Source organism: Caretta caretta, chromosome 14 (genome assembly GCF_965140235.1).
Source record: "Caretta caretta isolate rCarCar2 chromosome 14, rCarCar1.hap1, whole genome shotgun sequence".
Lineage (NCBI taxonomy): Eukaryota > Metazoa > Chordata > Testudines > Cheloniidae > Caretta > Caretta caretta.
The window spans coordinates 42,584,442-42,715,134 of NC_134219.1; the positions used below are offsets into that span (position 1 = coordinate 42,584,442).

The window sequence follows — 130,693 nt, forward strand, 5'->3', positions numbered from 1 at the left end:
TGTGAAATCTCTCCAATTTACCATTACCCCATATTTTACAGAATTACAGTAACCCTTCCCAGAATAATAATAAAAAGAAAGGAGAGAAACCAAAAGATGTCATATTGCAACAAAAGCGTAAACGTTAAATTTAAAAAGAAAAGGAGTACTTGTGGCACCTTAGAGACTAACCAATTTATTTGAGCATGAGCTTTCGTGAGCTACAGCTCACTTCATCAGATGTTTACCGTGGAAACTGCAGCAGACTTTATATACACACAGAGAATATGAAACAATACCTCCTCCCACCCCACTGTCCTGCTGGTAATAGCTTATCTAAAGTGATCAACAGGTGGGCCATTTCCAGCACAAATCCAGGTTTTCTCACCCTCCACCCCCCACACAAATTCACTCTCCTGCTGGTGCTAGCCCATCCAAAGTGACAACTCTTTGCATAATCAAGTCGGGCTATTTCCTGCATAGATCAAGGTTTTCTCACATCCCCCCCCCACCCCCATACACACACAAACTCACTCTCCTGCTGGTAATAGCTCATCCAAACTGACCACTCTTCAAGTTTAAATCCAAGTTAAACCAGAACATCTGGGGGCGGGGGTAGGAAAAAACAAGAGGAAACAGGCTACCTTGCATAATGACTTAGCCACTCCCAGTCTCTATTTAAGCCTAAATTAATAGTATCCAATTTGCAAATGAATTCCAATTCAGCAGTTTCTCGCTGGAGTCTGGATTTGAAGTTTTTTTGTTTTAAGATAGCGACCTTCATGTCTGTGATTGCGTGACCAGAGAGATTGAAGTGTTCTCCGACTGGTTTATGAATGTTATAATTCTTGACATCTGATTTGTGTCCATTTATTCTTTTACGTAGAGACTGTCCAGTTTGACCAATGTATATTGCAGAGGGGCATTGCTGGCACATGATGGCATATATCACATTGGTGGATGTGCAGGTGAACGAGCCTCTGATAGTGTGGCTGATGTTATTAGGTCCTGTGATGGTGTCCCCTGAATAGATATGTGGGCACAGTTGGCAACGGGCTTTGTTGCAAGGATAGGTTCCTGGGCTAGTGGTTCTGTTGTGTGGTATGTGGTTGTTGGTGAGTATTTGCTTCAGGTTGCGGGGCTGTCTGTAGGCAAGGACTGGCCTGTCTCCCAAGATTTGTGAGAGTGTTGGGTCATCCTTTAGGATAGGTTGTAGATCCTTAATAATGCGTTGGAGGGGTTTTAGTTGGGGGCTGAAGGTGACGGCTAGTGGCGTTCTGTTATTTTCTTTGTTAGGCCTGTCCTGTTGTAGGTGACTTCTGGGAACTCTTCTGGCTCTATCAATCTGTTTCTTCACTTCCGCAGGTGGGTATTGTAGTTGTAAAAAAGCTTGATAGAGATCTTGTAGGTGTCCCTCTCACATTCCCTTTCCTTCTCCCTGTTCCTTCATTGTCTCTTTTTCTTCTCAGCATTTTTCTAGCCCTCACTTGTGATACCTGTTTATTTTCCTCTCCCACTCTCCTCTCCTCCCTCCCACAGATCATCCCCCTTGGCTGCTCCATTCTTTCCCCTGATTTTATCCCTTCTCCTCCTGCTGCCCCAATGAGATCTAAGGACACAGATCTGTACAAAACGCTCCCTGCTGCTGCAGAGCTTCCAGCTTCTCCCAAAACCCTGATTGATTAATTCTGTACCACCCTCACCTCTGCCTGTCCCCAACCCGATTGTTCATTCTACCTCCTGCCCAGCCCCCACATCTGCCTCTCAGGGCCCTCTGGCAGCTCCAAGGGGCTCTTCTTCCTCCCCCTCCCATCCCTGAGGCTGCAGGGAGGGCAGGGAGGAGATTCTAGGGGTCATAGAGATGAGGAGCCAGAGGGTTGGGTAGCCAGAAGTCCTCTACGGTCATAAAGACTAGGGCATGCGAGGATAGAAAGGCTGATTTTGGGGCCCCCAGTGGGATATTCCACCCGCTGTCTCAGGGACATAAGCTGAGCCTTGATCCCCCCACCCCCAACCAGAACCAGGGTCGGATTCTCTCCCGAGGGATGGAGCCTGGTGGGAAAGTGAAGATCGGGGCCCCATCACCAGCATCACTAAATGTCACCTGCCACCGGTCACAGTCCAGACAAACCCGGATCCTGCTGGGGACCTGGCTCAGGGGCAGAGGGGCCTCAGGGGAGGTGAGAGCCCGGAACTGCCCCCCGCACTGCCCCACAGCCCAGATCCCCTGCTCAGGGCTAAGGCTGATCCATCCCTTCCTCCTCACAGACTCTCTGGCCACCCCCACAGCCCAGAGTTCCCCATCCCCCACCTCCACCTCCCAGCAATGTGTCTCCGCGGTGAATCCCTCACAGCCCAGCACACAGGCCCGAGAATCAAATCTCTCAGGGTTGTCGGGCAGATTCTGCCATGTGTCTCCCCATCTCACACTTTTCCCATCCTCAGACAGGACGAGTTGGGACTGAGCCGTGTCTGGATCCAGCGTCACATTCACTAGGAAGAGAGAGAATCAGAGCGTTAGGGGCAGAGCTCAGCCCTGGGGGAGGCTGGGACCATTTCTCACACTCCCCAGCAGCCCTATTCTGGCTGGGACAGGCCTGGATCCCAGGGAGCTGCCTCTGACCTGGGCTCCTAAGACTGAGCAGGGATGTCACTGCACTTCCTCAGTCTTTTTCTCTTCAGCTGCCAGCTCCCTCTGCTGGGGCTGCTCCATTCCCAGCGGCAGAGACACAGCCAGGAAGGTGTCAGAAGTTTTTATTGAGGAGGGAACAGAGGAGGCAAGAACCAGCTTTAAACCCCAGAGGGAAGCTCCCTCCCCAATGCAGAGACGGGTCCGTGATGGAGTGAAAGGATCTTTCCCCTCCTGCGCCCACCTCTCCCCAGGGAGGGGACAAGAGACTCTGGCAGCCCCAGCAGATGGTACAACTCAGTGAACATTGGCAGAGCCTCCCCGCACCCCACCTTCAATCTCACTGTGGCCCAGCTCCCCCTGTGCTGGACTTTGCTGTGGGGCCTCCCCACTGCACCCGGCCTGCTCTGAAATGTCACAGCTCGGACAGCAACAGGCCACACGGTACCAGGACTGAACCTGCCCAGAATGTCGCTGCTCAGCAGCAATCACAGCACAAAGGTCCAGTAGCCTGGGGGAGGGAGGGGTCAGCACCACTGAAGGGGGTTCATGGTGGAACGAGGCAGAAGCTATGCGTGTGGGGGGAGCAGGGGCAAACTAGGGTTTTGTGAGGCCCTGGGCCAGAGCAAGTGGGGGCTTCTCCCGACCTCTTCTCCCTGAAGTCCGCCATCCCCCCCTGCGCTTCTTCCAGGGAAATGGGGTCAGGGCACAGGGGCTTGCCACACTCCGCCCACCTGGCGCTCCAGCCGGATAGCAGGGCAAGCCCCTGTACCCCCAACTTCACTCCCCGGCTGAAGTGCCAGGTGGGTGGAGTGGGGCAAGCCCTTGAGCTCTGACCCTGCTCCTTGGCAGGACTGCTGGGCAGGCAGAACAGGTTGGGGCCCAGAGGCGTCCATTTTTCTGGGGCCGCCCAATTGGCTGGGGCCCCTGGGCACAGGCCCTGTTAGCCCAGTGGCTAATCCGCCACTAGGAGGATGTGTGGAACAGGTGGCAGGTGGAAATAAGGAGAGGGTCATGCCAGTGATGTGGAGACTGAAGTGACGTCCTGTTTACCAGAGACAGGAGCATACCTGGGTCACGATGGATGGAGAGAAGAGAAAAGAGACAAGCTCACAGCTCTGATCACAGGAGCTTCCTACATCTTTATAATGGATCCAAGGGAACCCTTCTCTGTGATCAAGGCTTGAGGCTGGAGCAAGGGTCTCACACAGACACAGTCCCTGCTCACCCCGTCAGTGTGGGGTCACTGCAGAGCTCCTGGCTTTCTTCAATGGGAAAAAGATGAAGGAAGAAACAGGGAGACACTGGAGATCAGCCATCAGCACAGGAAGATTAAACAAACTCCCCCTGGAGAAGTGGCTGTGGACTGGATCTGTACAATGAGTAGGAGCTGCGGTCACAGATCTCTGCAGGGTGCAGCGCACATGCTGGCAGTGGAGGGGAAGGAAGAGTAGATGCGATATGATGTCGATTCAGTATGGTGTGGTAGGACATAGGCACAAACCCTGCCTCATGATGCGCAGTGAAATGCAGGGTGCTGGGGAGGTCTGCCCTGAACGATCACATCAACCCCCACATTCAAGGAAAAAAGGGGCACATTGCCTCATGGGAACAGATATTTGGACATTGATAAAATATGATCTTAAATTACCTTCTTCTGTAGGTGCCACAGATCTTCTCCACCCTAAAACCAGCCACATAATTAGAGATGAGAGCGGATCTGAACACGTATTGCATGATTCAATATTGTACAAACTAATGACTGATGGAAAAAGAAAGTTCTTCCAGACATATACTAAAATGTAAAGCATCAGAACCTCCATTAGGTCGCATGAGTGTCTCTCTCCCAGGGTGGATCTTCACTGCAGAGTTAGCCCAGGATCTTACTTGTCTGCTTCCCCAAACTGTTACTTGTGCAAGCCCAAAAACTCTGACTCAAGTTTGGTGGTGTTTTACACCCAGGCTAGCTGGCAAGACTTTGGGTACAGGCTATTGCCCAGGGTCCACTTTAATTCAGGTTGGTTACGTCCCACACTTTGCAGTGTGGAGGGAGGTTAATCATCTCAGGGGCTGATAGTTCACCAGAGCCTTCTGACAATTCCTCCCGGGCCATATTTTTTTGGCCACTACCCACTTTACTACTGTATTGCTTACCAATTTGTCAGATTAGCTTTTGGTGTGAAATTCATCCAGTTTAGTCTTTCCCCATATTTTATAAAGTTACATGAAAAAGCAACCACCCACATCCCCCAAAGGAATGACAGTAAAAAAGCAAACAAACAAAAAAGGGTTTCCAATGGCAACAACTTTAAAAATTAAATTTAAAAGCAAACATCTCCACCACAATTAAACAAACTGCCACACAAAGATCAAATTTTGTTACAAAAACTTTCTTGTCAGAGCAAGGACAATGATACTTACTTATTTCTTTATCTCGTATGGCTAAAAATTAAACAGAAATAAATACATATTTTTGTTCGGCATTTCCCTTTTCTTATTTTTTAGCTTTCTTTATCACCAATATGACAGTGAAGGCTGAAAGACATCAAACTCATCCTCAAAATGTCAGACTAGAGGGCCCAGTGGTCCCTTCTGGTCTTAAACTCTGTGACTCTATGTGACTCTATTATCAGTTTTTCAAAATAGCTTTTGGTGTGAAATCTCTCCAATTTACCATTACCCCATATTTTACAGAATTACAGTAACCCTTCCCAGAATAATAATAAAAAGAAAGGAGAGAAACCAAAAGATGTCATATTGCAAGAAAAGCGTAAACGTTAAATTTAAAATTGAACAACTCTACAACAATGAAACAAGCTCCCACCTGAGGATCCAATTTGATACCAAAAATAAATAAATGCTTGTCTGAGGAAGGACAATGACACTTACCAATTTCTTTTTTCTCGTTTGTCTAAAAATTAAACAGAAATACACATATTGTTTGTTAGAAGTGTCCCTTTACTTATATTTTATTTCTCTTTATCATCAATACTAATGTTAAGGCTGAGAGATTGTTTCTATTCAACCTCCTCTTCAGGACAGTAAGGTGAGAGGATCCAGTGGCCCTTTCTGGTTTTAAACTCTGTGACTCTATAATTAATTCCTTCTCAGTTTTTCACTGGTGTGAAATTTATCCACTTTAGTCTTTCCCCAGATAGTATAGAGTTACATTCCAAAACAACCCACCATCCTCCCCCAAAAGAAGAAGAAGAAGAAGAAAATAATAATAATTAATAATAAATCATTCATAATAAAGCAACAAGCAAACAAACAAAAGGTTTCATATTGCAAGAACTTTAAAAGTTACATTTAAAAACGTTCTTGTCAGAGCAAGGACAATGATACTTACTTATTTCTTTATCTCGTAGGTCTAAAAATTAAACAGAAATAAATACATATTTTTGTTCAGCATTTCCCTTTTCTTATTTTTCAGTTTTCTTTATCACCAATATGACTGTGAAGGCTGAAAGACATCAAACTCATCCTCAAAATGTCAGACTAGAGGACCGACCCAGTGGTCCCTTCTGGTCCTAAACTCTGTTACTCTATGACTCTACTGATCATCAATTTCTCATATTAACTTTTTGCAAGAAATTTATCCAGTTTAGTCTTTCCCTACATTTTGTTACGTTACAATACCCCCCACAAAAGAATAATAATAAAAAGCAAGTAAGCAAACAAAAAAAAAGTTTAATATTGCAACAAAATTGTAAAAGTTAAATTTAAAAGCACACAACCCCACCACAATTAAACCAGCTCCCACATGAGGATCCAATTTGGTATGAAAATTTTCTTGTCAGAGAAAGGATAATGACACTTACCAATTTCTGTATCTCTTTTGCCTGAAAATCAAACCGACAGACACATATTGTTTGTTAGGACTTCCCCTTTTCTTATGTTTTATTTCGCTTTCTCATCAATATGAAAATTAAGGCTGAGAGATATTTTTTTCTATTCAATCTCCGCTGGAGGAGGTCAGATTAGAGGATCCAGTCATTTCTTCTGTTCTTAAACTGTGTGACTCTATGATTCTATGGCTTATCAATTTTTCATATTAGCTTTTGCTGTGAAATTCATTCAGTTTAGTCTTTCCCCACATTGATTAAAGTTACATTACAAAACAAACCCCTGTCTGCCCCCAAAATAATTCTAGTAATAATAAAAAGCAAGCAAACAAACATAAAAGATTTCATATTGCAACAATTTTGAAAGTTCCATTTGAAAACAAACTTCCACATGAGGATCCAAACTGGTACAAAAAGTTTCTTGTCAGAGGAAGGAGAATGACACTTACTTATTTCTTTATCTCGTAGGTCTAAAAATTAAAGAGAAATAATATATACATTTGTTAGGCGTTTCCCTTTTCTTAGGTTTTATTTCTCTTCTTCAGGACGTCAGACAAGAGAGGGACAAGTGGTTCCTTCTGGTCTTAAACTCTGTGACTCTATTGTTTATCAGTTTTTCAAATTAAATTTTGGTGTGAAATCTCTCCAATTTAGTGTCTCCTTCCCACATTTTATCATGTTACTGTAACCTCCCTCCACCAAAAAATAATAATAAATAAAAAAACAAACACGCAGACAAACAAAAACAGGTTACATGTTGCAACTGAATTGTAAATGTTCAATTGAAAATCAAACAACTCCACAACAATTAAACAAACTCCCACATGAGGATCCAATTTCATACAAAAAATTTCTTGTCAGAGGAAGGATAATGACACTTACCAATTTCTATATTTCGTTTGCCTAAAAATGAAGCAGAAATACACAAATTGTTTGTTAGGTGTTTCCCTTTTCTTATGTTTTATTTCTCATTATCATCAATGTGATAAATAAGGCTTAGAAATTTTTTCTATTCCGCTGCCTCTTAAGGAGGTCAGACTAGATGATCTGGTCGTCCCTTCTGCTCATAAACTCTGTGATTCTGTTAGAATCATAGAATCCTAGGACTGGAAGTCTAATCCCCTGCACTTGTGGCAGGACTAAATATTATCTAGACCATCCCCGACAGGTGTTTGTCTAACCTGCTCTTAAAAGTCTCCAAACATGGAGATTCCACATCCTCCTTTATTCCATTTATTACTTACTCTGCCAGTTAGGAAGTTTTTCCTAATGTCTAACCTAAATCTTCCTCATGGCAATTTAAGCCCCTGCTTCTTGTCCTATCCTCAGAGGTTAATGACAACAATTTACTTCCCTCCTCCTTGTAACAACCTTTGATGTACTTGAAAACTGTTATCCCGTCCCCCCTCAGCCTTCTCTTCTCCAAACTAAACAAACCCAATTACTCTATTGCTTACCAGTTAATCAAATTAGCTTTTTGCGTGAAACTTATCCAGGTTAGTCATTTCCCCCATTTTATAAATTCATATTACCTCCCCCCATGAGAATAATCATAAAAAACAAGTAAGCAACCAAAAAAAACCAGGTTTAATAATGCAAAAATAAATAAAAAGGGTAAATGTAAAAGCAAACAACTCCACAACAATTAAACAATCTGCCGACGATGGAGTACAGCAGTTTAGAACCATGCCCTTGGGACAACACGGGGCCCCTGCCACTTTCCAGCAGCCAATGGACAGAGTGCTGCGGCTGCAGGGATCCGACACGGCCACCTACACGGACGATATCATCATCTGCAGGGAGAGCTGGGCGGAGCGTATGGAGCATGTCCCTGAGGTATCTGGGGCTCTCAAAGAGGCGGGTTTGACGGCTAACCCAACCAAGTGTCAGCTGGCCACCCAAGAAGTCACTTACCTAGGGTAGGATGTCAGGGGAGTGGGGGGCGGGGTGGGGGAGGGGGAGATACGACCTTTGGTACAAAATTCTTAGTGGGCTGCCCCCTCCCTTTCACAAAGTAGCAAGTCCAGTGGTTTATGGGATTAGCAGGATACTATTGACGGTTCATCCCAAACTTTGCTACCATGGCTGCCCAGTTGACAGACCAGGTTAAGGACACTGCACCCATGTCAGGCATTGGGAGAAGAAGAACACCCTGTTCTCTATCCCAGCAGGAAGCTATTTCCACAGGAGGTAGCCTAATCAGTCATCAAGAAGGAGGCCCTGGAGGTGAAATGAGCCATTGATGCCCTTACTTGTAGGGTTAGCCCTTCCACCTAGTAACTGACTGTGCACCAATCCACTGGCTGCACTCAATGACAGGCCATAATCCAGGCATTATTCAGTGGCTTCACTCAATGCAGCCATACAGCTTTCGGGTGGTAAAAGCGTGGACTTCTTTTTCACAGGATGGTGGGGACATGAACTGGCCCCAGGACACCCCAGCCCAGGGTCTGAGAGGGAGGGTGGGCGAGGGAGTATACAAACCCCACATTGCGTCTCACGTGGTGAAAGGACAGTACTGGGCCCAGGTAGCCCCGCACATCCAGCCCTGCAGAGCATGCTTCAATTGGAGAGAGGGCTGGAAAGGGAGCAACCCAGCTCAGACGGGAGAGGCTGGGGAGGAGGACAGACCTGCCCTGAAGGCTCCTGACAAAGGACTGACCGTATACTTAGCCCCATCAGGGCTGATGGTTTCATTGCCTTTTCTTTTTCTTTTCACCTTATCTTGGATTGGAACCGGGGGGAGACCAGCAGTTGGTTGGAAGTGACCCAGGGAGGGTAACTCGGAAGACAACTTTGGGGACCAGACACTGTTGACCCTCCTAAGGCCCTGGCTCAGAGCTCAGAAGAGTGGGTGGGCCCAGGCTCCCCTTCCACTGCCCACCTCCCTGCCCTTCTGATTCAAGAGGGCCAGGACTGCAAGATCTGCCCACTGGGAGGGGGCACTAAGTGTGCTAACCACTAGGTCACATAACCCACCGATGACCCTATCACGCTCCTATAGGAGGATCCAATTGTGTACAAAAAATTTCTTCTCAGAAGGAAGAAAATGACACTTACCAATTTCTAGATCTCGTTTCACTAAAACATAAACAGAAATATGTTACAAATTTTTTTATGAGCTTTTCTTGCCTTATGTGTTATTTCTCATTATCATCAATACAAAGTTAAGGCTGGGTGATTATTTTTACTCAGCTTCCTTGTTTCTATTGCTTCCCCATCAAAAGGGAAAGTTTATCTAATTTAGACTTACCCCAAATTTTATTAAACTTGTTTAACACACCCTGTCCTGGGGCACAGCCCCATCCTAGTCAGGAAAAGACGAAAACTCCTCTGGGCTCAAGTGGCCTCATTCCTGCAGGGCCTGCTCCACTTGGAGGAAATGATTTCAAAAGAGAGAGGTTGTCACAGGAAGGGGGCCGCAACCAGCAAAAAGGCTGCTGGAACTCAGAGGAGCTGATTTCTGCAACAGAACCACTGTGAGGAAGAGAACGTGTGACCCTCTGCCACTCACAAGGGCCCTTCAGACCAGGTACAAACAGGGATGTGTGCAGAAATTTAAATTTGACCCCTTTTGGAGGGGCACATTCTGTACCCATCCCTGGAGCTCGCTCCCCTCACTGATCTGGCCAGGGAAGGACTTTGCTCTTTCCCCTATGCCCACCTTGGCAGAGCACTCTTCCCTCCCACACAGGAGCTTGCTCTTTCCCCCACACCAGCAGGAGTTCGCTTTACCCTGCCTCCGCCCTGGCCCTGGCAGCAGGTCACTCTTCCCTGCCTCTGCAGCCCTGGGGTTGTAGAAGCTCTGTGCCCTCGATGATTATTTGGGGCCCCGTGCCTCTGCTTGACCCCCCTCCCCCCCATGCATGACCCTGGGTACAAGCTGACTTCAGCAGGAGCGGCTGAAGATAAATCCTGTCATGGAGTTCAGCTGTTCTTAAACTTCTGTCATGAATTCACTTGATCGATGCTACACTCCCTGGTGACTGGACTTGCCATTATTTTCTCAGATGCTCCATCGATATGTGGTCTAAGGCCCAGACAACTAAGCAGCACCCAGACTTATGTCTTCTAGCCTGCCCTGAGAGCAAACAGTCCTTTTACCCCAATGGATAGTAATGTCACATTAGAGGAAACTGAGGCACAAAAAGTTCATTAAAGTAATGCAGAAAATTCCCATTTCAGCACACCTTCATTGACAAGCCAGATCTCTATAGATTCTTCTCAAAGACTCTGAGACTGAGGCTGGTTTGCATTGAAAACTTACACTCCTCGTACACGTAGCTATGCTGACCTAACCCCCTAATTCAAAGGACTTTTAAGGGGAAAGGGTCTTTGGAAACATCCAAACAGGCCCTGAAATGGTCCAACCTGTTACACATACTAACCCTCCCCCACCCAGCAAACACACAGAAATAAAAATAAATCCGAGAGACCAACAAGCGTATATGCAATTGTGTAACTTGGTCAAAGTCTGTATTTGTGGAAAAAAGGGAAATTGAAACTTACCAACTTCTTCAGTAAGTTTCGCTGAAAAGTACAGAAATAAATGTAAATTAATATCATCTCCTTGCTTCATTAAAAGTGTTTGAAGACGACTTCCTATAGGTACACAATTCATTAGGAAGGAAGTCTGATTGATTTGGAAATCAGGCAGATATTCTTTATGGATGAAGTTCAGCAGGTTAAGGACAGCTGTGCCTGAGTTATGTGACAGTGGGTATGATTTTTTAATTTTCTAACTGAGGAAGAAATGTGTTTCTTTACTGATTTACCACAAGGGCATTTCTAAAGGGCCTCTCACTGTAATGTCTGGGTGCACTACACTTTATTAGCAGAAAAGAGATTTGAAGGACAAATATGAGAGGCTAGGCTTTGCAGAACCTTCTCTCAAGTGGGACCAGAGACAGACAGTGGTAATCTCCTGAGAACTAGCAGCAGAGGGAGATGAAGGACCAAGCAGAACACAGATGTATCTGCTATGATCCGATTCTCTGACTCAGTTCTATTGCCCAAGACTCTCCTCTCTCCTATTCTACTCCCCACCCCCTACACACACAGTCCTCTTCCGCTCTCCCCCCCACAGCCCTCCCCACTACCCTCTATCAATAAATTCACATGCATTCTTCTTCTTTATACAGGATCTTAAACATAAAAAAGAGGCTTACAAGAAGTGGAAGGTTGGACATATGACCAGGGAAGAGTATAAAAATATTGCTCGGGCATGTAGGAATGATATCAGGAGGGCCAAATCGCACCTAGAGCTGCAGCTAGCCAGAGATGTCAAGAGTAACAAGAAGGGTTTCTTCAGGTATGTTGGCAACAAGAAGAAAGCCAAGGAAAGTGTGGGCCCCTTACTGAATGAGGGAGGCAACCTAGTGACAGAGGATGTGGAAAAAGCTAATGTACTCAATGCTTTTTTTGCCTCTGTTTTCACTAACAAGGTCAGCTCCCAGACTGCTGCGCTGGGCATCGCAAAATGGGGAAGAGATGGCCAGCCCTCTGTGGAGATAGAGGTGGTTAGGGACTATTTAGAAAAGCTGGACGTGCACAAGTCCATGGGGCCGGACGAGTTGCATCCGAGAGTGCTGAAGGAACTGGCGGCTGTGATTGCAGAGCCATTGGCCATTATCTTTGAAAACTCGTGGCGAACGGGGGAAGTCCCGGATGACTGGAAAAAGGCTAATGTAGTGCCCATCTTTAAAAAAGAGAAGAAGGAGGATCCTGGGAACTACAGGCCAGTCAGCCTCACCTCAGTCCCTGGAAAAATCATGGAGCAGGTCCTCAAAGAATCAATCCTGAAGCACTTGCATGAGAGGAAAGTGATCAGGAACAGCCAGCATGGATTCACCAAGGGAAGGTCATGCCTGACTAATCTAATCGCCTTTTATGATGAGATTACTGGTTCTGTGGATGAAGGGAAAGCAGTGGATGTATTGTTTCTTGACTTTAGCAAAGCTTTTGACACGGTCTCCCACAGTATTCTTGTCAGCAAGTTAAGGAAGTATGGGCTGGATGAATGCACTATAAGGTGGGTAGAAAGCTGGCTAGATTGTCGGGCTCAACGGGTAGTTATCAATGGCTCCATGTCTAGTTGGCAGCCGGTATCAAGTGGAGTGCCCCAAGGGTCGGTCCTGGGGCCGGTTTTGTTCAATATCTTCATAAATGATCTGGAGGATGGTGTGGATTGCACTCTCAGCAAATTTGCGGATGATACTAAACTGGGAGGAGTGGTAGATACACTGGAGGGGAGGGATAGGATACAGAAGGACCTAGACAAATTGGAGGATTGGGCCAAAAGAAATCTGATGAGGTTCAATAAGGATAAGTGCAGGGTCCTGCACTTAGGACGGAAGAACCCAATGCACAGCTACAGACTAGGGACCGAATGGCTAGGCAGCAGTTCTGCGGAAAAGGACCTAGGGGTGACAGTGGACGAGAAGCTGGATATGAGTCAGCAGTGTGCCCTTGTTGCCAAGAAGGCCAATGGCATTTTGGGATGTATAAGTAGGGGCATAGCGAGCAGATCGAGGGACGTGATCGTTCCCCTCTATTCGACATTGGTGAGGCCTCATCTGGAGTACTGTGTCCAGTTTTGGGCCCCACACTTCAAGAAGGATGTGGATAAATTGGAGAGAGTCCAGCGAAGGGCAACAAAAATGATTAGGGGTCTGGAACACATGAGTTATGAGGAGAGGCTGAGGGAGCGGGGATTGTTTAGCCTGCAGAAGAGAAGAATGAGGGGGGATTTGATAGCTGCTTTCAACTACCTGAAAGGGGGTTCCAAAGAGGATAGCTCTAGACTGTTCTCAATGGTAGCAGATGACAGAACGAGGAGTAATGGTCTCAAGCTGCAGTGGGGGAGGTTTAGATTGGATATTAGGAAAAACTTTTTCACTGAGAGGGTGGTGAAACACTGGAATGCGTTACCTAGGGAGGTGGTAGAATCTCCTTCCTTAGAGGTTTTTAAGGTCAGGCTTGACAAAGCCCTGGCTGGGATGATTTAACTGGGAATTGGTCCTGCTTCGAGCAGGGGGTTGGACTAGATGACCTTCTGGGGTCCCTTCCAACCCTTATATTCTATGATTCTATGACAAGGTCAGCAGATCACACCTTCTTTTAATATTAAATTCCTAAATTGCTCTAATTTATTTATTAGAACAAAATCTTTATTTACAGTATTTTTCTTCCTCTGATATTTACCTTTCATTTTAAAGAGATAAACAGTGAGGCCAATGAAAGCAAACAAAACCACCAGGATCACACTCAAAGTCATCATCAAGGGATTCACCCTCAGGAAAAAGAGATCTGAAAAACAAAACACCAGAACTTGTCTTAATTTGGCTGATTACAGTCAGATGTTTTTATTTCATACAAATACATAAATGGTGCCCAGAAGGATTTGTGCAAGACAAGAGTGAAAGAATGGCCATGTGTACACTACACAAAAATGTGTAGATCGCTGGGTTTGCTCTGGCCCCTGCCTAAGGGCCAGAGCATACACACTCCAGGGAGGCCCTGTTCCTGCCTAAGGGCCAGAACCCCTTGACTATTTGGGGTTCAGCCCCATTACACCGGTTGGGATGCTAACATCGGTTTGCTAATTTCCCCTGAGACTAGGCACCAATCCCAGTGGTATAGTGAGGCGGTGTGGCCTCCCTCCAATCCAGAGCGGGAGGGACGACCACCGCACCACTACACGAGGGTAAAATGAGTCCATTTGTGGATCTTGACCAAAGTGATGTAAGAAGCACAAGTCCAACTGAATGTCATTAGAAACAACATCACATGACGTAGGTGACGTTTCCCACAACAAGCAATGAACAATGAGTTGGTGCAGCAACAAGATCACAAAGAAGCCACATGACAAAACTTACCACATTCAAAAAAATCACTGAGGTGAAGTTAAGGTTGCAGGATCATATTGTGTCAGTGGATTGAGTGAAAATTTCTCCTAAAAAATGCTGGAAGATTTTTGTGTGTGTGCATACATGCGTGCAGGCTAGTATCAGGAAAGTCAGACTTCACATTAAATTTACATGAAATCCCAAACTCTGATTTTTTGAAAACTCACAACTAAGGGAATCAAATTACCTAAACTGTGATCCCGTAAATATACCAGTCTCCTATTTTCTGTGTTTGTACGTGTATTCTGAAATATCCACCACAGATGTTTCCGTTCTTTTCTTCCTATGTTTTGTTTGGTTTCTGGTGGTGGTGAGTTCAGTGTGGGGTTTGGATGGTGACTGACCTGCTATATAAATGGCTGATTCCTTGTCTTGATTGAGAACGGTGTTCCTGATGCAACAGGACAAGTTTTGGTTTGAATGTTCTGTTACAATGAGAGCAGTTTCTGTTTCAAACAGGTTGTTATCGCCACGGGATTTTGTTTCAGAGAGTGATGGTAAACGCTGCCCATTGAAATCTTTCCACAGCACCTCAGGCTCTGGGTACCAGCCAGCTGATCAACAAACCACCCGGATCCCTCCATCCTGGTGACCCTCCACAGAGATGAGAGGAGCAGAGCCCAGACCTAAGGGGAAAACACATAAAGGTTTCAATTCCATGAATTAATTTATAAAGCAGAAGGGATGAGGGACAGTTTGTGGATCCCTTACTCACACTAGAAAGCACTTGTTCACGGGGGTAGTCAGGAGAAGGGATAAATGAATACTGGATAAATGAAGGGATAAATGAATACTCAGTCTTGTCTAAGAGTGGTTAATATGTAGCTCCCCATCACCACTGTCACCACGATAGAGTCTCAGCAAATAAGGCTGCATTTGATTTTAACTACACCCCTACATAACAACCAACCCATAAGAAGGCCATAAAAGTCTGGCAGCCCCACCGTAGCCACACACCCTAGAAACGACTGCAGAGCAATTGGAAGGCTTTATGTGTCCAGAAGGCCTTTCCCTCTTAATTAAAGACCCCTTTGGGAGTCAATCAAGACTGGGCAAGAAAGTGCCCTGCCCATCCTGAAAATGTGTTTAATAACACGTTGGGAAAGTTTTCAACATGTTTTCCCAAGTATGAAAGTGGCTGTTTGCTGAAAGTTAGATACACTGTGTTATTGCAAAATATTTCACAAGCAAGGAGTCACAGCTGTTGTGATAGGAAAGAACAAAGCCTGCAGACCACACACAGTTAAAACTGACACAAGTTACTGACCTGCTACCCGCAGTTCCAATACGATTTCTTCATAAAAAGTACCATCTTGAACAAAGCAGTGGTATTGTCCTTCATCAGAGGGTCTGATATTGAGAATCCTCAAGGGAACATTTTCATCTGTGAGTCCGGCTTTCAAAAGCTCTGTCCTTCCCTCATACTCTGGCATCCGCCCTTCATACTGATCCTTCCCATCACGGTACAGGTGCACAAAGGATACAAATTCAGGTCGGAACCATCTCACCTCCATGTTTGCAGCGCTCATCCGGGGGGACAGGTGACAGGGTAACACAGCTTCCTGACCCAGGATGGCAGCGACAGGGTCAGGGGGTCCAATCACTGTGAATTTTGCTGGAAAATGCACCGGGACAGCAATAACAACAACAACGACCTTGGTGAGGCAGAGAACTGGGAATGGACGTGCTCGGCGTATAGTTGAGACAAGCTATTGAAGTAGCCCCTTTTTCTAAGTGCTCTCAAATTGACACGCTTACTGACATTGGCATGAGATTTGCTGGTCCTCACCAGGAACAAGGGGAGGGTTGGTGGGCCATATCTGGTGTTCTTCCACCAAGGTGCTCCTGAGATCTAGGCCTATTGCTCTAGGCAATTGTTGTACTATTGTGGTTCAATACTTCATATGATCAAGAGACCAATTAACCAAACTTTGCCAAATGTATTGCCTAAGGACAAATCAGTACACTGTGAAAAGGAGACATACATATCCTCCTTCTGGAAAGCAATCCTTACCTTGCAGTGTGCTCACCTTACACAGAAAGTGTGCTTCAAAAATACACCACCAAAACCACTTATATTTATACCAGGGGTGTTAGCAAGTGAAAAAGCACTTTATCCATCACCCCATCCAACTCCCCACTTCTTAATCTTGTTCTGTACGTTCCTTATTGCTGTTTGGGACAGAACATTCCAAACCAGGTGGGAGCAGACGTACATCCCAGCCACTGCTAGGACATGCCATTCATGTCTCTTGGCTTTGATAGGCTTCTGATGTTCTATCGTGAACACTAACTTAACTTTAGCAAAGTTTGGTGGGATATTTGATGTGGGTGAACAGAATTGTTAGAAGAGCATAATACATTCCGTTAATTTCCCAGCACCATATGTAAAGAGAGAATTACTGTGCATATAATACCTAATAATAAGGTGGTGTATACTACACCTAACATATATGTATTAGCTAACAGGCCCAATAAAAAAAGTCACATGACATAGAATATCAGGGTTGGAAGGGACCTCAGGAGGTCATCTAGTCCAACCCCCTGCTCAAAGGGGGACCAATCCCCACTTTTTGCCCCAGATCCCTAAATGGCCACCTCATGGATTAAACTCACAACCCTGGGTTTAGCAGCCCAATGCTCAAACCACTGAGCTCCCTCCCCCAAATAGACTCCTAGTGGAATCAAAACTAGCTCTGATATTCCACAGTGGAGAGAGGAGGCGGTGCAATTGTCATGTAGGGCCCTCACCAGGGGCCCCCACCATCAGGTATTAATACCTGTCCCCAGCCTCTCTCAAATATTCTAGTTCTTATTACATTTTTGTGCACATGTGGGCTCTAACTATGGCTCCGATCTCTGGATATCTCAGATCCTCTAAGATAATTTATGTACTTTATGAATTATTCTTGTTATTGTTAAACTCTTCAACAGGTGTCCAGTCAATGCTCTGGGCATCCTTGACAACCTTTTCAAGAGACTCGTGTGAAGAAACAGACCTGAGCCCTATCCCAGGAGCAAATAAAATAACCCCGCAGCAGCAACAGAATGAGAGCAAACAATGGATAATGAAGGTGCTGATCTTGCTGCGTGGTTACATTTACACACTGGGAGTAGTTACATTGACTTTGAGTGGAGCATGTTGTTCAGACACTTCAGGAGCCTAAATAAATTCTCTAAGAAACAGCAGCCACGGGGTGGATTCCTACCTGATCCCATCCTGTGAACAGAACAGGTAAGGAAGCAAATGATAAACCCAGGGAGAAGGGAGCTGGCTCGGGAGCTGTGGCAGGATGAGAGAACCTTCATCTGCACTGTAACTTGATTTAGACAACGGGAAGAAGGAGGAAAGAAAACTCATCTTAGTGAACATAACACTGAGACTAACAGGAAATCATTAAAGTCAAACATTAAAGAGGACACATGAAATAAGAAAGGAATAAATGCATTATTAAGTGAACTTTTTCATATTATGTAGTTAGAACAGCCATTTAAATAAATTGAATATGCGTTTCCTTTATGAGTCTGAATTTGTCCCATCCCTACAAAATCCACATTAAAAATTCAGATCGGTGTAGAAGTTGGTAGTAATTCCGTCAATGGAGAAAAAAGTTTTAAGGAATGAGAAACTGTGTGTTTGTCAGGTTTCAGAGAAGCAGCCGTGTTAGTCTGTATTCGCAAAAAGAAAAGGAGGACTTGTGGCACCTTAGAGACTAACAAATTTATTTGAGCATACGCTTTCATGGGCTACAGCTCACTTCATCGGATGCATGTGTGTTTGTGTGTGAGACAGAAAGATTCTTTGTTTTTGTTTGTTTTTTACCCATTTCTTTTCTTTCAACATAACAGAGGCAAAATGATTCAGTCCCATAAACAGAATTATCAAGTATCCGAGGTAACAGAGAAAGAGGCTGCCCATAAGGTTGGATTTGCAAGCGTTTGTAACTTACTTTTCAAAACAGAAATCTACAATAAGTTAATTCATAGCCAGACTCCCTTTGAATGCATTGAGAGCAGGATCAGGTCCAGTTTTCCTGAATAAAATATAAAGAGGAAAGACAAAAAATTCTTACATCGAATAGCCACAATAGTCTGGTGTTAAATTCCAATGAAAGGGGAGGAAACAAAATAGCTCAGATAAAATTTGGAATATATAGTTCAAAAGCAAAGTTTATATTCAGAGTCAGATACATTTATCTGGGATTACTGGATCATTTTGCAGCTATTTATTCACTCAAAGACTAAATGTCTCCTAGGAGATATCTAAGAGCAGTGGAGAGAGTATTCAAGTGACAGAAGCTCACGTACCTGATGACTCCTGGAAATCAGCTTTGGGACAGTTTTGAGCTCTCCCTGGCATCTCCGGGTTTTCTACAATCCTCATCCATTCTCCTCTGGGTGGTTTACATTTTCAGTGATGATTTCAGGTTTCAGAGTAACAGCCCTGTTAGTCTGTATTCGCAAAAAGAAAAGGAGGACTTGTGGCACCTTAGAGACTAACCAATTTATTTGAGCATGAGCTTTCGTGAGCTACAGCTCACTTCATCGGATGCATACCGTGGAAACTGCAGAAGACATTATATACACAGAGACCATGAAACAATACCTCCTCCCACCCCACTCTCCTGCTGGTAATAGCTTATCTAAAGTGATCACTCTCCTTACAATGTGTATGAGAAAACCTGGATTTGTGCTGGAAATGGCCCACCTTGATTATCATACACATTGTAAGGAGAGTGATCACTTTAGATAAGCTATTACCAGCAGGAGAGAGTTTACCCCTCCCCAGCCCTGCTGCGCCTGCAGTTTACTCCTGGCACCTCCCTCACTCCAGGGACCAACCCTAGCTCCCACCCCGCTGTGCTTTTGCCCCCAGCCCCTGCCTTGCTCCAGTCAGCAGGGACTAATCCTCCCCCCCGTGCCCCACTGTGCTGGTCTTGCCCCTGGTCCCTGCCTCGCTCCAGCTGGGGACCAATCCTCTCCCCCCCCCCACATGCCCCCCTGTGCTCTTGCCCCTGGCCCCTGCCTCCCTCCAGCTGTGGACCAATTCTTCCACCCCCCACATGCCCCCCTGGGCTCTTCATAGAATCATAGAATCATAGAATATAAGGGTTGGAAGGGACCCCAGAAGGTCATCTAGTCCAACCCCCTGCTCGAAGCAGGACCAATTCCCAGTTAAATCATCCCAGCCAGGGCTTTGTCAAGCCTGACCTTAAAAACCTCTAAGGAAGGAGATTCTACCACCTCCCTAGGTAACGCATTCCAGTGTTTCACCACCCTCTCAGTGAAAAAGTTTTTCCTAATATCCAATCTAAACCTCCCCCACTGCAGCTTGAGACCATTACTCCTCGTTCTGTCATCTGCTACCATTGAGAACAGTCTAGAGTCATCCTCTTTGGAACCCCCTTTCAGGTAGTTGAAAACAGCTATCAAATCCCCCCTCATTCTTCTCTTCTGCAGGCTAAACAATCCCAGCTCCCTCAGCCTCTCCTCATAACTCATGTGTTCCAGACCCCTAATCATTTTTGTTGCCCTTCGCTGGACTCTCTCCAATTTATCCACATCCTTCTTGAAGTGTGGGGCCCAAAACTGGACACAGTACTCCAGATGAGGCCTCACCAATGTCGAATAGAGGGGAACGATCACGTCCCTCGATCTGCTCGCTATGCCCCTACTTATACATCCCAAAATGCCATTGGCCTTCTTGGCAACAAGGGCACACTGCTGACTCATATCCAGCTTCTCGTCCACTGTCACCCCTAGGTCCTTTTCCGCAGAACTGCTGCCTAGCCATTCGGTCCCTAGTCTGTAGCTGTGCATTGGGTTCTTCCGTCCTAAGTGCAGGACCCTGCACTTATCCTTATTGAACCTCATCAGATTTCTTTTGGCCCAATCCTCCAATTTGTCTAGGTCCTTCTGTATCCTATCCCTCCCCTCCAGCGTATCTACCACTCCTCCCAGTTTAGTATCATCCGCAAATTTGCTGAGAGTGCAATCCACACCATCCTCCAGATCATTTATGAAGATATTGAACAAAACCGGCCCCAGGACCGACCCTTGGGGCACTCCACTTGATACCGGCTGCCAACTAGACATGGAGCCATTGATCACTACCCGTTGAGCCCGACAATCTAGCCAGCTTTCTACCCACCTTGTAGTGCATTCATCCAGCCCATACTTCCTTAACTTGCTGACAAGAATACTGTGGGAGACCGTGTCAAAAGCTTTGCTAAAGTCAAGAAACAATACATCCACTGCTTTCCCTTCATCCACAGAACCAGTAATCTCATCATAGAAGGCGATTAGATTAGTCAGGCATGACCTTCCCTTGGTGAATCCATGCTGGCTGTTCCTGATCACTTTCCTCTCATGCAAGTGCTTCAGGATTGATTCTTTGAGGACCTGCTCCATGATTTTTCCAGGGACTGAAGTGAGGCTGACTGGCCTGTAGTTCCCAGGATCCTCCTTCTTCCCTTTTTTAAAGATTGGCACTACATTAGCCTTTTTCCAGTCATCCGGGACTTCCCCGGTTCGCCACGAGTTTTCAGAGATAATGGCCAATGGCTCTGCAATCTTGCCCCTGGTCCCTGCCTCGCTCCAGCTGGGGACCAATCCTCCCCCCCCCACATGCCCCCCTGTGCTCTTGCCCCTGGCCCCTGCCTCCCTCCAACTGGGGACCAATCCTTCCAACCCCACTGTGTCTCGCTGTCAGGGTAGATAACAATCAATGATTTTTAAAAAAAATTAAAAAATTGGATTTTTTCATTTAAATTGGATTTTTTTGAGAAAATGCTTTTTGAGAAAAAAACCTATCTAAAGATGAGATATCTTTGAGCTATAACCTATCATAGAATAGGGATGATACATTATATTTCTATAGTATGAGACAATATATTCATGTAATGTTTGAGAAAAGTTTTGTAAATGAGTTCTAATAGTTGATGGATTAGGGACCCAATCTTATGGGTTTCCACAGGCTTCTCTATAGATTATTTAGGTTAATCTTTCCATCTACCCAATGGGACTCAGTGCTCAGTCTAGAAGACACCATCAGAGATGCTTAATTTTTCAGTTCTCAAACTGTGGATTTGTGTCTCCAGAGGTAACATGCTTGTTAACAGCAAAAATGTTTTAAAATAAATAAATAATATGTAAAGGTGAGAAATAACTGACCTCACCTCTATTGTCCCTTTGCAAATTTGTGTACATGGAGTCAATCCCTTTGTACCTCTCTCTAAAAGTGCAAAGTTTCAAAAAGTTCAATGACTAGAAGACTGTTGGGGGCAGAATAGATCTGGACAAGGAGAAGAAGTCTGGAGATAAATGTGAGAAGTGAGGGACATATGCTTTTTTGTTAAAATATTATATGTTTGCTGTTGAAGAAAAAAATCCAGAATACTTAACGTTGTTTTCGTTAAATAAAACAATTTAAATGTCTGTCTGGTGATGTTCTCCTCCTAATACAGCCTGGCAAGAAAATCCTCCAATTATTAATGATTAACCTGTTGAATTGGAGATCGTTCACCTCCCAATGACAATAAATATCTGCTTCAATTACCTTTGGTAAATGAAATAACCAATCATTCATTTTCTAATATAGCTGTAAAACTAATCCGAAAAGTTTTCAAAATAAATCACTGTTTAAAAATGTATAGTGTGTACCTTCTAAAAATGAAGCCTACATCTATCTCTGAGTTGTGAAGAATATGTATTAAGGTTGTAACAACAAACAAGAATGCACATTTATATAGAAAACCATGATTAAATCGAGACTTCCTGACTAGTGATTTAAATCATGATTTAAATCAAATGCACCCTGCCCGCTGTGCTCTTGCCCCTGGCCCCTTCATTCCCCAGGGGGCCCCACAAATATGTTTGGTGCCGGGCCCACAAAAAGCTAATCCGGCCCTGTTTAATACAGTCCTAATAACCATTATATTTTTCATCTGCTGCGCCAAATGAAAACTCCCCTTTTAATTACTTCAGTAATAAACAGCCCTTGTACGCTACACTGGAGTTTATGGTGAAGGGAGTGTCTTTATTGCTGTAAGGTCGAAGGTTAAAGCCAAACCTCTCTCTGTTCTCAGGTACAAATCAAACAGGGACCAAACTGCGTAAGTTGTTAGTTCTAAGTCCTGACTGGTCAGCAGACATAGTGCTCCCCTTGTGACAGGATCCCCCGCGTGCAAACTGGATCCGGGGTACCACTGTGGCCCCTTACATCTCCAGCCTGGGCTGTCTCTCACAATGCTTTGAAGCAGTAAACCCCATTGGGAGCTGTCATCACTCAGCACAAAAATAGGTGGAACCCCACACCCAGCTGGATTGCCTGAATGCTCCCAGAGCCACTCACACATCACACAGAGAAAGGCACCAGCCAATACCCCCCAGCTCCCCAGCCTTGCACCCCAGTGTAAGTTTATTGCCCAGTGTGGAGAGGACATGCACCAGCCAGAAATGGAAATCCAGCTGAGGTGAGAAAGGAGAGCTTGCCAGAGATGTGGCTTGTTACCGGGGCTGCTGTAAAGTTGGATACAATGTTGCACTATTTAATGCACTACACTGTGGAATTTGTATGTTCTTGCAGCTGGATGGTGTGAGCTGAAATTATTTTCCTTAAGGGGAAGGCTGTCATTGCTCCTTGTTTTGCTGGGGAATGCATGGCTGGAGATCTGTAGCCATCAGTCACTCGCCTTCATACTGCTGCTGTTTCATGTGGCTGGGCCCTGCAGCCAGAACTCTTCTGTGGCAGAGTGGATCTGAGATCAGGATCAAGAGGGAATCTGGGGAGTGGCCTTCTGGAGCCAGAACAGGAGCTGCAGCTGCGATGGGAAAGGCGTGCTGGGCAGAGGCATCCTGGGGAAGCAGCTGGTTACTTCCTGAGCAACCAGATACAATGTTGTTACAGATCCTGACTCACATTGTGATGAGATACATTGTTACCCCTGTGTAAGGCAAACTGGTTACATGGTTGTAAACTTGCTTCTAACCAGCCTTGCTGCTTCATGGCATCCAGATGCTGTCAGCTCTGGTGCATGGGCTCAGGGGGAGGATCCCACTGCTGCTGGGTTTTTGTTGCTGGTGAACGTATTGCCTGAGAATTGCAGTCTTCAATCAGATACATGTGACATGCAGTTATTTTTGGCCAACAGAAGTGGCCTCCAGGGGCTGAGGTGGAAGTTGGAGAGATGAATCCCTCATCCCATGTCACTTCCAGCTGACTGTGCCAATGAGACAGTTCCCAGACTGTTTAGTGTAACAGCGGGATGGGAGAGTGGGAATACTCTCCAACAAGGACACACACACACAAAACAAGGGTTGTGGGAAAGTGAAACAAGCGAGAGGCCATGAGTACAAATCATCCCACTTCTACTGAGTGTGGTTTCAGAGGAACAGCCGTGTTAGTCTGTATTCGCAAAAAGAAAAGGAGTATTTGTGGCACCTTAGAGACTATTGGTTAAATAAATTGGTTAGTCTCTAAGGTGCCACAAGTCCTCCTTTTCTTGGAGTGTTGTTTGTGTTTGCAGGCACCTCCCAGCCCTTATACTGACCATGACCTCCTATTCACAGACCTAGAAGGCAACCTAGGATTGGACACCTTTGCAGCCCATTTTGCTAATAAGTGAACAGAGGTCGCACAAGGTCACTGAAGTCAAAGCGGGGAACAGAATCGGGGTCTCCAAATGGAATCCCAGGTCTTAGCTCCTCAGCCCCACGGCCTTGGCTGAAAGTGTCAAGTATCTGTTCATTGGTTCACCTGTTGCTAACGGTTACACCACACCAGAGCCAGCAACAGGAGACCAGAGCCCTGATCCCAAATGTTCTGCTGATGACTGGCAAACACTGGTCTAAGCCATTAGCACAGCCTGTGTCATGTTCCCTCCAGCAGCTGGCCCACACACAGCCCAACAATTATTCCCAGAGCTGAAGTGGTGTGGTGGGGATCTGAAGAGACATGATTTAAATCAGCGGTTTTCAAAGTCTAGGTCACAGCTCTGCAGGGTTCACCCCTGGCAGGGAAGGTGGCCGCTTCTTTATTTGTATCCCACAAGGTTTCATCTACATTTAATGGGTTATTTAGTTGCAAAGAAATATACAATGGAAATGTAATTACAGGGGTATATGCAATCTACATGTAAGATAACAACAAACAGCCTTTATTAGTTTTCATGAAGTTTCCACATCAGACATCTTCTCATCTTAACACAACCCTAAACTGAAGTGTGTGTTAATCTAATTACCAAGGCCTACAGAATGGAAAGGTAATGTAATAATAAACAACAAGATTTAGACAAGTAAAAACAATACACTTAACATCTCTGGTTTGATCTCTGTCTGCACCAGTGAATTGGCCAGAATACACATCGATACACTTAACCCTTCTTTGATATTCGGACACAAGCGAACTATTGCTCTGCTCTGAGCTGGTCTGTCAGAGTCACATAGGCAATGTATTTTGCACACTGTAATTGCCTTTGAATTACAAGTTCCCAACTGGCAAGAAGGAAGATCAGCATCATGTGGCCAGCAGAGCTCCCAAATTACTGGATTAGTGGAAAATTCACTATTTTCCCTGATTTCCATTGCTTTTGCTGTCGTGCTTCAAAAGGAGACAGCTATTCACAGACACACGTGTGACTCTTCTGCCAGCAAACATGCAGCAAAGTCAGCATTAGAAGCCTTGACTTCAAATGTCACCTCTCTTTTTTGTTCTTTATATTTCCATGCACATCACAACTCGTGTCACAAATACAACACGAGATCCCCTGCCCGAGATAGCAGAGAAGTATCAGACACTTTCTCCCCCTGATTACAAAGTATTTGAGAGGCTGCACAAGGTCACTTCAGGTGGAACTGGGAAAAGAACCCAGCTCTCCAATATGGAAAACCCAGGTGCTAGCCACTCATTCCTACTGCCTTTGGGTTGAATGCATAAAATAGATATGATCTGGTTAGCACCACTGCACAACAGAGCCAGGCACAGAACCTTGGAGCTCTGACCTCTAATCTGGCTCGTAAGCATTTGTGTACCTGATGGAACAGTGTGTCAAGTCCCCCAACAGGGATTGGCCTCAGAAATAATGGTGGGGGACCGGGGAGGTCATGTTACAAATCCTGCTGCTGTGGGAGTGGGGACTGAGGGGTTCCATGGGGTATTAAAAAAAGAAAACTAAAATATATAATTTAATTCACCCGCTCGTTGAAAATGTTATAAGCAATTGATTGAGGGGCAATGTGCCCTGAAATCCTGGTATTCCAGATTGAAAACATCAGTCTCAAAATATGGGCTGGGATTTTCTCAGGAGCCAAGTCCCCATTGAATTCCTGTCCTGAAGCCCTGGGGATTGCACTGGTTGGACAGACGTGGTCTAAGAAGCATTAGGGCCAAGCCTCATTAGACAGGCTGATTTGTTGTAAGAATGGTTGGGCTTTGCCCTAGTGCTGTCCTGAACACTCTCAGCAGCAATGCCTTCCGGGTAGGTATCTACAGTCCCAGTCCCTAGAAAGATCACCAAAGCAGTGGATCCTGAGAGATTTGAAGATGCTGCACTGTGGGACTCATGGAACCGCTGTGGTTGGTCCTTGCCCATGTACACCGCAGAACAGGTCAGACTGACCCAGGTCAGCACAGCCCAGGAGTTAGTTTTGCTGCAATCCAGTGTAATCCCTTGACAATCATAGAACTTATTATTAAATAAGTGGTAAATGACATGGACCCCTGAGCTGTCTGGAGCCCTTTTGTGTGTGGATTCAAGGTGCTGGGGGAGGGGGGGCGGAGGAGGTTTGTGCATTATTTAGCACACTCACCTCCTGTGCCGGCATCTGAGTTTAACCCCTTCATCCCAATGAGAAACCTCATCTCCCTGCTGGGCCTGGGATGTTTGTCAAAGAGTCTTTCCTTCCTAATGGCCGCACTTCATCACTGCTCAGTGCTGTTGTGGGTTGGCAGGCTGGTCTAGCAGTTTGGGCACTGGACTGGACCTTCGGATATCTTGGTTGTATTCCCAATTCTGCCACTGACCTACTGCATGACCTTGGACAAGTCACTGCCCTCTCTGTGCCTCAGTTTCCCTTCCCCACCTCTTGTCTACTTCGTCTGCAAACTGTTCAAGGTGGGCATTGTCCCTCATTGTGTTTTATGCAGGGCCCAGATCTCATTTGGGGGCTGTGGGGACTGCTGTGATCCAAATAAAACTAATAATAAGTTCTATGATTGTCAAGGTTCCTCCCCCACTCTGAACTCTAGGGTACAGATGTGGGGACCTGCATGAAAAACCTCCTAAGCTTATCTTTACCAGCTTAGGTCAAAACTTCCCCAAGGTACAAAATATTACACCCGTTATCCTTGGAATGGCCGCTACCACCACCAAACTAATACTGGTTACTGGGGAAGAGCTGTTTGGACGCGTCCTTCCCCCCAAAATACTTCCCAAAACCTTGCACCCCACTTCCTGGACAAGGTTTGGTAAAAAGCCTCACCAATTTGCATAGGTGACCACAGACCCAAACCCTTGGATCTGAGAACAATGAAAAAGCATTCAGTTTTCTTACAAGAAGACTTTTAATAAAAAATAGAAGTAAATAGAAATAAAGAAATCCCCCCTGTAAAATCAGGATGGTAGATATCTTACAGGGTAATTAGATTCAAAAACAGAGAACCCCTCTAGGCAAAACCTTAAGTTACAAAAAAGATGCACAGACAGAAATAGTTATTCTATTCAGCACAATTCTTTTCTCAGCCATTTAAAGAAATCATAATCTAACACATACCTAGCTAGATTACTTACTAAAAGTTCTAAGACTCCATTCCTGTTCTGTCCCTGGCAAAGACCAGCATACAGACAGACACAGACCCTTTGTTTCTCTCCCTCCTCCCAGCTTTTGAAAGTATCTTGTCTCCTCATTGGTCATTTTGGTCAGGTGCCAGCGAGGTTACCTTTAGCTTCTTAACCCTTTACAGGTGAGAGGAGCTTTCCCCTGGCCAGGAGGGATTTCAAAGGGGTTTACCCTTCCCTTTATATTTATGACACGCCCCCCAAATCTCAGCTAGGGTGAAACACTGGCTGGGATTTCTTCCTGGAGCTCTAGGAAAAACAGAGTTAATAAGACACATGCATCTCTAAATATACTACCAAGTACATAAAGACTAACAATATTTTCCACATCTCAAGGACGATTTTAACCAGTTGATTCTGGGAAACTTTCACGGGAGAGTGCATCAGCCACTTTGTTAGAAGCTCCTGAGATGTGTTGGATGTCGAAATCAAAATCTTGGAGAGCTAAACTCCACCGAAGAAGTTTTTTGTTAGTTTCTTTGACGGTGTGAAGCCACTTCAGTGCAACATGGTCGGTTTGCAGGTGGAAACGCCGTCCCCAAACATATGGGCGTAGCTTTTCCAGAGCGTAGACAATGGCGTAACATTCTTTTTCAGTGACTGACCAGTTGCTTTCCCTCTCAGACAGTTTTTTGCTGAGAAACACTACAGGGTGGAATTCTTGATCAGGGCCTTTCTGCATTAAAACTGCTCCCACACCACGCTCAGATGCATCTGTGGTTACTAGGAACGGTTTGTCAAAGTCTGGGGCCCTTAGTACAGGGTCAGACATGAGTGTCGCTTTAAGCTTGTTAAAGGCCTTCTGACACTTTCCGGTCCACTGAACAGCATTTGGCTGTTTCTTTTTGGTTAGGTCTGTCAGTGGGGCAGCGATTTGGCTGTAGTGCGGTACAAATCGTCTGTAATAACCAGCCAAGCCTAAGAAGGATTGAACCTGTTTCTTTGACTTTGGGACAGGCCACTTTTGGATAGCATCCACTTTGGCCTGTAGGGGGCTGATAGTTCCTTGACCCACCTGGTGTCCAAGGTAAGTCACTCTGTTTAGGCCTATTTGACACTTCTTAGCCTTAACAGTTAGTCCTGCCTCCCTTATGCGCTCAAGGACTTTTTGTAGATGTTCCAGGTGGTCTGCCCAGGAATCCGAAAATATGGCCACATCGTCAAGGTAGGCGACTGCATATTCTCCTAATCCTGCTAGGAGACCATCTACAAGTCTTTGGAAAGTGGCGGGTGCATTTCGCAGCCCGAAAGGGAGTACATTAAATTCATACAGCCCGAGATGTGTGATGAAGGCTGACCTTTCCTTGGCAGATTCATCTAGCGGTACCTGCCAGTACCCCTTGGTTAAGTCCAAGGTAGAGATGAACTGGGCCCGTCCCAGTTTCTCTAATAGTTCATCTGTGCGTGGCATTGGATAGTTGTCTGGGTGAGTTACAGCATTTAGCTTACGGTAGTCCACGCAAAAACGTATTTCCCCATCTGGTTTGGGAACTAGAACCACTGGAGATGCCCATGCACTTTCAGAGGGGCGGATTACCCCCATCTGTAACATATCCTGGATCTCCCGTTCTATAGCAGTTTTAGCTTGAGGAGACACCCGGTAAGGTTGGACCCTAATTGGGTGAGCATTACCTGTGTCAATGGAGTGGTATGCCCGTTCAGTCAGTCCTGGGGTGGCTGAGAACATTGGCACGTAGCTAGTGCACAGCTCCTGGATCTGCTGTCGCTGCATACGCCCAAGGGTCATGGAGAGGTTCACCTCTTCCACACCACCAGCACATTTCCCTTCGTAGTAAACACCTTCAGGCCACTCAGCGTCGTCTCCTCCCTGGGCTGTAAACTGACAAACCTTTAATTTTCTGGAATAAAAGGGCTTTAGAGAATTAATATGGTACACCTTAGGCTTTCGGTTGGAGGTGGGGAATGCTATGAGATAATTAACAGCTCCCAGGCGCTCCTGGACCATGAATGGCCCTTCCCACGATGCTTCCATTTTATGGGCCTGGAGCGCCTTTAAGACCATGACCTGGTCTCCTACTTTGAAGGAACGCTCTCTGGCATGCTTATCATACCAGGCTTTTTGCTCTTTTTGAGCATCCTGTAAGTTCTCTCTAGCAAGGGCTAAAGAGGTTCGGAGGGTGTTTTGTAGGTTGGTTACGAAGTCCAGAATGTTAGTTCCTGGAGACGGTGTAAATCCCTCCCATTGCTGCTTCACCAACTGTAATGGCCCCTTAACCTCACGGCCATATACAAGTTCAAATGGGGAAAACCCTAAACTGGGATGTGGTACAGCTCTGTAGGCAAAGAGCAACTGCTGCAACACTAGGTCCCAATCATTGGAGTGCTCATTTACAAATTTACGTATCATGGCCCCCAAAGTTCCATTAAACTTCTCCACCATGCCATTTGTTTGATGGTGGTAAGGAGTGGCAACCAAGTGATTTACCCCATGAGCTTCCCAAAGGTTTTTCATAGTTCCTGCCAGGAAATTAGTCCCTGCATCTGTGAGGATGTCGGAGGGCCAACCTACCCTGGCAAAAATGTCTGCTAGTGCCTGGCACACACTTTTAGCCCTGGTGTTGCTTAGAGCTACTGCTTCCGGCCATCGGGTGGCAAAATCCATGAAAGTCAGTATGTACTGCTTTCCTCTGGGTGTCTTTTTCGGAAAAGGACCCAGAATATCCACAGCTACTCGCTGAAATGGAACTTCAATGATGGGGAGGGGTTGTCGAGGGGCTTTGACCTGGTCTTGGGGTTTTCCCACTCTTTGGCACACCTCACAAGACTGGACATAGGTAGAAACATCCTTGCCCATTCCCTCCCAGTGGAATGACCCCCCCAAACGGTCTTTGGTCCTGTTCATCCCAGCATGGCCACTAGGGTGATCATGGGCTAAGCTCAAGAGCTTGGCCCGGTATTTAGTTGGAACTACCAACTGTCTCTGAGGATGCCAGTCTTCCTGGTGTCCACCAGAAAGAGTTTCCTTGTATAAAAGTCCTCTTTCTATAACAAACCTGGATCGATTAGAAGAGCTGAGAGGCGGTGGGTTGCTCCGTGCCGCCGTCCAAGCTCTCTGGAGGCTTTCATCTGCTTCCTGTTCAGTCTGGAACTGTTCCCTTGATGCTGGAGACATCGGTTCCTCATGGGATTGTGGACCTAGGCTTGGTCCCTCTGGAAGCGATATAGGGGATGGAGCTGTTTCTGTTGACTGTGAACCGCTCTCCGCTGGTGCACTATGTTGGGATTCAGGCTCCGGCTGAGCCTCTTGTGTAGGGTTATCGGCTGCTGCCAGTTCAGGTTCAGTGGGTCCCTCTGGTGTTGAGGTTGCAAGTACTGGATTCAGTGCTGGCAATGGGTCTGGTGTTGGTTGTTCGGCTGGTTCCGGTTCTAGGACTGGTTCCGTCTGGGTCTCTGGGACTGGATCCACTACTGCTGTTGCAGACATTGGCCTGGGGTCCGGGTCCATCACCTCTGACTGGGTCCTGATAGAAGTTTCCGGAACAGAGCTAGGCCTCACGGCTTGTTTAGCCTGGCTGCGGGTGACCATTCCCACCCTCTTGGCCTGCTTCACATGATTGGCCAAGTCTTCCCCCAACAGCATGGGGATAGGATAATCGTCATAGACTGCAAAAGTCCACATTCCTGACCAGTCCTTGTACTGGACAGGCAACTTGGCTGTAGGCAAATTGAAAGAGTTGGACTTGAAGGGTTGAATCGTCACTTGGATCTCTGGGTTGATTAAATTGGGGTCCACTAAGGAAGCATGGATAGCTGACACTTGTGCTCCGGTGTCCCTCCACGCGGTGACCTTCTTCCCGCCCACACTCACAGTTTCCCTCCGCTCCAAGGGTATCTGGGCCTGTGGACCTCTGGTGTGATTCCAGTGCAATGAACTGTAATCTGTTGGGGTTCTTGGGGCAGTTGGCCTTTACATGCCCCAGCTCGTTACATTTAAAACATCGTCCAGCTGACGGGGCACTGGGGCAAGGAGGGTTGCTGGAGAACGGGGTGGTGGGACGATAAGGGGTCTGGAGGGTTCTTTGGGAGGTAGGTGGGGCTTTGGGCGGCCCCCGGTAATAGGGTGTGGTCTGGGGTGGTCCCTTCTGGTCTCCGCTCCAACTGCGACCATTTTTCTTCTTCTCTGCCACCTCCACCCATCTGGCTCCAATCTCTCCTGCCTCAATTACAGTTTTGGGTTTCCCATCTAGGATGTATCTTTCTATTTCCTCAGGAACACCCTCTAAGAATTGTTCCATTTGCATTAGGAAGGGCAAATTTACTGGAGATTCAACACTTGCTCCTGATATCCAAGCATCCCAATGTTTCACAGTGTGGTAGGCATGTCGGGTAAATGACATGTCTGGTTTCCACCTTAGGGCTCTGAACCTCCGACGAGACTGCTCGGGTGTTATCCCCATTCTGACTCTCGCCTTGGATTTAAACAGTTCATACTTGTTCATGTGTTCTTTAGGCATTTCAGCTGCCACCTCAGCTAAGGGTCCACTGAGCTGCGGCCTCAGCTCTACCATGTATTGGTCAGCAGAGATGTTGTACCCAAGGCAGGCCCTTTCGAAGTTTTCTAAGAAGGCCTCAGTATCATCACCTGCCTTGTAGGTGGGGAACTTTCTGGGATGGGAAGTGGTACCTGGAGAAGGATTGCTAGGGTTTGTTGGTATATTCTGCTGGGCCTTTATCCTCTCCACCTCCTCCACATGCTTCCTCTCTTTTTCCTTCTCCTCCTCCACATGCTTCCTCTCTTTTTCCTTCTCCTCCTCCACATGCTTCCTTGCCTCCATTTCCCTCTTGTGGGCAGCCTCCTGTACCTCCTTCTCCAGCCGCATGAGTTCTATCTGTCTTTCATGTTCCCTTTGTTTTTCCTCAGCCTGAAATTTGGCTAATTCCAGCTGTAGTCGAGCTGAGGATTTGGTCATTCTAACCTCTCTGTTTTTAACTAACTTTACACCCGAGGTTTAGAAATAAACAAACAAAACTTGGCTGTAAAATTTTGCTGTGCTGCAATAGAATACCTATTCTCTGATTGTGATTGTCAGCCTACAGAAAAAGACAATTCCCTTGTCTCTGCTCTGGGCCCAAATTAAAGCAAAAAACCTCCAACTGCTTGGAAACCTGCTTACCCAGCCCAAAGAAAAAGCAAATGGGTAGAACACACACCCCCTATTTACTTTTAGGAAGAAAAGAAAAAAAAACCTCTGGGTTGGAAGACTGTGAATTTCCCTGCAGGAGTTAAGTACCCTGCCTCCAGGCAAAGAAAACCTGCAATTCACAAGATAATCCCCTTTTGTCTCTGCTTGGCCACAAAGCAGAGAGGAACCAAGCTGCTTTCAGTTTCAAAGCTCCTTTCTGCACTTCCTAAAAATTCCTTTTTAAAATCTGTATTTCTAGTTCAAAAAATCTCAGCTGGATCTCAAAGTGATTTCAGGTTAATCCCACCACTATGCCACCATGTCAAGGTTCCTCCCCCACTCTGAACTCTAGGGTACAGATGTGGGGACCTGCATGAAAAACCTCCTAAGCTTATCTTTACCAGCTTAGGTCAAAACTTCCCCAAGGTACAAAATATTACACCCGTTATCCTTGGAATGGCCGCTACCACCACCAAACTAATACTGGTTACTGGGGAAGAGCTGTTTGGACGCGTCCTTCCCCCCAAAATACTTCCCAAAACCTTGCACCCCACTTCCTGGACAAGGTTTGGTAAAAAGCCTCACCAATTTGCATAGGTGACCACAGACCCAAACCCTTGGATCTGAGAACAATGAAAAAGCATTCAGTTTTTACAAGAAGACTTTTAATAAAAAATAGAAGTAAACAGAAATAAAGAAATCCCCCCTGTAAAATCAGGATGGTAGATATCTTACAGGGTAATTAGATTCAAAAACATAAAGAACCCCTCTAGGCAAAACCTTAAGTTACAAAAAAGATGCACAGACAGAAATAGTTATTCTATTCAGCACAATTCTTTTCTCAGCCATTTAAAGAAATCATAATCTAACACATACCTAGCTAGATTACTTACTAAAAGTTCTAAGACTCCATTCCTGTTCTGTCCCTGGCAAAGACCAGCATACAGACAGACACAGACCCTTTGTTTCTCTCCCTCCTCCCAGCTTTTGAAAGTATCTTGTCTCCTCATTGGTCATTTTGGTCAGGTGCCAGCGAGGTTACCTTTAGCTTCTTAACCCTTTACAGGTGAGAGGAGCTTTCCCCTGGCCAGGAGGGATTTCAAAGGGGTTTACCCTTCCCTTTATATTTATGACAATGATACAAATCAGTAACAAGATCAACAGCTTGTAACTTCCCCATCTCCAGCCTGAAGGCAGCATTCTCACATAGACCGGCCTGCAGCTCTTGTGATTCAAGCCTCACTGATCATTTAACCGCTTCTGTTCTGTAAAAAGCAATTTTCCAACGTGCTGAGGGGAGGGGACTTGACACCTGGCTCTGCCCAGGCCCCACCCCGACTCCACCCCTTTTCCCAAGGCCCCACCCCAATTCTACTCACCCCATTCTGCCCCATCCCCGGAGGGTGCCAATGCTTACTCCTCCTCCTCTCCCCTCAATAGCCCCCACAGCTGAGCTTGACAGGCGGGAGGCATGGAGAGGCACTGATCAGCAGGGCCTGACAGCAGGACCCACGCGGTCGGCACCTATGATAAAAAAGTTCCCTTATTTCACCAGGGGAAGCTGGTTTTAATAAGGATTCCACTTCTTAGATAAAAGTCTCCCATGTCAGGTATCTTGAAAGACTATTTTTTGCCCTTCTTGCCACTCTCCCAGATCATCTATTTTTCAGTAGTATCTCCCATTCAATGAAGGCTTTGGAGAGCTGAATGATGCAGATACACTTGCAACAGGCAACTTCCGGTGAAATGAACCTTGTAACCAAAGTTATTACCATTAAATTTGACAGCAACTCCCTACCTTGTACTCCTGGGCAGCTTCCTCTGTAGGAACCACCATGTGAGCTCTGTGCACTTGGGATCTGTCGCACACCACACAGATGGGGGTTTGATCCTCTTCACAAAACAGTTTCAGAGCCTCCTGGTGTTCCCCACACACCCTGCCCCCTCCTGCTCCTTTCGCTGCCTGAAAAGTCAGCCCCTTTGGCTATTCTACATTTGCCAGCTGCCTGTTGGGCCTGAGGTTTCTCTGTTGCACAGTTTCTCTGCACTGAGGGCAGGAGGCAGCTGTGTCAGGTCCCTCCCAGCACTGGGCGATGCAGGCTCGGCAGAAATTGTGCCCACACTCCAGAGTGACAGGGTCTGTGAAATACTCCAGACAGACGGGACATGTCGCTTCCTCCTGGAGACTTTCCACGGGGCTCTCTGCAGCCATGGCTCCCTCTGGGCAGTGGGACAAGGTTACTTTCACTTTCCTGAGGTCAGGAAGGTAGGGGCAGGCTGGGGGTGGGGGTGCTGTACCAGCACTGATGGTGAAAAAAATCCAAATAAAAACAAAAAACAAAAGCCTGGCCCCCCAACTGCCCCAGCCAGGGCCCCCACAATGCCAGAGCCAGACCCCCACGCCTCCACCCCACTCTGGGCCCCATGCGACACCCCCCCACACACACACACTGTCCATGCTAAGGCCTCCACCATACACCCCCACACACTGTATATACCAGCACCCCCTACTCATTCTGCATTCAAATCCCTCCCCCCATACACTCTGGGGACCCCCTGAAGCAACACCTCTCTGTGCCCCGCCAGAAACCCACACAGCCAGTGTCCCCTTTGCCCCTCTTACCCCCTCCCCCCACACGATACCACCAGTCCAGTGTGCCCACCAGGACCCACCAACCAACACTAAGAGAAAGACAGGCCAACACACCGAGCAGAACTTTTAATATTTTTTAAAAAAAGAAACAGAAAAGAAAAGCAGGGGAGCCGACCCGAGGTGCAGCCAGTACACACCCAGAGCAGATCCCCAACAGACACCCCCTCCCAGGCTGGTGCACCCCAGATAACCAAAGACTGACCAATAATTAGCACAGGGCAGTGGGTGCCACTCCCCTCCCCCCACCAGCCCAGTCGAGCCACCCCCAGCCCAGCTGTGCCAACCCCCCCAACTCGCGCAAACCCTGCTGCAGCCTCCGCCTGCCCCTCCCCCACACAGCCTGTGTGTCCCCCCGACCCCAGCTGCCCCACAACAGCCCCCCCGCCCCGGTGCACTGCAACTGCCGGGCCAGCAGGGCAAGGGCAGGTTAAATCGATGCTGCCCTGCTGCAGGTACTGCTATCCCCCCCTCAAACCACAACGCCCCGCCCCCCCCAACCAACAACCTCCCTGCCGTGAACCAGGCGCAGCAAAGCAAGCTGGTGGCTGGGGTGGCCCTGCTGAAGGGGCGGCACTCCGGCAGCAGCCCCGGCGGCAATTCGGCGGCAGCCCCTCTCCGTTGTTTCCCAAGGCTGCAATTCACTTCACCTCTGGGTGTCCTCGATCCCACCTGCCACATGGGGCTAATGCTGACCCTGCCTCCTAGGCTGAATCCATTCATGGCTGTGTGGTGATGGGGGAAATGGCGATACCAAGGTGAGTAGATTTGGGCTGAATTACTCCACAGTCTGAGAGTGAGAGCCAGCTCCCTGCAGGGGGCACGGGAGAGTGAGGGACTCAGGCCAGCTCCGCATAGAGGGGGGTCAGGGCTTTAGCTCTGCAGCTTCTGCCGCTAGGGCATCTGGGGGTCCTGAACTGGGGGCTTCAGCCCCACGTCTTCTCCCAGGGTCCAGGGCTTCTCCCACCCACCCTGCACGGCTTCTGCCGGGGTCCGTGGCAGTGTTCCCTGTAATTTTTTATGTCCATGTGCGGAATGACTTTTGTTATGTGCACCAATATGGAGGTGTGTGGTAGGGCTGGGACCAAGTGGTCTCAGGGGGGCTCAGGGCTGGGGCATAGGGTTCGAGTGCGGGGCAGGTGAGGGCTCTGGCTGTGCATGTGGGGTTAGGGGTCAGGCTGGTGATGAAGGGTTTGGGGTGCTGGCTGCCCCGGGTACTACCCCCAGCCCTCTCTCATCGAAGCAGCTTGGGGCCACTTGAGAGGTGCCTCTCCATGGTCACAGCATCTCCAGGGGCTCGGCCGGGGGCATCTGTCCCCCAGCCAGAGCAGGTCCGGGCTAGGCTTGGTGGGGGTCAGGGAAGGGGCGTAGCTGAGAGGGAATTTAGGTCCGGGGTTTCTCCTTTATCCCCACCCTGCCCAGCGCATCTCCTGCCGGGGTCTGGAGCTTCTCCTCCCCCTAATCTGCCACTGCACCCATCCAGCCTGTGTGCATAGGAGCCCTGAAGCACGCCTGGGTGAGTTCAAACAGCCTGGAGCTCCCAGCCACCGCTACCAGGACCACCGCAGTGGTGGCAGCCAGGGTCCCCAGGCCCTTTGAAATCTCCTGGGCCCCTAGGCAATTGCCCACTTGCCCCCCCGCCCCCAGTGGCCCCTGGTGGGTGAAAGGTGTAACTGCAGCACGTCTCTGGCAGAATGTATTTTCTGCAGAGAAAAAGAAAATTCTGGATGGCACATGAATTCTGTGCCTACACAGGGGCACAGAATCCCCTGAGCAGTGTTTGATGGCTTGTGTTGCTCTCCCTTTTATCTAATCCCCGGTAAATGCAGTTTCACCCCTTTTAATTATTTATTTTATTACTCTCATTGTTCTTAGTTCACCATCACTTTGGGTAAGACTGTGTAGAGGTATGTCCTTGTGCTATCTGGTTCACGATTGACTTACTTCGCCCATGTTCACTAAGGGCACTGGCCTATTGTTGGTTTAAAGCCCCTTAAACGGATGAATGTAGCAGCTTCCCTTTGTCCAGGTTAACGGTTACACATGAGAGCAAGACACAATAGCAAAGAGAAGACCCGAGGCCACTCTGGAATTTTTGTGTTGTGTGTGTGTGTGTGTGTGTGTGCGTCCACACGCGCACCCAGTCACAAGTTGACTGAGAGAGTTTGGAGCAGTGAGCAAAGGAAGATTTCTGAGGTTTTTTTTGGATGGGTGGGATGGTTTGGTGCCTCCTTAGATAATGGAAACAGAACTTCCTACATACTTTGTAAATACACTAGATTGTATGAAAGATACCAGACTCATCATCAAATTCTGCTCTCAACTAGAACAGTGCGCAGGGCCTTCAACATCAGCCATCCACTCGGGTCAACCTAATAACACACTCTTGTATGAAATCTCTCTCAGAGGCAAATTTCTACTGTAATTTTAACTAAACATAGATATACAGTAGTGATAACCCCAAGAAATCATATGGTACATCATGCCTCAAAGAATTATGATTTAAAACCAAGTAAGTTTGGGGTTCTTTTCATTTTTTGTTTCTGAGCCTTTAGGGGTGCATTAGATTCACATTTTCACTTTTTTTCCAAAACCGCAAGTTAAAATTTTTTTTATTGGTATACTTAGTGAAAACTGTGATTCTCAAGCAATCATTTGATTCCAGAAGCTTGTGCTTTCAGAATAAAAACACCAAATACTGCCACCCTCATGGTAAAATGGCAAGAGTCGGTAACACTGGTGATATGTATTTGGCTATCTAGACACACATGACACTGGTATCAATGACAATTGCACTGAATACAGCTAAGGACATGGTTACATTCTGTTTCTGGATACCAGGCCGTAGCTTGCAAGCTGAAATTGCAACCATTGATTGACTGTTACTGCTCCAAAAGGTTCCATATATCTGAAATGGCTTTATGTTCCTATGACAATTAATACCATTTTGGACTTCCAATATTATGAACTTTTTATACCTTTTAATTAAAAATAATAAACCTAATGTCTGTAACTAATCCTCCCATTCTGTGAACACTGAAGCATATGCTTTTTGGAGGTAGCTGCCCTGGGACATGTGTAAGGTGATGAGTAGATACTGCCAGGCTTATGGCCTGAGGACATCCTCATTTTTTGTACCTCAGTGGTGGCCACCCTATTTCAAAGCCTTCGCTGTCCTTCATTCTCACAAGTTTACTTTTTTTCCCTTCCAAACAGGGGCATCGTTTGCTGGTGCCCCTCCAACCTTGGTTCCCCCGCCCGCAAAATTTTCATAGCTCTTTGCCAGGGGTTGTGTGAAAAACAGCCCCATCAAATTTAGCCATCAGGTTTAGCTACCAGTGGTGGTTTCTGATACTATCCATATCACGTCTTGCTTTCCTATCTGAATTAACTACCCCCAACTTTCCACATGGGTGTCTCATTCAGAGGGCCCTGCCTGCCACATCCCTCCTCACCCCCGCGAGACCACCCCTCCCGCCTGCCACTCACCACATACTTCCTCACCCCCCCCGTGAAACGCCTACCCGCTGCTCACCGTGTGCCTCCTCACCTCCACCCCATCCCCTGTGAGATCCTTCCCCCACTGCTCTCCATGACCCTCCTTTCCTTCACCCCCCCAACAAAATCCCCCCCCAACTGCCACTTGCCCCATCCCTCCTCATCCCCCAGCCCCTGCAAGATCTCCCAGCCCACGGGTCACTGTGTCCCTCCTCTCCTCCACCCTCCCCGCAAGACTGCCCAGCGCACCCTGTCCCTCCTCTCATCCACCCCCTACCCACAAGATGCCTCTACCCATCACTCACTGTGTCCCTCCTCTCCTCCATCTCCTTGCCCGTGAGACTCCCCATACCTCACTCATGTCCCTCCTCTACTCCATCGCCCCATGAGATCCCCACGTTGCCGTGTCCCTCCTCTCACCCATCCTCTGCCCGCAAGACCCCCAACCTGCTCCGCATCCTTCCTCAACCCTCCTCCCTGTCAAGAGCCCTCCCCCCTTGCCGCATCCCTTATCAACGCTGCCCTCACATGGGCAGGAGAGTGATGCAGTGAATGGTGGTGGCTGGGCAGGGCCTGCGGTGAAGTGGGGTTAGGGCCTGGGGGAGGGGCACGGGGGTGGAATGGGGTTGCAAGAGGTGGGACAGGGAACTAGCCTCCCCCAGGGGAAGCTTCACCCGCCACCCGTGTTAAGGCTGTTTTAGTGCTTGAGGGGTTCACGGTTGATACCTGGTGAGTGAAATCTAAATACAGAACAGACAACCAGTGGGGGGTTTGTGCCCTGCTTTTGTAACTGCCCTGAGGTTGGACCTCACGTTCTTGAGCTGCCCACAACAATTACGGCTGGGACATGAAGGTGAAGGAAACAAGAATGGTTTGTAGTGTTTTTATTTTACAATAAGTAGGTGGAAAGCAGGAAAGTAAAAGGAGCTAAGACAGAGTTTAATGACCACAGCATATTGTAAGAAGATCCACAGCTACTCAGAGCAGTTTGCTTAATGGCACTAAAATAGCACCAATGCCCAGGAATTAATATAGGGAATTAATGAGTTACAGTCTCACTTTCAGTAACACATCATAAATCCCTCTGTCCCTCTCATGTTCCCTTTCCTTCTCCCTTTTCTTTCATACTCTCCTTCTCTACTCAGCATTTTTCTAGCCCTCACTTGTGATCCCTGTTTATTTTCCTGTGTCTTTCCCACTCTCCTCTCCTCCCTCCCACAGATCATCCCCCTTGGCTGCTCCCTTCTTTCCCCTGATTTTATACATTCCCCTCTTGCTGCCCCAGCGAGATCTAATCCCACAGATCTGCACAAAATGTGCCCAGCTGCTGCAGAGCTTCCAGCTTCTCCCAAAACCCTGATTGATTCAGGCTGGGTCCCTGCCCAGCCCCCACCTCTGCCTGTCCCCAGCCCGGCTGTTAGTTCTGCCCCCTGCCCAGCCCCCGCCTCTGCCCCTCAGGGCCCCTCCTGCAGCCTTAGGGGTTCCTCCCCCTCCCCCTCTGCCTCCTGGATCTGCAGGGAGGGAGGGGGAGGAGCTTCCAGGGGCCATAGAGATGAGGGGACAGGGGCTGGGTAGATGGGAGTCGTCCAAGGTCATAGAGACTAGGAGCCGTGAGGCTAGAGAGGCTGATTTCCGGTTCCCCCCTCTGCTGTGGGTCTCAGGGACGCAGTCGGAGCTGGGATTCCCGCCACACCCAGAGCCAGGGTCGGATTCTCTCCCCAGGGACGGAGCCCGGCGGGAAAGTGAAGATCGGGGCCTCGTCACCAGCATCGATAAATGTCACCTGCCCCCGGCCACAGTCCAGACAAACCCAGACCCTGCTGGGGGCCCGGCTCAGGGGCAGGGGGGTCTCAGGGGAGGTGAGAGCCCGGAACTGATCCCCGCACCGCCGCACAGCCCAGATCCCCTCCTCAGGGCTAAGGCTGATCCATCCCTTCCTCCCCACAGACTCTCTGGCCACCCCCACAGCCCAGTATCGCCCACCCTCCACCTCCACCTCCCAGCAATGTCTCCCCGCGGTGAATCCCTCACAGCCCAGCACACAGCGCTCAGTGTCAAATCTCTCAGGCTTGTCGGGCAGATCCTGCCGCGTGTCTCCCCGGCTCACACTTTTCCCATCCTCAGACAGGACGAGTTCGGGATGAGCCGTGTCTGGATCCAGAGTCACATTCGCTGGGGAGAGAGAATCAGAGCGTGAGGGGCAGAGCTCGGCCCTGGGGGAGGGTTTGATGGCGTCAGTGACAGAATCTGCCCCAGCTGGGGAGTGACTCAGGGAATCTCCTTCCTCCAGGATTTACCCGTCCGCTCTGAATGGGGAGCAGCTCTGAGAGGTCAGCACAGTGCAGGGGAGAGTCACGCCCTGGGGCAGAGATGGGCCAGCCGTGCAGCCAAAGGGTCACTTGAGCCAGGTCTGGGACTCAGGCTCTTTCCTGTCCTGCTCCACATCTCTCCTGGGAGGGGACTAGAGACCCAGGTGTCATGGGGGGCCCCACGGAGTGGTGAGAAACTGAGCTCCCTCTCCTGAGTGCTCACTGACACGCCTCACCTCTCCCTGCAGTTTCCCATCTTAAACCCCACATTCCCAGATGAGAGAGCATTGCTATGGGGAGAGAATAGATGCCTCCCATCCCTGCACCCTCAGCCTACGTGAGAGCAAGGGGAGTGCTGGGGGAGAAGGAGCAGGAGGGGAAGGAGGGAGAGACAGCAGAGAGGTGAATGGAGACATGAAGGAAGGGATCCCAGAGGGGAGAGAAAACCATACTGGATGAGGAGGAGATGGGGCAGGGGAGGCCCAGGGCAGCAGGAAGTGAAAGGTTAGAGAGAGTTTGCTGGGAGTGTGAAAACAGCAACTCACCAGCCTGTTCCCTCCAAGCAGCCACCATCACCAAAGCTCCAGTCCCTTCCACCTGCCCCACTCCTACTGCCTCCCCACCAGCCCCATTCAGCTGACGGCCTGCTGCTCTCCCCACCCTCCTGTTCCTGCCAGCTACTGCCTGCCCTCCAGACCATTTCAAATGCTGCCCCATCCCTCAATCTCTGGGCCCTTCCCAATCCCGATGTGTCTCCCTCTTTGCACTCTCATGATTTCCCACTGTGCTCTCCCTGTACTCTAGCACCAGGGTTCTCATAACTGGGCATATTTTATTTCCTCCCCTCCCCATTCTGTCACTTGAAATATCTTGTTTCTCTCGCTAATCTCTGAATTTTAGCATTTACACTTCATTTCCTCTCTATCCAAACTCTGAATTTTTAATCATCAGTTGCTGGGCATTTAAGAACAGACCCGTAATTCAGTTTGCTCCTGTTCCACAGACCACGGCTCTGGCCCCCAGGGCCTCAGGCAGGGAGGGGGATGTGAGCAGGAACAGCCCTGATGAGCTGGCGGGTAGAAGGAGCTGCGTCTTTGGCCCCGTGATAGGGGCTGGGACATGTCAGTGGCTGAGCAGCCAGGCTGGGCGGTGAGCCCAGCAAGCTCTGCAGGTTGCACTGCACATGAAGGCAGAGGAGGGACAGGAGGAGTAGACACAATAGTGTCTGGATTTACTGCTGTATGTCAGGCCATGGCTACACAACCTCCCTCCCCTCCCGACGTGCTGTGAAATGCAGGACGCTTGTGAGCTCTGCCCTGAGCAATGAACTCCCCTCCCACGACCACCGTCAGGGGAAAGAAGCAAAACGTTCTAACAGCAGCTGAGATTGGGACATTGATAGAATCTGAACTTCAGTTACCTTCTTGTACAGGTGGTGCAGCACTTCCCAGCCCTGAAAACACAGAATCAGAGATGAGTGCTCATCTGAACAAGCATATGAACAGAAATTAGTGTTGTATAGAGGGAGGCCACTCATCCGGGATTAAAATGGCCAGGCCTCTGTTTGAGAGGTTTGTCCGCTATCCAGCACAGGGTCTAAAATGGATGTGATTTTGTCCAGTGTTGGATGGGGGACATCACTCCGCCCCCTCCATCTCTGAAAAATGGTGTCCCCCATGCGGCATAACCTCACATGCACCATCACACCAATGAGGATGGGGTGACACGGGTGGGCCCAAACCAATCCCAACAGTCTGGAAATGTCCAGCGTTCTGGGAATGACTGAGTGGCCCCTTATGCGTATAAAATGTTACACTGGGAAAAAGATAAGTTGTAGAGTTCATCATAAAGTAAACGATTTCCAAATACATGTGTGAGCATTTCTCTGTCAGTGGCTACAATTTTAACAGACTCTTTTTTTCCTTAGCAGGATTTCTATCACTTTTATAATTATTAATAATCATAAATTAGACTTTCCCTTCTGACACTCTGAAGTGACACTGCAAGGCTGCTAACAAAGACTTGATCCAGCTGCCATTCATGTCGCTGGCCAATCTCCCCTGGAATTCAATGGGAGTAGGCCTGAGGCATAAAGGGGAATTTTGAAAGGGATGGGAGCAGGGCTGCCAACAGAATTGAGGGATACTTTCCCTCACCCAGCCCTTCAGTGCTGACCGGCCCGCCGCCCAGGACTCTGGTGGTGATTTAAAGGGCCCGGGGCTCTGGCCACCGCCACGGTCCCTTAATAATCTCCAGGCCTCAGGGCAGTTGCCCCTTTTGCCTCCCTGCCCCGCACCCATCGGCAGCCCTGGACGGGAGAAAAAGGTTTTCTTTTGGCTCCTGTGAATATGACATAAAGCCTGGGGCATAGGAGAAGATTTGATATTTTTTCCTTCCGAGTTGTCCACTGTAACAGGTTTTTGTCCCTGCAGACAGTCTACTGGGGTCAGGGGTCACCCTCCTTAACTAAAGATCGAGAATGAGCATGAACTTGTTGGCTTTGGGTCCAGTTTTCAAAATCCCCAAAGTGCCTAGGCCTCATTTTCCAAAGGATCCTTGGAGTCTCAGTCCAGTCTTCTCTCCCCACCACCAAACTCATGTCCATGTTACCCTTCCCAAGCCTACGGACCCTGATCTACTGCTCAGGCTTTTACCTCCTTCACTGACCAATCTGTCCCGTCCCAGCCTGTGCCGTATAGTTTAGGAGTTGGGTGTGTGGCCAGCACAGATGTCTCTTTTAGTGCACTGATTCTTAGCACAAGCAAAAGATAAAGAAAACTCTCTGGCAAGCATGTGGTTTGTGGTGCAAAAATGAGCAAAGGCAAATAACGTGTGTCCATTTCTTTGGCTGATATTCCTCTGCTCTCTTGTTAATTTCCAAAGCTGGATGGTTCATCTTCCTGTCTGACTCTGGTAAAGACCAGACTAACTCAGCAGACACATATTAACAGACACACACACCCCTCACTCACTCAGCCCTTGCCCAGCATGGGGCAGGAGCGGTGACTGCGGGCAGGGATGGCCTGTGCTGGTGGAGGGTCCAGCCGGGAAATGAAAGGGTCTGAGCGGGAAGGGCAGCCTGCCCTGCCACTAGTGAAATGGGGGCACTAGGACCCTGCGGCAGCAGATGATGCAGGGAGGTAGCAAGGAGCTGCAGGGGAGAGACAGGGACACTCTGCTTTGGGGTCCAGGGAGGTGCAAGGGGGGCAACAAGGGGGGAACAGGGGACACTCGGAGGGGGCACGGGGGCGGGGTGGGGCCAGGGGGAGACCTGGCCCCGAACATTGGTGGAGCCGGGCCCTCAATATTGCTGGAGCCACGAGCCCATATAACTCACCGCTGCGGCTTGCCAGTAGGGCCGTACCAGGGCGTATCGGCTTCCTTTCACCTCTGCTGTTATTACCTGTAAAGCTCCTTTCTCCACTCCCGCTACCCTGCTGTTCTCTGGCAACATATTGTGTCCCTGGGGTTGGCCCATTAGCCGGTGTCCCGTGTGTGTGTTTTATGATACAATCTCCAATTACATGATCACACACTGTTTTTGCCACAGGACCCCTGTCTCACTCTTTCACTGCCCAGGATGGATGCACAAGGGGTGAGAATTAAGGGCGTACAGGGCAGCATAAAACTAGCATTTCCTAACTACCAAGTGTTTTACATTTCAACCTAAATCATCTTCTGTTCAGGGGGGTTGTGCAATATTCTGTACTTGTATCATGTCCCCTCTTGCTCCTCTCTTTTAAAGGTAAAAATCCCCTGTTTTTTCAATCTCTCCTCGTGCTGATTCTCATTGCCTTTCTCTGAGCCCCCTTTTCTTCTTCGGTACCCTTTCTGAGGTGGGGTGAGAAGTACCCAACACAGTACTCCCGATGAGGGCAAAACACTGATTTCTATAACGGCTGTATAATATCTCCCTGTTGTTCACCATCCCCCTTTTATGGATTCTCAGATTTTGTTTGACCTTTTCCCCAGAGCTGCGCAGAGAGCAGAGGGTTTTGTCAAGCTGGCCACAGTGAATTCCAGGTTGCATGACTGAGGCCTTGGCTACACCTGCACGTTATAGCGCAATAGAGCCGCCCAGAGCGCTCTCCCTCACTCCCCGTCCACACTGGCAAGGCACGAAGAGCGCTCCGACTCCCTGGCTAGAGCGCGGCTGGTCCTCCACCTCCCCGGCAGGGATAAGGTTTGCTGCGTATTGGGTGAGACTCTGTGGCGTCAGTGTGGACGAGGAGTAACGTTACAGCGCTCTGACTGCCTTCCGGAAACGTCCCATCATCCCATTAACTGAAGTGACCGCTCTTGTCTTTGTTGAGAACTCCGGCTGGAATGCGGAAGTGGCCCTTTCAGTGCTCCATTTTGGAGCCGGCTGCTTATCAGCTTGGAGAAAAAAAACAAACAGCTACTGTTTGCTTTGAGTGACGGAGAGAGAGGCGGGGGTTTGAACTTACAGACAGCGTGCTGACACACTCTCAGCATCCCAAAAACCCACTCTCTCTCCCCCCACATACACACAACACACTCCACCCCACCCCACGCCCATTTGAAAAGCATGCTGCAGCCACTTGAATGCTGGGATAGCTGCTCATAATGCACGGCTCCCAATGCCGCCGCCAATGTGGCCACGCCCCTGCGCTGTCAGCTCTCAGTGTGGACAGACTGCGGCACTTTCCCTACTGCGCTCTCCGAAGGCTGGTTTAACCCAAAACTCTCTACAGCTGCCAGTGTGGCCAAGCCCTGAGCTGCTGATGCACTTATTTTCAAACCCTGTAATGTGAACGAGTTGTTCAATTTTTTCCCTCCATGATATGTTCATTTATCACCAGTGCACTTCGTATCCCACCAGGTTTCCCTTTCACACAGCTTGGGGGGGGAGAGGTCCCTCTGAACCGCCTCACAGTCTTCACTGGACTTGACTAGCCAACCTCAGCTGTGGCCCTCTGGAAGAAGAATCATTCCCCACAGGGCCACTCCCGAAATCCCCTGTGCATCCCTCTATTCCTCTCCCACTCCCTAACCTCACCCCTCCCCATACCACTCCTCTCCTGCCCCATCTTCCCCAAGGAATTCCAGAGCGCACACTGGCTCCCTCTGTGCCCTTACTGGCTTCTCATGCAGCTTGGATCCTGCCGTGTGTCTGGGGGGTTGCAGTCAGTGTGTGATGGGGTCTCGGTATCTCTGTGTGTGACCTATGGGGGTCTGTGTGCAGTGAATGTGCTAACCCCCGTTGGCTGCCATGTACCTGTGCCACGGCTAGAGCAGCAGCAGCAGCTGTCTGGGCACATGCAACCCTATTAGGGCTTCTGAAAATTGAAATGAGCAGCCTAGACATTAACCTGGCCCCGGCTAAGCCCTTTGTCCACCCCTCCCGCCCTGAGCCTCCAGCCCCATCAGGGACTCTAACAGCATCTCGCTGAGAATCCTCTGAGCTTCCAGTGGGCACAAAAACTCCTTAGGCGCCCAAAATCACAACGTTGGCCAGACAAACCTTTGAGTCTTTTCACCTTAGTACAGAGCCATCCCTGCCCCAAAGAGCTCGTGTAAAATATTAACTGTATGACAAAAGGGGACTGGAAGTCTCAGGGCAGGGGAGCTTTGGATATTGATGCAATAGGAGCTGTAGTTACCTGGGCAGACGATGTTTCTTCTCCAGTCTGAAACCAAACACAGAGAGAGGGATGAGAACTCAGCTGAGTGAATGCAGCAACACCAGGGCTCTGGGATGAAGAGCAGCTGGCTTAAGCTGAACCCAGGCAAGAGCAAAGTGATTGAGAAGCAGGGACACATTTTGAAGAACGAGATGAGACTCTGCCCTTCATTTCATTGAATCTGTACAGCCCCCGTTCACCAAAGTTGAGGTGCAAAGACTAGGTGACCTGGTAGCATCAGTGTCTAAACAGCCCAGCTCACTAGGCCCAGGGCTACCTTGGGGTGGGTGAGGGGAGGGGGAGATCGACCTAAGATGCACAACTTCAGCTACGGGAATAGCGTAGCTGAAGTCGACGTATTCAGGTCGACTTACTTCGGCGTCCTCACGGTGGCGAGTCAATAGCTGCCGCTCCCCCGTCGACTCCGCTTGCGCCTCTCGCGGCGGTGGAGAACCGGAGTTGACGGGAGAGCGCTCGGGGACTGATTTATCGCGTCTACACTAGATGGGATAAATCAACCCCCGATAGATCGATTGCTACCCGCCAATCCGCCCTAGGAAACTCTGCCTCTTCCTGGGGGCAGGAATCTGGCCAGTGATCCCTGCCTCTGCCACAGCCAGGCTGGGTTACTGTCGCTCACTGAATCTACAGCTGAGTGTGAAGGCTCCAGCTGGTACCGAATGCAGCTGCCGGCCTTCTCCAGGGCTTAGGCCACAGTGAACCCATCAGGCCCATGTTCCAGTCCCTTCACTGGCTCCCAGTCCCCTTCTGATGCCAGTTTAAGGCCTTGGTTTTAATCTGCAAATCAATTAAAGAATCCAGCCCCAGCGGAGGCTGTTTGTGAGCCGTCCAGGTAGGAGGCTACAGAGGCCCCTGCTCCGCCCCCACCCCACCTCATTCCACCCCCTTCCTGAAGTCCCCGGCCCCACCCTGCCTCTTCCCCTCCTCCCCCAAGCGCGTCACATCCCCGCTCCTCCCCTTCCTTCCCAAAGCATCCTGAGTGCTGTGAAACAGCTGTTTTGCGGCAGGTGGGAGGCACTGGGAGGGAGGGGGAGGAGTTGGTCAGCGAGGCCGCCAGTGGGCACCTTGCCCTTGGCTGTGGGTGGGTGCAGAGCACCAGGTAATTTCGGCACTGTCGGCACCTATGGCCAGTGGTGACAGCGAGAGCAGCAGCAGCAAGCCAGTTGCATAGGTGGACGCAGCAGCGGACATGTTACTCAATGTCCCCGCCCCCCCACCACACACACACACACACACACACACACACACACAGACACCTTTCAGGGGTGGGAGGTGAAGCCATGTGAGGGCACCTCTGACCTCTGGGTCTTGGGTGATTAAGAGCAACCACCTGTGAGTGGGCTGCAGTGGCGGGAGAGGGGAGTGGTGTGTTACAGGTCATTCGCTCATTGGATTTTCACATGGCAAGGTGGGAAACTGAGGCAAAGGACACTGCCCAATGTACTGTGGGGTGGGGGTTTGCTTAGGGTTACATGCTTTCGAATCATGGCTGTGGTGTTTTCCCAAAACAATGCTGGGTTCCCTTTGCCTTGTAATAAAAGTTTTCTTTTGTTACACTCAGGGCGGGTGAGTGGGAAGTTTTGTCTCTTACCCTGTGTCTCCACTAGCACTTTTGTCAGTAAAACTTTTGTCAGTCAGGGAAAGAAGAAAGCAGGCCCCTGACTGACAAAAGTTTCACCGACAAAAGCACCGGTGTGGACAGTGCTATGTTGGCGGGAGACACTCTCCCACAGACATAGCTACTGCCGCTCGTTGGGGGGGGTTAAATTATGCTGGTGGGAGGTCGGCATAGAGCGGCTACACGGGAGAGCCCATTGCAGGGCAGCTGCAGGGGTACGGCTGTGCCGCTATAAGCCTTAAAGGGGCCATTGTAGAGCCTTGAAAAGGCTCAGGAGTGAAATGTGCCCAGATTATTGGGTGGGGTCTCAAAGTTTTTCTCTTTTGTGTTGCTAAGAGGAACCTTTGACACTGAACCCAGTCCTTGGTGCTGCCGACTCCACCTGGCGGAAGGGTGAGAGATCGAGAGATCCAGAGATAGTTTCACCACCACGGAAAAGGCTGCATTCGAGAAATAGAAACACTCACCAAGTTCACTTTGAAGATCATCTAGGTAACAAAGAATCAGAAACAAATACACACTAATTAAGTGCATCTCTTCGAGGATGGAACCAGCCCCAGCCTCCCATCATGCAGCCTCTCCCTCTCAAACCCATTGATCCAGGCAATGGGCAGGGAAACTACTGAGGTCTGGAGAGAAGAGTCCCTTTCCAACCCACAGGCAGGGCACGGAGCACCTGCGAAGCCCCATAGGGTGTGGCTACACAGCAACTGAATACCCCCAATTGACCCATGGCAGCTAACCAGGCTCACAAAACATAGGCTGGGGGCCTGTAAAACTGTGGTGTAGGCATTTGGGCTCATTTCGTGTCTACACTAGGGTAAAGTATCAAAAAATAACTGATTATCTGCATGGACTTACAGTTCTGAAAGTTTTGAATTCCCTAGGGAATTAGGGCCAGATTTTTAAAGGTATTTAGGTTCCTAACTCCCACTGATTTCAATTGGCATTAGGTGTCCAAATACCTTTAAAAAGCTACCCTTAGAGCCCATTCCCGCTTCCTTGCATATTGCATGTTCCCATTCACTTTGCTGGGAGCTTTAGGTGTGCACGGATGGTAATATTGGGCCCTAAAATTATCAACATTATTCTTTTAGTGATGTGACTTGTGCATTTAGTGTTGGATCCTACACTTGTTGAAATCAAAGGCACAGCTCTAATTGATGTTCATGGTGCAGCATCAGGGCATTCATGTTTTTCTCATTTAAAAAATAAAACATGAGGAGACAAATTTGAACAAAGTTATCCTTGCTGGAGAAAAGGACACAACACTTACTTATTTTTGTATCACGTTTCCCTAAAAAAAACCCCCCAAAATATAAATTATTATTAGGACCATTTTTCTCATGGATATACAGTTGTCTGAGTTTTGTGAAAGTTGAATATCGTGTCTCACTTTCCACATTACCAGTTGGGGTGAAACTGATCAGGCTTAATCTCATCCCAATTTCCTTTTAACATTAAATGAAAAAATGAACAACTCCTCCTCCAATATAATTACACACAAGATCCACATTGGACCAAATTATTTACTTGCCGGATGAGGCAAGAGGACATTTGAGGGCACAGAGTCCTCCTGGTCCCCTATGTCATGGTGCCTTCAGCACCATGTGGATTTCACTCTCAGAGAAGATACATTTCAAAGAACATTTTCTTTCTGATTTTCTCTTACCCACATACTGAATAATTATCAATATATTATCCCTGATATTTCATGTGATACTCAAATTGATCTCTCTTTAATAATGATCATCATAAATAATAAAACATCAAACAACTCAATGGAAAAGGTTCTATGTGGAGAAAAATTGAACTTACTGATTTCTCCAAGATGTTTCCCTAAAGAAATGAAATAAAGCAAACAGATGGAAATACAAGTTATTTAAGAAAATTTCCAGTTAATGGAGATTTAAAGGAGTGTTTTTGTGATATGAACGCCTGGCCCCTGAATACCAAACATTTCATTCATGTTTAACGAGCCATGTGGCCACACTAGAGTTAAGTGTCCAACAGTAACTAACTATTTTCAAGGATTTACAATTCTGAAAGGTTTGAATTCCTTATGGAATTAGGGTCTGATTTTTCAAGGCATTGAGGAGCCTAACTCTCACTGATTTCAGTGAGAGTTAACTGACCAAATACCTTTAAAAATCTATCCATTAGAGTCCAATCCTGCTTCTTGTATTATCTCTCACATTCCCATTGGCTTTGCTGGGAGCTCTGGGGTGCAGACTCGAATTTCTGGCCCTCAAATTATCAGCATTATTTTTTTAGCAATTTGACTTGTGCATTCAGTGCTTAATCCTACACTCATTGAAGTCAATGGCAAAGATCTAACTGATGTTAGTGACGCAGTATCTGTGCTTTCATCTTTTTCTGGTTAAAAAAACTCCACCCCAAAAATTCACAGAAAAACAAAGAAATACCCTTATGAGGAGTCAAATTTGTACAGAAGTTTTACTTGTTGGAGGAAAGAGCACAACTCTTACAGATTTCTATATCCTGTTCCATTAAAAATAAACCGAAATAAATATAAATTCTTATTAGGAGCATTCTTCCCTTGGTTATACAGTTGTCTGCATTTCGTGAAAGTTGCACAGTGATTATACAATTCATGAGCCTTTGAGGGTTTCATGTTCTCAACACCAGGAGAAAAAGGTTTCCCTTCTCCATCTCTGACTTCTTGTTCCTCACCATTTTCAGAACTCAGGTTAAGTCTCAGAGCTCATGTCTATTCAGACCCCTCTTTTCTACTGTGTATATTTTTTTAATATTATCTATTGGGATGAAATTTGTCCATGGGGACTGAGGAGGGAATAACTGCACATCTGGGTGGGAAGTGGGCAGAAAAGAGTGAGGAGTGGAGAAGGTTTTGGATCACTCTCCCCCCCCTTCCCCAAGTGCTCCATTCAGCTTAACTGAGGCAGTTCTGGGGGAGAAATATTCTGGGCCTGTAAAGGGCCGATGAAGATCACTGCCCCCTGGAGCAAATGGGAACCTTAGTAACGTTTTCTGCTGCGGGGAGCACAGGGCACGTCTGTGCTTCCCCTGCTTGGCCCAGTGTAAAATTTCATTCTTCCCTTTTTTCATTTATTAGAAGAAAATTTCTTGTTAATTTCACTAAATTTTCCCCTGTGACATTTACCTTTTATTTTAAATAGATAAACAGTGAGGCCAATGAAACCAAACAAAACCAGCAGGATCACACTCAGAGCCACCATCCATGGATTCACCCTCGGGAAAAAGGAATCTGAAAAATAAACCCCCAGGATTTGCATTAGTTTGGAAGCAGGGACAAAACTAATTTTTTTTCTCTTGCATGTAAATATATAAATAGTCCCCAGCAGGACGTATGTGAAGTAAGAGTGAAAACATGACCCCCCCCCCACACACACACGCTGCACAAAAGACCAAAACCTGATTTTAAAAATTACTCCAACCAACACAGCTTTAGCACTGATCAACCAGTGAATGAACAGGCCTGGTTTGATTCATGCTATTCAGAGCTTTATTGAGCTGAGGGGCAAATTCTTTGCTCACAAAACCTCATTGACTTCAGTGGAGTTATGCCAGCAAACAATTTGGTCCTCACTGTTCAGCAACATTCAGAAATTGCAGAAGTCGTTAGAATATTTTGGTGAGTCACTAATAATTTCCTCAATTATTTCGATGCATCATAATTGCAATGAATCCAAACATTAAGTGCTAGAAATTGATTCATCTTCTTTTGCTGTTCTTGTGTTTACAGCATTTACATCATCTAGCCAGGGTGGGCATTTCAAACATGCCTAAGGCCTTCTCCACACAGGATTTGTGCCCTGGTTTCGTGAAATTGGTGTAACACTCATGCAGTCATTGTTACACTGATTCCACAGCTGACCATGTAAGAGGATTACCCCAATTTAACTAAACTGATTTACAATTTAAGGTTTTCTCAATCAGCTTAATAGTGTCCTTTATCCATTTAGTATAAATCATTAAGGAACTAACTTACGCTAAATATATAGGACACTGAAACTGAAATAAGAGCATTCAAACAAGGGTTTTCATCAATAACTCAGGAGATAATCAGGGCAGCTTTTGTGTGTAGACAAAGGCAAAGTGAGTTATGAGCACAAGTCCCACTGAATGTCAACAGAAACAAGCCCACATCATTTGGTGACATTTCACTTATAGAAAAGGTAGCAAACAAACCATAGTATAAAAATTGCTACATTCAAAAAAAATCACTGAGGGGAAGTTAAGTTTTTAAGAACAAACTCTTCTCAAAATCAGTCTCTCTCTTTTTTTTTTTAAAGTAAGAGTTTCAGGAGTATCAGAGTGAAGATTAAATTTACATGAAACCCAAAACTCTGATAACTCTGAATGTGCAAAATTAAGGCAATCAGATTGCCTGAGTTGTGACCCTGTTAAGGTTCCAGTTTCTGAACTTCTTTGTTTTTAGGTAGGTTGTAAAATATGCACAACAGATGCTTCAGTTCTTTGTTTCCTATGTTTTGTTTTGTTTCTGATGGAGGTGATTTCAGTGTGTGGATTTAGCTGGTAACTGACCTGCTATATAAACTGTTGATTCCTTTTCTTGATTGAGAACAGTGTTCCTGATCAAACAGGACAGGTTCTGGTTTGAACGTTCTTTTATAATAATAGAATTTTCTGTTTCAAACAGGCCACTATCCCTGAGGGATTTTGCTTCAGAGAGTGATGGTAATTCTTGCCCACTGAGATCTCGCCATAGAACCTTGGGCTCTGGATACCAACCAGCCGATTGACAAACCATCCGGATCCCTCCATCCTGGTGACTCGCCACAGAGATGAGAGGATTGGAGCCCAAACCTAGAGGAAAATTACATAAATGTGTGATAAATCAATGGGGTAACTTAACAGCTAAAAAAGGATGAGTGATAGATTGTGGATCCATTACTCCCACTCGAGATCACTTGCTCATATAGAAGGGATAAATAAACACTGGAATTTCTGAATTCCCAATACGCATGGACACAGGAAAACACGTGAACAAATATTTAAAATAATTTCACTGAATAAGGAGAGATATTGTCCTCTCCACCCAAGAGCAGTGGAACATTGAACACCTTTGGAAATCCGGCCACTTCGTTTAAATAGCTAGTGGGATATGAATTTTTCAAAAAGCCAGATTTTAGTATATTCGATAAACATTTTGATTGTTCTCTTTTTAAATAAATAAATAAATAAATCTAACTGGCTCCATGGTTCCTGTGTCAGAGCAGCAGGGGACAAACGCTCGGCCTCATCTGCTAGCAGTAAATACTTAACTTGTCCCTCCCCCACCTTTATGTGGCCTCAGCCAATGAGAAAGCTGCAACTGATTTTGACTGCACCCCTAAATAACCAGCAGTCGTGACCACGTCAGAAGGCCTGTACACCTGGCAGCCCCACCTTAGCCAGGCCTCAGAATGACGGCAGAGGAACTGGAAGACCAGGGGCCGTCCACACGTGACAGGCTCCAGCAGCGCAGCTTCACCGCTGTGGTGCTTCAGTGTAGACACTACTTACACCAAGGGCAGGACTTCTCCTGGTGTCACAGGTGACACCCCTCTCTGAGAGGCAGGAGCTAGGTTGACAGAAGAATTCTTCTGTTGACCCAGCCCTGCCTGCATGGCGACTTAGGTCAGCTTAGTTTTGTCGCTCATGGGGGGTGTATTTTTCACACCCCTGAGAGACCTAGTTCAGCAGACCTACTTTTCTCGCGTAAACCAGGCCCATATTTGTCCAGAAGTCTTTTCCCTCCTTTCTCTCCCTCCTTTTGGAGTTAGTCAAGAACATTTTTTGGGCAAGGAAATCTCTTGACCATTCTGAAAATGTCTTTAATAAAACGTTGGGAAAGTTTTCAGCATATTTTCCAAAGTGTCTGAATGTGGTCGTGTGCTGAAATCTAGTCACATTGTGTTACTCTAAAATAATTCACAAGTTGCTAGTCACAGTTGTTGCAGTAGAAAAGAACAAAAACTGCAGCCCAGGATGAGATAATACAGACAAGAGCTGCTGACCTGCTACCTTCAGTTCCAACAGGGCTTCTTCATAAAAAGAACCATCTTGAACAAAACAGTGGTATTGTCCTTCATCTGAGCTTCTGATATTAACAATCTGCAAGGAAACATTCCCATCCGTGATGCCAGCTTTCAAAAGCTCCGTCCTTCCACGATATTCTGGCATCTGCTGTCCATACTCATCCTTTCTATGCCGATACAGGTGCACAAATGAAGTGAACTCAGATTGGAACCATCTCACCTCCATGTTCTCAGCGCTTATCCTGGGGGACAGGTGACAGGGTAACACAATGTTCTCACCCAAAATGGCAGTGACAGGGTGACCAGGACCCATCACTCTGAACTCAGCTGTGAAATACACCAAAGCAAAAAGAGAACAATCTCAGAGAGAAAATAAAATATATTCATGACTCATTCAATAGGTTCAAACTTTCCAAAAATTCAGCCTGGGGCAGACACCTGGTATGCAAATTTCCAGCCTGAACATTGAAAATTTGGCACAATAAGAAACAACTGAAAAGGGGGGTTAGGGGGGGAAGAGTTACATTAATAAGTGACAGGCCAGATCACGTATAGGTGTCACTGGTAACTCCCCATATATTAGTTTGACATGCCACAGAGCCATTTCAGTGCCCCGTGAACGGACAGGGTGACCTGAGTATATGCACTGTGTACCTGAGCTCTGTGATCTGTTCCGACCGTCACTATATTTCTGATGTGATTCTCAGTATTGGTTTGAATATGAGAAGGATGAAAAGATGAAATCCTGACTCCACTGAAGTCAACAGAGATCTCCTAGAATTTCACCCGAATGTTTTGGGACCCAGCTTCTTTGGAGACCACCACCTCTCACCTCGTATGAGGACACAATTTTCATTGAGATCAGCTGAGGTTCTTGAGTTTTCCTCCTTTGCCCCTCTCCACCTGTATTTAGTGAGATGGGGTCACTGCCAGGACATTTTCAGTAAAGGGTCTTCAACTCTGGGACCCACGTGCCTTGGCCTCACTGAGCCAAATCACTTCAGCTTTAGGCCAGGTTGCCTTGGTGTTTGAGAAAGGATTGTGTCACAGAGGATGCAAGCATGTGAACTAGGATGCTCAGCGTGACCCAAGGTGCGTAGGGCAGCCCACAGTGGAAATGCCAAGGTCAGGGAAGGCTGCAAAAAGGAGAGCAGCTTCTCCCAAAACTGGTGGTTTACACTATAGTTAGATTCACCAACCAGTCACAAATTGTGCTCCTGATCCCCCACACTGGATATCAGAAAAGAAATCAAACAGCCCCCTTTACTGCATTCCAATCTCTGGCTCCCAATCAGCGAATAGGTTCAGTACAGTGAGACATTACTTAAAACTCTATTCACTTTACAAAATGTTCTTTTAATTCCCCAAAGGACCAGACACATTACCAGATCAATACTAGTTTGAATCTTACCCAAAAGACCATGCTGCCAGCCAATCCTTTAGTATCTAAAACTAAAGGTTTTATTAGAAAACAAAAGGAACGAAAGAGAAGAGAGTTGCTAAATGGTCAAAGCAATCAGATAGATAGATAGATAGATAGATGAAAGAAAGTGACTTCAGAATCCATATATCAGGTTCTTAGCAGCACTGGTGAATTTGCTAGCTTGCAAAGTTCCTCTGGAACACATCCAGAGCTTGGATGGGTCTATCAGTCCTTTGTTCAAAGCTTCAATTTGTAGGGAAGTTACTCCAGAGGCGAGAAGCAGGACTGCAGACAAAACGGAGAAGATGCAGCTGCCTTTTTATATCCTTTGCCATGTGGCGTGTACATCCTTTGTCCCAAACACAAACTCACAGCACATGGGCATAAAAAGGTACTTGGAGTCCCCTGTCCATAGGCATGTCCTTACATGTCCTGAAAAACAACGAGGAGTCCGGTGGCACCTTAAAGACTAAGATTTATTTTGGGCGTAAGCTTTTCCCAAATAAATCTGTTAGTCTTTAAGGTGCCACTGGACTCCTCGTTGTTTTTGTGGATATAGACTAACACGGCTACCTCTCTGATACTTGTCTACATGTCCTGCTGACTCATAGCCCCGGGCTTCTCTCAATGGTTCATTCTACAGCTGATTGCCTTTGATGGGCCATCAAGCGGGCCGGATAGTGCTGATGCTGGACTGTCTGGGGGTGTCACCCAAATGCACAGCACAAGATTGACACACAAATATACCACACATATTTATATCTCACCATACAAAGATGATACATACCGATAAACAAGCTTATCATATTTAGCAAATCATGCTTTTTCCACTGATACCTTACATAGAATCATAGAACTGGAAGGGACCTTGAAAGGTCATCAAGTCCAGCCCCCTGCACTCATGGCAGGACCAGCACCACCTAGACCATCCCTGACAGGTGTTTGTCTAACCTGCTCTTAAAAATCTGCAATGACAGAGATTCCACAACCTCCCTATGCAATTGATTCCAGTGCCTAACCACCCTGACAGTTAGGAAGTTTTTCCTAATGTCCAACCTAAACCTTTCTCGCTGCAATTTAAGTCCATTGCTTCTTGTCCTATCATCAGAGGTTAAGGAGAACAATTTTTCTCCCTCCTCCTTATAACAAGCTTTTAGGTATTGAAAACTGTTAACATGTCCCCTCTCAGTCTTCTCTTTCCCAGACTAAACAAAACCAGTTCTTTCAATCTTCCCTCATAGGTTATGTTTTCCAGACCCCTAATCATCCTTGTTGCTCTACTCTGCACTCTCTCCAATTTGTCCGTATCTTTTCTGAAATGTGGCGCCCAGAACTGGACATAATATTCCAGTTGAGGCCTAATCAACGCAGTGTAGAGCAGTAGAATTACTTCTCGTGGCATATCTTGTATAAGATTTATTGCGATTTTGTAATATTGGTATCAATGCTACTATTATTGGTCACCCATATTCCATACAGCCTCACACACAGATACTATAATGATATAAGTATCTAGATAGATAGAGAAACTGCGTTGCCTCATATGCAGCGGGTGGAGAATTACTCCTCCAGAAGGGTTGGGGAGGAAGTGGAGACTTATTTACTGATATTGAGCCAATCTGAAATTTGTTTTAGGGGTGGGTTTGGGGGTTTTTTTTGGTTTTGGGGTTTTATTTTTCCTTTCAGTTTTGTACAAAGGAGTGGAATAGGCATGATTTATAAATCACTGCGATGAAACAAATCCTACAACCAGCAGCAGGACCAGTGGGATTCCTACCTGATTCCAGCTTGTGAATGTGATAAGTAATGAAGAAAATGATCAAATGAGGCAGAGAGGTGATCATTGTGGACCTAGGACAGAATGAAAGAACCTTCCTCTTCACTGTAACTTGATCTGGACAACAGGCTAGGGAAGAGAAAAATACTTTACCAAAACATGTTTTGCATTCAAATCTGATTTGTTAGAAAAAGGAACTATTATCTGTAGTTAGTGAATTGAATGGATTGTTTCTGGTCACCATGTCCTTCAAGCTTTTAGAGCTGGTAGACCTCATCCTCTCACACCTTGTTTTTAATGATAGGTTGGAAGCGGAAAACTAACTTTCCTGCTTTTTCATCTTCCAACTGGTTTCTCAATTTTGAATGGACGAGTCATTGAACTGAGCTAGTTGGGTACATTGAAATGAATAAAATATTTTCTCTGCACTTGCAGAAGAGGCTATTGCTGTCAAACACTGGGTGAGCCCTTCAACAAATTCTGGTTCCACCACTTCGTTGATCTTATTTTCTTTAAAACTTCTCCAGCAAACATGTACTGCTTGAATGTTATACATTACATATATGCCTTAGCATCAGTTGTCATAATTTTAATTTGAAAGATAATTTCTAATTTTAAAAAATCCAAGTTAAAGAAAAGCCTCTGATCTAAATTTTCTTTTAAAAAATCATTTTTAAAGATGAATTTTCATCCACCCTGAGTGTCTGACATTTCCTTCAGACCCCATTGCCAAAGAACGACAGCACTTTGAAGATTTACATGAATAGGTGGGATACATTGGATTGGATGAACTATTGAAGACAGCTGAAATTTGTTTGTCTCTTTCAAAAACAGAGCAGCAGCACTGCCAACCACAGTATCCAAAAATCAAAAGTCAGTGTAACCCCGGCCCACCCTAACGTGTTCGGTCTGTGTCGTATTGTCCAGTCTTGTGTTGTCTGCAGTGGCACTTGAACAGTTTTTAAAGTGTGGGTGCTGAAAGCCAGTGAAACTCCCCCACACTTTTCACCTCGTGCCCCCCTTACCTCTCTCCGTGGCCTCCACCCCCTCCCCTCAGAGCTGGGGCTGGGACCAGGGCTGTGTCTCTAGGAGTGCAGGGACACAAACAGGGGTCAAGGGGCTGAGGCTGGTGGCAGACATGGGGCCAGGAAGGGAGCCCCAGGCACGGGACCGGGAGTGGAGCCCTATGTAAAACCTGGGGACGCTGTACTACCCCCCACGCCCCTGCTTCCCATGCCTATGATTGTCTGGTCTTGTACCTTTGACAAGCTGTAAAACTGCATAATTCCTTAATTTTATTAGAGTATCCATGAAGAATGTGGTATTTGGGAACATATGCAAGTTGTAAATTGTTGTGGTTGTTTTGTGCTTTAAAACGTTTGTTTCTTTATGAAAATCAATCCAAAAAATCCTCTCCTCCCTCCCCATCATGCACACACATAATTGAAAAAAAATCACAACTGGGTCAAAAAATATAAGTGATTGACTTAAAATCAATATTTTAAAAAATACATTTTGAGTTCCTATTTTTTGCCATTTGGTTTCTGAGCCCTGAGTGTGCACTCAGGTCTTAATCTTAAACTTTCCCCTGCAGCCATAAAAGCTAGAAATTCATGTTTACTTGAAATGAAATCTGAGATTCTCACATCAATTCATAACTAGAGCATTCGGGCTTTCAGAAAATTACCAAATACTGTGAGACTAAAAATAAATATCACAAAAAGTTATGAGAGTTGACAACACTGCAGCTGGTCAAAAATGTTTGAACAAAAATTATTTTTTCAATAGAAAATGACTTTTGGACTTTTTTTTAAAAACTGATGTTTTCCTATTATTTTAACGTTTCTAATTTTTCAATGAAATGATGCTAAATTAAAAAAATATTTCAAACTGATTCAAAAGGAGAAACCTTTATCAAATGGAATAAAAACATTTTATTCGCCCATCCCTTATCCTGTCTCAAAGGAGGAAAGGGAGCAAAAATGAAAACTGAAAAAAAGAAAAACTAAAATCTAATTTTTTGTTCAGTAATACGTGATTGAAATTTGAAAAATAAGCAAATTGTTTTAAACAAAAACATAATTGGTAAATAGCTGTACTCCGATAGGTTTCTTCATGATATTGCCCCTTGAATGGCTTTTCACACAGGAGGAGATAATCTGTTACACAATGTATACATTTCCCTTTTTTAGTATGGCCTGAAGTCCCTACTCAGTGACACTCCTCAACACAGGATCAACTTGAGGCACATGCTCACTTCCCACTGAGTTCAGGAGGAGAAAAGGAGGCAGTTTTCTGCTTCGATTGATTGTGAGCATAATTGTATTTTTTACAAGAACAAAAGGATTCACCCCCTCCCCGCAGTCAAGAGGCAGAAAACTAGACTGATGGCCGCTGGGTTTGGTGCAGGAAATTTTCTGTATTCCAAACAAAGGAAGTTACAAATCTCCCCCAAGAACAGTCTTGGGCCCACTGCTCTTGAATAAAATTCAGCAAAACAAAGAAATGACGAATTCAACAAGCTGTAAAAGTCTCGTGTTACATTGCTGTGAAAACAATCCGCAATGTATGTGACAGTCCCTCACTTTGAACGTAGATGTACTGTCAAGTTCCCAGAAAGAGAGAAACAAATTCTCACAGGATTATTTCCTCCTTGTGTTTTGAATAATCTGTCCCAGCAATAAGGCTGGTGCATTAGACGTTAGAAACAGTCCTTCTGGAGCAAATTAACCCACCTGGTTGGGTCTTCTGAGAAGTTTAACATCTCCCGGGTGTGGCCAGACTTGGCTCCTCTGGCTGGGACAGTCCCATGCTCGGTGCCTGTTCCCGTCGGTCACGGAGGCGGCTCAGCTCACTCTGGCGATCGAGGAGCTGCAGTTTTGTCTCGGGGCTTCTCCGGGGAAGGTTGTGAACAGAAACGGGGTTTGCTCCGATCGATAAACGTGCGCTGGGCTCGCAACCTTCGCCCGGGGACAGTGAAAGTAAAACTGGAAATTGCCTCAGTCCAACCCCTGTCCCGGGGGGCGGGGAGAGTCTTCTCTGAAAGACACAGCCCCAGTCCCGCGGGGCCGCCAGTTGGGGGGGGGGGGGGGAACCGGAACTTTGTGTTAAAATTTAACATAAAGGGAGTTTGTTGTTGCGGGAGGGGGTTTGTTTTGGGGTTGTTTTTTTACTATTTAGTTGACTAGACTCAGCAAAAGCAGGAAGCAGATTCTCTCTGAAATCAGGCCTGGATTCAGGTAACTGGGTCACCTGAACAGCGGACTCTCAGCCCAGTCCGGATTTCAAAAAGAGAAAAGCTTTTGCTGAATATCATAAATGGCAAACCCTCCCCCCCGCCCCCAACCAACAACAAAGCCCCTTTTGTTAACATAAAGTGACAGTTTCCCACTGAAGATCGTGACCTTCCAAAACAGCAAGGTCATCAGAAGTGATTTGCTCTGTTGTTGCCGCCTGCTGGCCCCGGTCTATGAGAGAGACAAGGTGGAGGATGTTTGATCTTTTACTGGATCAACTTCTGTTGGGGAAAGAGACAAGCTTTCCAGCAACACAGACCTAAAGAAGAGCTCGGTGTAGCTCCAAAGCTCCTCTCTCTCAACAACAGGAGTTGGTCCCCTAAAAGATTTTATCTCCCCCACCTGGTCTGAGTTCAACAAAACTCAAACTTCTGAAAACCAAGAAATACAGAGTTAAGGTAAAAAGAAAAGGAGTATTTGTGGCACCTTAGAGACTAACCAATTTATTTGAGATGCACAAATCCAGGTTTTCTCACCCTCCGACCCCCCCCCCCCCACTGCTGGTAATAGCCCATCCAAAGTGACCACTCTCTTCACAATGTGTATGATAATCAAGGTGGGCCATTTCCTGCACAAATCCAGGTTCTCTCACCCCCTCACCCCCCTCCAAAAACCACACACACAAACTCAATCTCCTGCTGGTAATCGCTTATCCAAAGTGACCACTCTCCCTACAATGTGCACGATAATCAAGGTGGGTCATTTCCAGCACAGATCCAGGCTTTCTCAACACCCCCCCCCCCCCCCCGGAACACACGCACACACACACACACATAAACTCACTCTCCTGCTGGCAATAGCGACCTTCATGTCTGTGATTGCGTGACCAGAGAGACTGAAGTGTTCTCCGACTGGTTTTTGAATGTTATAATTCTTGACATCTGATTTGTGTCCATTTATTCTTTTACGTAGAGACTGTCCAGTTTGACCAATGTAAATGGCAGAGGGGCATTGCTGGCACATGATGGCATATATCACATTGGTGGATGTGCAGGTGAACGAGCCTCTGATAGTGTGGCTGATGTTATTAGGCCCTGTGATGGTGTCCCCTGAATAGATATGTGGGCACAGTTGGCAACGGGCTTTGTTGCAAGGATAGGTTCCTGGGTTAGTGGTTCTGTTGTGTGGTATGTGGTTGTTGGTGAGTATTTGCTTCAGGTTGCGGGGCTGTCTGTAGGCAAGGTCTCCCAAGATTTGTGAGAGTGTTGGGTCGTCCTTCAGGATAGGTTGTAGATCCTTAATAATGAGTGGGAGGGGTTTTAGTTGGGGGCTGAAGGTGACGGCTAGTGGCGTTCTGTTATTTTCTTTGTTAGGCCTGTCCTGTTGTAGGTGACTTCTGGGAACTCTTCTGGCTCTATCCATCTGTTTCTTCACTTCCGCAGGTGGGTATTGTAGTTGTAAAAAAGCTTGATAGAGATCTTGTAGGTGTCCCTCTCACATTCCCTTTCCTTCTCCCTGTTCCTTCATTGTCTCTTTTTCTACTCAGCATTTTTCTAGCCCTCACTTGTGATACCTGTTTATTTTCCTCTCCCACTCTCCTCTCCTCCCTTCCACAGATCATCCCCCTTGGCTGCTCCATTCTTTCCCCTGATTTTATCCCTTCTCCTCCTGCTTCCCCAATGAGATCTAAGGACACAGATCTGTACAAAACGCTCCCTGCTGCTGCAGAGCTTCCAGCTTCTCCCAAAACCCTGATTGATTAATTCTGTACCACCCTCACCTCTGCCTGTCCCCAACCCGATTGTTCATTCTACCTCCTGCCCAGCCCCCACATCTGCCTCTCAGGGCCCTCTGGCAGCTCCAAGGGGCTCTTCTTCCTCCCCCTCCCGTCCCTGAGGCTGCAGGGAGGGCAGGGAGGAGATTCTAGGGGTCATAGAGATGAGGAGCCAGAGGGTTGGGTAGCCAGAAGTCCTCTACGGTCATAAAGACTAGGGCATGCGAGGATAGAAAGGCTGATTTTGGGGCCCCCAGTGGGATATTCCACCCGCTGTCTCAGGGACATAAGCTGAGCCTTGATCCCCCCACCCCCAACCAGAACCAGGGTCGGATTCTCTCCCGAGGGATGGAGCCTGGTGGGAAAGTGAAGATCGGGGCCCCATCACCAGCATCACTAAATGTCACCTGCCACCGGTCACAGTCCAGACAAACCCGGATCCTGCTGGGGACCTGGCTCAGGGGCAGAGGGGCCTCAGGGGAGGTGAGAGCCCGGAACTGTCCCCCGCACTGCCCCACAGCCCAGATCCCCTGCTCAGGGCTAAGGCTGATCCATCCCTTCCTCCTCACAGACTCTCTGGCCACCCCCACAGCCCAGAGTTCCCCATCCCCCACCTCCACCTCCCAGCAATGTGTCTCCGCGGTGAATCCCTCACAGCCCAGCACACAGGCCCGAGAATCAAATCTCTCAGGGTTGTCGGGCAGATTCTGCCATGTGTCTCCCCATCTCACACTTTTCCCATCCTCAGGCAGGACGAGTTGGGACTGAGCCGTGTCTGGATCCAGCGTCACATTCACTAGGAAGAGAGAGAATCAGAGTGTTAGGGGCAGAGCTCAGCCCTGGGGGAGGCCGGGACCATTTCTCACACTCCCCAGCAGCCCTATTCTGGCTGGGACAGGCCTGGATCCCAGGGAGCTGCCTCTGACCTGGGCTCCTAAGACTGAGCAGGGATGTCACTGCAGCTCCTCAGTCTTTTTCTCTTCAGCTGCCAGCTCCCTCTGCTGGGGCTGCTCCATTCCCAGCGGCAGAGACACAGCCAGGAAGGTGTCAGAAGTTTTTATTGAGGAGGGAACAGAGGAGGCAAGAACCAGCTTTAAACCCCAGAGGGAAGCTCCCTCCCCAATGCAGAGACGGGTCCGTGATGGAGTGAAAGGATCTTTCCCCTCCTGCGCCCACCTCTCCCCAGGGAGGGGACAAGAGACTCTGGCAGCCCCAGCAGATGGTACAACTCAGTGAACATTGGCAGAGCCTCCCCGCACCCCACCTTCAATCTCACTGTGGCCCAGCTCCCCCTGTGCTGGACTTTGCTGTGGGGCCTCCCCACTGCACCCGGCCTGCTCTGAAATGTCACAGCTCGGACAGCAACAGGCCACACGGTACCAGGACTGAACCTGCCCAGAATGTCGCTGCTCAGCAGCAATCACAGCACAAAGGTCCAGTAGCCTGGGGGAGGGAGGGGTCAGCACCACTGAAGGGGGTTCATGGTGGAACGAGGCAGAAGCAATGCGTGTGGGGGGAGCAGGGGCAAACTAGGGTTTTGTGAGGCCCTGGGCCAGAGCAAGTGGGGGCTTCTCCCGACCTCTTCTCCCTGAAGTCCGCCATCCCCCCCTGCGCTTCTTCCAGGGAAATGGGGTCAGGGCACAGGGGCTTGCCACACTCCACCCACCTGGCGCTCCAGCCGGATAGCAGGGCAAGCCCCTGCACCCCCAACTTCACTCCCCGGCTGAAGTGCCAGCTGGGTGGAGTGGGGCAAGCCCTTGAGCTCTGACCCTGCTCCTTGGCAGGACTGCTGGGCAGGCAGAACAGGTTGGGGCCCAGAGGCGTCCATTTTTCTGGGGCCGCCCAATTGGCTGGGGCCCCTGGGCACAGGCCCTGTTAGCCCAGTGGCTAATCCGCCACTAGGAGGATGTGTGGAACAGGTGGCAGGTGGAAATAAGGAGAGGGTCATGCCAGTGATGTGGAGACTGAAGTGACGTCCTGTTTACCAGAGACAGGAGCATACCTGGGTCACGATGGATGGAGAGAAGAGAAAAGAGACAAGCTCACAGCTCTGATCACAGGAGCTTCCTACATCTTTATAATGGAGCCAAGGGAACCCTTCTCTGTGATCAAGGCTTGAGGCTGGAGCAAGGGTCTCACACAGACACAGTCCCTGCTCACCCCGTCAGTGTGGGGTCACTGCAGAGCTCCTGGCTTTCTTCAATGGGAAAAAGATGAAGGAAGAAACAGGGAGACACTGGAGATCAGCCATCAGCACAGGAAGATTAAACAAACTCCCCCTGGAGAAGTGGCTGTGGACTGGATCTGTACAATGAGTAGGAGCTGCGGTCACAGATCTCTGCAGGGTGCAGCGCACATGCTGGCAGTGGAGGGGAAGGAAGAGTAGATGCGATATGATGTCGATTCAGTATGGTGTGGTAGGACATAGGCACAAACCCTGCCTCATGATGCGCAGTGAAATGCAGGGTGCTGGGGAGGTCTGCCCTGAACGATCACATCAACCCCCACATTCAAGAAAAAAGGGGCACATTGCCTCATGGGAACAGATATTTGGACATTGATAAAATATGATCTTAAATTACCTTCTTCTGTAGGTGCCACAGATCTTCTCCACCCTAAAACCAGCCACATAATTAGAGATGAGAGCGGATCTGAACACGTATTGCATGATTCAATATTGTACAAACTAATGACTGATGGAAAAAGAAAGTTCTTCCAGACATATACTAAAATGTAAAGCATCAGAACCTCCATTAGGTCGCATGAGTGTCTCTCTCCCAGGGTGGATCTTCACTGCAGAGTTAGCCCAGGATCTTACTTGTCTGCTTCCCCAAACTGTTACTTGTGCAAGCCCAAAAACTCTGACTCAAGTTTGGTGGTGTTTTACACCCAGGCTAGCTGGCAAGACTTTGGGTACAGGCTATTGCCCAGGGTCCACTTTAATTCAGGTTGGTTACGTCCCACACTTTGCAGTGTGGAGGGAGGTTAATCATCTCAGGGGCTGATAGTTCACCAGAGCCTTCTGACAATTCCTCCCGGGCCATATTTTTTTGGCCACTACCCACTTTACTACTGTATTGCTTACCAATTTTTCAAATTAGCTTTTGGTGTGAAATTCATCCAGTTTAGTCTTTCCCCATATTTTATAAAGTTACATGAAAAAGCAACCACCCACATCCCCCAAAGGAATGACAGTAAAAAAGCAAACAAACAAAAACGGGTTTCCAATGGCAACAACTTTAAAAATTAAATTTAAAAGCAAACATCTCCACCATAATTAAACAAACTGCCACACAAAGATCAAATTTTGTTACAAAAACTTTCTTGTCAGAGCAAGGACAATGATACTTACTTATTTCTTTATCTCGTATGGCTAAAAATTAAACAGAAATAAATACATATTTTTGTTCGGCATTTCCCTTTTCTTATTTTTTAGCTTTCTTTATCACCAATATGACAGTGAAGGCTGAAAGACATCAAACTCATCCTCAAAATGTCAGACTAGAGGGCCCAGTGGTCCCTTCTGGTCTTAAACTCTGTGACTCTATGTGACTCTATTATCAGTTTTTCAAAATAGCTTTTGGTGTGAAATCTCTCCAATTTACCATTACCCCATATTTTACAGAATTACAGTAACCCTTCCCAGAATAATAATAAAAAGAAAGGAGAGAAACCAAAAGATGTCATATTGCAAGAAAAGCGTAAACGTTAAATTTAAAATTGAACAACTCTACAACAATGAAACAAGCTCCCACATGAGGATCCAATTTGATACCAAAAATAAATAAATGCTTGTCTGAGGAAGGACAATGACACTTACCAATTTCTATATCTCGTTTGTCTAAAAATTAAACAGAAATACACATATTGTTTGTTAGAAGTGTCCCTTTACTTATATTTTATTTCTCTTTATCATCAATACTAATGTTAAGGCTGAGAGATTGTTTCTATTCAACCTCCTCTTCAGGACAGTAAGGTGAGAGGATCCAGTGGCCCTTTCTGGTTTTAAACTCTGTGACTCTATAATTAATTCCTTCTCAGTTTTTCATTGGTGTGAAATTTATCCACTTTAGTCTTTCCCCAGATAGTATAGAGTTACATTCCAAAACAACCCACCATCCTCCCCCAAAAGAAGAAGAAGAAGAAGAAAATAATAATAATTAATAATAAATCATTCATAATAAAGCAACAAGCAAACAAACAAAAGGTTTCATATTGCAAGAACTTGAAAAGTTACATTTAAAAACGTTCTTGTCAGAGCAAGGACAATGATACTTACTTATTTCTTTATCTCGTAGGTCTAAAAATTAAACAGAAATAAATACCTATTTTTGTTCAGCATTTCCCTTTTCTTATTTTTCAGTTTTCTTTATCACCAATATGACTGTGAAGGCTGAAAGACATCAAACTCATCCTCAAAATGTCAGACTAGAGGACCCAGTGGTCCCTTCTGGTCTTATACTCTGTTACTCTATGACTCTACTGATCATCAATTTCTCATACTAACTTTTTGCAAGAAATTTATCCAGTTTAGTCTTTCCCTACATTTTGTTAAGTTACAATACCCCCCACAAAAGAATAATAATAAAAAGCAAGTAAGCAAACAAAAAAAAGTTTAATATTGCAACAAAATTGTAAAAGTTAAATTTAAAAGCACACAACCCCACCACAATTAAACCAGCTCCCACATGAGGATCCAATTTGGTATGAAAATTTTCTTGTCAGAGAAAGGATAATGACACTTACCAATTTCTGTATCTCTTTTGCCTGAAAATCAAACCGACAGACACATATTGTTTGTTAGGACTTCCCCTTTTCTTATGTTTTATTTCGCTTTCTCATCAATATGAAAATTAAGGCTGAGAGATATTTTTTTCTATTCAATCTCCGCTGGAGGAGGTCAGATTAGAGGATCCAGTCATTTCTTCTGTTCTTAAACTGTGTGACTCTATGATTCTATGGCTTATCAATTTTTCATATTAGCTTTTGCTGTGAAATTCATTCAGTTTAGTCTTTCCCCACATTGATTAAAGTTACATTACAAAACAAACCCCTGTCTGCCCCCAAAATAATTCTAGTAATAATAAAAAGCAAGCAAACAAACATAAAAGATTTCATATTGCAACAATTTTGAAAGTTCCATTTGAAAACAAACTTCCACATGAGGATCCAAACTGGTACAAAAAGTTTCTTGTCAGAGGAAGGAGAATGACACTTACTTATTTCTTTATCTCGTAGGTCTAAAAATTAAAGAGAAATAATATATACATTTGTTAGGCGTTTCCCTTTTCTTAGGTTTTATTTCTCTTCTTCAGGACGTCAGACAAGAGAGGGACAAGTGGTTCCTTCTGGTCTTAAACTCTGTGACTCTATTGTTTATCAGTTTTTCAAATTAAATTTTGGTGTGAAATCTCTCCAATTTAGTGTCTCCTTCCCACATTTTATCACGTTACTGTAACCTCCCTCAAGCAAAAAATAATAATAAATAAAAAAACAAACACGCAGACAAACAAAAACAGGTTAAATGTTGCAACTGAATTGTAAATGTTCAATTGAAAATCAAACAACTCCACAACAATTAAACAAACTCCCACATGAGGATCCAATTTCATACAAAAAATTTCTTGTCAGAGGAAGGATAATGACACTTACCAATTTCTATATTTCGTTTGCCTAAAAATGAAGCAGAAATACACAGATTGTTTGTTAGGTGTTTCCCTTTTCTTATGTTTTATTTCTCATTATCATCAATGTGATAAATAAGGCTTTGAAATTTTTTCTATTCCGCTGCCTCTTAAGGAGGTCAGACTAGATGATCTGGTCGTCCCTTCTGCTCATAAACTCTGTGATTCTGTTAGAATCATAGAATCCTAGGACTGGAAGTCTAATCCCCTGCACTCGTGGCAGGACTAAATATTATCTAGACCATCCCTGACAGGTGTTTGTCCAACCTGCTCTTAAAAGTCTCCAAACATGGAGATTCCACATCCTCCTTTATTCCATTTATTACTTACTCTGCCAGTTAGGAAGTTTTTCCTAATGTCTAACCCAAACCTTCCTCATGGCAATTTAAGCCCCTGCTTCTTGTCCTATCCTCAGAGGTTAATGACAACAATTTACTTCCCTCCTCCTTGTAACAACCTTTGATGTACTTGAAAACTGTTATCCCGTCCCCCCTCAGCCTTCTCTTCTCCAAACTAAACAAACCCAATTACTCTATTGCTTACCAGTTAATCAAATTAGCTTTTTGCGTGAAACTTATCCAGGTTAGTCATTTCCCCCATTTTATAAATTCATATTACCTCCCCCCATGAGAACAATCATAAAAAACAAGTAAGCAACCAAAAAAAAACCAGGTTTAATAATGCAAAAATAAATAAAAAGGGTAAATGTAAAAGCAAACAACTCCACAACAATTAAACAATCTGCCTATGATGGAGTACAGCAGTTTAGAACCATGCCCTTGGGACGACATGGGGCCCCTGCCACTTTCCAGCAGCCAATGGACAGAGTGCTGCGGCTGCAGGGATCCGACACGGCCACCTACATGGACGATATCATCATCTGCAGGGAGAGCTGGGCGGAGCGTATGGAGCATGTCCCTGAGGTATCTGGGGCTCTCAAAGAGGCGGGTTTGACGGCTAACCCAACCAAGTGTCAGCTGGCCACCCAAGAAGTCACTTACCTAGGGTAGGATGTCAGGGGAGTGGGGGGCGGAGTGGGGGAGGGGGAGATACGACCTTTGGTACAAAATTCTTAGTGGGCTGCCCCCTCCCTTTCACAAAGTAGCAAGTCCGGTGGTTTATGGGATTAGCAAGATACTATTGACGGTTCATCCCAGACTTTGCTACCATGGCTGCCCAGTTGACAGACCAGGTTAAGGACACTGCACCCATGTCAGGCATTGGGAGAAGAAGAACACCCTGTTCTCTATCCCAGCAGGAAGCTATTTCCACAGGAGGTAGCCTAATCAGTCATCAAGAAGGAGGCCCTGGAGGTGAAATGAGCCATTGATGCCCTTACTTGTAGGGTTAGCCCTTCCACCTAGTAACTGACTGTGCACCAATCCACTGGCTGCACTCAATGACAGGCCATAATCCAGGCATTATTCAGTGGCTTCACTCAATGAAGCCATACAGCTTTCGGGTGGTAAAAGCGTGGACTTCTTTTTCACAGGATGGTGGGGACATGAACTGGCCCCAGGACACCCCAGCCCAGGGTCTGAGAGGGAGGGTGGGCGAGGGAGTATACAAACCCCACATTGCGTCTCACGTGGGAAAGGACAGTACTGGGCCCAGGTAGCCCCGCCCATCCAGCCCTGCAGAGCATGCTTCAATTGGAGAGAGGGCTGGAAAGGGAGCAACCCAGCTCAGACGGGAGAGGCTGGGGAGGAGGACAGACCTGCCCTGAAGGCTCCTGACAAAGGACTGACCATATACTTAGCCCCATCAGGGCTGATGGTTTCATTGCCTTTTCTTTTTCTTTTCACCTTATTTTGGACTGGAACCGGGGGAGACCAGCAGTTGGTTGGAAGTGACCCAGGGAGGGTAACTCGGAAGACAACTTTGGGGCCCAGACATTGTTGACCCTCCTAAGGCCCTGGCTCAGAGCCCAGAAGAGTGGGTGGGCCCAGGCTCCCTTTCCACTGCCCACCTCCCTGCCCTCCTGATTCAAAGAGGGCCAGGACTGCAAGATCTGCCCACTGGGAGGGGGCACTAAGTGTGCTAACCACTAGGTCACATAACCCACCGATGACCCTATCACGCTCCTATAGGGGGATCCAATTGTGTATAAAAAATTTCTTCTCAGAAGGAAGAAAATGACACTTACCAATTTCTAGATCTCGTTTCACTAAAACATAAACAGAAATATGTATACATTTTTTTATGAGCTTTTCTTGCCTTATGTGTTATTTCTCATTATCATCAATACAAAGTTAAGGCTGGGTGATTATTTTTACTCAACTTCCTTGTTTCTATTGCTTCCCCATCAAAAGGGAAAGTTTATCTAATTTAGACTTACCCCAAATTTTATTAAACTTGTTTAACACACCCTGTCCTGGGGCACAGCCCCATCCCAGTCAGGAAAAGACGAAAACTCCTCTGGGCTCAAGTGGCCTCATTCCTGCAGGGCCTGCTCCACTTGGAGGAAATGATCTCAAAAGAGAGAAGTTGTCACAGGAAGGGGGCCGCAACCAGCAAAAAGGCTGCTGGAACTCAGAGGAGCTGATTTCTGCAACAGAACCACTGTGAGGAAGAGAACGTGTGACCCTCTGCCACTCACAAGGGCCCTTCAGACCAGGTACAAACAGGGATGTGTGCAGAAATTTAAATTTGACCCCTTTTGGAGGGGCACATTCTGTACCCATCCCTGGAGCTCGCTCCCCTCACTGTTCTGGCCAGGGAAGGACTTTGCTCTTTCCCCTATGCCCACCTTGGCAGAGCACTCTTCCCTCCCACACAGGAGCTTGCTCTTTCCCCCACACCAGCAGGAGTTCGCTTTACCTTGCCTCCGCCCTGGCCCTGGCAGCAGGTCACTCTTCCCTGCCTCTGCAGCCCTGGGGTTGTAGAAGCTCTGTGCCCTCAATGATTATTTGGGGCCCTGTGCCTCTGCTTGACCCCCCTCCCCCCATGCATGACCCTGGGTACAAGCTGACTGCAGCAGGAGCGGCTGAAGATAAATACTGTCATGGGGTTCAGCTGTTCTTAAACTTCTGTCATGAATTCACTTAATCGATGCTACACTCCCTGGTGACTGGACTTGCCATTATTTTCTCAGATGCTCCATCGATATGTGGTCTAAGGCCCAGACAACTAAGCAGCACCCAGGCTTATGTCTTCTAGCCTGCCCTGAGAGCAAACAGTCCTTTTACCCCAATGGATAGCAATGTCACATTAGAGGAAACTGAGGCACAAAAAATTCATTAAAATAATGCAGAAAATTCCCATTTCAGCACACCTTCATTGACAAGCCAGATCTCTATAGATTCTTCTCAAAGACTCTGAGACTGAGGCTGGTTTGCATTGAAAACTTACACTCCTCGTACACGTAGCTATGCTGACCTAACCCCCTAATTCAAAGGACTTTTAAGGGGAAAGGGTCTTTGGAAACATCCAAACAGGCCCTGAAATGGTCCAGCCTGTTACACATTCTAACCCTCCCCCACCCAACAAACACACAGAAATAAAAATAAATCCGAGAAACCAACAAGCGTATATGCAATTGTGTAACTTGGTCAAAGTCTGTATTTGTGGAAAAAAGGGAAATTGAAACTTACCAACTTCTTCAGTAAGTTTCGCTGAAAAGTACAGAAATAAATGTAAATTAATATCATCTCCTTGCTTCATTAAAAGTGTTTGAAGACGACTTCCTATAGGTACACAATTCATTAGGAAGGAAGTCTGATTGATTTGGAAATCAGGCAGATATTCTTTATGGATGAAGTTCAGCAGGTTAAGGACAGCTGTGCCTGAGTTATGTGACAGTGGGTCTGATTTTTTAATTTCCTCACTGAGGAAGAAATGTGTTTCTTTACTGATTTACCACAAGGGCATTTCTACAGGGCCTCTCACTGTAATGTCCGGGTGCACTACACTTTATTAGCAGAAAAGAGATTTGAAGGACAAATATGAGAAGCTAGGCTTTGCAGAACCTTCTCTCAAGTGGGACCAGAGACAGACAGTGGTAATCTCCTGAGAACTAGCAGCAGAGGGAGATGAAGGACCAAGCAGAACACAGATGTATCTGCTATGATCCGATTCTCTGACTCAGTTCTATTGCCCAAGACTCTCCTCTCTCCTATTCTACTCCCCACCCCCTACACACACAGTCCTCTTCCGCTCTCCCCCCCACAGCCCTCCCCACCACCCTCTATCAATAAATTCACATGCATTCTTCTTCTTTATACAGGACAAGGTCAGCAGATCACACCTTCTTTTAATATTAAATTCCTAAATTGCTCTAATTTATTTCTTAGAACAAAATCTTTATTACAGTATTTTTCTTCCTCTGATATTTACCTTTCATTTTAAAGAGATAAACAGTGAGGCCAATGAAAGCAAACAAAACCACCAGGATCACACTCAAAGTCGCCATCAAGGGATTCACCCTGGGGAAAAAGAGATCTGAAAAACAAAACACCAGAACTTGTCTTAATTTGGCTGATTACAGTCAGATGTTTTTATTTCATACAAATACATAAATGGTGCCCAGCAGGATTTGTGCAAGACAAGAGTGAAAGAATGGCCATGTGTACACTACACAAAAATGTGTAGATCGCTGGGTTTGCTCTGGCCCCTGCCTAAGGGCCAGAGCATACACACTCCAGGGAGGCCCTGTTCCTGCCTAAGGGCCGGAACCCCTGGACTATTTGGGATTCAGCCCCATTACACCGGTTGGGATGCTAACATCGGTTTGCTAATTTCCCCTGAGACTAGGCAGCAATCCCAGTGGTATAGTGAGGCGGTGTGGCCTCCCTCCAATCCAGAGCGGGAGGGACGACCACCGTACCACTACACGAGGGTAAAATGAGTCCATTTGTGGATCTTGACCAAAGTGATGTAAGAAGCACAAGTCCAACTGAATGTCATTAGAAACATCACATGACGTAGGTGACGTTTCCCACAACAAGCAATGAACAATGAGTTGGTGCAGCAACAAGATCACAAAGAAGCCACATGACAAAAAAATCACTGAGGTGAAGTTAAGGTTACAGGATCATATTGTGTCAGTGGATTGAGTGAAAATTTCTCCTAAAAAATGCTGGAAGATTTTTGTGTGTGTGCATACATGTGTGCAGGCTAGTATCAGGAAAGTCAGACTTCACATTAAATTTACATGAAATCCCAAACTCTGATTTTTTGAAAACTCACAACTAAGGGAATCAAATTACCTAAACTGTGATCCCGTAAATATACCAGTCTCCTATTTTCTGTGTTTGTACGTGGATTCTGAAATATCCACCACAGATGTTTCCGTGCTTTTCTTCCTATGTTTTGTTTGGTTTCTGGTGGTGGTGAGTTCAGTGTGGGGTTTGGATGGTGACTGACCTGCTATATAAACGGCTGATTCCTTGTCTTGATTGAGAACGGTGTTCCTGATGCAACAGGACAAGTTTTGGTTTGAATGTTCTGTTACAATGAGAGCAGTTTCTGTTTCAAACAGGTTGTTATCGCCACGGGATTTTGTTTCAGAGAGTGATGGTAAACGCTGCCCATTGAAATCTTTCCACAGCACCTCAGGCTCTGGGTACCAGCCAGCTGATCGACAAACCACCCGGATCCCTCTATCCTGGTGACCCTCCACAGAGATGAGAGGAGCAGAGCCCAGACCTAAGGGGAAAACACATAAAGGTTTCAATTCCATGAATTAATTTATAAAGCAGAAGGGATGAGGGACAGTTTGTGGATCCCTTACTCACACTAGAAAGCACTTGTTCACGGGGGTAGTCAGGAGAAGGGATAAATGAATACTGGATAAATGAAGGGATAAATGAATACTCAGTCTTGTCTAAGAGTGGTTAATATGTAGCTCCCCATCACCACCGTCACCACTATAGAGTCTCAGCAAATAAGGCTGCATTTGATTTTAACTACACCCCTACATAACAACCAACCCATAAGAAGGCCATAAAAGTCTGGCAGCCCCACCTTAGCCACACACCCTAGAAACGACTGCAGAGCAATTGGAAGGCTTTATGTGTCCAGAAGGCCTTTCCCTCTTAATTAAAGACCCCTTTGGGAGTCAATCAAGACTGGGCAAGAAAGTGCCTTGCCCATCCTGAAAATGTGTTTAATAACACGTTGGGAAAGTTTTCAGCATATTTTCCCAAGTATGAAAGTGGCTGTTTGCTGAAAGTTAGATACACTGTGTTATTGCAGAATATTTCACAAGCAAGGAGTCACAGCTGTTGTGATAGGAAAGAACAAAGCCTGCAGACCACACACAGTTAAAACTGACACAAGTTACTGACCTGCTACCCGCAGTTCCAATACGGTTTCTTCATAAAAAGTACCATCTTGAACAAAGCAGTGGTATTGTCCTTCATCAGAGGGTCTGATATTGAGAATCCTCAAGGGAACATTTCCATCTGTGAGTCCGGCTTTCAAAAGCTCTGTCCTTCCCTCATACTCTGGCATCCGCCCTTCATACTGATCCTTCCCATCACGGTACAGGTGCACAAAGGATACAAATTCAGGTCGGAACCATCTCACCTCCATGTTTGCAGCGCTCATCCGGGGGGACAGGTGACAGGGTAACACAGCTTCCTGACCCAGGATGGCAGCGACAGGGTCAGGGGGTCCAATCACTGTGAATTTTGCTGGAAAATGCACCGGGACAGCAATAACAACAACAACGACCTTGGTGAGGCAGAGAACTGGGAATGGACGTGCTCGGCGTATAGTTGAGACAAGCTATTGAAGTAGCCCCTTTTTCTAAGTGCTCTCAAATTGACACGCTTACTGACATTGGCATGAGATTTGCTGGTCCTCACCAGGAACAAGGGGAGGGTTGGTGGGCCATATCTGGTGTTCTTCCACCAAGGTGCTCCTGAGATCTAGGCCTGTTGCTCTAGGCAATTGTTGTACTATTGTGGTTCAATACTTCATATGATCAAGAGACCAATTAACCAAACTTTGCCAAATGTATTGCCTAAGGACAAATCAGTACACTGTGAAAAGGAGACATACATATCCTCCTTCTGGAAAGCAATCCTTACCTTGCAGTGTGCTCACCTTACACAGAAAGTGTGCTTCAAAAATACACCACCAAAACCACTTATATTTATACCAGGGGTGTTAGCAAGTGAAAAAGCACTTTCTCCATCACCCCATCCAACCCCCCACTTCTTAATCTTGTTCTGTACGTTCCTTCTTGCTGTTTGGGACAGAACATTCCAAACCAGGTGGGAGCAGACGTACATCCCAGCCACTGCTAGGACATGCCATTCATGTCTCTTGGCTTTGATAGGCTTCCAATGTTCTATTGTGAACACTAACTTAACTTTAGCAAAGTTTGGTGGGATATTTGATGTGGGTGAACAGAATTGTTAGAAGAGCATAATACATTCCGTTAATTTCCCAGCACCATATGTAAAGAGAGAATTACTGTGCATATAATACCTAATAATAAGGTGGTGTATACTACACCTAACATATATGTATTAACTAACAGGCCCAATAAAAAAAGTCACATGACATAGAATCTCAGGGTTGGAAGGGACCTCAGGAGGTCATCTAGTCTAACCCCCTGCTCAAAGGGGGACCAATCCCCAATTTTTGCCCCAGATCCCTAAATGGCCACCTCATGGATTAAACTCACAACCCTGGGTTTAGCAGCCCAATGCTCAAACCACTGAGCTCCCTCCCCCAAATAGACTCCTAGTGGAATCAAAACTAGCTCTGATATTCCACAGTGGAGAGAGGAGGCGGTGCAATTGTCATGTAGGGCCCTCACCAGGGGCCCACACCATCAGGTATTAATACCTGTCCCCAGCCTCTCTCAAATATTCTAGTTCTTATTACATTTTTGTGCACATGTGGGCTCTAACTATGGCTCCGATCTCTGGTATATCTCAGATCCTCTAAGATAATTTATGTACTTTATGAATTATTCTTGTTATTGTTAAACTCTTCAACAAGTGTCCAGTCAATGCTCTGGGCATCCTTGACAACCTTTTCAAGAGACTCGTGTGAAGAAACAGACCTGAGCCCTATCCCAGGAGCAAATAAAATAACCCCGCAGCAGCAACAGAATGAGAGCAAACAATGGATAATGAAGGTGCTGATCTTGCTGCGTGGTTACATTTACACACTGGGAGTAGTTACATTGACTTTGAGTGGAGCATGTTGTTCAGACACTTCAGGAGCCTAAATAAATTCTCTAAGAAACAGCAGCTACGGGGCGGATTCCTACCTGATCCCATCCTGTGAACAGAACAGGTAAGGAAGCAAATGATAAACCCAGGGAGAAGGGAGCTGGCTCGGGAGCTGTGGCAGGATGAGAGAACCTTCATCTGCACTGTAACTTGATCTAGACAACGGGAAGAAGGAGGAAAGAAAACTCATCTTAGTGAACATAACACTGAGACTAACAGGAAATCATTAAAGTCAAACATTAAAGAGGACACATGAAATAAGAAAGGAATAAATGCATTATTAAGTGAACTTTTTCATATTATGTAGTTAGAACAGCCATTTAAATAAACGGAATATGTGTTTCCTTTATGAGTCTGAATTTGTCCCATCCCTACAAAATCCACATTAAAAAAGTCAGATCGGTGTAGAAGTTGGTAGTAATTCCGTCAATGGAGAAAAAAGTTTTAAGGAATGAGAAACTGTGTGTTTGTCAGGTTTCAGAGAAGCAGCCGTGTTAGTCTGTATTCGCAAAAAGAAAAGGAGGACTTGTGGCACCTTAGAGACTAACCAATTTATTTGAGCATGAGCTTTCGTGAGCTACAGCTCACTTCATCGGATGCATACCGTGGAAACTGCAGCAGACTTTATATACACACAGAGATCATGAAACAATACCTCCTCCCACCCCACTCTCCTGCTGGTAATAGCTTATCTAAAGTGATCACTCTCCTTACAATGTGTATGAGAAAACCTGGATTTGTGCTGGAAATGGCCCAACTTGATTAACATACACAATGTAAGGAGAGTGATCACTTTAGATAAGCTATTACCAGCAGGAGAGTGGGGTGGGAGGAGGTATTGTTTCATGGTCTCTGTGTATATAATGTCTTCTGCAGTTTCCACGGTATGCATCCGATGAAGTGAGCTGTAGCTCAGGAAAGCTCATGCTCAAATAAATTGGTTAGTCTCTAAGGTGCCACAAGTCCTCCTGTTCTTTTTAGTGATGATTTCAGTGAGGCCAAATTAAGTGAGGAGAAATGACAGAGACAAGGAGCTGGATCCCAGGCTTTGCTTCCAAATGTCTGCCAAAACGGTGTCTCTTTTTTGTCAAGACACTGAAGCGAGATGTGTCTCTCTCGATGCCTCCACCGCGCTAGAAAGCGAAAGTAGGAAGGGAGGGGCACGCGGGGGGGGTTCCGTCCCTTCACCCCCACATTGCCCTTTGGGGTGAAGGATCCTCTCCCGGAGAAGTCCACCCAGGGGTCCCGTCTTGACTCAGATCTACCCAAGGGCCCCAGTTTGGCGGAAGCCCCGTGAGAATTTCGCAGAGACTCGGCTCCCTGCTCCGCGAGACCCGCTACATGCGGGACCGGATTTCTGACGGCGCTGGGTTCACACGCATCAGGGGCCCCCCGGTCGCTCCACTTCTGCTGCAGCCCAGCGGCCGCGGCGCCGGCTCCGCTCTCCAGCCCCTTCCCTAGGACCGGCCCCGGGGCTTCTCCTCCGCCCCCCACCCCGCCCACTCGCTCCTGCTCTGCGCTGGCGGCTGAGGGCTCCTCTCACCCCCCCCCCCCCCCCGCCCGTCACTGGCAAGCAGCCTGTGGGGGCCGGAGAGGAGCGCTAGGACCAGGGAGAAAGTGGGCGGGGGGGGACCCTGTTTACCCCTCCCCAGCCCTGCTGCGCCTGCAGTTTACTCCTGGCACCTCCCTCGCTCCAGGGACCAACCCTAGCTCCCCCCCCCCCCCCCCGCTGTGCTTTTGCCCCCAGCCCCTGCCTTGCTCCAGTCAGCAGGGACTAATCCTCCCCCCGTGCCCCACTGTGCTGGTCTTGCCCCTGGCCCCTGCCTCGCTCCAGCTGGGGACCAATCCTCTCCCCCCCCCACATTCCCCCCTGTGCTCTTGCCCCTGGCCCCTGCCTCCCTCCAGCTGTGGACCAATCTTTCCCCCCCCACATGCCCCGCTGTGCTCTTGCCCCTGGCCCCTGCCTCCCTCCAGCTGGGGACCAATCCTTCCCCCCCCCACCACATGCCTCCCTGTGCTCTTGCCCCTGGCCCCTGCCTCCTTCCAGCTGGGGACCAATCCTTCCCCCCACACACATGCCTCCCTGTGCTCTTGCCCCTGGCCCCTGCCTCCCTCCAGCTGGGGACCAATCCTTCCCCCGCCACATGCCCCCCTGTGCTCTTGCCCCTGGCCCCTGCCTCCCTCCAGCTGGGGACCAATCCTTCCAACCCCACTGTGTCTCGCTGTCAGGGTAGATAACAATCAATGATTTTTAAAAAAAATTAAAAAATTGGATTTTTTCATTTAAATTGGACTTTTTTGAGAAAATGCTTTTTGAGAAAAAAACCTATCTAAAGATGAGATATTTTTGAGCTATAACCTATCATAGAATAGGGATGATACATTATATTTCTATAGTATGAGACAATATATTCATGTAATGTTTGAGAAAAGTTTGTAAATGAGTTCTAATAGTTGATGGATTAGGGACCCAATCTTATGGGGTTCCACAGGCTTCTCTATAGATTATTTAGGTTAATCTTTCCATCTACCCAATGGGACTCAGTGCTCAGTCTAGAAGACACCATCAGAGATGCTTAATTTTTCAGTTCTCAAACTGCGGATTTGGGTCTCCAGAGGTAACATGCTTGTTAACAGCAAAAATGTTTTAAAATAAATAAATAATATGTAAAGGTGAGAAATAACTGACCTTACCTCTATTGTCCCTTTGCAAATTTGTGTACATGGAGTCAATCCCTTTGTACCTCTCTCTAAAAGTGCAAAGTTTCAAAAAGTTCAATGACTAGAAGACTGTTGGGGGCAGAATAGATCTGGACAAGGAGAAGAAGTCTGGAGATAAATGTGAGAAGTGAGGGACATATGCTTTTTTGTTAAAATATTATATGTTTGCTGTTGAAGAAAAAAATCCAGAATACTTAACGTTGTTTTCGTTAAATAAAACAATTTAAATGTCTGTCTGGTGGTGTTCTCCTCCTAATACAGCCTGGCAAGAAAATCCTCCAATTATTAATGATTAATCTGTTGAATTGGAGATCGTTCACCTCCCAATGACAATAAATATCTGCTTCAATTACCTTTGGTAAATGAAATAACCAATCATTCATTTTCTAATATAGCTGTAAAACTAATCCGAAAAGTTTTCAAAATAAATCACTGTTTAAAAATGTATAGTGTATACCTTCTAAAAATGAAACCTACATTGATCTCTGAGTTGTGAAGAATATGTATTAAGGTTGTAACAAAAATCAAGAATGCACATGTATATAGAAAACCCTGATTAAATCAAGACTTCCTGACTAGTGATTTAAATCATGATTTAAATCAAATGCACCCTGCCTGCTGTGCTCTTGCCCCTGGCCCCTTCATTCCCCAGGGGGCCCCACAAATATGTTTGGCGCCGGGCCCACAAAAATCTAATCCGGCCCTGTTTAATACAATCATAATAACCATTATATTTTTCATCTGCTGCGCCAAATGAAAACTCCCCTTTTAGTTACTTCTGTAATAAACAGCCCTTGAACGCTACACTGGAGTTTATGGTGAAGGGAGTGTCTTTATTGCTGTAAGGTCGAAGGTTAAAGCCAAACCTCTCTCTGTTCTCAGGTACAAATCAAACAGGGACCAAACTGCGTAAGTTGTTAGTTCTAAGTCCTGACTGGTCAGCAGACATAGTGCTCCCCTTGTGACAGGATCCCCCGCGTGCAAACTGGATCCGGGGTAGCACGGTGGCCCCTTACGTCTCCAGCCTGGGCTGTCTCTCACAATGCTTTGAAGCAGTAAACCCCATTGGGAGCTGTCGTCACTCAGCTCAACAGTACGTGGAACCCCACACCCAGCTGGATTGCCTGAATGCTCCCAGAGCCACTCACAAATCACACAGAGAAAGGCACCAGCCAATATCCCCCAGCTCCCCAGCCTTGCACCCCAGTGTGAGTTTATTGCCCAGTGTGGAGAGGACATGCACCAGCCAGAAATGGAAATCCAGCTGAGGTGAGAAAGGAGAGCTTGCCAGAGATGTGGCTTGTTACCGGGGCTGTGGTAAAGTTGGATACAATGTTGCACTATTTAATGCACTACACTGTGGAATTTGTATGTTCTTGCAGCTGGATGGTGTGAGCTGAAATTATTTTCCTTAAGGGGAAGGCTGTCATTGCTCCTTGTTTTGCTGGGGAATGCATGGCTGGAGATCTGTAGCCATCAGTCACTCGCCTTCATACTGCTGCTGTTTCATGTGGCTGGGCCCTGCAGCCAGAACTCTTTTATAGCAGAGTGGATCTGAGATCAGGATCAAGAGGGAATCTGGGGAGTGGCCTTCTGGAGCCAGAACAGGAGCTGCAGCTGCGATGGGAAAGGCGTGCTGGGCAGAGGCATCCTGGGGAAGCAGCTGGTTACTTCCTGAGCAACCAGATACAATGTTGTTACAGATCCTGACTCACATTGTGATGAGATACATTGTTACCCCTGTGTAAGGCAAACTGGTTACATGGTTGTAAACTTGCTTCTAACCAGCCTTGCTGCTTCATGGCATCCAGATGCTGTCAGCTCTGGTGCATGGGCTCAGGGTGAAAATCTCACTGCTGCTGGGTTTTTGTTGCTGGTGAACGTATTGCCTGAGAATTGCAGTCATCAGTCAGACACATGCGACATGCAGTTATTTTTGGCCTCCAGGGGCTGAGGTGGAGGCTGGAGAGATGAATCCCTCCTCCCATGTCACTTGCAGCTGACTGTGCCAATGGGACAGTTCCCAGACTGTTTAGTGGAACAGCGGGATGGGAGAGCGGGGATGCTCTCCAACAACAAGGACACCCACACACAAAACAAGGGCTGGGGAAAGTGAAACAAGCGAGAGGCCATGAGTTCATTTTGCTAATAAGTGAACAGAGGTCGCACAAGGTCACTGAAGTCAAAGCGGGGAACAGAATCGGGGTCTCCAAATGGAATCCCAGGTCTTAGCTCCTCAGCCCCACGGCCTTGGCTGAAAGTGTCAAGTATCTGTTCATTGGTTCACCTGTTGCTAACGGTTACACCACACCAGAGCCAGCAACAGGAGACCAGAGCCCTGATCGCAAATGTTCTGCTGATGACTGGCAAATACTGGTCTAAGCCATTAGCACAGCCTGTGTCATGTTCCCTCCAGCAGCTGGCCCACACACAGCCCAACAATTATTCCCAGAGCTGAAGTGGTGTGGTGGGGATCTGAAGAGACATGATTTAAATCAGCGGTTTTCAGGGGTTGCGGCTCCGCAGGGTTCACCCCTGGCAGGGAAGGTGGCCGCTTCTTTATCTGCATCCCCCAAGGTTTCATCTACATTTAATGGGTTATTTAGTTGCAAAGAAATATACAATGGAAATGTAATTACAGGGGTATATGCAATCTACATGTAAGATAACAAGAAACAGCCTTTATTAGTTTTCATGAAGTTTCCACATCAGACATCTTCTCATCTTAACACAACCCTAAATTGAAGTGTGTGTTAATCTAATTACCAAGGCCTACAGAATGGAAAGGTAATGTAATAATAAACAACAAGATTTAGACAAGTAAAAACAATACACTTAACATCTCTGGTTTGATCTCTGTCTGCACCAGTGAATTGGCCTGAATACACATTGATACACTTAACCCTTCTTTGATATTCGGACACAAGTGAACTATTGCTCTGCTCTGAGCTGGTCTGTCAGAGTCACATAGGCAATGTATTTTGCACATTGTAATTGCCTTTGAATTACAAGTTCCCAACTGGCAAGAAGGAAGATCAGCATCATGTGGCCAGCAGAGCTCCCAAATTACTGGATTAGTGGAAAATTCACTATTTTCCCTGATTTCCATTGCTTTTGCTGTCGTGCTTCAAAAGGAGACAGGTATTCACAGACACACGTGTGACTCTTCTGCCAGCAAACATGCAGCAAAGTCAGCATTAGAAGCCTTGACTTCAAATGTCACCTCTCTTTTTTGTTCTTTATATTTCCATGCACATCACAACTCGTGTCACAAATACAACACGAGATCCCCTGCCCGAGATAGCAGAGAAGTATCAGACACTTTCTCCCCCTGATTACAAAGTATTTGAGAGGCTGCACAAGGTCACTTCAGGTGGAACTGGGAAAAGAACCCAGCTCTCCAATATGGAAAACCCAGGTGCTAGCCACTCATTCCTACTGCCTTTGGGTTGAATGCATAAAATAGATATGATCTGGTTAGCACCACTGCACAACAGAGCCAGGCACAGAACCTTGGAGCTCTGACCTCTAATCTGGCTCGTAAGCATTTGTGTACCTGATGGAACAGTGTGTCAAGTCCCCCAACAGGGATTGGCCTCAGAAATAATGGTGGGGGACCGGGGAGGTCATGTTACAAATCCTGCTGCTGTGGGAGTGGGGACTGAGGGGTTCCATGGGGTATTAAAAAAAGAAAACTAAAATATATAATTTAATTCACCCGCTCGTTGAAAATGTTATAAGCAATTGATTGAGGGGCAATGTGCCCTGAAATCCTGGTATTCCAGATTGAAAACATCAGTCTCAAAATATGGGCTGGGATTTTCTCAGGAGCCAAGTCCCCATTGAATTCCTGCCCTGAAGCCCTGGGGATTGCACTGGTTGGACAGACGTGGTCTAAGAAGCATTAGGGCCAAGCCCCATTAGACAGGCTGATTTGTTGTTAGAATGGTTGGGCTTTGCCCTAGTGCTGTCCTGAACACTCTCAGCAGCAATGCCTTCCGGGTAGGTATCTACAGTCCCAGTCCCTAGAAAGATCACCGAAGCAGTGGATCCTGAGAGATTTGAAGATGCTGCACTGTGGGACTCATGAAACCTCTGTGGTTGGTCCTTGCCCATGTACACCGCAGAACAGGTCAGACTGACCCAGGTCAGCACAGCCCAGGAGTTAGTTTTGCTGCAATCCAGTGTAATCCCAGTGGTAAATGACATGGACCCCTGAGCTGTCTGGAGCCCTTTTGTGTGTGGATTCAAGGTGCTGGGGGAGGGGGGGCAGAGGAGGTTTGTGCATTATTTAGCACACTCACCTCCTGTGCCGGCATCTGAGTTTAACCCCTTCATCCCAATGAGAAACCTCATCTCCCTGCTGGGCCTGGGATGTTTGTCAAAGAGTCTTTCCTTCCTAATGGCCGCACTTCATCACTGCTCAGTGCTGTTGTGGGGTGGCAGGCTGGTCTAGCAGTTTGGGCACTGGACTGGACCTTCGGATATCTTGGTTGTATTCCCAATTCTGCCACTGACCTACTGCATGACCTTGGACAAGTCACTGCCCTCTCTGTGCCTCAGTTTCCCTTCCCCACCTCTTGTCTACTTCGTCTGCAAACTGTTCAAGGTGGGCATTGTCCCTCATTGTGTTTTATGCAGGGCCCAGATCTCATTTGGGGGCTGTGGGGACTGCTGTGATCCAAATAAAACTAATAATAAGTTCTATGATACAAATCAGTAACAAGATCAACAGCTTGTAACTTCCCCATCTCCAGCCTGAAGGCAGCATTCTCACATAGACCGGCCTGCAGCTCTTGTGATTCAAGCCTCACTGATCATTTAACCGCTTCTGTTCTGTAAAAAGCAATTTTCCAATGTGCTGGGGGGAGGGGACTTGACACCTGGCTCTGCCCAGGACCCACCCCGACTCCACCCCTTTTCCCAAGGCCCCACCCCAAGTCTACTCACCCCATTCTGCCCCATCCCCGGAGGGTGCCAATGCTTACTCCTCCTCCTCTCCCCTCAATAGCCCCCACAGCTGAGCTTGACAGGCGGGAGGCATGGAGAGGCACTGATCAGCAGGGCCTGACAGCAGGACCCACGCGGTTGGCACCTATGATAAAAAAGTTCCCTTATTTCACCAGGGGAAGCTGGTTTTAATAAGGATTCCACTTCTTAGATAAAAGTCTCCCATGTCAGGTATCTTGAAAGACTATTTTTTGCCCTTCTTGCCACTCTCCCAGATCATCTATTTTTCAGTAGTATCTCCCATTCAATGAAGGCTTTGGAGAGCTGAATGATGCAGATACACTTGCAACAGGCAACTTCCGGTGAAATGAACCTTGTAACCAAAGTTATTACCATTAAATTTGACAGCAACTCCCTACCTTGTACTCCTGGGCAGCTTCCTCTGTAGGAACCACCATGTGAGCTCTGTGCACTTGGGATCTGTCGCACACCACACAGATGGGGGTTTGATCCTCTTCACAGAACAGTTTCAGAGCCTCCTGGTGTTCCCCACACACCCTGCCCCCTCCTGCTCCTTTCGCTGCCTGAAAAGTCAGCCCCTTTGGCTATTTCTACATTTGCCAGCTGCCTGTTGGGCCTGAGGTTTCTCTGTTGCAGTTTCTCTGCACTGAGGGCAGGAGGCGGCTGAGTCGGGTCCCTCCCAGCACTGGGCGATGCAGGCGCGGCAGAAATTGTGCCCACACTCCAGAGTGACAGGGTCTGTGAAATACTCCAGACAGACGGGACATGTCGCTTCCTCCTGGAGACTTTCCACGGGGCTCTCCGCAGCCATGGCTCCCTCTGGGCAGTGGGACAAGGTTACTTTCACTTTCCTGAGGTCAGGAAGGTAGGGGCAGGCTGGGGGTGGGGGTGCTGTACCAGCACTGATGGTGAAAAAAATCCAAATAAAAACAAAAAACAAAAGCCTGGCCCCCCAACTGCCCCAGCCAGGGCCCCCACAATGCCAGAGCCAGACCCCCACGCCTCCACCCCACTCTGGGCCCCATGCAACACCCCCCCCCCCACACACACACTGTCCATGCTAAGGCCTCCACCATACACCCCCACACACTGTATATACCAGCACCCCCTACTCATTCTGCATTCAAATCCCTCCCCCCATACACTCTGGGGACCCCCTGAAGCAACACCTCTCTGTGCCCCGCCAGAAACCCACACAACCAGTGTCCCCTTTGCCCCTCTTACCCCCTCCCCCCCCCCACGATACCACCAGTCCAGTGTGCTCACCAGGACCCACCAACCAACACTAAGAGAAAGACAGGCCAACACACCGAGCAGAACTTTTAATATTTTTTTAAAAAAAGAAACAGAAAAGAAAAGCAGGGGAGCCGACCCGAGGTGCAGCCAGTACACACCCAGAGCAGATCCCCAGCAGACACCCCCTCCCAGGCTGGTGCACCCCAGATAACCAAAGACTGACCAATAATTAGCACAGGGCAGTGGGTGCCACTCCCCTCCCCCCACCAGCCCAGTCGAGCCACCCCCAGCCCAGCTGTGCCAACCCCCCCAACTCGCGCAAACCCTGCTGCAGCCTCCGCCTGCCCCTCCCCCACACAGCCTGTGTGTCCCCCCGACCCCAGCTGCCCCACAACAGCCCCCCCGCCCCGGTGCACTGCAACTGCCAGGCCAGCAGGGCAAGGGCAGGTTAAATCGATGCTGCTCTGCTGCAGGTACTGCTATCCCCCCCTCAAACCACAACGCCCGGCCCCCCCCAACCAACAACCTCCCTGCCATGAACCAGGCGCAGCAAAGCAAGCTGGTGGCTGGGGTGGCCCTGCTGAAGAGGCGGCACTCCGGCAGCAGCCCTGGCGGCAATTCGGCGGCAGCCCCTCTCCGTTGTTTCCCAAGGCTGCAATTCACTTCACCTCTGGGTGCCCTAGATCCCACCTGCCAATGCTGACCCTGCCTCCTAGGCTGAATCCATTCATGGCTGTGTGGTGATGGGGGAAATGGCGATACCAAGGTGAGTAGATTTGGGCTGAATTACTCCACAGTCTGAGAGTGAGAGCCAGCTCCCTGCAGGGGGCACGGGAGAGTGAGGGACTCAGGCCAGCTCCGCATAGAGGGGGGTCAGGGCTTTAGCCCTGCAGCTTCTGCCGCTAGGGCATCTGGGGGTCCTGAACTGGGGGCTTCAGCCCCACGTCTTCTCCCAGGGTCCAGGGCTTCTCCCACCCACCCTGCACGGCTTCTGCCGGGGTCCGTGGCAGTGTTCCCTGTAATTTTTTATGTCCATGTGCGGAATGAGTTTTGTTATGTGCACCAATATGGAGGTGTGTGGTAGGGCTGGGGCCAAGCGGTCTCAGGGGGGCTCAGGGCTGGGGCATAGGGTTCGAGTGCGGGGCAGGTGAGGGCTCTGGCTGTGCATGTGGGGTTAGGGGTCAGGCTGGTGATGAAGGGTTTGGGGTGCTGGCTGCCCCGGGTACTACCCTCAGCCCTCTCTCACCGAAGCAGCTTGGGGCCACTTGAGAGGTGCCTCTCCATGGTCACAGCATCTCCAGTGGCTCAGCCGGGGGCATCTGTCCCCCAGCCAGAGCAGGTCCGGGCTAGGCTTGGTGGGGGTCAGGGAAGGGGCGTAGCTGAGAGGGAATTTAGGTCCGGGGTTTCTCCTTTATCCCCACCCTGCCCAGCGCAGCTCCTGCTGGGGTCTGGAGCTTCTCCTCCCCCTAATCTGCCACTGCACCCATCCAGCCTGTGCACGTAGGAGCCCTGCAGCACACCTGGGTGATTTCAAACGGCCTGGGGCTCCCGGCCACCGCTACCAGGACCACCGCAGTGGTGGTAGCCAGGGTCCCCAGGCCCTTTGAAATCTCCTGGGCCCCTAGGCAATTGCCCCCTTGCCCCCCCCAGTGGCCCCTGGTGGGTGAAAGGTGTAACTGCAGCACGTCTCTGACAGAATGTATTTTCTGCAGAGAAAAAGAAAATTCTGGATGGCACATGAATTCTGTGCCTACGCAGGGGCACAGAATCCCCTGAGCAGTGTTTGATGGCTTGTGTTGCTCTCCCTTTTATCTAATCCCCGGTAAATGCAGTTTCACCCCTTTTAATTATTTATTTTATTACTCTCATTGTTCTTAGTTCACCATCACTTTGGGTAAGACTGTGTAGAGGTATGTCCTTGTGCTACCTGGTTCACGACTGACTTACTTCGCCCATGTTCACTAAGGGCACTGGCCTATTGTTGGTTTAAAGCCCCTTAAACGGATGAATGTAGCAGCTTCCCTTTGTCCAGGTTAACGGTTAGACATGAGAGCAAGTCACAATAGCAAAGAGAAGACCCGAGGCCACTCTGGAATTTTTGTGTTTTGTGTGTGTCCACACGCGCACCCAGTCACAAGTTGACTGATAGAGTTTGGAGCAGTGAGCAAAGGAAGATTTCTGAGGTTTTTTTGGATGGGTGGGATGGTTTGGTGCCTCCTTAGATAATGGAAACAGAACTTCCTACATACTTTGTAAATACACTAGATTGTATGAAAGATACCAGACTCATCATCAAATTCTGCTCTCAACTAGAACAGTGCGCAGGGCCTTCAACATCAGCCATCCACTCGGGTCAACCTAATAACACACTCTTGTATGAAATCTCTCTCAGAGGCAAATTTCTACTGTAATTTTAACTAAACATAGATATACAGTAGTGATAACCCCAAGAAATCATATGGTACATCATGCCTCAAAGAATTATGATTTAAAACCAAATATGTTTGGGGTTCTTTTCGTTTTTTGTTTCTGAGCCTTTAGGGGTGCATTAGATTCATATTTTCACTTTTTTTCCAAAACCACAAGTTAAATTTTTTTTATTGGTATACTTAGTGAAAACTGTGATTCTCAAGCAACCATTTGATTCCAGAAGCTTGTGCTTTCAGAATAAAAACACCAAATACTGCCACCCTCATGGTAAAATGGCAAGAGTCGGTAACACTGGTGATATGTATTTGGCTATCTAGACACACATGACACTGGTATCAATGACAATTGCACTGAATACAGCTAAGGACATGGTTTCTGGATACCAGGCTGTAGCTTGCAAGCTGAAATTGCAACCATTGATTGCCTGTTACTGCTCTGAAAGGTTCCATATATCTGAAATGGCTTTATGTTCCTATGACAATTAATACCATTTTGGACTTCCAATATTATGAACTTTTTATACCTTTTAATTAAAAATAATAAACCTAATGTCTGTAACTAATCCTCCCATTCTGTGAACACTGAAGCATATGCTTTTTGGAGGTAGCTGCCCTGGGACATGTGTAAGGTGATCAGTAGATACTGCCAGGCTTATGGCCTGAGGACATCCTCATTTTTTGTACCTCAGTGGTGGCAACCCTATTTCAAAGCCTTCGCTGTCCTTCATTCTCACAAGTTTACTTTTTTTCCCTTCCAAACAGGGGCATCGTTTGCTGTGGGCAGGTGCCCCTCCAACCTTGGTTCCCCCGCCCGCAAAATTTTCATAGCTCTTTGCCAGGGGTTGTGTGAAAAACAGCCCCGTCAAATTTAGCCATCAGGTTTAGCTACCAGTGGTGGTTTCTGATACTATCCATATCACGTCTTGCTTTCCTATCTGAATTAACTACCCCCAACTTTCCACATGGGTGTCTCATTCAGAGGGCCCTGCCTGCCACATCCCTCCTCACCCCCGCGAGACCGCCCCCCCCCGCCTGCCACTCACCACATTCTTCCTCACCCCCCCCGTGAAACGCCTGCCCGCTGCTCACCGTGTGCCTCCTCACCTCCACCCCATCCCCTGTGAGATCCTTCCCCCACTGCTCTCCATGACCCTCCTTTCCTTCACCCCCCCAACAAAATCCCCCCCCAACTGCCACTTGCCCCATCCCTCCTCATCCCCCAGCCCCTGCAAGATCTCCCAGCCCACGGGTCACTGTGTCCCTCCTCTCCTCAACCCTCCCCGCAAGACTGCCCAGCGCACCCTGTCCCTCCTCTCATCCACCCCCCTACCCACAAGATGCCTCTACCCATCACTCACTGTGTCCCTCCTCTCCTCCATCTCCTTGCCCGTGAGACTCCCCATACCTCACTCATGTCCCTCCTCTACTCCATCGCCCCGTGAGATCCCCACATTGCTGTGTCCCTCCTCTCACCCATCCCCTGCCCGCAAGACCCCCAACCTGCTCCGCATCCTTCCTCACCCCTCCTCCCCGTCAAGAGCCCTCCCCCCTTGCTGCATCCCTTATCAACGCTGCCCTCACATGGGCAGGAGAGTGATGCAGTGAATGGTGGTGGCTGGGCAGGGCCTGCGGTGAAGTGGGGACAGGGCCTGGGGGGGCACCGGGGTGGAATGGGGTTGCAAGAGGTGGGACAGGGAACTAGCCTCCCCCAGGGGAAGCTTCACCTGCCACCCGTGTTAAGGCTGTTTTAGTGCTTGAGGGGTTCACGGTTGATACCTGGTGAGTGAAATCTAAATACAGAACAGACAACCAGTGGGGGGTTTGTGCCATGCTTTGTAACTGCCCTGAGGTTGGACCTCACGTTCTTGAGCTGCCCACAACAATTACGGCTGGGACATGAAGGTGAAGGAAACAAGAATGGTTTGTAGTGTTTTTATTTTACAATAAGTAGGTGGAAAGCAGGAAAGTAAAAGGAGCTAAGACAGAGTTTAACGACCACAGCATATTGTAAGAAGATCCACAGCTACTCAGAGCAGTTTGCTTAATGGCACTAAAATAGCACCAATGCCCAGGAATTAATATAGGGAATTAATGAGTTACAGTCTCACTTTCAGAAACACATCATAAATCCCTCTGTCCCTCTCATGTTCCCTTTCCTTCTCCCTTTTCTTTCATACTCTCCTTCTCTACTCAGCATTTTTCTAGCCCTCACTTGTGATCCCTGTTTATTTTCCTGTGTCTTTCCCACTCTCCTCCCTCCCACAGATCAACCCCCTTGGCTGCTCCCTTCTTTCCCCTGATTTTATACATTCCCCTCTTGCTGCCCCAGCGCGATCTAATCCCACAGATCTGCACAAAATGCGCCCAGCTGCTGCAGAGCTTCCAGCTTCTCCCAAAACCCTGATTGATTCATGCTGGGTCCCTGCCCAGCCCCCACCTCTGCCTGTCCCCAGCCCGGCTGTTAGTTCTGCCCCCTGCCCAGCCCCCACCTCTGCCCCTCAGGGCCCCTCTGCCCCTTCTGCAGCCCCAGGGGTTCCTCCCCCTCCCCCTCTGCCTCCTGGGGCTGCAGGGAGGGAGGGGGAGGAGCTTCCAGGGGCCGGGTAGATGGGAGTCCTCCAAGGTCATAGAGACTGGGGTCCGTGAGGCTAGAGAGGCTGATTTCCGGTTCCCCCTCTGCTGTGGGTCTCAGGGACGCAGGCGGAGCTGGGATCCCGGCCCCACCCAGAGCCAGGGGCGGATTCTCTCCCCAGGGACGGAGCCCGGCGGGAAAGTGAAGATCGGGGCCTCGGCACCAGCATCGATAAATGTCACCTGCCCCCGGTCACAGTCCAGACAAACCCGGATCCTGCTGGGGGCCCGGCTCTGGGGCAGGGGGGTCGCAGGGGAGGTGAGAGCCCGGAACTGATCCCCGCACCGCCCCACAGCCCAGATCCCCCCCTCAGGGCTGAGGCTGATCCCTCCCTTCCTCCCCACAGACTCTCTGGCCACCCCCACAGCCCAGTATCCCCCACCCCCCACCTCCACCTCCCAGCAATGTCTCCCCGCGGTGAATCCCTCACAGCCCAGCACCCAGCGCTCAGTGTCAAATCTCTCAGGCTTGTCGGGCAGTCGCTGCCGCGTGTCTCCCCAGCTCACACTTTTCCCACCCTCAGACAGGACGAGTTGGGGATGAGCCGTGTCTGGATCCAGAGTCACATTCGCTGGGGAGAGAGAATCAGAGCGTGAGGGGCAGAGCTCGGCCCTGGGGGAGGGTTTGATGGCGTCAGTGACAGAATCTGCCCCAGCTGGGGAGTGACTCAGGGAATCTCCTTCCTCCAGGATTTACCCATCGTCACCTCAGAGATCTCAGCACCAGGCTGGGGAGAGTCACTCCCCTGACAGAGACGGGTCAGTGACGGTGAAAGGAGCAGCTGGGCCAGGCCTGGGACTCAGAATCTTTCCCCTCCTGCCCCCACCTCTGCCCGGGGAGGGGACTAGAGACTCTGGCAGCCCCAGCAGATGGTACAACTCAGTGAATATTGACAGCGCTTCCCCCCACCCCACCTTCACTCTCACTGTGTCCCAGCTGCCCCTGTGCTGGACTTTGCTATGGGGCCTCCCCACTGCACCTGGACTGCTCTGAAATGTCACAGCTCGGACAGCAACAGGCCACACGGTACCAGGATTGAACCTGCCCAGAATGTCACTGCTCAGCAGCAGTCGCAGCACGCAAGTACATTAGCCTGGGGCAGGGAGTAAGGGGGCTAAACAAGGGAAGGGGGTTCATGGTGGAAGCTACAAGTGTCAGGGGGCCAGGACAGATTAAGGTTTTGTGAGGCCCTGGGCCGCAGCAAGTGAAGGCCCCTTCCTACCCCTTCTGCCTGCAGAACCCCCCCTCCCCACACTCCTGCTGGGGAAATGGGGCCGGGGTGCAGGGGCGTGCCCTGCTCTGCCCACCTGGTGCTCCAGCTGCAGAGCAGGGCAAGACCCCGCACCCCGACGTCATTCTCTGGCTGGAGTTCTGGGCGGATGGAGTGGGGCAAGCCCCCCGAGCCCTGACCCCACTCTCTGGCAGGAGCACTGGGCAGGCAGAGCGGGTTGGGGCACAGAGGCGCCCATTTTTCTGGGGCTCCTGGGCACAGGCCACATTGGCCCAGTGGCAAATCCGCCACTAGGGAGGAGGTACGGAATAGGTGGCTGGTGGAAAGAGGGGGCGGGTCATGCCAGTAATGGGGAGGCTGACTTGACGTCCTGTTTACCAGAGACGGGACCATGCTGGGGTCATGGTGGATGGAGAGAGGAGAAAAGACACAAGCTCCCAGCGGTGATCACAGGAGCTTCCCAGACCTGTATAATGGAGCCAGGGGAGCCCCTGTCTGTGATCAAGGCTCAGTTCCTCTGCTTGAGACAGGAGCAAGGGTCTCACACAGACACAGTCCCTGCTCACCCAGTCAGTGTGGGGTCACTGCAGAGCTCCTGGCTTTCTTCATGGGGGAAAAGATGAAGGAAGAAACAAAGGGACACTGGAGATCGGACATCAGCACGGGGAGACAGAACAAACTCCCCCTGGAGAAGTGGCTGTGGAGGTGCATGTCCCACTGGTTCCGTACAAGGGGTGGCAGCGGCTGTCACAGATCTCTGCAGGGTACAGTGCACATGCGAGCGGTGGAGGGGCAGGAAGCATAGATTCAATATGCTATGGATTCAGTATGGTGTGGTAGGACATAGGCACAAACCTCACCTCACCTTGTGATGCGCCGTGAAATGAAGGGTTCTGGGGAGATCTGCCCTGAACAATCACATCCACTCCCATATACAAAGAAAATGAGGCACATTGCCTCATGGGAACAGATATTTGGACATTGATAAAATATGATCTTTAATTACCTTCTTCTATAGGTGCCACGGATCTTCTCCACCCTAAAACCAGCAACATAATTAGAGAGGAGAGCAGATCTGAACACGTATTGCATGATTCAATATTGTACAAACTAATACACTGAGGGAAAAAGAAAGTTATTCGTTCATCAGAACCTCCACTGGACTGCATGAGTGTCTCTCTCCCAGGGTGGATCTTCACTGCAGGGTTAGTCCAGAATCTTACCTGGCCGTTGCCCCAACCTGTTTAATGCACAAGCACAAAAGCTCTGACTCAAGTTTGGTGGTGCTTTGCACCCAGGTTAGCTGGCAAGACTTTGGGTAGAAGCTAGAGCCCAGGTATCACTTTACTTCAGGTTGGTTACATGCCTACTCTGCAGTGTGGAGGGAAGATAATCATCTCAGGTGCTGATAGTCCACCAGGGCCTTCACACAATTCCTCCTGGGCCATAGTTTTTTGGCCAATACCTACTTTACTACTGTATTGCTTATCAATTTTTCAAATTAGCTTTTGGTGTGAAATTCATCCAGTTTAGTCTTTCCCCACGTTTTATAAAGTTACATGAACAAACAAACCTCAAAAGAATGATGAGGATGATGCTGATAAAAAAGCAAACAAATAACTAAAAAGGTTTCCTATTGCAACAATTTTAAAATTTAAATTTAAAAGCAAACAACCCCACCACAATTAAACAAACAGCCACATGAGTCTCCAAAATGGTACAAAAAGTTTCATTTTAGAGGAAAGATAATGATACTTACTTATCTCGTTATCTCGTTTCTCTGAAAAGGAAAGAGAAATAAATCGAATTTTTTTAGGCATTTCCCTTTTCTTATGTTTTATTTGTCTTTATCATCGATACGACAGTAAAAACTGAGAGAAATCAACATCTTCTTCAGGACATCAGACAAGAGGATCCAGTGGTCCCTTCTGGTCTCACACACATGTGACTCTATTACATCTCAGTTTTTCAAATTAGCTTTTGGTATGAAATCTCTCCACTTTAGTGGTTCCCCACATTTTATACAATCACACTAACCCTTCCACAAAATAATAATAATAAAAAGCAAGTAAACAAAAAAAGGTTTCATATTACAACACAATTGTAGAAGTTAAATTTTACAGTGAACTCCACAACATTTTAACAAACTGCCCCATGAAGATCCAATTAAAAAAAAAAAAATCCTTTTCAGAGTGTGGATAATGACACTTACCAATTTCTCTATCTCGTTTGCCTAAAAATTAAACAGACACATAATGTTTGTTAGGTGTTTTCCTTTTTTTATGGTTTATTTCTCTTTATCATCACTGTGACAGGTAAGACGGATTATTTCTATTCAATCTCTTCTTCAGGAAATCAGACAAGACCAGTGGTGCCCAAACTTTTCCGATCACTCCCCCCTTGCAGTAATGGAAGCTGTCTGCGCCCCCCCTTCCGTTACTGCACAGTTGACTCAGCAGAGGTGCTTGGGCTGAAGGGGGAGCTGGGGGCAGAACTGGGGATAGGGGAGGAGCAGAGGTGGCCTGGGGGAGGGGAGGGAATTTGGTAGGAACTGACCTGGGGGCGGAGCAGGGGGAGGACTGGAACTGTGGCAGGAGCCGGAGCTTAGTGGGAGGCAGGGGGCGGAGTGCAGCTGCAGATGAGATAGGATCTGGGCTGGGGGCAGAGCGGGGCTGGGTGGGGCTCCCTCCCCTCTCCCCTTGGGGGCTGGCAGGGATCCTGCCTTGCACCTGTTCAGGGCCGGTTTAAGAGAGGGGATTTAGGGGCTGCAGGCAAAGGGGGGCTCCCGCGAAAAGATCTCCAGACTGCCAAAAGTGCAGATCTTTTTTCAGGGCCGCTTTAGCCCAGGGCTGTGGGCTTCAGCCACTAAAGCCCCTGCATTCCAGCCCAGCCCGGCGCTGGCGAGGAGGGGGCTCTACACGCTGGCATGTCATTCTCCCCTCTGCTGGGCTGGAGCTGCGCGTGCCGGAAAGCTCAGTCCCACAGGCTTCCTTGACTTGCAGACACCGCCCCCGCAGCTCCCATTGGCCAGGAATCACAGCCAATGGGAGCTGTGTGGGGTGGTGCCTGCAGGCGAGCACAGGACAGAGCATGGAGCCACGTGCCCCCCCTCCCCGGGGCCTGCACCACCAAAGGGGAGCTGTCCCAGGTAAGGGACCTCCTGCCCCAGCCCTGAGCCCCCTCCTGCACCCTAACACCCTCCCAGACCCCACACTCCCAACCTCCTGCCCTGAGCCCCTTCCCACACTCCAGTCCCCTTGGTGCCAGCCTGGAGCCCGCTCCTGAATCTGAAAGCCCTCATCCCCAGCCACACCCTAGAGTCCACAACCCCAGTCAGAGCCCTCACCCTGCCCCAATCCACAGCCCCCTCCTGCACTCTGAATCCCTCATTTTTGGCCCTACCCCAGAGCCTAGGGGGCCCCACAAACTCTCATAGTCCCAGGCCCCCAGAAGAGTTAATTGTGGACCTGTGCCCACTTGAATTTCCTCCACGTGCCCCTAGGGGCCTGCCCCACAGTCTGAAGACCTCTGAACTAGAGGATCCAGTCATCCCTTCTGGTCTTAAACAGTAAGACTCTTTAACTGTATTGCTTATCAATTTTTCAAATTAACTTTTAGTGTGAAATTCATCCTCTCTAGTCTTTCCTCATGTTTTATAAAGATATATTAAAGTTGACCCCCCCCATCTTCCCAAAAGACTGATAATAATAATAACCAAGTAAGCAAACTAAAAGGCTTCGTACTGCAGCAATGTTAAGTTAAATTTAAAATCAAACACCTCCACCACTGCTACACAAATTCCCACGTTAGAATGCAAAGAGGTACAAGAAGATTCTTGTCATAGGAAGGATAATGACACTTACTTATTTCTTTATCTCGTTTGTCTAAAAATGAGAGAGAAATAAATAGATATTTTTGTTAGGTGTTTCCCTTTCCTTATGTTTTATTTCTCTTTATCATCAATATGACAGTGAAGGCTGAGAGAAATCAACCTCCTTTTCAGGACATCAGAGAAGAGGATCCAGGGCTCTCTTCTGCTCTTAAACTCAGTGACTCTATTGCTTATCAGTTTTTCAAATTAGATTTTGGTGTGAAATCTACCCAATTTAGCACTTCCCCACATTATATACAATTACATTAAACCCCACAAGAAAGAATAATAATAAAAAGCAAGTAAGCAAACAAGGGCATTTGTATTGCAACAAAATTGTAAAAGTTAAAGTTAATATCAAATAACTCCAAACCATTTAAACAAACTCCCACATGAAGATCCAATTCTCGGCCCCCGCCAAAAAAAAATCCTTTTCAGAGTGTGGATAATGACACTTACCAATTTCTCTTTCTCGTTTGCCTAAAAATTAAACAGAGAGACACATAATGTTTGTTAGGTGTTTTCCTTTTTTTATGGTTTATTTCTCTTTATCATCACTGTGACAGGTAAGACGGATTATTTCTATTCAATCTCTTCTTCAGGAAATCAGACAAGACCAGTGGTGCCCAAACTTTTCCGATCACTCCCCCCTTGCAGTAATGGAAGCTGTCTGCGCCCCCCCTTCCGTTACTGCACAGTTGACTCAGCAGAGGTGCTTGGGCTGAAGGGGGAGCTGGGGGCAGAACTGGGGATAGGGGAGGAGCAGAGGTGGCCTGGGGGAGGGGAGGGAATTTGGTAGGAACTGACCTGGGGGCGGAGCAGGGGGAGGACTGGAACTGTGGCAGGAGCCGGAGCTTAGTGGGAGGCAGGGGGCGGAGCGCAGCTGCAGATGGGATAGGATCTGGGCTGGGGGCAGAGCGGGGCTGGGTGGGGCTCCCTCCCCTCTCCCCATGAGGGCTGGCAGGGACCCTGCCTTGCACCTGTTCAGGGCCGGTTTAAGAGGGGATTTAGGGGCTGCAGGCAAAGGGGGGCTCCCGCGAAAAGATCTCCAGACTGCCAAAAGTGCAGATCTTTTTTCAGGGCCGCTTTAGCCCAGGGCTGTGGGCTTCAGCCACTAAAGCCCCTGCATTCCAGCCCAGCCCGGCGCTGGCGAGGAGGCGGCTCTACACGCTGGCATGTCATTCTCCCCTCTGCTGGGCTGGAGCTGCGCGTGCCAGGAAGCTCAGTCCCACAGGCTTCCTTGACTTGCAGACACCGCCCCCGCAGCTCCCATTGGCCAGGAATCACAGCCAATGGGAGCTGTGTGGGGTGGTGCCTGCAGGCGAGCACAGGACAGAGCATGGAGCCACGTGCCCCCCCTCCCCGGGGCCTGCACCACCAAAGGGGAGCTGTCCCAGGTAAGGGACCTCCTGCCCCAGCCCTGAGCCCCCTCCTGCACCCTAACACCCTCCCAGACCCCACACTCCCAACCTCCTGCCCTGAGCCCCTTCCCACACTCCAGTCCCCTTGGTGCCAGCCTGGAGCCCGCTCCTGAATCTGAAAGCCCTCATCCCCAGCCACACCCTAGAGTCCACAACCCCAGTCAGAGCCCTCACCCTGCCCCAATCCACAGCCCCCTCCTGCACTCTGAATCCCTCATTTTTGGCCCTACCCCAGAGCCTAGGGGGCCCCACAAACTCTCATAGTCCCAGGCCCCCAGAAGAGTTAATTGTGGACCTGTGCCCACTTGAATTTCCTCCACGTGCCCCTAGGGGCCTGCCCCACAGTCTGAAGACCTCTGAACTAGAGGATCCAGTCATCCCTTCTGGTCTTAAACAGTAAGACTCTTTAACTGTATTGCTTATCAATTTTTCAAATTAACTTTTAGTGTGAAATTCATCCTCTCTAGTCTTTCCCCATGTTTTATAAAGATATATTAAAGTTGACCCCCCCATCTTCCCAAAAGACTGATAATAATAACCAAGTAAGCAAACTAAAAGGCTTCGTACTGCAGCAATGTTAAGTTAAATTTAAAATCAAACACCTCCACCACTGCTACACAAATTCCCATGTTAGAATCCAAAGAGGTACAAGAAGTTTCTTGTCATAGGAAGGATAATGACACTTACTTATTTCTTTATCTCGTTTGTCTAAAAATGAGAGAGAAATAAATAGATATTTTTGTTAGGTGTTTCCCTTTCCTTATGTTTTATTTCTCTTTATCATCAATATGACAGTGAAGGCTGAGAGAAATCAACCTCCTTTTCAGGACATCAGAGAAGAGGATCCAGGGCTCTCTTCTACTCTTAAACTCAGTGACTCTATTGCTTATCAGTTTTTCAAATTAGATTTTGGTGTGAAATCTACCCAATTTAGCACTTCCCCACATTATATACAATTACATTAAACCCCACAAGAAAGAATAATAATAAAAAGGAAGTAAGCAAACAAGGGCATTTGTATTGCAACAAAATTGTAAAAGTTAAAGTTAATATCAAATAACTCCAAACCATTTAAACAAACTCCCACATGAAGATCCAATTCTCGGCCCCCGCCAAAAAAAAATCCTTTTCAGAGTGTGGATAATGACACTTACCAATTTCTCTTTCTCGTTTGCCTAAAAATTAAACAGAGAGACACATAATGTTTGTTAGGTGTTTTCCTTTTTTTATGGTTTATTTCTGTTTATCATCACTGTGACAGGTAAGACGGATTATTTCTATTCAATCTCTTCTTCAGGAAATCAGACAAGACCAGTGGTGCCCAAACTTTTCCGATCACTCCCCCCTTGCAGTAATGGAAGCTGTCTGCGCCCCCCCTTCCGTTACTGCACAGTTGACTCAGCAGAGGTGCTTGGGCTGAAGGGGGAGCTGGGGGCAGAACTGGGGATGGGGGAGGAGCTGGGGCTAGAGGCAGAGCTGGCCTGGGGGAGGAGAGGGAATTTGGTAGGAACTGACCTGGGGGCGGAGCAGGGGGAGGACTGGAACTGTGGCAGGAGCCGGAGCTTAGTGGGGGGCAGGGGGCGGAGCGCAGCTGCAGATGGGATTGGATCTGGGCTGGGGGCAGAGCGGGGCTGGGTGGGGCTCCCTCCCCTCTCCCCATGAGGGCTGGCAGGGACCCTGCCTTGCACCTGTTCAGGGCTGGTTTAAGAGAGGGGATTTAGGGGCTGGAGGCCAGGGCCCCAGGCAAAGGGGGGCCCCCGCAAAAAGATCTCCAGACCGCCAAAAGTGTAGATCTTTTTTCAGGGCCGCCTTAGCCCAGGGCTGTGGGCTGCAGCCACTGAAGCCCCTGCATTCCAGCGCAGCCCGGCGTTGGCGGGGAGGCGGCTCTACACGCTGGCATGTCATTCCCCCCTCCCCTCGGCTGGAGCTGCGCGTGCCAGGAAGCTCAGTCCCACAGGCTTCCTTGACTTGCAGACACCGCCCCCGCAGCTCCCATTGGCCAGGAATCACAGCCAATGGGAGCTGTGTGGGTGGTGCCTGCAGGCGAGCACAGGACAGAGCATGGAGCCACGTGCCCCCCCTCCCCAGGGCCTGCACCACCAAAGGGGAGCTGTCCCAGGTAAGCGCCCCGCACCACAACCTCCTGCCCCAGCCCTGAGCCCTCTCCTGCACCCTAACTCCCTCCCAGACCCCACCCTCCCAACCTCCTGCACTGAGCCCCTTCCCACGCCTTAACTCCCTCCCAGACCCCATCCCCACCCCAGCCCTGAGCCCCCTCCTGCACCCTAACTCCCTCCCAGACCCCACACTCCCAACCTCCTGCCCTGAGCCCTCTCCCACACTCCAATCTCCTTGGCGCCAGCCTGGAGCCCCCTCCTGCATCTGAAAGCCCTCATCCCCAGCCACACCCTAGAGTCCACAACCCTAGTCAGAGCCCTCACCCCCTTCCACACCCACACCCTGCCCCAATCCACAGCCCCCTCCTGCACTCTGAATCCCTCATTTTTAGCCGTACCCCAGAGCCTAGGGGGCCCCACAAACTCTAATAGTCCCCGGCCCCCAGAAGAGTTAATCCGGCCCTGCGCCCGCTTGAACATTCCTCCACGTGCCCCTAGGGGCCTGCCCCACAGTCTGCAGACCTCTGAACTAGAGGATCCAGTCATCCCTTCTGGTTTTAAACACTATGACTCTATAACTGTATTGCTTTTCAATTTTTCAAATTAGCTTTTGGTGTGAAATTCATCCTCTCTAGTCTTTCCCCATGTTTTATAAAGCTATATTGAAGTTGACGCCCCCACACACACACACCTTCCCAAAAGCCTGATAATAATAACCAAGTTAGCAAACTAAAAGGCTTCGTACTGCAGCAATGTTAAGTTAAATTTAAAATCAAACACCTCCACCACTGCTACACAAACTCCCACATTAGAATCCAAACTGGTACTAAAAGTTTCTTGTCATAGGAAGCATAATGATACTTACTTATTTCTTTATCTCGTTTGTCTAAAAATGAGAGCGAAATAAATAGATATTTTTGTTAGGTGTTTCCCTTTCCTTATATTTTATTTCTCTTTATCATCAGTATGACAATGAAGGCTGAGGGAAATCAACCTCCTTTTCAGGACATCAGAGAAGAGGATCCAGGGCTCTCTTCTGCTCTTAAACTCTGTGACTCCATTGCTTATCAGTTTTTCAAATTAGATTTTGGTGTGAAATCTACCCAAATTAGAGCTTCTCCACATTTTATACAATTACATTAAACCCCACAAGAAAGTATAATAATAAAAAGCAAGTAAACAAACAAGGGTTTCGTATTGTAACAAAATTGTAAAAGTTAAATTTAAGATCAAACAACTCCAAACCATTTAAACCAACTCCCACATGAAGATCCAATTACCAAAAAAAAAAAAAAAAAAAAATCCTTTTCAGAGGACGGATTATGACACTTACCAATTTCTATATCTCGTTTGCCCAAAAATTAAACAGAAATACCCATATTGTTGGTTAGGAGTTTCCCTTTTCTTATCTTTTATTTCTCATTATCATCAATATGACAGTTAAGACTGAGAGATTATTTCTCTTCAAATTCCTCTTACGGAGATCAGACTAGACCAGTGGTGCCCAAACTTTTCCTGTCACGAGTCCCACTTACCAGTAGTAGCGTCTCTCTCAGCCCCTCCTCCCCCCTCCATTACATCACAGTTGGCTGAATCCAGGAGCTTGGGCTGAAAGCAGAGCTGGGGATAAGGGAAGAGCTGGAAATAGAGGGCTGGGAGTGGCGAGGGATTGTGGGCAGAGTTGGGCTGGAGGCAGGGCAGGCGGGGAGTGGAGCTGCAATTGGGTGGGAGCTGGGCTGAGGGAAAAGTGGAGCATTCTTCTTCTTTTTTTAGGACCAGATCAGCAGATCACACGTTCTTTTTATGTTAAATTTCTAAATTGCCCTTATTTATTTATTAGAATAAAATCTTTACAGTATATCTCTCCCTCTGATATTTACCTTTCATTTTAAAGAGAGAAACAGTGAGGCCAATGAAAACAAACAAAACCACCAGGGTCACACTCAGCGCCACCATCCAGGGATTTACCCTCGGGAAAAAGGGATCTGAAAAAGAAAACACCCAAGGCTTGCCTTAGTTTGGAAGTGGTGACTAAAAGCAGATTTTTTTTTTCAAACAAATACATAAATAGTGCCCAGCAGGATTTGTGTGAGCTAAGAGTGAAAGAATGGCCATGCCCACATGACACAAAAGACCAGAAACTGATTTTAAATATGGCTCCAATCAACACAGCTTTACCACTCATTTATCCTTGAAAACACAGCCCTGATTTGATTCATTGCTACTCAGAGTGCCATAGAGATCAGGGGCAAATTCTCTGCTCATAAAACCCCATTGATTCCAATAGGCTTATACCAGAAAAGGATTTGGCCCTTAACAGTAAGCAATATTCAGAAACTGCCAGATTAATTAGCATATTTTTGAAAAATCCACTGTTACCTCCTAATATTGGGAAAAACCATAATCACAATTTGTCCAAGCACTTGTGCAGCAAATTAACTAATTTCCATTTGCTCTTCTTGTGTTCACAGTGATTCGGTCATCTAAACAGGATGGAATTTTCAAATGTGCCTGGTGTCTTTTCCACACATGGTTTGTGCTCTGATTTAGTGAACCTGGGCCAACCCTCTTATGGAGTCATTCTTAAATTGGTTCAAGAGTTGACGACATATCAGGGTTGCACCAATTTAAATAAATTGATGCACAAAACCTTAAATCATAAATCAGCTTCATAGCTCTCTATCTCCATTTAGTTAAAGTCAATAAAAAATTGACTGAAACTAAATCTATTAAGGGCACTCTGAAATTTATACAAGGTGTTTTCACACAAGCGGATAGCATTGCTTAACTAGTTAATCAGTGCATCTTTTGTGTGTAGACAAGGGGTAAAATGAGTCCTCTAGTGGATCCAGACCAAAGTAATTAAGGAGCACAAGTCCCACTGAAGATCAGAAAAACAATATCACATGACTTAGGTGACATTTCACACAAGTAATGAAGTTGGGAAGTGAACAGATCACTAGAGCCCTGCGTGGATACAAAATTGGTATCCGCATCCAATCTGCAAACCCCCCAAAATGATGAGGGTATCTGCGAATATATATCTGTGGGTTTACAGGGCTCTACAGATCACAATCAAGCCAGAGTACAAAATTTATCACATTCCAAAAAATTAAGGTGAATTTAAGGTTACAGGAACCTACTGAATCAGTGGATTGAGTGAAAATTTCCTCTAAAAATGTGTATAGTCTAAATACTCACAATTAAGGGGATCAAGTTCCCTAAACCGTGACCCTGTAAAGACACCAGCCTCCCATATTCTGTGTTTGTACGTGGATTATGAAATATCCACCACAGATATTTCCGTTCTTTTCTTCCTATATTTTGTTTGGTTTCTAGTGGTGGTGAGTTCAGTGTGGGATTTGGATGGTGACTGACCTGCTATATAAACTGCTGATTCCTTTTCTTGATTGAGAACGGTGTTCCTGATGCAACAGGACAAGTTTTGGTTTGAATGTTCTGTTACAATGAGAGCAGTTTCTGTTTCAAACAGAAACTGTTTGATCCGTTTGCTTTGATTTATAATCTATCTTTCTGTAGTTAATAAATCTCTTTTTTTTTTTTTAAATTTAATGTAAAACAGTGTGGTTTGAGTGAAGTGTTCGGGCAAAATCTCTTTACTGGTCAGGCTTTTGACCAGGGTGGGTCCTAGGTTGGGGTGCTGGGGTGTGTTTTGGCTGAAGCCTCGCTATTGTTGGTCCATGAGTGCCTGGCCAGATGCATTCATGAACACAGCTGGGTGTGGTCCTGCCTCTGGATGTTGGTGTGAGTGCAAGTGTTGAGGGCTTTACAGCTTGCCATAATGTCACAGTGCAAGAGGGAACCCAGATTGGTGAGACAGAGGTCTCAGCTGTACCCCAGTTCCCGGTGGTACCTGGGGGGAACCCATCACCCCCACCCCCACCATCACCATTATACAGTGTCAGCAAATAAGAACACTGCATTTGATTTTAACTACACCCCGAAGCAACAACCAACCCATCAGAAGGCCACAAATGTCTGTCAGTCCTACCTTAGCCACACATCCTAGAAATGACTGCAGAGCAACTGGAAGGCCATAGTTGTCAAGAAGTCCTTTCCCTCTTAACTGAAGACTCCTTTTGGGAGTCAATCAAGATTGGGCAAGAAAGTGCCTTGGCCATCCTGAAAATGTGTTTAATAACATGTTGGGAAAGTTTTCAGCATATTTTCCCAAGTATGAAAGTGGCTGTTTGCTGAAATTTAGATATGCTGTGTTATTGTAAAATATTTCACAAGCAGGGAGTCACAGTTGTTGTAATAGGAAAGACCACACAAAGCTAAAACTGACACAAGGCACTGACCTGCTACCCGCAGTTCCAATACGGCTTCTTCATAAAAAGTACCATCTTGAACAAAGCAGTGGTATTGTCCTTCATCAGAGGGTCTGATATTGAGAATCCTCAAGGGAACATTTCCATCTGTGAGTCCGGCTTTCAAAAGCTCTGTCCTTCCCCGATACTCTGGCACCTGCCCTTCATACTGATCCTTCCCATCACGGTACAGGTGCACAATGGTTGAAACCGCAGAGCGGAACCATCTCACCTCCATGTTTGCAGCGCTCATCCGGGGGGACAGGTGACAGGGTAACACAGTTTCCTGACCCAGGATGGCAGTGACAGGGTCAGGAGGTCCAATCACTGTGAACTTTGCTGGAAATCCACCAGGACAACAAAAACAACAAAAAGCAGGTCAGAGGAAAATGTCAATTTGATATGAAGGACACAGTCAAGAGGTTCCATTTCAGATAAACTTTCCAAAAACTTCAGCCAGCGACAGACACCTGGCATGGAACATTTCAGCCTGAATGCCTAAGAGAAAGCAGCGCTCATGGGCAGTTGGACTGGGGCTCTGTTATAAGAATACTCAGCCTGTGTGTATGGCACAGCACACAGCACTGAGATGGGGCATGGAGCTGATAACAGGCAAGCTTGGTGCGTGACCCAGACACAGATCATGGGACGGAGAGTGGGGAGCTGAGAATTGGTAGGTTCAGTGCATGACAGAGGCACACAGTGCTGACATGGGGTGAGAAGCTGAAGACAAGTGTATTCAGTCCATGTCACAGTCACACATCAGAGAAACTGAGGCAGAGAGCTGAGTATGGACATGCTCAGTGTATAGTTGAAATAAACTTACTATTCAACATCCCGTTTTTCTGAGTGCTCTCAAATTGACACGCTTACTGACATTGCCATGAAATTTGCTGGGCCTCAGCAGGAATAAGAGTAGGGTTGGTGAGCCATATTTGGTGTTCTTTCACCAAGGTGTTCCTGAGGCATGGCCCTATTGCTAGAGCCAATTTGGGGGCTATTATGGTTCAATACTTCACATGCTCAAGAGACCAAATAACCAGACTTTGTGAACATTATTGCCTAAAGACAAAACGGTGCACTTCGGAAACCAGACATCCATACCCTCCTCCTGGGAAGCAATTCTTATCTCACAGCATGTCCCCACAAACCCACTTATACCGTGGCTGTTTACAAGTGAAAAAGCACTTTATACGTCACCTGGGACCCAACCCATCAGTTCCTTAACTTGTTGTTCGGTACCTTCCTTAACCCCTTTTTTTTGGATACCACATTCCAAACCAGGTGGGTGTAGAGGTACATCCCAACCACTGCTAGGATACACCTTTCATGGCCTTGATAGGCTTCCTATTTTCTATTGTGAACACTAACTTCAGAATTGTAAAGTGGGATATTCAATATCAGTGAACAGAATTGTGGGGAGAACATAAAACATTCAAGTTAACTTCCCAACTCTCTCCCTCTCTCTCTCCCATATGTATATTATGGGACTACTGTGCATATAATGCCTAATAATACAGTGTGTACTACACCTAACATGTATGGATTAGCTAACAGGCCCAATTAAAAAAAAGTCACGCAACATCATTATATTCTGGTTTTTCTTTTGGTTTTGTGCACATTAGTCTCAAATTATGGCTCTGATCTTTCTGGTTTGTTTTTTTTTTTTTTTTTACATCTGAAACCCACTAAGTTATTTGATTTTCTTATTTCTTATTGTTATTATTAAACTCTTCAATAAGTGTCCTCCGAATTCCCTGGGCATCTTTGACAATCTTTTAAAAATACTTGTGTGAAGAAACAGACCTGTGCACTGTCCCAGGAGCAAATAAAATCACCCAGGAGCAACACAATCAGGGCAAAAATTGAATAATGAAGGTGCTGATCTTGCTGTGGGGTGAAGTTTATACACTGTGAGTTGTTACACTGACTTTGAGTGAAGCATGTTGTTAAGGCACTTCAGGGGCTTAAATTAATCCCCTAAGATTCAGCAGACACAGTGCGGATTCCTACCTGATTCCATCTTGTGAACATAAGAAGTAAGGAAGAAAACAATAAACCCAGGGAGAGGAGAGCTGGCTCTGGAGCTGTGGCAGAATGAGAGAACCTTCATCTTCTTCACTGTAACTTGACCTAGAAAACAGGAAGAAGGAGGAAAAAACTTTCCATAGTGAGCATAACACTGACTAACATTAAATTATTAAAAAGTCAAACATTAAAGAAGGCACAGTGAATAAAAAAGGGACAAATGCATTGTTAAGTGAACTCCCTCATATTTGGAGTGAGAACAGCCATTGCATTAAAATGGAAAGTGTGTTTCCTTTATGGGCCTGATTTTTTCCCATCTCTACAAAATCCACATTAAAAAAAGAAAGTCAGAACAGTGGAGAAGTTGGCAGTAATTCCATCAATGGAGAAAAAAGTTTTAAGGAATGAGAAAGTGTGTGTGTGAGAGAGAGAAAGATTCGTGTGTTGTCTTGTGTTGTCTGCAGTGGCACTTGAACAGTTTTTAAAGTGTGGGTGCTGAAAGCCAGTGAAACTCCCCCAAACTTTTCACCTCATGCCCCCCTTACCCCTCTCCATGGCCTCCGCCCCCTCCCCTCAGAGCTGGGGCTGGGACCAGGGCTGTGTCTCCAGGGGTGCAGGGACACAGACAGGGGCCAAGGGGCTGAGGCTGGTGGCGGACATGGGGCCAAGAGTGGGAAACTGCCACGTCAGCAGAGGCAGAAAACTAGACTGATGGCCGCTGGGTTTGGTGCAGGAAATTTTCTGTATTCAAAATAGAGGAAGTTACAGATCTCTCCCAAGAACAGTCTTGGACCCACTGCTCTTGAATAAAATTCAGCAAAACAAAGAAATGACGAATTCAACAAGCTGTAAAAGTCTCGTGTTACATTGCTGTGAAAACAATCCGCAATGTATGTGACAGTCCCTCACTTTGAACGTAGATGTACTGTCAAGTTCCCAGAAAGAGAGAAACAAATTCTCACAGGATTATTTACTCCTTGTGTTTTGAATAATCTGTCCCAGCAATAAGGCTGGTGCATTAGACGTTAGAAACAGTCCTTCTGGAGCAAAATTAACCCACCTGGTTGGGTCTTCTGAGAAGTTTAACATCTCCCGGGTGTGGCCAGACTTGGCTCCTCTGGCTGGGACAGTCCCATGCTCGGTGCCTGTTCCCGTCGGTCACGGAGGCGGCTCAGCTCATTCTGGCGATCGAGGAGCTGCAGTTTTGTCTCGGGGCTTCTCCGGGGAAGGTTGTGAACAGAAACGGGGTTTGCTCCGATCGATAAACGTGCGCTGGGCTCGCAGCCTTCGCCCGGGGACAGTGAAAGTAAAACTGGAAATTGCCTCAGTCCAACCCCTGTCCCGGGGTGGGGGTGGGGGGGGAGAGTCTCCTCTTAGGGTATGTCTACACTACGGAATAAGGTCGAATTTATAGAAGTCGGTTTTTTAGAAATCGGTTTTATAAATTCGAGTGTGTGTGTCCCCACAGAAAATGCTCTAAGTGCATTAAGTGCATTAACTCGGCGGAGCGCTTCCACAGTACCGAGGCAAGCGTCGACTTCCGGAGCGTTGCACTGTGGGTAGCTATCCCACAGTTCCCGCAGTCTCCGCTGCCCATTGGAATTCTGGGTTGAGATCCCAATGCCTGATGGGGCTAAAACATTGTCGCGGGTGGTTCTGGGTACATATCGTCAGCCTCCCGTTCCCTCCCTCCCCCCGTGAAAGCAAGGGCAGACAATCATTTCGCGCCTTTTTTCCTGAGTTACCTGTGCAGACGCCATACCATGGCAAGCATGGAGCCCGCTCAGGTAACCGTCACCCTATGTCTCCTGGGTGCTGGCAGACGCGGTACGGCATTGCTACACAGTAGCAGCAACCCCTTGCCTTGTGGCAGCAGACGGTACAGTACGACTGGTAGCCGTCATCGTCATGTCTGAGGTGCTCCTGGTCGCCTCTGTGAGGTCGATCAGGAGCGCCTGGGCAGACATGGGCACAGGGACTAAATTTGGAGTGACTTGACCAGGTCATTCTCTTTAGTCCTGCAGTCAGTCCTATTGAACTGTCTTATGGTGAGCGGGCAGGCGATACGGACTGCTAGCAGTCGTGCTGTACCATCTTCTGCCGAGCAGTCATGAGATGTGGATGGCATGCAGTCCGTCTGCTGCCAGCCAAAGATGTAAAAGATAGATGGAGTGGGTCAAAACAAGAAATAGACCAGATTTGTTTTGTACTCATTTGCTTCCCCCCCCTCCCCTGTCTAGGGGACTCATTCTTCTAGATCACACTGCAGTCAAGGTGCAGCGAGGTAAATCTAGCCATGTATCAATCAGAGGCCAGGCTAACCTTCTTGCTCCAATAAGGACAATAACTTAGGTGCACCATTTCTTATTGGAACCCTCTGTGAAGTCCTGCCTGAAATACTCCTTGATGTAAAGCCACCCCCTTTGTTGATTTTAGCTCCCTGAAGCCAACCCTGTAAGCGCCCCTCCCAGCGTCAGAGCAATGGCAAACAATCGGGCATCTGAGAGTGCTGTCCAGAGCAGTCACAATGGAGCGCTCTGATGGGGCTAAAACATTGTCGCGGGTGGTTCTGGGTACGTGTCGTCAGGCCCCCGTTCCCTCCCTCCCTCCGTGAAAGCAAGGGCAGACAATCATTTCGCGCCTTTTTTCCTGAGTTACCTGTGCAGACGCCATACCACAGCAAGCATGGAGCCCGCTCAGGTAACCGTCACCCTATGTCTCCTGGGTGCTGGCAGACGCGGTACGGCTTTGCTGCACAGTAGCAGCAACCCCTTGCCTTCTGGCAGCAGACGGTGCAATACGATTGGTAGTCGTCCTCATCGTGTCCGAGGTGCTCCTGGCCACGTCGGCTGGGAGCGCCTGGGCAGACATGGGCGCAGGGACTAAATTTGGAGTGACTTGACCAGGTCATTCTCTTTAGTCCTGCAGTCAGTCCTATTGAACCGTCTTATGGTGAGCAGGCAGGCGATACGGACTGCTAGCAGTCGTACTGTACCATCTTCTGCCAGGCAGGCAAGAGATGAGGATTGCTAGCAGTCGTATTGCACCATCTTCTGCCAGGCAGGCAAGAGATGGGGATGGCTAGCAGGCGTACTGTACCATCTTCTGCTGAGCAGCCATGAGATGTGGATGGCATGCAGTCCTTCTGCACCGTCTGCTGCCAGCCAAAGATGTAAAAGATAGATGGAGTGGGTCAAAACAAGAAATAGACCAGATTTGTTTTGTACTCATTTGCCTCCTCCCCTGTCTAGGGGACTCATTCCTCTAGGTCACACTGCAGTCACTCACAGAGAAGGTGCAGCGAGGTAAATCTAGCCATGTATCAATCAGAGGCCAGGCTAACCTCCTTGTTCCAATAACAACGATAACTTAGGTGCACCATTTCTTATTGGAACCCTCCGTGCAGTCCTGCCTGAAATACTCCTTGATGTACAGGCACCCCCTTTGTTGATTTTAGCTTCCTGAAGCCAACCCTGTAAGCCGTGTCGTCAGTCGCCCCTCCCTCCGTCAGAGCAACGGCAGACAATCGTTCCGCGCCTTTTTTCTGTGCGGACGCCATACCACGGCAAGCATGGAGCCCGCTCAGCTCACTTTGGCAATTAGGAGCACATTAACCACCACACGCATTATTCAGCAGTATATGCAGCACCAGAACATGGCAACGCGATACCGGGCGAGGAGGCGACGTCAGCGCGGTCCCGTGAGTGATCAGGACATGGACACAGATTTCTCTGAAAGCATGGGCCCTGACAATGCATGCATCATGGTGCTAATGGGGCAGGTTCATGCTGTGGAACGCCGATTCTGGGCTCGGGAAACAAGCACAGACTGGTGGGACCGCATAGTGTTGCAGGTCTGGGACGATTCCCAGTGGCTACGAAACTTTCGCATGCGTAAGGGCACTTTCATGGAACTTTGTGACTTGCTTTCCCCTGTCCTGAAGCGCATGAATACCAAGATGAGAGCAGCCCTCACAGTTGAGAAGCGAGTGGCGATAGCCCTGTGGAAGCTTGCAACGCCAGACAGCTACCGGTCAGTTGGGAATCAATTTGGAGTGGGCAAATCTACTGTGGGGGCTGCTGTGATGCAAGTAGCCCACGCAATCAAAGATCTCCTGATATCAAGGGTAGTGACCCTGGGAAATGTGCAGGTCATAGTGGATGGCTTTGCTGCAATGGGATTCCCTAACTGTGGTGGGGCTATAGATGGAACCCATATCCCTATCTTGGCACCAGAGCACCAAGCCGCCGAGTACATAAACCGCAAGGGGTACTTTTCGATAGTGCTGCAAGCTCTGGTGGATCACAAGGGACGTTTCACCAACATCAACGTGGGATGGCCGGGAAAGGTGCATGATGCTCGCATCTTCAGGAACTCTGGTCTGTTTCAAAAGCTGCAGGAAGGGACTTTATTCCCAGACCAGAAAATAACTGTTGGGGATGTTGAAATGCCTATATGTATCCTTGGGGACCCAGCCTACCCCTTAATGCCATGGCTCATGAAGCCGTACACAGGCAGCCTGGACAGTGGTCAGGAGCTGTTCAACTACAGGCTGAGCAAGTGCAGAATGGTGGTAGAATGTGCATTTGGACGTTTAAAGGCGCGCTGGCGCAGTTTATTGACTCGCTTAGACCTCAGCGAAACCAATATTCCCACTGTTATTACTGCTTGCTGTGTGCTCCACAATATCTGTGAGAGTAAGGGGGAGACGTTTATGGCGGGGTGGGAGGTTGAGGCAAATCGCCTGGCTGCTGGTTACGCGCAGCCAGACACCAGGGCGGTTAGAAGAGCACAGGAGGGCGCGGTACGCATCAGAGAAGCTTTGAAAAACAGTTTTATGACTGGCCAGGCTACGGTGTGAAAGTTCTGTTTGTTTCTCCTTGATGAACCCCCCCACCCCTTGGTTCACTCTACTTCCCTGTAAGCTAACCACCCTCCCCTCCTCCCTTTAATCATTGCTTGCAGAGCCAATAAAGTCATTGCTGCTTCACAGTCATGCATTCGTTATTCATTCATCACACAAATAGGGGGATGACTACCAAGGTATCCCAGGAGGGGTGGTGGAGGAGGGAAGGAAAATGCCACACAGCACTTTAAGCACAGCACTTTAAAAGTTTACAACTTTAAAATTTATTGAATGACAGCCTTCTTTTTTTTGGGCAATCCTCTGTCGGGGAGTGGCTGGTTGGCCGGAGGCCTCCCCACCGCGTTCTTGGGCGTCTGGGTGTGGAGGCTATGGAACTTGGGGAGGAGGGCGGTTGGTTACAGAGGGGCTGCAGTGGCAGTCTGTGCTCCAGCTGCCTTTGCTGCAGCTCAACCATACACTGGAGCATACTGGTTTGGTCCTGCAGCAGCCTCAGCATTGAATCCTGCCTCCTCTCATCACGCTGCCGCCACCTTTGAGCTTCAGCCCTGTCTTCAGCCCGCCACTTACTCTCTTCAGCCCTCCACTTACTCTCTTCAGCCCTCCACCTCTCCTCCCGGTCATTTTGTGCTTTCCTGCACTCTGACATTATTTGCCTCCACGCATTCGTCTGTGCTCTGTCAGTGTGGGAGGACAGCATGAGCTCGGAGAACATTTCATCGCGAGTGCGTTTTTTTTTCTTTCTAAGCTTCACTAGCCTCTGGGAAGGAGAAGATCCTGTGATCATTGAAACACATGCAGCTGGTGGAGAAAAAAAAAGGGACAGCGGTATTTAAAAAGACACATTTTATAAAACAGTGGCTACACTCTTTCAGGGTAAACCTTGCTGTTAACATTACATACATAGCACATGTGCTTTCGTTACAAGGTCGCATTTTGCCTCCTCCCACCGCGTGATTTTGGTTGAATGCCAGCAAACATACACTGCAATGCTTTGTTCTACAGTGATTCCCCAGTACGTGTTGCTGGCCTGGAGTGGTAAAGTGTCCTACCATGAAGGACGAAATAAGGCTGCCCTCCCCAGAAACCTTTTGCAAAGGCAGAACCGCAAATGCCAGGGCAAAGTAATCCTTTCACATGCTTGCTTTTAAACCATGTATAGCATTTTAAAAGGTACACTCACCAGAGGTCCCTTCTCCGCCTGCTGAGTCCAGGAGGCAGCCTTGGGTGGGTTCGGGGGGTACTGGCTCCAGGTCTAGGGTGAGAAACAGTTCCTGGCTGTCGGGAAAACCGGTTTCTCCGCTTGCTTGCTGTGAGCTATCTACAACCTCCTCATCATCATCTTCTTCGTCCCCAAAACCTACTTCTGTATTGCCTCCATCTCCATTGAAGGAGTCAAACAACACGGCTGGGGTAGTGGTGGCTGAACCCCCTAAAATGGCATGCAGCTCATCATAGAAGCGGCATGTTTGGGGCTCTGACCCAGAGCGGCTGTTCGCCTCTCTGGTTTTCTGGTAGGCTTGCCTCAGCTCCTTCAGTTTCACGCGGCACTGCTTCGGGTCCCTGTTATGGCCTCTGTCCTTCATGCCCTGGGAGATTTTCAGAAAGGTTTTGGCATTTCGAAAACTGGAACGGAGTTCTGATAGCACGGATTCCTCTCCCCAAACAGCGATCAGATCCCGTACCTCCCGTTCAGTCCATGCTGGAGCTCTTTTGCGATTCTGGGACTCCATCATGGTCACCTCTGCTGATGAGCTCTGCATGGTCACCTGCAGCTTGCCACGCTGGCCAAACAGGAAATGAGATTCAAAAGTTCGCGGTTCTTTTCCTGTCTACCTGGCCAGTGCATCTGAGTTGAGAGCGCTGTCCAGAGCGGTCAGAATGGAGCACTCTGGGATAGCTCCCGGAGGCCAATACCATCGAATTGTGTCCACAGTACCCCAAATTCGAGCCGGCAATGTCGATTTAAGCGCTAATCCACTTGTCAGGGGTGGAGTAAGGAAATCGATTTTAAGAGCCCTTTAAGTCGAAATAAAGGGCTTCATTGTGTGGACGGGTGCAGGTTTAAATCGATTTAACGCTGCTAAATTCGACCTAAAGTCCTAGTGTAGACCAGGGCTTAAAGACACAGCCCCAGTCCCGCGGGGCCGCTAGTGGGGGGGGGGGGGGGACCGGAACTTTATATTAAAATTTAACATAAAGGGACTTTGTTGTTGTGGGGGGGAATGTTGTTTTTGGTTGTTGTTTTTTCTATTTAGTTTATTAGATTCAGCAAAAGCAGGAAGCAGATTCTCTCTGAAATCAGGCCTGGATTCAGGTAACTGGGTCACCTGAACAGCGGACTCTCAGCCCAGTCCGGATTTCAAAAAGAGAAAAGCTTTTGCTGAATAATATAAACTAAATGGCAACCCCCCCCCCCCAGCCAACAACAAAGCCCCTTTTGTTAACATAAAGTGACAGTTTCCCACTGAAGATCGTGACCTTCCAAAACAGCAAGGTCATCAGAAGTGATTTGCTCTGTGCTGTGCTGGCCCCGGTCTATGAGAGAGACAAGGTGGAGGATGCTTGATCTTTTACTGGATCAACTTCTGTTGGGGAAAGAGACGAGCTTTCCAGCAACACAGACCTAAAGAAGAGCTCGGTGTAGCTCCAAAGCTCCTCTCTCTCAACAACAGGAGTTGGTCCCCTAAAAGATTTTATCTCCCCCACCTGGTCTGAGTTCAACAAAACTCAAACTTCTGAAAACCAAGAAATACAGAGTTAAGGTAAAAAGAAAAGGAGTATTTGTGGTACCTTAGAGAATAACCAATTTATTTGAGATGCACAAATCCAGGTTTTCTCACCCTCCGCCCCCCCCCCCCCCCCCCGCTGGTAATAGCCCATCCAAAGTGACCACTCTCTTCACAATGTGTATGATAATCAAGGTGGGCCATTTCCTGCACAAATCCAGGTTCTCTCACCCCCTCACCCCCTCCAAAAACCACACACACAAACTCAATCTCCTGCTGGTAATCGCTTATCCAAAGTGACCACTCTCCTTACAATGTGCATGATAATCAAGGTGGGCCATTTCCAGCATAGATCCAGGTTTTCTCACCCCCCCACCCCCATACACACACAAACTCACTCTCCTGCTGGTAATAGCTCATCCAAAGTGACCACTCTCCCTACAATCTGCATGGTAATCAAGGTGGGTCATTTCCAGCACAGATCCAGGCTTTCTCAACACCCCCCCCCCCGGAACACACACACACACACACACACACACATAAACTCACTCTCCTGCTGGCAATAGCTCATCCAAACTGACCACTCTCCAAGTTTAAATCCAAGTTTAACCAGAACATCTGGGGGGGAGGGTAGGAAAAAACAAGGGGAAATAGGCTACCTTGCATAATGACTTAGCCACTCCCAGTCTTTATTTAAGCCTAAATTAATAGTATCCAATTTGCAAATGAATTCCAATTCAGCAGTTTCTCGCTGGAGTCTGGATTTTAAGTTTTTTTGTTGTAAGATAGTGACCTTCATGTCGATGATTGCGTAACCAGAGAGATTGAAGTGTTCTCCGACTGGTTTTTGAATGTTATAATTCTTGACATCTGATTTGTATCCATTTATTCTTTTACGTAGAGACTGTCCAGTTTGACCAATGTACATGGCAGAGGGGCATTGCTGGCACATGATGGCATATATCACATTGGTGGATGTGCAGGTGAACGAGCCTCTGATAGTGTGGCTGATGTTATTAGGCCCTGTGATGGTGTCCCCTGAATAGATATGTGGGCACAGTTGGCAACAGGCTTTGTTGCAAGGATAAGTTCCTGGGTTAGTGGTTCTGTTGTGTGGTATGTGGTTGTTGGTGAGTATTTGCTTCAGGTTGCGGGGCTGTCTGTAGGCAAGGACTGGCCTGTCTCCCAAGATTTGTGAGAGTGTTGGGTCGTCCTTCAGGATAGGTTGTAGATCCTTAATAATGCGTTGGAGGGGTTTTAGTTGGGGGCTGAAGGTGACGGCTAGTGGCGTTCTGTTATTTTCTTTGTTAGGCCTGTCCTGTTGTAGGTGACTTCTGGGAACTCTTCTGGCTCTATCAATCTGTTTCTTCACTTCCGCAGGTGGGTATTGTAGTTGTAAAAAAGCTTGATAGAGATCTTGTAGGTGTCCCTCTCACATTCCCTTTCCTTCTCCCTGTTCCTTCATTGTCTCTTTTTCTACTCAGCATTTTTCTAGCCCTCACTTGTGATACCTGTTTATTTTCCTCTCCCACTCTCCTCTCCTCCCTCCCACAGATCATCCCCCTTGGCTGCTCCATTCTTTCCCCTGATTTTATCCCTTCTCCTCCTGCTGCCCCAATGAGATCTAAGGACACAGATCTGTACAAAACGCTCCCTGCTGCTGCAGAGCTTCCAGCTTCTCCCAAAACCTGATTGATTAATTCTGTACCACCCTCACCTCTGCCTGTCCCCAACCCGATTGTTCATTCTACCTCCTGCCCAGCCCCCACATCTGCCTCTCAGGGCCCTCTGGCAGCTCCAAGGGGCTCTTCTTCCTCCCCCTCCCGTCCCTGAGGCTGCAGGGAGGGCAGGGAGGAGATTCTAGGGGTCATAGAGATGAGGAGCCAGAGGGTTGGGTAGCCAGAAGTCCTCTACGGTCATAAAGACTAGGGCATGCGAGGATAGAAAGGCTGATTTTGGGGCCCCCAGTGGGATATTCCACCCGCTGTCTCAGGGACATAAGCTGAGCCTTGATCCCCCCACCCCCAACCAGAACCAGGGTCGGATTCTCTCCCGAGGGATGGAGCCTGGTGGGAAAGTGAAGATCGGGGCCCCATCACCAGCATCACTAAATGTCACCTGCCACCGGTCACAGTCCAGACAAACCCGGATCCTGCTGGGGACCTGGCTCAGGGGCAGAGGGGCCTCAGGGGAGGTGAGAGCCCGGAACTGCCCCCCGCACTGCCCCACAGCCCAGATCCCCTGCTCAGGGCTAAGGCTGATCCATCCCTTCCTCCTCACAGACTCTCTGGCCACCCCCACAGCCCAGAGTTCCCCATCCCCCACCTCCACCTCCCAGCAATGTGTCTCCGCGGTGAATCCCTCACAGCCCAGCACACAGGCCCGAGAATCAAATCTCTCAGGGTTGTCGGGCAGATTCTGCCATGTGTCTCCCCATCTCACACTTTTCCCATCCTCAGGCAGGACGAGTTGGGACTGAGCCGTGTCTGGATCCAGCGTCACATTCACTAGGAAGAGAGAGAATCAGAGCGTGAGGGGCAGAGCTCAGCCCTGGGGGAGGCTGGGACCATTTCTCACACTCCCCAGCAGCCCTATTCTGGCTGGGACAGGCCTGGATCCCAGGGAGCTGCCTCTGTCCTGGGCTCCTAAGACTGAGCAGGGATGTCACTGCACTTCCTCAGTCTTTTTCTCTTCAGCTGCCAGCTCCCTCTGCTGGGGCTGCTCCATTCCCAGCGGCAGAGACACAGCCAGGAAGGTGTCAGAAGTTTTTATTGAGGAGGGAACAGAGGAGGCAAGAACCAGCTTTAAACCCCAGAGGGAAGCTCCCTCCCCAATGCAGAGACGGGTCCGTGATGGAGTGAAAGGATCTTTCCCCTCCTGCGCCCACCTCTCCCCAGGGAGGGGACAAGAGACTCTGGCAGCCCCAGCAGATGGTACAACTCAGTGAACATTGGCAGAGCCTCCCCGCACCCCACCTTCAATCTCACTGTGGCCCAGCTCCCCCTGTGCTGGACTTTGCTGTGGGGCCTCCCCACTGCACCCGGCCTGCTCTGAAATGTCACAGCTCGGACAGCAACAGGCCACACGGTACCAGGACTGAACCTGCCCAGAATGTCGCTGCTCAGCAGCAATCACAGCACAAAGGTCCAGTAGCCTGGGGGAGGGAGGGGTCAGCACCACTGAAGGGGGTTCATGGTGGAACGAGGCAGAAGCAATGCGTGTGGGGGGAGCAGGGGCAAACTAGGGTTTTGTGAGGCCCTGGGCCAGAGCAAGTGGGGGCTTCTCCCGACCTCTTCTCCCTGAAGTCCGCCATCCCCCCCTGCGCTTCTTCCAGGGAAATGGGGTCAGGGCACAGGGGCTTGCCACACTCCACCCACCTGGCGCTCCAGCCGGATAGCAGGGCAAGCCCCTGCACCCCCAACTTCACTCCCCGGCTGAAGTGCCAGGTGGGTGGAGTGGGGAAAGCCCTTGAGCTCTGACCCTGCTCCTTGGCAGGACTGCTGGGCAGGCAGAACAGGTTGGGGCCCAGAGGCGTCCATTTTTCTGGGGCCGCCCAATTGGCTGGGGCCCCTGGGCACAGGCCCTGTTAGCCCAGTGGCTAATCCGCCACTAGGAGGATGTGTGGAACAGGTGGCAGGTGGAAATAAGGAGAGGGTCATGCCAGTGATGTGGAGACTGAAGTGACGTCCTGTTTACCAGAGACAGGAGCATACCTGGGTCACGATGGATGGAGAGAAGAGAAAAGAGACAAGCTCACAGCTCTGATCACAGGAGCTTCCTACATCTTTATAATGGAGCCAAGGGAACCCTTCTCTGTGATCAAGGCTTGAGGCTGGAGCAAGGGTCTCACACAGACACAGTCCCTGCTCACCCCGTCAGTGTGGGGTCACTGCAGAGCTCCTGGCTTTCTTCAATGGGAAAAAGATGAAGGAAGAAACAGGGAGACACTGGAGATCAGCCATCAGCACAGGAAGATTAAACAAACTCCCCCTGGAGAAGTGGCTGTGGACTGGATCTGTACAATGAGTAGGAGCTGCGGTCACAGATCTCTGCAGGGTGCAGCGCACATGCTGGCAGTGGAGGGGAAGGAAGAGTAGATGCGATATGATGTCGATTCAGTATGGTGTGGTAGGACATAGGCACAAACCCTGCCTCATGATGCGCAGTGAAATGCAGGGTGCTGGGGAGGTCTGCCCTGAACGATCACATCAACCCCCACATTCAAGGAAAAAAGGGGCACATTGCCTCATGGGAACAGATATTTGGACATTGATAAAATATGATCTTAAATTACCTTCTTCTGTAGGTGCCACAGATCTTCTCCACCCTAAAACCAGCCACATAATTAGAGATGAGAGCGGATCTGAACACGTATTGCATGATTCAATATTGTACAAACTAATGACTGATGGAAAAAGAAAGTTCTTCCAGACATATACTAAAATGTAAAGCATCAGAACCTCCATTAGGTCGCATGAGTGTCTCTCTCCCAGGGTGGATCTTCACTGCAGAGTTAGCCCAGGATCTTACTTGTCTGCTTCCCCAAACTGTTACTTGTGCAAGCCCAAAAACTCTGACTCAAGTTTGGTGGTGTTTTACACCCAGGCTAGCTGGCAAGACTTTGGGTACAGGCTATTGCCCAGGGTCCACTTTAATTCAGGTTGGTTACGTCCCACACTTTGCAGTGTGGAGGGAGGTTAATCATCTCAGGGGCTGATAGTTCACCAGAGCCTTCTGACAATTCCTCCCGGGCCATATTTTTTTGGCCACTACCCACTTTACTACTGTATTGCTTACCAATTTGTCAAATTAGCTTTTGGTGTGAAATTCATCCAGTTTAGTCTTTCCCCATATTTTATAAAGTTACATGAAAAAGCAACCACCCACATCCCCCAAAGGATTGACAGTAAAAAAGCAAACAAACAAAAAAGGGTTTCCAATGGCAACAACTTTAAAAATTAAATTTAAAAGCAAACATCTCCACCATAATTAAACAAACTGCCACACAAAGATCAAATTTTGTTACAAAAACTTTCTTGTCAGAGCAAGGACAATGATACTTACTTATTTCTTTATCTCGTATGGCTAAAAATTAAACAGAAATAAATACATATTTTTGTTCGGCATTTCCCTTTTCTTATTTTTTAGCTTTCTTTATCACCAATATGACAGTGAAGGCTGAAAGACATCAAACTCATCCTCAAAATGTCAGACTAGAGGGCCCAGTGGTCCCTTCTGGTCTTAAACTCTGTGACTCTATGTGACTCTATTATCAGTTTTTCAAAATAGCTTTTGGTGTGAAATCTCTCCAATTTACCATTACCCCATATTTTACAGAATTACAGTAACCCTTCCCAGAATAATAATAAAAAGAAAGGAGAGAAACCAAAAGATGTCATATTGCAAGAAAAGCGTAAACGTTAAATTTAAAATTGAACAACTCTACAACAATGAAACAAGCTCCCACATGAGGATCCAATTTGATACCAAAAATAAATAAATGCTTGTCTGAGGAAGGACAATGACACTTACCAATTTCTATATCTCGTTTGTCTAAAAATTAAACAGAAATACACATATTGTTTGTTAGAAGTGTCCCTTTACTTATATTTTATTTCTCTTTATCATCAATACTAATGTTAAGGCTGAGAGGTTGTTTCTATTCAACCTCCTCTTCAGGACAGTAAGGTGAGAGGATCCAGTGGCCCTTTCTGGTTTTAAACTCTGTGACTCTATAATTAATTCCTTCTCAGTTTTTCATTGGTGTGAAATTTATCCACTTTAGTCTTTCCCCAGATAGTATAGAGTTACATTACAAAACAACCCACCATCCTCCCCCAAAAGAAGAAGAAGAAGAAGAAAATAATAATAATTAATAATAAATCATTCATAATAAAGCAACAAGCAAACAAACAAAAGGTTTCATATTGCAAGAACTTTAAAAGTTACATTTAAAAACGTTCTTGTCAGAGCAAGGACAATGATACTTACTTATTTCTTTATCTCGTAGGTCTAAAAATTAAACAGAAATAAATACATATTTTTGTTCAGCATTTCCCTTTTCTTATTTTTCAGTTTTCTTTATCACCAATATGACTGTGAAGGCTGAAAGACATCAAACTCATCCTCAAAATGTCAGACTAGAGGACCCAGTGGTCCCTTCTGGTCTTATACTCTGTTACTCTATGACTCTACTGATCATCAATTTCTCATATTAACTTTTTGCAAGAAATTTATCCAGTTTAGTCTTTCCCTACATTTTGTTAAGTTACAATACCCCCCACAAAAGAATAATAATAAAAAGCAAGTAAGCAAACAAAAAAAAGTTTAATATTGCAACAAAATTGTAAAAGTTAAATTTAAAAGCACACAACCCCACCACAATTAAACCAGCTCCCACATGAGGATCCAATTTGGTATTAAAATTTTCTTGTCAGAGAAAGGATAATGACACTTACCAATTTCTGTATCTCTTTTACCTGAAAATCAAACCGACAGACACATATTGTTTGTTAGGACTTCCCCTTTTCTTATGTTTTATTTCGCTTTCTCATCAATATGAAAATTAAGGCTGAGAGATATTTTTTTCTATTCAATCTCCGCTGGAGGAGGTCAGATTAGAGGATCCAGTCATTTCTTCTGTTCTTAAACTGTGTGACTCTATGATTCTATGGCTTATCAATTTTTCATATTAGCTTTTGCTGTGAAATTCATTCAGTTTAGTCTTTCCCCACATTGATTAAAGTTACATTACAAAACAAACCCCTGTCTGCCCCCAAAATAATTCTAGTAATAATAAAAAGCAAGCAAACAAACATAAAAGATTTCATATTGCAACAATTTTGAAAGTTCCATTTGAAAACAAACTTCCACATGAGGATCCAAACTGGTACAAAAAGTTTCTTGTCAGAGGAAGGAGAATGACACTTACTTATTTCTTTATCTCGTAGGTCTAAAAATTAAAGAGAAATAATATATACATTTGTTAGGCGTTTCCCTTTTCTTAGGTTTTATTTCTCTTCTTCAGGACGTCAGACAAGAGAGGGACAAGTGGTTCCTTCTGGTCTTAAACTCTGTGACTCTATTGTTTATCAGTTTTTCAAATTAAATTTTGGTGTGAAATCTCTCCAATTTAGTGCCTCCTTCCCACATTTTATCACGTTACTGTAACCTCCCTCAACCAAAAGATAATAATAAATAAAAAAACAAACACGCAGACAAACAAAAACAGGTTACATGTTGCAACTGAATTGTAAATGTTCAATTGAAAATCAAACAACTCCACAACAATTAAACAAACTCCCACATGAGGATCCAATTTCATACAAAAAATTTCTTGTCAGAGGAAGGATAATGACACTTACCAATTTCTATATTTCGTTTGCCTAAAAATGAAGCAGAAATACACAAATTGTTTGTTAGGTGTTTCCCTTTTCTTATGTTTTATTTCTCATTATCATCAATGTGATAAATAAGGCTTAGAAATTTTTTCTATTCCGCTGCCTCTTAAGGAGGTCAGACTAGATGATCTGGTCGTCCCTTCTGCTCATAAACTCTGTGATTCTGTTAGAATCATAGAATCCTAGGACTGGAAGTCTAATCCCCTGCACTCGTGGCAGGACTAAATATTATCTAGACCATCCCTGACAGGTGTTTGTCTAACCTGCTCTTAAAAGTCTCCAAACATGGAGATTCCACATCCTCCTTTATTCCATTTATTACTTACTCTGCCAGTTAGGAAGTTTTTCCTAATGTCTAACCCAAACCTTCCTCATGGCAATTTAAGCCCCTGCTTCTTGTCCTATCCTCAGAGGTTAATGACAACAATTTACTTCCCTCCTCCTTGTAACAACCTTTGATGTACTTGAAAACTGTTATCCCGTCCCCCCTCAGCCTTCTCTTCTCCAAACTAAACAAACCCAATTACTCTATTGCTTACCAGTTAATCAAATTAGCTTTTTGCGTGAAACTTATCCAGGTTAGTCATTTCCCCCATTTTATAAATTCATATTACCTCCCCCCATGAGAATAATCATAAAAAACAAGTAAGCAACCAAAAAAAAACCAGGTTTAATAATGCAAAAATAAATAAAAAGGGTAAATGTAAAAGCAAACAACTCCACAACAATTAAACAATCTGCCGACGATGGAGTACAGCAGTTTAGAACCATGCCCTTGGGACGACATGGGGCCCCTGCCACTTTCCAGCAGCCAATGGACAGAGTGCTGCGGCTGCAGGGATCCGACACGGCCACCTACACGGACGATATCATCATCTGCAGGGAGAGCTGGGCGGAGCGTATGGAGCATGTCCCTGAGGTATCTGGGGCTCTCAAAGAGGCGGGTTTGACGGCTAACCCAACCAAGTGTCAGCTGGCCACCCAAGAAGTCACTTACCTAGGGTAGGATGTCAGGGGAGTGGGGGGCGGGGTGGGGGAGGGGGAGATACGACCTTTGGTACAAAATTCTTAGTGGGCTGCCCCCTCCCTTTCACAAAGTAGCAAGTCCGGTGGTTTATGGGATTAGCAAGATACTATTGACAGTTCATCCCAAACTTTGCTACCATGGCTGCCCAGTTGACAGACCAGGTTAAGGACACTGCACCCATGTCAGGCATTGGGAGAAGAAGAACACCCTGTTCTCTATCCCAGCAGGAAGCTATTTCCACAGGAGGCAGCCTAATCAGTCATCAAGAAGGAGGCCCTGGAGGTGAAATGAGCCATTGATGCCCTTACTTGTAGGGTTAGTCCTTCCACCTAGTAACTGACTGTGCACCAATCCACTGGCTGCACTCAATGACAGGCCATAATCCAGGCATTATTCAGTGGCTTCACTCAATGCAGCCATACAGCTTTCGGGTGGTAAAAGCGTGGACTTCTTTTTCACAGGATGGTGGGGACATGAACTGGCCCCAGGACACCCCAGCCCAGGGTCTGAGAGGGAGGGTGGGCGAGGGAGTATACAAACCCCACATTGCGTCTCACGTGATGAAAGGACAGTACTGGGCCCAGGTAGCCCCGCACATCCAGCCCTGCAGAGCATGCTTCAATTGGAGAGAGGGCTGGAAAGGGAGCAACCCAGCTCAGACGGGAGAGGCTGGGGAGGAGGACAGACCTGCCCTGAAGGCTCCTGACAAAGGACTGACCGTATACTTAGCCCCATCAGGGCTGATGGTTTCATTGCCTTTTCTTTTTCTTTTCACCTGATTTTGGATTGGAACCGGGGGAGACCAGCAGTTGGTTGGAAGTGACCCAGGGAGGGCAACTCGGAAGACAACTTTGGGGACCAGACATTGTTGACCCTCCTAAGGCCCTGGCTCAGAGCCCAGAAGAGTGGGTGGGCCCAGGCTCCCTTTCCACTGCCCACCTCCCTGCCCTCCTGATTCAAAGAGGGCCAGGACTGCAAGATCTGCCCACTGGGAGGGGGCACTAAGTGTGCTAACCACTAGGTCACATAACCCACCGATGACCCTATCACGCTCCTATAGGGGGATCCAATTGTGTACAAAAAATTTCTTCTCAGAAGGAAGAAAATGACACTTACCAATTTCTAGATCTCGTTTCACTAAAACATAAACAGAAATATGTATAAATTTTTTTATGAGCTTTTCTTGCCTTATGTGTTATTTCTCATTATCATCAATACAAAGTTAAGGCTGGGTAATTATTTTTACTCAACTTCCTTGTTTCTATTGCTTCCCCATCAAAAGGGAAAGTTTATCTAATTTAAACTTACCCCAAATTTTATTAAACTTGTTTAACACACCCTGTCCTGGGGCACAGCCCCATCCCAGTCAGGAAAAGACGAAAACTCCTCTGGGCTCAAGTGGCCTCATTCCTGCAGGGCCTGCTCCACTTGGAGGAAATGATCTCAAAAGAGAGAGGTTGTCACAGGAAGGGGGCCGCAACCAGCAAAAAGGCTGCTGGAACTCAGAGGAGCTGATTTCTGCAACAGAACCACTGTGAGGAAGAGAACGTGTGACCCTCTGCCACTCACAAGGGCCCGTCAGACCAGGTACAAGCAGGGATGAGTGCAGAAATTTAAATTTGACCCCTTTTGGAGGGGCACATTCTGTACCCATCCCTGGAGCTCGCTCCCCTCACTGTTCTGGCCAGGGAAGGACTTTGCTCTTTCCCCTATGCCCACCTTGGCAGAGCACTCTTCCCTCCCACACAGGAGCTTGCTCTTTCCCCCACACCAGCAGGAGTTCGCTTTACCTTGCCTCCGCCCTGGCCCTGGCAGCAGGTCACTCTTCCCTGCCTCTGCAGCCCTGGGGTTGTAGAAGCTCTGTGCCCTCGATGATTATTTGGGGCCCTGTGCCTCTGCTTGACCCCCCTCCCCCCCATGCATGACCCTGGGTACAAGCTGACTGCAGCAGGAGCGGTTGAAGATAAATACTGTCATGGGGTTCAGCTGTTCTTAAACTTCTGTCATGAATTCACTTGATGAATTCACTTGATCGATGCTACACTCCCTGGTGACTGGACTGGAAGAAATGTGTTTCTTTACTGATTTACCACAAGGGCATTTCTACAGGGCCTCTCACTGTAATGTCCGGGTGCACTATACTTTATTAGCAGAAAAGAGATTTGAAGGACAAATATGAGAGGCTAGGCTTTGCAGAACCTTCTCTCAAGTGGGACCAGAGACAGACAGTGGTAATCTCCTGAGAACTAGCAGCAGAGGGAGATGAAGGACCAAGCAGAACACAGATGTATCTGCTATGATCCGATTCTCTGACTCAGTTCTATTGCCCAAGACTCTCCTCTCTCCTATTCTACTCCCCACCCCCTACACACACAGTCCTCTTCCGCTCTCCCCCCCACAGCCCTCCCCACCACCCTCTATCAATAAATTCACATGCATTCTTCTTCTTTATACAGGACAAGGTCAGCAGATCACACCTTCTTTTAATATTAAATTCCTAAATTGCTCTAATTTATTTATTAGAACAAAATCTTTATTTACAGTATATTTCTTCCTCTGATATTTACCTTTCATTTTAAAGAGATAAACAGTGAGGCCAATGAAAGCAAACAAAACCACCAGGATCACACTCAAAGTCGCCATCAAGGGATTCACCCTGGGGAAAAAGAGATCTGAAAAACAAAACACCAGAACTTGTCTTAATTTGGCTGATTACAGTCAGATGTTTTTATTTCATACAAATACATAAATGGTGCCCAGCAGGATTTGTGCAAGACAAGAGTGAAAGAATGGCCATGTGTACACTACACAAAAATGTGTAGACCGCTGGGTTTCCTCTGGCCCCTTCCTAAGGGCCAGAGCATACACACTCCAGGGAGGTCCTGTTCCTGCCTAAGGGCCGGAACCCCTGGACTATTTGGGGTTCAGCCCCATTACACCGGTTGGGATGCTAACATCAGTTTGCTAATTTCCCCTGAGACTAGGCAGCAATCCCAGTGGTATAGTGAGGCGGTGTGGCCTCCCTCCAATCCAGAGTGGGAGGGACGACCACCGCACCACTACACGAGGGTAAAATGAGTCCATTTGTGGATCTTGACCAAAGTGATGTAAGAAGCACAAGTCCAACTGAATGTCATTAGAAACAACATCACATGACGTAGGTGACGTTTCCCACAACAAGCAATGAACAATGAGTTGGTGCAGCAACAAGATCACAAAGAAGCCACATGACAAAACTTACCACATTCAAAAAAATCACTGAGGTGAAGTTAAGGTTACAGGATCATATTGTGTCAGTGGATTGAGTGAAAATTTCTCCTAAAAAATGCTGGAAGATTTTTGTGTGTGTGCATACATGCGTGCAGGCTAGTATCAGGAAAGTCAGACTTCACATTAAATTTACATGAAATCCCAAACTTTGATTTTCTGAATACTCACAACTAAGGGAATCAAATTACCTAAACTGTGATCCCGTAAATATACCAGTCTCCTATTTTCTGTGTTTGTACGTGGATTCTGAAATATCCACCACAGATGTTTCCGTTCTTTTCTTCCTACGTTTTGTTTGGTTTCTGGTGGTGGTGAGTTCAGTGTGGGGTTTGGATGGTGACTGACCTGCTATATAAACGGCTGATTCCTTGTCTTGATTGAGAACGGTGTTCGTGATGCAACAGGACAAGTTTTGGTTTGAATGTTCTGTTACAATGAGAGCAGTTTCTGTTTCAAACAGGTTGTTATCGCCACGGGATTTTGTTTCAGAGAGTGATGGTAAACGCTGCCCATTGAAATCTTTCCACAGCACCTCAGGCTCTGGGTACCAGCCAGCTGATCGACAAACCACCCGGATCCCTCCATCCTGGTGACCCTCCACAGAGATGAGAGGAGCAGAGCCCAGACCTAAGGGGAAAACACATAAAGGTGTCAATTCCATGAATTAATTTATAAAGCAGAAGGGATGAGGGACAGTTTGTGGATCCCTTACTCACACTAGAAAGCACTTGTTCACGGGAGTAGTCAGGAGAAGGGATAAATGAATACTGGATAAATGAAGGGATAAATGAATACTCAGTCTTGTCTAAGAGTGGTTAATATGTAGCTCCCCATCACCACCGTCACCACTATAGAGTCTCAGCAAATAAGGCTGCATTTGATTTTAACTACACCCCTACATAACAACCAACCCATAAGAAGGCCATAAAAGTCTGGCAGCCCCACCGTAGCCACACATCCTAGAAACGACTGCAGAGCAATTGGAAGGCTTTATGTGTCCAGAAGGCCTTTCCCTCTTAATTAAAGACCCCTTTGGGAGTCAATCAAGACTGGGCAAGAAAGTGCCTTGCCCATCCTGAAAATGTGTTTAATAACACGTTGGGAAAGTTTTCAGCATATTTTCCCAAGTATGAAAGTGGCTGTTTGCTGAAAGTTAGATACACTGTGTTATTGCAAAATATTTCACAAGCAAGGAGTCACAGCTGTTGTGATAGGAAAGAACAAAGCCTGCAGACCACACACAGTTAAAACTGACACAAGTTACTGACCTGCTACCCGCAGTTCCAATACGGTTTCTTCATAAAAAGTACCATCTTGAACAAAGCAGTGGTATTGTCCTTCATCAGAGGGTCTGATATTGAGAATCCTCAAGGGAACATTTCCATCTGTGAGTCCGGCTTTCAAAAGCTCTGTCCTTCCCTCATACTCTGGCATCCGCCCTTCATACTGATCCTTCCCATCACGGTACAGGTGCACAAAGGATACAAATTCAGGTCGGAACCATCTCACCTCCATGTTTGCAGCGCTCATCCGGGGGGACAGGTGACAGGGTAACACAGCTTCCTGACCCAGGATGGCAGCGACAGGGTCAGGGGGTCCAATCACTGTGAATTTTGCTGGAAAATGCACCGGGACAGCAATAACAACAACAACGACCTTGGTGAGGCAGAGAACTGGGAATGGACGTGCTCGGCGTATAGTTGAGACAAGCTATTGAAGTAGCCCCTTTTTCTAAGTGCTCTCAAATTGACACGCTTACTGACATTGGCATGAGATTTGCTGGTCCTCACCAGGAACAAGGGGAGGGTTGGTGGGCCATATCTGGTGTTCTTCCACCAAGGTGCTCCTGAGATCTAGGCCTATTGCTCTAGGCAATTGTTTTACTATTGTGGTTCAATACTTCATATGATCAAGAGACCAATTAACCAAACTTTGCCAAATGTATTGCCTAAGGACAAATCAGTACACTGTGAAAAGGAGACATACATATCCTCCTTCTGGAAAGCAATCCTTACCTTGCAGTGTGCTCACCTTACACAGAAATTGTGCTTCAAAAATACACCACCAAAACCACTTATATTTATACCAGGGGTGTTCGCAAGTGAAAAAGCACTTTCTCCATCACCCCATCCAACTCCCCATTTCTTAATCTTGTTCTGTACGTTCCTTCTTGCTGTTTGGGACAGAACATTCCAAACCAGGTGGGAGCAGACGTACATCCCAGCCACTGCTAGGACATGCCATTCATGTCTCTTGGCTTTGATAGGCTTCCAATGTTCTATTGTGAACACTAACTTAACTTTAGCAAAGTTTGGTGGGATATTTGATGTGGGTGAACAGAATTGTTAGAAGAGCATAATACATTCCGTTAATTTCCCAGCACCATATGTAAAGAGAGAATTACTGTGCATATAATACCTAATAATAAGGTGGTGTATACTACACCTAACATATATGTATTAGCTAACAGGTCCAATAAAAAAAGTCACATGACATAGAATATCAGGGTTGGAAGGGACCTCAGGAGGTCATCTAGTCCAACCCCCTGCTCAAAGGGGGACCAATCTCCAATTTTTGCCCCAGATCCCTAAATGGCCACCTCATGGATTAAACTCACAACCCTGGGTTTAGCAGCCCAATGCTCAAACCACTGAGCTCCCTCCCCCAAATAGACTCCTAGTGGAATCAAAACTAGCTCTGATATTCCACAGTGGAGAGAGGAGGCGGTGCAATTGTCATGTAGGGCCCTCACCAGGGGCCCCCACCATCAGGTATTAATACCTGTCCCCAGCCTCTCTCAAATATTCTAGTTCTTATTACATTTTTGTGCACATGTGGGCTCTAACTATGGCTCCGATCTCTGGATATCTCAGATCCTCTAAGATAATTTATGTACTTTATGAATTATTCTTGTTATTGTTAAACTCTTCAACAGGTGTCCAGTCAAGGCTCTGGGCATCCTTGACAACCTTTTCAAGAGACTCGTGTGAAGAAACAGACCTGAGCCCTATCCCAGGAGCAAATAAAATAACCCCGCAGCAGCAACAGAATGAGAGCAAACAATGGATAATGAAGGTGCTGATCTTGCTGCGTGGTTACATTTACACACTGGGAGTAGTTACATTGACTTTGAGTGGAGCATGTTGTTCAGACACTTCAGGAGCCTAAATAAATTCTCTAAGAAACAGCAGCCACGGGGCGAATTCCTACCTGATCCCATCCTGTGAACAGAACAGGTAAGGAAGCAAATGATAAACCCAGGGAGAAGGGAGCTGGCTCGGGAGCTGTGGCAGGATGAGAGAACCTTCATCTGCACTGTAACTTGATCTAGACAACGGGAAGAAGGAGGAAAGAAAACTCATCTTAGTGAACATAACACTGAGACTAACAGGAAATCATTAAAGTCAAACATTAAAGAGGACACATTAAATAAGAAAGGAATAAATGCATTATTAAGTGAACTTTTTCATATTATGTAGTTAGAACAGCCATTTAAATAAACGGAATGTGTGTTTCCTTTATGAGTCTGAATTTGTCCCATCCCTACAAAATCCACATTAAAAAAGTCAGATCGGTGTAGAAGTTGGTAGTAATTCCGCCAATGGAGAAAAAAGTTTTAAGGAATAAGAAACTGTGTGTTTGTCAGGTTTCAGAGAAGCAGCCGTGTTAGTCTGTATTCGCAAAAAGAAAAGGAGGACTTGTGGCACCTTAGAGACTAACCAATTTATTTGAGCATGAGCTTTTGTGAGCTACAGCTCACTTCATCGTATGCATACTGTGGAAACTGCAGAAGACATTATATACACAGAGACCATGAAACAATACCTCCTCCCACCCCACTCTCCTGCTGGTAATAGCTTATCTAAAGTGATCACTCTCCTTACAATGTGTATGAGAAAACCTGGATTTGTGCTGGAAATGGCCCAACTTGATTATCATACACATTGTAAGGAGAGTGATCACTTTAGATAAGCTATTACCAGCAGGAGAGTGGGGTGGGAGGAGATATTGTTTCATGGTCTCTGTGTATATAATGTCTTCTGCAGTTTCCACAGTATGCATCCGATGAAGTGAGCTGTAGCTCAGGAAAGCTCATGCTCAAATAAATTGGTTAGTCTCTAAGGTGCCACAAGTCCTCCTTTTCTTTTTAGTGATGATTTCAGTGAGGCCAAATTAAGTGAGGAGAAATGACAGAGACAAGGAGCTGGATCCCAGGCTTTGCTTCCAAATGTCTGCCAAAACGGTGTCTCTTTTTTGTCAAGACACTGAAGCGAGATGTGTCTCTCTCGATGCCTCCACCGCGCTAGAAAGCGAAAGTAGGAAAGGGAGGGGCACGCGGGGGGGGGGGTCCGTCCCTTCACCCCCACATTGCCCTTTGGGGTGAAGGATCCTCTCCCGGAGAAGTCCACCCAGGGGTCCCGTCTTGACTCAGATCTACCCAAGGGCCCCAGTTTGGCGGAAGCCCCGTGAGAATTTCGCAGAGACTCGGCTCCCTGCTCCGCGAGACCCGCTACATGCGGGACCGGATTTCTGACGGCGCTGGGTTCACACGCATCAGGGGCCCCCCGGTCGCTCCACTTCTGCTGCAGCCCAGCGGCCGCGGCCGCGGCGCCGGCTCCGCTCTCCAGCCCCTTCCCCTAGGACCGGCCCCGGGGCTTCTCCTCCGCCCCCCACCCCGCCCACTCGCTCCTGCTCTGCGCTGGCGGCTGAGGGCTCCTCTCACCCCCCCCCCCCCCCCCCGCCCGTCACTGGCAAGCAGCCTGTGGGGGCCGGAGAGGAGCGCTAGGACCAGGGAGAAAGTGGGCGGGGGGGGGGATCCTGTTTACCCCTCCCCAGCCCTGCTGCGCCTGCAGTTTACTCCTGGCACCTCCCTCGCTCCAGGGACCAACCCTAGCTCCCGCCCCGCTGGGCTTTTGCCCCAGCCCCTGCCTTGCTCCAGTCAGCAGGGACTAATCCTCCCCCCGTGCCCCACTGTGCTGGTCTTGCCCCTGGCCCCTGCCTCGCTCCAGCTGCGGACCAATCCTCCCCCCCTTCCCCTCTGTGCTCTTGCCCCTGGCCACTGCCACACTCCAGCTGGGGACCAATCTTTCCCCCCCACATGCCCCCCGTGCTCTTGCCCCTGGCCCCTGCCTCCCTCCAGCTGTGGACCAATCCTTCCACCCCCCACATGCCCCCCTGTGCTCTTGCCCCTGCCCCCTGCCTCCCTCCAGCTGTGGACCAATCCTTCCACCCCCCACATGCCCCCCTGTGCTCTTGCCCCTGCCTCCCTCCAGCTGGGGACCAATCCTTCCAACCCCACTGTGTCTCGCTGTCAGGGTAGATAACAATCAATGATTTTTTTAAAAAATTAAAAAATTGGATTTTTTCATTTAAATTGGACTTTTTTGAGAAAATGCTTTTTGAGAAAAAAACCTATCTAAAGATGAGATATTTTTGAGCTATAACCTATCATAGAATAGGGATGATACATTATATTTCTATAGTATGAGACAATATATTCATGTAATGTTTGAGAAAAGTTTGTAAATGAGTTCTAATAGTTGATGGATTAGGGACCCAATCTTATGGGGTTCCACAGGCTTCTCTATAGATTATTTAGGTTAATCTTTCCATCTACCCAATGGGACTCAGTGCTCAGTCTAGAAGACACCATCAGAGATGCTTAATTTTTCAGTTCTCAAACTGTGGCTTTGTGTCTCCAGAGGTAACATGCTTGTTAACAGCAAAAATGTTTTAAAATAAATAAATAATATGTAAAGGTGAGAAATAACTGACCTTACCTCTATTGTCCCTTTGCAAATTTGTGTACATGGAGTCAATCCCTTTGTACCTCTCTCTAAAAGTGCAAAGTTTCAAAAAGTTCAATGACTAGAAGACTGTTGGGGGCAGAATAGATCTGGACAAGGAGAAGAAGTCTGGAGATAAATGTGAGAAGTGAGGGACATATGCTTTTTTGTTAAAATATTATATGTTTGCTGTTGAAGAAAAAAATCCAGAATACTTAACGTTGTTTTCGTTAAATAAAACAATTTAAATGTCTGTCTGGTGGTGTTCTCCTCCTAATACAGCCTGGCAAGAAAATCCTCCAATTATTAATGATTAATCTGTTGAATTGGAGATCGTTCACCTCCCAATGACAATAAATATCTGCTTCAATTACCTTTGGTAAATGAAATAACCAATCATTCATTTTCTAATATAGCT

General features: G+C 47.5%; 4 protein-coding genes and 1 pseudogene across 4 annotated transcripts; all 5 read right to left on the reverse strand.

The window, feature by feature from the left end:
* Positions 1 to 1,797: 1,797 nt before the first annotated feature.
* LOC142068408 (butyrophilin subfamily 2 member A1-like) lies at positions 1,798 to 18,868 on the reverse strand (annotated as a pseudogene).
* Positions 18,869 to 39,959: 21,091 nt separating this feature from the next.
* On the reverse strand, positions 39,960 to 60,333 carry LOC142069111 (butyrophilin subfamily 1 member A1-like). Its single transcript, XM_075119490.1, has 9 exons — positions 60,064 to 60,333; positions 57,329 to 57,457; positions 54,108 to 54,455; positions 52,633 to 52,914; positions 51,227 to 51,331; positions 49,900 to 49,920; positions 48,549 to 48,569; positions 46,422 to 46,448; positions 39,960 to 40,660 (listed from the first exon to the last, which is right to left on the reverse strand). Exons 2-9 carry the CDS (start codon positions 57,393 to 57,395, stop codon positions 40,146 to 40,148), a joined length of 1,386 nt encoding a protein of 461 aa, XP_074975591.1. The 5' UTR covers positions 57,396 to 57,457; positions 60,064 to 60,333; the 3' UTR covers positions 39,960 to 40,145.
* Positions 60,334 to 62,243: 1,910 nt separating this feature from the next.
* Positions 62,244 to 76,755, reverse strand: LOC142069110 (butyrophilin subfamily 2 member A1-like). Its single transcript, XM_075119488.1, has 13 exons — positions 76,253 to 76,755; positions 74,310 to 74,657; positions 73,387 to 73,668; positions 72,358 to 72,462; positions 71,612 to 71,636; positions 68,173 to 68,189; positions 67,991 to 68,011; positions 67,558 to 67,578; positions 67,085 to 67,105; positions 66,159 to 66,179; positions 65,691 to 65,711; positions 64,921 to 64,953; positions 62,244 to 63,134 (listed from the first exon to the last, which is right to left on the reverse strand). The coding sequence occupies exons 1-13, from the start codon at positions 76,350 to 76,352 to the stop codon at positions 62,617 to 62,619; spliced, it is 1,533 nt and encodes a 510-aa protein (XP_074975589.1). The 5' UTR covers positions 76,353 to 76,755; the 3' UTR covers positions 62,244 to 62,616.
* A 12,734-nt stretch (positions 76,756 to 89,489) lies between these two features.
* LOC142068378 (butyrophilin subfamily 1 member A1-like) lies at positions 89,490 to 113,591 on the reverse strand. Its single transcript, XM_075119098.1, has 10 exons — positions 113,586 to 113,591; positions 106,260 to 106,272; positions 105,185 to 105,304; positions 103,150 to 103,510; positions 102,219 to 102,352; positions 100,721 to 100,825; positions 97,878 to 97,898; positions 93,191 to 93,211; positions 92,438 to 92,470; positions 89,490 to 90,771 (listed from the first exon to the last, which is right to left on the reverse strand). Exons 1-10 carry the CDS (start codon positions 113,589 to 113,591, stop codon positions 90,257 to 90,259), a joined length of 1,329 nt encoding a protein of 442 aa, XP_074975199.1. The 3' UTR covers positions 89,490 to 90,256.
* On the reverse strand, positions 113,458 to 128,422 carry LOC142068382 (butyrophilin subfamily 2 member A1-like). Its single transcript, XM_075119489.1, has 11 exons — positions 127,700 to 128,422; positions 125,758 to 126,105; positions 124,835 to 125,116; positions 123,787 to 123,891; positions 120,157 to 120,222; positions 119,724 to 119,744; positions 119,251 to 119,271; positions 118,325 to 118,345; positions 117,857 to 117,877; positions 117,087 to 117,119; positions 113,458 to 115,299 (listed from the first exon to the last, which is right to left on the reverse strand). The coding sequence occupies exons 1-11, from the start codon at positions 127,797 to 127,799 to the stop codon at positions 114,782 to 114,784; spliced, it is 1,536 nt and encodes a 511-aa protein (XP_074975590.1). The 5' UTR covers positions 127,800 to 128,422; the 3' UTR covers positions 113,458 to 114,781.
* Positions 128,423 to 130,693: the final 2,271 nt, after the last annotated feature.

Coding starts and splice junctions, on each gene's coding strand:
- LOC142068382 (XM_075119489.1), bottom strand. CDS start 127,799: ATGAAGGTTCTCTCATCCTGCCACAGCTCCCGAGCCAGCTCCCTTCTC. Junction 125,117..125,757: donor ATTGGAACTGCGGGTAGCAG/GTCAGTAACTTG, acceptor TTTTCCCCTTAG/GTCTGGGCTCTGCTCCTCTC. Junction 117,120..117,856: donor CATACGAGATAAAGAAATAA/GTAAGTATCATT, acceptor GGCTGGTTTTAG/GGTGGAGAAGATCTGTGGCA.
- LOC142069110 (XM_075119488.1), bottom strand. CDS start 76,352: ATGAAGGTTCTCTCATCCTGCCACAGCTCCCGAGCCAGCTCCCTTCTC. Junction 71,637..72,357: donor TTATCTCTTTAAAATGAAAG/GTAAATATCAGA, acceptor TGTACTTTTCAG/CGAAACTTACTGAAGAAGTT. Junction 63,135..64,920: donor TGTGGCACCTACAGAAGAAG/GTAATTTAAGAT, acceptor CTCTCTTCCTAG/TGAATGTGACGCTGGATCCA.
- LOC142069111 (XM_075119490.1), bottom strand. CDS start 57,395: ATGATCACCTCTCTGCCTCATTTGATCATTTTCTTCATTACTTATCAC. Junction 49,921..51,226: donor TTATCTATTTAAAATAAAAG/GTAAATGTCACA, acceptor TCATTTCTTTAG/GGAAACATCTTGGAGAAATC. Junction 40,661..46,421: donor AAGAAACATCGTCTGCCCAG/GTAACTACAGCT, acceptor CTCTCTCCCCAG/CGAATGTGACTCTGGATCCA.
- LOC142068378 (XM_075119098.1), bottom strand. Junction 100,826..102,218: donor ATCAGCAGTTTATATAGCAG/GTCAGTCACCAT, acceptor TTTCTTTTTCAG/ATCCCTTTTTCCCGAGGGTA. Junction 97,899..100,720: donor TTCTCTCTTTAAAATGAAAG/GTAAATATCAGA, acceptor TTTAATTTTTAG/GCAAACGAGAAAGAGAAATT.